Below are 134,169 nucleotides of genomic sequence, written 5' to 3'. Positions count from 1 at the left end.
CCCTCCCTCCTGCCCTCCCATCCACGCACATACACAGTCCTCTAATCCTAGTGCAAGCCACATTCTCCAGCTTCCAGTGAACTTGTGGAGTCGCAGACATCGGGTCTTTGACTTCCCCAACGGACTTGCAGCAACTTGTAGAGTCAGAGCATCGGGCCACAAATTCTGGACTTCCAATCAACCTTTGGGCGTCAGTCTTCAGTATCCACCCAGGAGTCGCAGATGACAATGAATGAGGCTGACGGGACTCAGAACGCTAGGCCTCCAACTCCAGTCTTGCAATTCATGTGCTAAGAGATTTTCTCAGATTTATGTGATTATTGGACTGTGTTTTTTTTTTGGTTTCCTTCAGTTTTCGAAGTTTTCTTTCTTGTGGACAATTGGCAGGTGGGTGATTTGTTAATTTTTTGAGTGTAAGGTGAGGGGTGTTGGGGTCGGGTGCTGTTGTTGCTATTCTTTTCTGCAGGTCAGGGGTCAGGAGTTGTAATTGTTGCTGCTCTTTTCAGCAAGTGAAGGGGTCAGTGACTGTTATTATGGCTGTATTTGCTGCAAGAGAAGGGGGGATTTTGAGGTCTGCGTGTTTTGTTTCTTTTCTCTCTTGCGCCGGGTGTGGGGTAGTTGGTGTTTTTTCTTTCATCAACACCCATAGTCTTTCTGTATTTAATGGCTATCTGGAGAAGACAAATATCAGAATTGTATTGTACTGTATGTGCATACTTTGGCAATAAAATGAATGCTTGAACCTTTGAACCTTAGGAGATTCCTTCCTGGTCTGCTTACCACAAGACCATAAGACCATAAGACAAAGGAGCAGAAGTCAGTCATTCGGCCCATCGAGTCTGCTCCGCCATTTTATCATGAGCTGATCCATTCTCCCATTTAGTCCCACTCCCCCGCCTTCTCACCATAACCTTTACATTGACCATGTCTACAGTGCTGACCTTCGAATGCAGAGCCTAGACTCCAGCCTGTCATCTAACTCACCCATATACCTGTCGCTAAGCATTAAACTGATCTCTAACTCCCTTCTCTATCCCAAAGCCATCCCTAAGAACCTAAAAAGCAAAACAAAGCCTGAGCCATGACATCAACAGAAACCGTGTATATATGCTTCCTGTACCTAATAAAGTGATCACTGATCCTGGCCAGCTCTCGCGAATCCTCCCCTGCGCACGAAGTTACATTTGACCAACACAACATTCCTAAGTTGGACAACATGGCTCCTTATCTTTAGGCGAAGCCAGAACACTATTACTAACAGGACACACTGTTTTTATGGGAAACTGCCAAAATAAAATACCTCACAGCATAGCAGCAGAAATCTTAAGCAAGGCATGACATCTGTAAAGTCTAGAGACCGTTCTGCATGAAAATCCCAGGAGATCAACAGTTTCTGAGATACTCAAACCATCTTGTCTGACACTAACAATCATTCCACAGTCAAAGTCACTCAGATCACATTTCTTCCCCATTCTGATGTATACTCTGAACAACAACTGAACCTCTTGGCCACGTCTGCATGTTGTTATGCATTGAGTTGCTGCCACATGATTGGCTGATTAGAGGTGTACCTAATGAAGTAGTCATTGAGTATATATCAGGATCTGATGCAACACAAAAAAACTCTAAGATAAAGAACACATGAATAAAAAACACAATAAATATAAAAACATAAAATACTTTATATACCTAGCTTGACTGTGTGTCAATAAAGTGATGTTTAGCATAGGAGTGTCTGTACATAATGTGACTCTAACAAGAAATGATAAAGAAGTGGTGGTTGCGGGTGTGAATAGGTGGGCTAGTGGGTGGAGGTGTTGATCAGACTTACTGATTGGGGAAAGTAGCTGTTTTTGAGTCTGGTAGTCCTGGCGAGGATGCTACATAGCCTCCTCCCTAATGGGAGTGGGACAACAGTGAGATCCTTCATGATGTTACAGCCTGGTGCTGGTGGTGTGTTGGCTGTTCTGTTGTAGAGCCTTCCTGTCCACTCCAGCACAGTTTCTATACCATGCAGTGATGCAGCAAGTTGGAGTGCTTCCTATTGTGTGTCTGTAGAAGGATGTGAGTACAGATGTGTATAGTCCAGCTCGTTTTTTCCTCCTCAGAAAGAAGAGGTTCTGGTGATCGTTCCTACTTGTCCTTGAACTATGAGAGGTTGTATGGGACGTACACTCCCAAGAATTTGAAACTGCTCAGTTTCCACTGCTGTGCCACTGATGTAAAGAGGGGTGTGCATGGTGCGAGTTCTCCTGATGTCAATAAACATCTCCTTTGTCTTGTTGACATGGAGAAAGAAATTATTTGCCTGCCACTGGGCCACAGGGACTTCCTTCTCCTCTTCCTGGCTTATCATCATTTCTGGTGGTGAGCCCCAGCACTGCCATGTCAACAGCCAGCTTGACAATATGATTACTTGGGTGTTTGTCCATGCAGTCATATGTTAGCAGAGTATACAGCAATGGCCTCTGCACACAGCCCTATGGGCCACCTGTTTTGAGGATGATGGGGAGGGAAGAGTAGCTATGCATCCTAACTATCTGAGGTCTCTTGGTTAGTAAGTCCAGTGGTGTTTTAGACCGAGGTGTGGAAGTTTGTTCACCATGGTCTGTGGGACAATAGTATTGAATGCCGAACTGGTAACCAGAAGTGGTGTGTTTACTCCTGTGTGCAGACAATCTGTCCTATCCATAGCTCGTTGGTATTGTCAGTTGTGTGGGCACATGGCCAAGTGGTTAAGGCATTGGACTAGCGACCTGAAGGTCGTGAGTTCGAGCCCCAGCCGAGGCAACGCGTTGTGTCCTTGAGCAAGGCACTTAACCACACATTGCTCTGCGATGACACCAGTGCCAAGTTGTATCAGCCCTAGTTTCCTTCCCTTGGACAACATTGGTGTTGTGGAGAGGGGAGACTTGCAGCATGGGCACTGCTGGTCTTCCATACAACCTTGCCCAGGCCTGCGCCCTGGAGAGTGAATACTTTCCAGACGCAGATCCATGGTCTCGCAAGACTAACGGATGCCTTTACTTATTGTCAGTTACCCTCAAACTTCCTTATTCTATAACTTAAAAGCCAGTATCAGAATCTGCTTTACTAGCATTGATATATGACATGAAATTTGTTTTTTGGCAGCAGTAATAGCTTGACACAGCTGTGAGAATTTGCTTGATGCCGCCTGCTTGTGATTGTGCTATTAGCTGTAAACCCATGAATAGTTTCGTTTAGATTGCCATTCTGCCTGGTGCACAACTTAGCAAAACAAAAACTGCAAGAAAGTTGTGGACATAGCGCAGCACATCACAGAAACAGTGGTGAGGAAGGCAAATCTAGAGTTTGCATTCATTCCGAGAAGATTGGAATATAAGAGCAAGGCTGTAATGCTGAGGCTTTATAAAGCACCGAGAGGTCTCACTTGGAGTATTGTCAGCACTTTTGGGTCCCTTATCTTAGAAGGAATGTGTTGACATTGGAGAGCATTCAGTGCAAGTTCACAAAATGATTCTAGGATTGAAAAGCTTGTCGTTGAAGGCTTTGGGCCCATACTCACTGGAATTCAGAAGAATGATGGGTGATCTCATTGAAACCTATTGAATGATGAAGGCCTTAACAGAGTGGATGTGGAGAGGATGTTTCATATGGTGGGGGAGTCTAAGACTAGAGGACACAGCCTCAGAATGGAGGGTCATCCTTTGAGAATGGAGTTGAGGAGGAATTTCTTTAGCCAGAGAGTGGTGAATGTTTGGAATTCATTGCCACAGGTGGCTGTGGAGACCAAATCATTGGATTTATTTCGGGCAAAGCTTGGTAGATTCTTGATTTGTCAGGGCATGAAAGGATACAGAGGCAGGAGATTGGGGCAGAGAGGGAGAATGGATCAGCCATGATGAAATGGCAGAGCAGGCTTGATGGGCCAAATTGCCTAATTCTGTTCCTATAGAGAGAAAGCCAGTCTCCGCTGTTGGAGCCGATGACTTGCAATTTGGAGATCATTTTGGTGTTTCAGCACTCTGCAGTCTTCGAGAGGATTCCGGGAGACAGAAGCAGCGAGCGCTCACGTTGTGGCGTGGAGGGTGCAGGAAGAGGCACGAGCCAATGTTCGACCCCATTTCGCCGATTAAAGTTTCTATTGTTCACCAATTATAGTGAGGGAGATTGAAACATTGAGATGAATGCGAAAGCTAAGTGCCAGCTGCCTCCCTTTTGATCGCTGGTGGGCTGGCTCTGCTGCTGGAGAGGGGAGAGCCTGCTGCTTTGCCTGGAGAATGTTACCCAGCTTTTCTGCGTTTTGGATATGGACTTGGACTTCGGACTTTTTTTTGGGCTTATAGTTTTTTGTATTCTGTGTTTTTGAAGCTCGTTCAATAATTCCATAAGACAGAAGTAGGGTAAATACTAAAAGGCTTTTACTTGCAGTAAGACATGACCTCCATGCTGACTGTCTGCCCCTGGTCTGAGGGGGAGGAGCAGGGCATAAAATGCCTTTATTCAGGAATCTGTGGGAGGAGCCACTGGGGCAGTCAGCAGAGGGGCGTGTCCAGACAGTTAACCCAGTTACAACATATATACATGGTTTACCACAGTCACCCCTCCTTTTTTTTAAAAAGAGTCCCGCGGGGTGAAGTGACTGACAATATTTTAAACAAGTATATTTACAGGTCAAGTCTATCAGGCGGTCGAGTCCGTCGCTGTGATCTACGTAGCGCCGGTGGTGATTGCATCGGCGACGGTGGTTGTGCTGGCTCTGGCCTGACTTGAGGTGCCAGCACGTTAGGTGTTGGTAATCCCTCGTGTGTGTACGTCACGCCCGGTATGGGAGTGTCGTGTGGTGTCTGTGTAGGGCTTGGAGTGCGCAGTGACTGGTGGGTATACATACCGGTGGATACGGGGTTAATAGTCACCACGGAGTGTTCAGGGTAGGGCCCGGTGCTCCTGCGGGTGCCAGGTCACGGATGGGGACCGTGTCCTCCCGCCCATCAGGTAAAACCACATAGGCATACTGAGGGTTCGCATGAAGTAAGTGAACCCTCTGGACTATCGGGGAGTATTTATTGCTCCTCGCATGTTTCCAGAGCAGCACTGGCCCCGGGGACATCACCCAAGATGGTAGGGTGGTCCCAGTGATCGACCTTCTGGGAAAAGAAAAGAGCCGCTCATGAGGGGTGGCATTGGTGGCTGTGTATAACAGGGAGCGGATGGAGTGGAGTGCTTTGGGAAGGACCTCCTGCCAGCGGGAGACTGGCAGTCCCTTTGACCTGAGGGCTAAGAGTGTGGCTTTCCACACTGTGCCATTCTCCTTCTCTACCTGTCCATTCCCCCGGGGATTATAGCTCGTGGTCCTACTGGTTGCAATTCCCCTAGCCAGTAGATATTGGCGCAGCTCGTCACTCATAAACGAGGACCCCCTGTCACTGTGGATATAGCATGGGTATCCGAACAGAGTGAAGAGTTTGCGCAGGGCTTTTATAACTGACGTGCTAGTGGTGTCGGGGCAGGGGATGGCGAAGGGGAGCCGCGAGTACTCGTCGAAAACGTTAAGAAAGTACACATTGCGGTCGGTGGAGGGAAGGGGGCCCTTAAAGTCAACACTCAGTCGCTCAAAGGGGCGGGTGGCCTTGATTAGTTGTGCCTTTTCGGGTCGGTAGAAGTGCGGTTTGCACTCTGCGCAGACTTGGCAGTCCCTGGTCATCATCCTGATCTCCTCAAGGGAGTAAGGCAGATTCCAGGCTTTCACGAAGTGGAAAAGCCGGGTGACCCCCGGGTGGCAAAGGTCTACATGTAGGGCGTATAGCCGGTCGATCTGCGCGCTGGTGCACATCCCCCGGGATAGGGCATCGGAGGGCTCATTGAGCTTCCCAGGCCTGTACATGATGTCATAGTTGTAGGTGGAGAGTTCGATTCTCCACCTCAGAATTTTATCATTTTTGATTTTGCCCCACTGTTGGTGATTAGACATGAATGTGACTGAGCGCTGGTCAGTTAGCAGGGTGAACTTTTTGCTGGTGAGATAGTGCCACCAGTGCCTAATAGCTTCCACTATGGCCTGGGCCTCTTTCTCCACTGTGGAGTACCAAATTTCAGGGCCTTGAAGAGCACGGGAGAAGAACGCCACTGGTCTTCCCGCCTGGTTGAGGGTAGCAGCCAGTACAAAGTCAGAGGCGTCACTCTCTGCTTGGAAGGGAATGGCCTCATCCACTGCATGCATTGCTGCTTCGGCAATGTCCCCTTTTATGCAGTTGAAGGCTGCGCGGGCCTCGGCAGAGAGGGGGAATGTGGGGACTTGACCAGGGGGCGGGCCTTGTCTGCGTAGTTAGAGATCCATTGGGCGTAATATGAAAAGAAGCCCAGGCACCTTTTGAGGGCTCTGAGGTGTTGGGAAGAGGGAGTTCCAACAGGGGGCGCATACGGTCGGGGTCAGGGCCAATGACTCCGTTCTCCACGACACACCCAAGGATAGCAAGTCAGGTGGTCCCAAATACACACTTGTCCTTGTTATAGGTGAGATTGAAAGCTTTGGCCGCTTGGAGAAATTTTTGGAGCTTGTTGTCATGATCCTGCCGGTCGTGACCGCAGATGGTGATATTATCCAGATATGGGAACGTGGCCTTCAGTTGGCACTGGTCCACCATCCGGTCCATTTCCCTCTGGAAGACAGATACACCATTCGTGACACTGAAGGGGACGCGCAGGAAGTGATAAAGCCTGCCACCTGCCTCGAAGGCAGTGTAAGGGCGGTCCTCCCGGCGGATGGGGAGCTGGTGGTAAGCGGATTTTAGGTCTACGGTCGAGTACACCTTGTACTGTGCTATCTGATTGACCATATCCGCGATGCGGGGTAGAGGGTACGCATCGAGCTGCGTGAACCTATTGATGGTCTGGCTATAGTCCATGACCATCCTATTCTTCTCCCCGTTCTGAACAACCACCACCTGCGCCCTCCAAGGACTTGTGCTTGCCTCAATGACCCCCTCCCTGAGCAGCCGCTGCACCTCCGACTTAATGAAAGCTCTGTCCCCCGCGCTGTACCTCCTGCTTTTAGTTGCCACAGGTTTACAGTCGGGGGTCAGGTTGGCGAACAGCGGTGGAGGAGGGATCTTGATGGTGGAGAGGCCGCAACTGGCGTCAGTAGTGCAGCTGTTGGCATGGTGTTGGGTGGGATGTGCGGGTCGGGGTGTGTGTGTGTGTGTGTGTGTGTGTGTGTGTGTGTGTGTGTGTGTGTGTGTGTGTGTGTGTGTGTGTGTGTGGTCAGTAGCGGGGTATGTGACGTATCCCTACAAAACTGGGGATTTACGACAGTAATTGGTGGGAGGGGCCCATCATACTCCATTGTCATGCTTTTCAGGTAGCTCTGGAAGTCGAGCCCCAATAGCACAGGGGCACACAGTTGAGGCCTGACCAGTAATATAAAGTCTCGTTATTCTGTGCCCTGCACCACTAGTGTCGCTACACATCCCCCCGGGATGTCTGTTGTATGCGACCCGGAAGCCGTGGTGACCCTCTGACTTACCGGCCGTATCATGAGTCCGCAGTGCTGCACCGTGGCCGGGTGGATAAAACTCTCCATGCTGTCTGTGTCAAACAGGCAGCTTGTCCTGCGCCCCTCCACCAGGATGTCCAGCATTGACCTTGCGAGCTGGTGGGGAGCGCTTTGGTCGAGGGTCATGGAAGCCAGGGTCGAGTCACTGTCTTGGTCTGGCGCGGTGGGGTGTCCCGTGAGCACCCGTTGGTCGTAGGTGGTGGAAGGTGGCACCGACCTAGATGGCCGCCCCCATGTCTCGCACGTGGTGGTGGCGTGCAGGGAAGATGGCGGCAGGCAAAATGGCAGCCCCCATGTCTCACGCGTGGTGCTGCTCGATCCCGCTCGCAGTTTGGACTTACAGACCTTGGTGAAGTGGCCCTCCTTTCCACAGCTGGAGCAGGTATCTTCTCGGGCCAGGCAGTGTTTCCGGGTGCTTCTCGAGTCAGTAGGAGTAGCATTTCGCGGACTCGCGACTGGCAGCAGCCAAGGTTGATTCGCCGGCGGGTTGCGGGGTCTGCGGCGCCCACGAGGCCATCCGGGAATTGCATTGTTGGAGAGCCTCAAAGTTGTGCAGAGTGGCCTCCAGCATGTCGGCCAGCTCGATTGCCAAACGCAAGATGAGATCAGCTTGTTCCAGCAGCCGCTGGCGCACATACACTGACCTGGTCCCCATGACGAAGGCGTCTCTCACTAGGAGTTCTGCATGCTGTGCTGCCGTCAGCTCCTGGCAGTTGCATGCCCACATGAGCATCTGTAGGGCTCAGACAAACTCAGCACTTGATTCCCCGGGCCGTTGTTGCAGTGTCGCACATAGACGCTGTTTACCGGCCACAGGTATTGTCCTTTGAGGGCACTCATCACGCCGTCATAGCTCAGCTGGTCTCTGATCAGTGAATAGACCCATGGACTGACCCTGGAGAGTAGAACTCTGCGCTTCGCTACGGAGTAGGTCACTTTAATCTCCTCTAGGTACACTTAGAAGCGGGCCAGCCAGAGTTCAAAAGCGTATCCAGCTTCAGGCGTTTGTGGATCGAGATCTAACTTGTCGGGTCTCAGAGTGTGTTCCGTGCTTTAAAATTTACTGCGAATAAAATTGAAGCTCCTTCAATAATTCCAAAAGACTGAAGTAGGGTAAATACTGAAAGGCTTTTATTCGCAGTAAGACATGACCTCCATGCTGACTGTCTGCCCCTGGTCTAAGGGGGAGGAGCAGGGCAAAAATGTCTTTATTCAGGGTTCTGTGGGAGGAGCCACAGGGGCAGTCAGCAGGGGGCGTGTCCAGACAGTTAACCCAGTTACAACCTACATACATGGTTTACCACAGTTTTTCACTCGATCTTTCTCTTTTATGTTTCTTTTGTGTGTGTGTGTGTGTGTGTGTGTGTCTGTGTGTGTGAGAGAGGGGTGGGAATTGGGGGTTGCTGTACCTGTTCCATTTTATTCATTTTTCGTGCGGCGGGGAGAGATTTGGGGGCTGATAATCGTGCTGCTGCTCTTTTCTTTCTTGATTTCATGGCTATCTGGAGAAGAGGCATTTCAGAGTTCTATACTTTGATAATAAATGTACCTTTGAACCTTTGAACCCTCGATGGACTCTATAGGTACTTTGCATTGCCTCAGTAAAGCAGCCAGCATACCTAAGATCCCGTCCTATCCTGGACATTCTCTCTTCTTCCCTCTCTCATTGGGCAGATGCTATAAAACCCTGAAAGCATGTACTACCAGGCTCAAGGACAGATTCTCTCCTGATGTATCAGACGCTTGAAGGACGTTTTGTATAGAATGGACTCTTTACCTCAGCTGTGTGCAGTTTTGGTCACCTACCTACAGGAAAGATGTAAGCAAGGTTGAAAGAGTACAGAGAAATTTTGCAAGGATGTTGCCAGGGGGAGGACCGGAGTTATAAGGAAAGATTGAATATAGGTTAGGACTTCATTGCTTGGAACGTAAAAAAAAATGAGAGTTTTGATAGAGGTATATCAAATTATGAGGAGGATAGGTCTGCTAAATGCAAGCAGGATATTTCCACTGAGGTTGGGTGGGACTGTAACTAGAGGTCATGGGTTAAGGGTGAAAAGTGAAAAGTTTAGGGGGAACATGAGGGGAAACCTCTTCACTCAGAGGACTGTGTGAGTGTGGAATGAGCTGGTGCATGCAAGAACAATTTCAACATTTAAGAGAAGTTTGGATAGGTACATAGGTGGTAGAGGTATGGAAGATCAGGGTCCCAGTACAGGTCAATGGAAGCAGGCTGTTTAAGTGTTTCGGCATGGACTAGATGGGCTGAAGGGGCTGTTTCTGTGTTGTACTTCTCTACGACTCTATCTTCCTCATTATGATCTTTACCTAGACAAGCATATTCTCTGTAACTTTTACACTTTATTCTACCTTATTTTACCTTGTTCTATGTGTATTGTGTAACGATTTGATCTGTATTAACAGAATGCAAGATAAGCTTTTCACTGTATCTTGGTACATGCCATAATAATAAACCATAAACCATAATAAAGATAAAAAATGGTTTGCCATGAAAATGTTTGAACTTATCAACTGTGTGAAAAGTTGGTCAGCTGATATCATTCTAATGATGGTTCTGCTCTTTACCACTTTTGAAGGTTGTTGGGTGCAAATTCAAAAATGGTCATTACTTAAAGTCTATAAAGTCATTTTAATTCCACATCCCATTCCCATCCTGATATGTCTATCCACAGCCTCCTCTACTGTAAAGATGAAGCCACACTCAGGTTGGAGGAACAACACCTTATATTCCGTCTGGGTAGCCTCCAACCTGATGGCATGAACACTGACTTCTCTAACTTCTGCTAATGCCCCACCTCCCCCTCGTACCCCATCCGTTATTTATATATATATATATATATATATACACACATTCTTTCTCTCTCTCTCCTTTTTCTCCCTCTGTCCCTCTGACTATACCCCTTGCCCATCCTCTGGGTTTTCCCCCCTCCCCCTTTTCCTTCTCCCTGGGCCTCCTGTCCCATGATCCTCTCGTATCCCTTTTGCCAATCAACTGTCCAGCTCTTGGCTCCATCCCTCGCCCTCCTGTCTTCTCCTATCATTTTGGATCTCCCCCTCCCCCTCCCACTTTCAAATCTCTTACTAGCTCTTCCTTCAGTTAGTCGTGATGAAAGGTCTCGGCCCAAAACGTTGACTGTACCTCTTCCTAGAGATGCTGCCTGGCCTGCTGCGTTCACCGGCAACTTTGATGTGTGTTGCATTACTTAAAGTGTTACTTAAACCTGTGATATCTACACTGTGATAACTCTACAGTGGAGATTCACAAGAAGTTGCCAAATGTTATTGCATAATTGCATCCTCTTTTTGTTTGGTTTCAACAATTTCTTCAGATCTTCCCATTAGCTAACAGCCTGATTGAGAAGTTCAATACACTCAGTGGCCACTTTATTAGGTACATTTGTACATCTGCTGGCTAATGCAAATATCTAATCAGTCAATCCTGTGGCAGCAACTTAATGCGTAAAAAACATACAGAAATGGTGAAGAGGTTCAGACTAAATATCAGAATGGGGAAGAAATGTGATCTAAGAGATCTTTGACTATGGATTGATTGTTAGTGCCAGACAGCGCGGTTTGAGTATCTCAGAATTTGCTAATTTTCATGCAAAACAGTTTCTAGAGTTTTCAGAAAATGGTGCAAAAAACAAAAAAGCATCCATGACTGGCAGTTCTATGGGTGAAAATGCTTTGTTAATAAGAGAGGTCAAATGTGAATTGCCAGACTGGTTCAAGGTGACAGGAAGTCAACAGTAAGTCAAATAACCATGCACTACAACAGTGGCTGCAGAAGAGTGTCTCTGACTACACAACATGTTTAACTTTGAAGAGGATGTGCTACAAGAGCTGAAGACCACGTTAATAGATACAGTACAAGACCAAATAGAGGAAATTGGGACCAGCTAGATAAGCATCATGGTTGATATGGACTCGCTGGGCCAAAGGGCATGCATTCATAGAGTTGCTCAGTAACTCTGTCTCAAGCAATACAGCATGTCAAAGAGGAATAAGTTAAAGTAAAACAAAATGTAACTGGATGGAAGTTATATTGAATCATATGAAAGGTTACATAATGTCCATCAGAATATGGATAGCATTTGATAGATAAACTTTCAGATGTTGACGTCAAACTATTATGAAATATTTGAAAAAATATTTCTTTGTCCATGGGAACAGTGTGGGTTTCTTCATTTGCTTTGCACTGGTAAAAGTACTCAGTCCAGATGATGCTCCTCCATCTTATCAAAGATTGGACTTCTTATTGAGATACAAATAACATTACCGCAACTTTAAAGTTTGGAGTTCAATTCCAGCACCATCTGTAATGAGCTTGTACATTCTCTCCGTGACCTCATGCATTTCCTACAGCGATCATGAGAACGATTCTGGGAATGAAAGAGGTATCATATAATCAGTGACTGAAGATTCTATGTCTGTGTTTGGTGGAATTTAGAAGAATAAGGGGGGATCTCATTGAAACCTATCAAATGCTGAAAAGCCTAGATAGAGTGGATGTGAGACGATGTTTCCTTTACTGGGAGTGTCTAGGACCCAAAGGTACACCCTCAAAATAGAGGAACATCTATTTAGAACGAAGATGAGAAGAAATTTCTTTAGCCGGAGAGTGGTGAATCTGTGGAATTCTTTGCCACAGGCATCTATGGAGGCGAGATCATTAGGTATATTTAAGGCAGGGGTTGATAAGTTCTTGATTAGTCAGGGTGTGAAAGGTTATCAGAATCAGAATCCTTTATTATCGCCCAGTATGTGGACACATACAGGGAATTTGATGCCAGTTTCCCTGAGCTCTCGCTGTACAGAATCAAAAAGCAAACAAAACAATAGTGCAAATAATCGTGAACTATTTACAATGAGGTGTACCTGTGTATGTACAGGTGGACTTGGTTTATAATAGACTAAAATTATGGGGGGAAGGCAGGAAAATGGGGTTAAGAGGAAAATAGTTCAGCCATAATGAAATGGCAGGGCTGACTTAATTGGCCAAATAGCCTAATTCTGCTCTGGTGTTCTCCAAGAGTGCAAAGGTGTACCTATTAGAAGGTTAATTGGTCATTGTAAAGTGTCCTGTGATATGCAAGTGCTAAAGAGTCAGGTTATTGGGCAGTGTGGCTTGTTGAGCCAGAAGTTCCTGTTCTATGCTGTATCTCTAAATTCTAGAAATAAGTAAATAAACCCAAAACTCAGCATCCGTGGGAGGAAAGAAATTATCAACAATTGACAAATCAAGGTCTTCTTTTTTAATGAGAATTTAAAGCTGCTTTCACTAAATGTAAACAGTGTCATGAGATTATGGGAAAGCCCATTGGTTCTCATCAGAAATTGCCTGTTAGCCAAGATTCATTGGAATTAACCCTCAATGACTTTCAATACAGAGAAATTAATGATATTCAGAACTTTTTTCAATATAAGGCATCTTCACAGTAAATAGCAAAACAAAACATTATGCTGTTGTAACAGATACCATTTCTACTTTGTAGTAAATATATGTTTGTAAAGGAAAGTGTTATGCAAACTTCCTTTATCAGAAATGTTTCTACACTCTTGGTGATCTTTAACTCGTAATACTCATGATTTGACGAGTTCCAGAGAGCCTTAAAATTTTCCACTGGTCCCCAACACATAAGCTTTTGAGGTGAATTTGTTTTACACTTCCACGACCTTATGTGTATTTGTCTGGAGTTCAACCTATCTGCCAAAAAGAGATGGTAAGCGGCAGGTAAAAATTGCACTATAAAAGTGCCAGTGACCAGAAAGCACAGAGTCTAGGACCCACCCTCAATATTATTATCATTGAGCACATCACCATTAAACACCTCGGGGGTTGCCGTTGACCGGAAGCTTGGATCAGTCATACAAAAGTAGGTGGAGTATAGTGTTCAGTCTGCTTGCTTCATTTTTGGAAGAATATGATTGCTTTAGAGAGGGTACAGCGGAGATTTACCAGGATGCTGCCTGGATTAGAAAGCAAATCTTATGAAGAAAGGCTGAGCAAGTTAGGGCTTTTGACTCTGGGGCAAAGAAGGATGAGAGGTGACTAGATAGAGGTGTAGAAGATGATAAAAGGCATAGATAGAGTGGACAGCCTGCACTTTTTGTTGTGTATTTAATATTTCAATAATATTTGAGTAATCTTCTATATATATAGGGTTAATTAAGCATTCTTTTTCATTTAAATAATTCATTACCGGTTATACATATGAATATATGGATTGCATTCATCATTGTGCTACCATGCGTTAAGAGCGCATCTTGCTTTAAGTAAATTCGAAGTTAGACACACATTTCAGACTTTCACGTCTGCCTTTGAATTAGTTTAATGTTTTGCTGTTACAAAACATAACACCTTTTTCCCAGGGAGGCAATGGCTAATAGGAGAGGGCATATGTACTTTTAAGGTGATTGGAGGAAGGCATGGGGGGTGGCGGTGTGAGAGGAAGATTTTTACACAGAGAGTGGTGGAACACGCTGCTGGGAGTGGTGGTAGAGACAGATACATTAGGGACATTTAAGAGACTCTTAGATAGGCACATGGATGAAAGAAAAATGAACAGCTATGTGGGACTGAAGGGCTAGCTTGACCTTGGAGTAGGTTAAAAGGTTGGCATAATATTATCGGCTGAAGGGCCTGTACTGTGCTATTCTATGTTAAAAAAGCAATGATGTGAGGTTAACTACTCTGCAACAAGTGGTTCACCTCCTGACTTCAAAAGCATTTTTTTAACCACACTGTAAAAAAATGTTGTGAGCCTTAATGTAATATTCTCCACTTCCCTGGACAAGAACAGTTGCAAATGTTTTCCAGAAACCTGAAGCTATCCAGCACAAAACAGACACTTGAATAGATTCACCAGAATGACAATTTCAGACATTTACTGGAGTGACTCAATAATTTCCTGGAACACACTGCTTGCAAATACAAAGCAACACAACAAAATGCTAGAGCAGGGGTTCTCAACTTTTTTTATGCCATGGAGCCTTACCATTAATTGAAGGATCAGAGGACCTCAGATTGGGAACCCCTGTGTGAGAGGAACTCAGCAGGTCAGGCCGCATTTATGGAGAGGAATAAACAGTCAACATTTTGGCCTGAGGACTCCTGATCTTAGGCACCCCAGCTCTATATATATGTTTAAGACCTTTGCACAGAAATGTATAGATAAAAAATGACAAGTATTTGTTAAAATACTTGTTAATCTACAGATAAGAAAGCATTTCCTTGTCTTTCTAGCTTAAATCTTGTAGTTCTGTATTGACTCTGCTCTCCGCAGCACTGAGGCTGTCACTGTGGCTTGCTCTTACTGCTTTGGGCTTCATGTCTGCAACCTCCATTTTGCTCCACTGTGAGATGAACTGAGGCTGAGGTTCCAGGCTTCATGTCTAAGGACGCACTTTAGTTCTGAATGCTGTTGCCTGCTTTTGTTGTTTGGCACAATGTGTGTATTTTTCACTCTCTCTGCACATTGTGTCTTTTTTTTAATGGGTTCTTTCAGATTTTTTGTCTTGTGGCTGCCTGTAAGGAGACAAATTTCAAGGTTGTATAATTTATACATACTTTGATAATAAACATACTTTGACCTAATGCAACTCAAAAAGACTAAAACATCTAAGAGAGTACGTGATTCAGGTTCAGATCGATTTATTTATCACATGGACATCGAACATACAGTGAACTGCGTTGTTTGCATTAAAGACCAACACACCCTAAGGATACACATGAGAATTCTGCAGACGCTGGAAATCCAAAGCAGCACACACAAAATGTGAAGGAACTCAGCAGGTCAGGCAGCATCTATGATAATGAGTAAACAGTCGACATTTCAGGACTGAGAAGGAAGAGGAAAGACACCAGGATAAAAAGATGGGGAGAGGGGAAGGAGGCTAGTTAGAAGATGATAGGCGAAGCCAGGGAGGTGGGAAAGGTAAAGGGCTGGAGAGGAAGGAACCTGATAGGAGAGGAGAGTGGACCATTGGAGAAAGGGAAGGAGAAGGGGACCCAGGGAGAGGTGATTGGTAGGCAAAAAGAGGTAAAAGGCCAGATTAGAGAATAGAAGAAGAAAGGAGGGTGGAGGTAATTTTTTTTACCAGAAGGAGAAATCAATATTCATGCCATCTGGTTGGAGGATGTTCTGCTTTCGTCGGATAGAGCGGAGGTGCTCGACGAAGCATTCCCCCAATTTATGACGGGTCTCACTAATGTAGAGGAGGCTGTATCGGGAGCACCAGTCACAATAGAGAGAAGATTTGCAGGTGAAATGTTGCCTGACCTGGGAGCCCTGAATGGAGTTGAATGGGCAGGTGTATCATTTAGGCTGCTTACAGGGATTAGTGCCAGGAGGGAGATTAGTAGGGAAGGACAAATGGACAAGGAAATTGCAGAGGGAGCGATCCCCTTGGAAAGCGGAAGGAGGTGGGGAAGGTAAAGATATGTTTACCTAAGGATGTGCTGGGGCCAGCCTGGAAAAGTCACCACATATAATAGTGCCAACATAGCATGCCACGCGTTCAGCAGAACACAAGCAGCAACACAATAGTGAAATAACAACAGCAAAACAAGCCCATTCCCTACCCTCCCACCTACCTATCCACTCATAGGCAGGCCTCCAAACCCCAGCATATGCCACCTCCAGTCCTTGTCCCGTACAGTATTCTCATGCATTGAGCCTCCAACATCCAGACATGACGACACAGGGGCTGCAACCTTCAGGCTTCAAACTCCAGTCTTGCCGACTCATTCACTCCACTGCGTTCAATCCCAGCACGTCAAAGTCAGCACCAGTCAGGGCTTGCCGAACTGCAATTGTCAGATGAGTCTCCACAGTAGCTTGGTCAAAAGGTTGTGAATTTAAATGCACTGCAATGACTTGAGCATAAGTTTCAATCATATGTTGAAAATATGGTGTTACTATGTAGGAAGGGGCTGGCTGCGGCAAATATGCACATTATTTACTGAGTAATTGTTTTTCTGAGTAGGCAGAAAGTGTAGTCACCTAAGCTGCAGTTGGCAGCTTCCTCTATCATATTGTGGCTTTGCAAATATTTGTGCTTCCAAGGAATGTATTCCATGGAATAATGATCCCTCATTTCAGTAAATGTGAAAATATAACTATTTACTTCCCACCTTTGGTCACCTTTCAGAAAGTGATAGTTGCCCTGATCAAAATGGTGAGTGAGAGCCTTTTGGACCTTAAGCCAGGGGACTTGGTCTGTCATTAATTCTTTGTTTTTTTTTCTGTTCTGTGGATGTCTGTGAAGTGTAAGAATTTCAGGTTGTATATTGTATACATTCTCTGATACTAAACTGAACCATTGAACTATTGAATCAGAGAGGGAGAGAGGGCAAGTGACGAGGGGCTAGACCAAGAGGAAATGAAATTACATTACAATTTCACAGTTCAAACTACCAATGTTTAAAGAGGCATCAATGACATCGTTCTCAAGCAGTACTTCCCTGCATTGAATATGTTCGTTAATAAATCTGTCAGGCTAATAGCCTATGTACCACACAGATAACGGCTTCCATGATTCAAGATTATTTATTGTCATTCTTCAGTACACGGTGTAAACAAGATCAAAGTGGTTGTTTGCTGTCGTCCTGACCTTGCTTGGATTAAATTAGGACTCTTGAAAGTAGAAAAGCCTGCAATTGACAAGAATAGCAATGTGGTGGCTTCAGCTATGTCTTGATGTTCTGTTCCGTGCCTTGTGGCACTTCGGGTGGCAACCCTGCCGTTTCTTTAGCATTTGACCGTTTTTTAATGAGGCCGTGCTGCTAACTCGATGTTCAACCCAGCACGGATGGAAAGCGTGCAAGGAGCCGGCCGTTTACAAACCCAGGACCACTGGCCTTGGATGCCACTATGTCTCCACCTAAGTCTTAACTTACATTAATATGTAGCATTTCTTTCTTGTTTTTATCTCCTACACTTTTATAAATGAAGCCGAAGATCTTCTCAGTTTAGAACATAGACCACAACATTTTACGGGTCCTTCAGCCCATGAAGTTGTGCTCTGTGAACAATCTAACCTCCTATGTGGTCCATAACCCTTCATTCTTCTTTCATTCATATGCGCATAGAAGAATCTCATAAATGTCCCTATTACATCATGCTCTACCACCAGCCCTTTTAGGGGACATCACCCCTAAACATTTTTCCACTCACCTTACAGTGATATCCTCTGGTATTAGCTATTCCCACCCTGGAAAAGAGATGCTGGTGCTCCACTCTATCTTTGTCTCTTATAATCTTATGCACAACTATCAAGTTGCTCTTATACATCTCTACCAAGTCGTCTTTCATCCTTCATGGCTCCCTAGAGTAGGGCCCCAGTTCACTCAACCTTTCCACATAAGATATGTTCTCTACTCCAGGCAACATACAGCAAATCTCCTCTCCATCCTCTCTAAAACATCCATATTCTTCCTATAATAAGGCAACCAGAAATGAACACAATACATCAAGCAACACACATCAAAGTTACTGGTGAACGCAGCAGGCCAGGCAGCATCTCTAGGAAGAGGTACAGTCGACGTTTCAGGCCGAGACCCTTCGTCAGGACTAACTGAAGGAAGAGTTAGTAAGAGATTTTCCATCCCTCCCCCTCCTGTCTTCTCCTATCATTTTGGATCTCCCCCTCCCCCTCCCACTTTTAAATTTCTTACTAGCTCTTCCTTCAGTTAGTCCTGACGAAGGGTCTCGGCCTGAAACGTCGACTGTACCTCTTCCTAGAGATGCTGCCTGGCCTGTTGCGTTCACCAGCAACTTTGATGTGTGTTGCTTGAATTTCCAGCATCTGCAGAATTCCTGTTGTTTACAATACATCGTGTAGTCTAACCAGAGGTCTAAAGAGCTGCACATTACCTCGCGTCTCTTGAACTTAATCTCTCAAGTAATGAAGGCAAACACACCATACAATCCATTCTTAATAACTGATCTTAACTTTGTTATTTCTTTGGACTAAGCTGTGGTCTATTTCTAATGCAAATACTTGTAAAGTTATGAAAGTGAAAACTCAATTAATTGGTATTGAATAAAGTTCCTTCAATAAATACATACATGCAAACATACAGTACTACGCTAAAGTCTCAGGTACATACTGTATATATAGCTAGGGTGCCTAAATTGTTTTACATTGTTGTTTATTTGTTGAGATACAGTGCAGAGTAGACAATTCCAGCCCTTCAAGCTGCACCTCACAGCAACATACTATTTTTTAACCCTAGCCTAACCACTGGATAATTTACAATGGCCAATTAACCTACCAACCAGTATGTCTTTGAACTACAGGAGGAAACTGGAACACTCACAGGAAACCCGGTCATGGGGAGAACGTATAAACTTACAGGCAGTAGGAATTGAACCCAGTTCACCTGTACTGTAAAGCATTGTGCTGCCCCACAGTATTATAGTAATTTTATGTGTTGCACTGTACTGCTACTGCTAAAAAAAAAACAGATTTCATGTCATACATGGGTGATGATAGAACAGATTCTGATATGGGTCGCTATTGTGGACAGAGAGCGGGAAGGGGCTAGGAGAGGGGAACCATGGCAACACTCACAACACGCTGGAGAAACTCAGCAGGTCGGGCAGCATCCGTGGAAACAATGAGTCAATGTTTCGGGCCGGAACCCTTCATCAGGACTGAAGAGGGAGGGGACAGGGGCCCTATAAAGAAGGTGGGGGGAGGGTGGGAAGGAGAAGGCTGGTAGGTGCCAGGTGAAAAACCAGTAAGGGGAAAGATAAAGGGGTGGAGGAGAGGAAGCAGAGAGGTGATAGGCAGGAAAGGTGAAGAAGGATTAGGAGAAAACACAATGGGTAGTAGAAGGAGGTGGAACCAAGAGAGAGGTGATGGGCAGCTGGGGGAGGGGGCAGAGTGAAACTGGGATAGGGAAAGGGAGGGGGAAGGAATTACCGGAAGTTGGAGAATTCTATGTTCATACCAAGGGCCTGGAGACTACTTAGACAGTATATGAGGTGTTACTCCTCCAACCTGAGTTTAGCCTCATCATGGGGAATCATGGTTGGGAAAAAAGGAAGGGAGAGTGGGGAGAGAGTGGGAAGCACCAGAGAGATACTCTGTAATGATCAATAAACTAATCGTTTGGAGTCAAATATGCTTGGCTCAGGCCAGGTGTGTCTGCACCTGACGCACCAGCCTTGGAACTGCCTTTCTGCAACCTGTCCCACAACCCTCCCATGGTGCTGCACCCTCCCCATTCCAACATTCCAACATTCTATGCCATCAGGTTGGAGGCTACCACCTGATGGTGTGAACATTGACTTCTCTAACTTCCATTAATGCCCCCCCTCCCCTTCTTACCCTATCCCTTATATATTTTTATTTCCTCCCCTTTTTTTTCCTTCTCTGTTTGCCCCTCTCACAATCACTCCTTGCCTGCTCTCCATCCTCCTCTGGGCTCTCCTCCCCCTTTCTTTCTCCCTAGGCCTCATGTCCCATGATCCTCCCCCTTCTTCAACTCTGTATCCCTTTTGCCAATCAACTTTCCAGCTCTTGGCTCCATCCCTCCCCTTCCTGTCTTCTCCTATCATTTTGGATCTCCCCCTCCCCCCCCCCCACTTTCAAATCTCTTACTAACTCTTCTTTCGGTTCGTCCTGATGAGGGTCTCGGCCCGAAACGTTGACTGTACTTCTTCCTATAGATGCTGCCTGGCCTGCTGCATTCCACCAGCATTTTGTGTGTGTTGCTTATATATAATGTGCCTAAGACTTTCGCACAGTACTGTATTTACATGCTGTCCCTTCTCTGAGGATAAACACTTTGTCCTGGTGGAGCGGCTTGCGAGCTCTTGAGCTTCATAGGGCGAGATTGTCTGGAGTTTCACTCCTGGTAAAGTCACCGATGACCGCTAAATCAAGGAGGAGATTCCAGATAAAGAGCTTCCAACCAACATCTCAACGACGATGATGACACATCACAATGGCTGTGAAGGTGGAGAAAGGCTACCGAGGTCAAGAGCCCACAGTCTTCTTGCATTCCATGCCACTGGAACCTGACTCCGATCTGTCAAGGACTACGTGGTGGCGGCCCATGCATCCCCACATTAAACAATGTCTTGCACAGCCATTCTCCATTCAGGGAACTGTCCCAGAATATGTGCATTCTGGTTTGGCCTCTACAGCTACCAAAAGACAACCTTTTGGAGACATCATGCATGTCAGGACTTTGGGGTCCATCCCAGAGTTGCCCACTAGAAGCTCTCGGTGAGTTTCTGGTTTCCAAACATTCTAGCCTTACTGTGTTACTTGTATGGTAATAGACTACACCTGTGCATAATTATTCTGAGTACTTAAGCTATGTGAAATGGGCTCTTTGCTTAGTCTTTGATCCAATACTTGATAATGTGCCTGTCTTGTACTCCATTGCTGTATTCCTTTAGAGTGTTTTTTTTTTGCCCTTGCCTTGCTATTTTTGCATTTCAAACCTGATTTATTTTAGAACTTTGTATTCAGTCTGGTGTATGTTTTTTGGAATTGCTTGTCTGCTCCTTTTGGACTCCTGTTTTTGTTATATTGCAGCCTGTGCTCCTGATTTGGATTATTGCCTTTGTTTTGGAACTGTGCTGGAAAGGCAAAATATCCAATAAATTACCTGTCTAAATATTCATCCTGGTCATCCTGTGATTTTTTTCACCTTGGATCATTTCTCACTCAGTGCCTTGGGCACAGTGGTAGAGTTCCGGACTGCCACACCAGAGACCTGGGTTCAAGCCCAGACAGGTCTGACAGCATGTGAGTTGACTGATTGCACTGAGTGCATACACTACATAGTCTGCTTCACTAAGGTGGTCTCCACACTAGATTACCACTAGTAACACTGGGCAACAGATTTTCTGGAAAGTGTGGCTTCCTCAGAATTTTTACTTTTGTTTATAATAGACCACTTGAAGCTGAACACGTATTTCAGACTACTTGTCGCAGCTAGGAATTGGGAGAAACAAGAAATTAAATTTTATTGAATATAATGTGTTCAATTGCATAATGGTGCTGGCACTTTGCAATAGTGTCAAAAAGTGTTTTTTTGATGATTTTTGTTTGTACTTAGTGTCTGAGGATTCTCGCTTAACTCTCCAACGATAATCACCCAGCTCTGATGGATTCCAGTTGCCCTGATACTGTTTCTCCATCACCACAATCTCTTGGTGAAACCTTTCACCCTGCTCATCACTGACAGCACCAAGATTTGCAGGGAAGTCTAAATGGGAATGCAGAAAGTGAACACATGTTGCACTTCATGGTTTTTGTATGTCAACCAGCTGTATGCAGCTTGGTGCTCTGTTGTTACCAAGAAAATTTTCAGCAACATCTTTGAATGCCTTACAAGTGATTTTCTCTGATTCCACTAAAAGTTCTTCGAATTTCCTGTCTTTAATGACCTGTTTGATTTGTGGTTCAACAAAAATGCCTTCCTCGATCTTGGCATCAGTTAATCTGACTTGAATAATGAATTGAAATAACAAATATATACAATTTCAAAAAAAATAGTGTGTCACAGGGAAATTTCATGGTGATTATCATGATCAGCAGCCCAAAAGTATTCAAGAGGCAATATCTTTGTTGTCCAGTGTAATCAGCACACATAATACAAATTAATTAAATGTTATTTTTATTCTAACACTTAATACTTGAACAATCAGATTAAAGATCAGTTTAATTTAAATTACACAATTAATTCTTTTGTAAAAACAGAGAATTAAAGATCTTTCAAAGTCGCACTCTGATCCTTTTCCAATATAGACTAGCTTGTCCTCCTCCTTCAATTTCCCTTCCCTCTCCAAGTAGAACATCCATCAAATTCACATCCCCTCTTTTCCCTTCCTTACCCTTTCTCTTTACACTCCAGCCTCTTATTTCCTATTTGCCTCTCTCTTGTACATTAACTCTCTCCACTAGAAGATACCCAACATTTGCAACCATACCTCACAGGTTTATCATCTGGTTTAATTTCATGTTATCAAAACTGGTTTTCTTGTTACTTAATGATGTTATCAATTAGCTAGATACTTTATGAATCCCAAAGGAAACTACAGTGTCACAGTAGCATTACAAGTGAACAGATATAAAAATTAGAAGAGAAATAGAAAGAATTTTTTAAAATTCCCAGTCTAATGGCGGGGGGGGGGGGGGGGGTCATTACTTCCCTGGCTATAGATTGACTCATTGTAGAGCCGAAAGCCCAAGGATAAGAGTGACCTCATATAGTGCTCCTGAGAGCAGCGCAGTTGTCTTAATCTTTTACTGAAAGTGCTTCTCTGTTCAGCCAAGGTGGCATGCAGAGGGTGAGAAACATTGTCCAGAATTGCCAGGGTTTTCCACAGTCTCCAGTGTGCCCAGTTTGATTCCTATACCAGGGACAGCCTTTCTGTTGAGCCTATTGAGCCTGTTGGCATCACCCATGTTGATACCACTGGCCCAGCGCACCACTGCATAGAAGATTCTACTGGCAACAACAGAGTGGTAGAACATGCCCAGGAGAGGCCTGCATACAGTAAAGGACCTCTCCCTCCTCAGGAAGTAGAGGCGATTCTAGCCATTCTTGTATACAGCCACTCAAGTCTGTCATCCAGGTACACCCCCAGGTACTTGTAGATCCTGGTCAGATCCACATCATCACTATCAATAATAACAGGGAACAATGCAGGCTTAGTCTTCTTAAAGTCCATCACCATCTCTTTTGTCTTACTGATGTTGAGCGGCAGATGATTCAGCTTACACCATTTGACAAAGTCCTCCACCAGGGCCCATCCTCCCGTCCTCCATTTATACACCCAACTATTGCTGAGATATCAGAGAATTTCTGCAGGTGAGATGACTCAGTGTTGTACTTAAAGTCCGAGATATACAGGGTAAACAGGAAGGGAGTGAATACAGTCCCCTGTAGGGTCCCAGTGCTGCTCATAGCCATGTCTGATACACAGCTCTGAAGCCGCACAAACTGTGGTCTGCAAGTCAGGTAGTCCATTATCCAGGATACAATGGAAGTGCCGACCTGCATTGGACAGAGATTTTCTTGCAGCAATGAGGGCACCTGAGAAATCAAAAAAGCATGGTCCTCACAGTGCTGCCCTGCTTATCCAAATGGGAGTAGGCTCTGTTCAGCAGGTAGATGACAGCATCGTCGACTCCAATGTGCTCCTGGTTAATCTCTCTTCTCTGGTTTGATGTTCTGGTGTTATCTGGTAAGTTTATCATTGTATTTGTGCATACATGTAATTGCGCACACGACACCATCTTAAAACAGCGGTACCGCAAGAATGTGGCATCCATCAATATCAGGATGGAGGTAAAAGAGTCTGAACACCCACACTCAACATTTTAGGAACAGCTTCCTACACCCTGCATCAGATTTCTGAATGTGAGTTCATTGACGGTCCATGAACCCATGGGCAGACCTTCGCTATTCCTTCTTTGCACCATTTATTTATTTTACTGGTATTGCAAATCATAGTGATTTTTTGTCTCGCTGCCACAAAACAACAAATTTCATGACATATGTCAATCATAATGGAAGATTTGATGGGGGGGGGATCTATCCAATATTTAAAGGCCTAGACAGAGTAGATGTGAGGAGAATATTTCCTGTTGTGGGGGAGTCTAGGCCCAGAGGGCACAGCCCCAGAATAGAGGGACATCCCTTTAGAAAAGAGATGAGGAGGAATTTCTTTAGCCAGAGTTTTCTGAATCTGTGGAATTCATTGCCTCAGACAGCTGTGGAGGCCAAGTCATTGGGAATTTTTAAAGCAGAGGTTGATATGTTCTTAATTGTTAAGAGTGGCAAATATTATGAGAAGGTGGCAGAAGAATGGGTTTGAGAAGGCTAATAAATAAGCCATGATTGAATGGTGGAGTAGATTTGACGGGCCGAATAGCCTGATTCTGCTCCTGTGTTTTATGAGCTTATAAATCTGATTACAATTCTTATTTGACTTGGGGCTTTAGATTTGTCTCGTCACATTTTATCTGATGCTTGGCTTTACATAATGGTATAAGCAGCAAATGTATAAGATTTGCATCTGTTATTTTGATGAAAATCTGTTCGGAGATACTGCATTTTCAAAGTAAAGTACGTCCATTGTTCACAATAAACCTCCTTGTCATAAATTGTCAGTCAGAGTTTATGAGAAACGGCTTATAAAAGATCTTGGCCTACTCTCAGCAAGCTGCAAGGAGAGCAACAATTAGAAAGCAATAACAAGAAGGTAAAGATTGAATGCATGGGTACATAAATATTTGGGCATGTTAGAGACACTCCCTAACCGTGCACATTATCTGGTCAAGCATTTTTTCCATTGCAAAAAGAGCAGGCGTTGAAATTGCTTCACAAGTTGAAGAATCTGAAAACATATGATTTATCTTACATAGCACTCCCCTGATGTGCAGTCTTCGTCCCTTATTGTGGTTTTGGCTACGGTACCAGAATTAACTGCAATATCTTTTTTTAAAGGAGAAAATCTATCCCCTACACTTGCAACCACTCAGTGAGGAGTGATTCTATGGCTCCTGCGAGTACGTAGAGTGTGGATACACTCAGGCGGCATGGTCGCGTAGAGGTTAGCACGGTACTTCACAGTACCAGCCACCCGAGTTCAATTCTCACCGCCGCCTGTAAGGAGTTTGTATGTTCTCCCTGTGACCACATGAGTTTCCTCTGGGTGCTCCAGTTTCCTCCCACCCTCCAAAGACCTACATGTTGGTAGGTTAATTGGGCATTGTAGATTGTGATTAGGCTCGGATTAGACTTGTGGGATTGTTCGACATCGCGGCTGAAAGGATTGGAAGGGCTTACTCCATGCTTTATCTCAATAAATGAATTTTTTTTAAATGAGTTTCACTGGTAGACCAAGAGCACTACAGCACAGAAACAGGCCCATCGTCCCACCTTGTCCATGCTGAACTGTTATTCTGCCTGGTCCCTCAACCTGCAGTTGCACCATAGCCCTCCATACCCCTTCCACCCATGTACTTATCCAAATGTCTCTTGATTGAGTAAATCACTGAAGAAATCTTGATGCTTCTGTGCCATCAATTATGGCTGTAAACATAGAATGAGTTGACTTGAATCACCACAGTAAACACCAAAAACTAGAAGCAAAGAACTGTGCTTGAACTTGGATTCACACTGTACACAGAGGTTGGATTTGAAACTTGGCAAGAAGAACTTCTTGAAAAGAGATCTGATAGTTTTACTTAGTTGTCTCTACATCCATTGTGTGTGTGGGTCTGGGCACAGCCGCTTATTAATGAACAGAGGTTCCTTGTAAAGTTTTCTGCAGTCAGGAATCTCACTGTGTGACTCCTCTCTCCGCTTGCTAATGCATTACTGAAGTTTATCATTAGATCCATGTTTAACTGGAAAATCTGGTCTCGTTCAAATGCAACACACGCCCATAGTAAAAAAATCTATTGCAGTCAGTCGATTTTCAAAAAAGTTGGGGAAAAACATTTGATAAGCTGCAATAAATGTCTCAGTCTCCTCTCATTCTTCCTTTGAAATATATTTTTTTCTCTTTCTTTCTCTCCTATTGAAGAAAAAAACAACTTGAGGATAATCGAACATCTGTTGCTGGAAGTCTAGAATGTGACAACAGCTTTTAAGGATTGTAGAATTCTTTAACAATAAATTCAGTGCACTCTTCAGTCTTGCTTGTCAGCTGGGGATTCTTGTTAACCCACTTCTACAGAAGAAAACAAATTGTGGTTATTCTATGGATAAATTGGAAATAGTGATTGTACATTATCTCAGGTGGAGTATGAAAGGAATTAATACTGCCAGCATTTCTATCATCTCTACTACCATAGGACAGGAGGTAAAGGGGCCTGAACTTCACACCAACAGGTTCAGGAACAGTTGCCCTGCAACCATCAGGCTCCTGAACCAGTGTTGATAACTTCACTCATCTCAATGCTGAACTGACTCCACAACCTAGGAACTCACTTCCCAGCACTCTACAACTCGCGTTCTCATATTATTTATCTAGTTTTCTGTTACTATTTGCGCGATTTGTGTGGATGAGTGTGTGCCTACAAAAACTTGCTGTACACTCCCAAACCAAAAGCCATGGACGAACCAGCAGCTTCATAGTCTGTTGAGAGCTAGATCAGTGGTATTTAAGTCTGGCAACCCAGGTATGACTTGCAGAGGGCCATTTCAAGAGCCAAGAAACTTTTCTGAAAGAGGTTGCAGATGACATTAGACACGTGACAACTCTGGTAGAATTTGCAGGCCATCACTTCCTACAAAGCAAAAACCCAACATCCTGAAGGGCAATGATGCTTCACTACCAGATCAGCTCAACGCCTTTAATGTTTGCTTTGAAAGGCAGATTAAAACCACAGCTATGAGGATCCCTGCAGTATCTGGTGACCCTGTGTTCTCTGTCTCCGATGTCAGGCTGTCTCTTAAGAGGCTGAACCCTCACAAGGCAGCAGCCCCAATGGAGTGCCTAATAAGACTCTGAAAAATTGTGCCTACTAACTAGTGGGGGTATTCAAAGACACCTTCAATCTCTCATTGCTATGGTCAGAAGTTCCCACCTGCTTCAAAAGGGCAACAATTACATCTGTTCCCAAGAAGAGCAGCATGAGCTGCCTTAACCACAATCGTCCAGTATTGCTCACATCTACGGTGTCGAAATGCTTTGAGATGTTAGTCATTGCTGGAATCAACACCTGTCTCACTGCAATCCACTGCAATTTGCCTATCAATAGGTCCAATTTGCCACAATAGGTCCATAGCAGACGCAACCTCAATGGCTCTCCGCATGGCCTTGGATTACCTGGACAACGCAAATACCTATGTCAGGATGCTGTTCATTGACTATGGCTCAGTATTTAACACCATCATTCCTACAGTACTGATCAAAAAGCTACAGAATCTAAGCCTCAGTACTTCCCTCTGCAATTGGATCCTCCATTTTCTAATCAGAAGACCACAATCTGTGCAGATTGGAAATAACATTTCTACCTTGCTGACAATCATCACTGAGCACCTCACCTCAGGGGTGTGTGCTTAGCCTACTACTCCACTCTCTCCAGACCCATGACTGTGTGGCTAGGCATAACTCAAATACCATCTATAAATTTGCTGATGATACAACCATTGTTGCCAAAATTTCAGATGGTGATGAGAGGGCGTACAGGAGCGAGATATACCAGCTGGTTGAGTGGTGTCGCTGCAACAACCTTGCACTCAACATCAGCAAAGCCAATGAGCTGATTGTGGACTTCAGGAAAGGGAAGACAAGGGAACACGAACCAATCCTCATAGAGTGATCAGAAGAGGAGAGAGTGAGCAATTTCATGTTCCTAGGTGTCAATATCTCTGAGGACCTAATCTGGATGCAACATATTGATGTAGCTATAAAGAAGGCAAGACAGGGGCTAAATTTCTTAAGGAGTTTGAGGATATTTAGTGTGTCAAGTAAAACACTCTTAGGTGGCATTTGGTGGGTTCAAGTCTCTAGTTCCCATTTAATACTAAGGGAGTGTTATACTTCAGTAATCTCTCAGAAAAAAAATCAGTTCAAGTCTCTATCCGATTACATTAAATTATTGTGGACAGTGGAAAATAAAACACTTCCCCTCTCCATAAACACGAGGAAATATGCAGATGCTGGAATTTCAAGCAACACACACAAAAGTTGCTGGTGAACACAGCAGGCCAGGCAGCATCTCTAGGAAGAGGTACAGTCGATGTTTCGGGCCGAGACCCTTCGTCAGGACTGACTGAAAGAAGAGATAGTAAGAGATTTGAAAGTGGGAGGGGGAGGGGGAGATTCAAAATGATAGGAGAAGACAGGAGGGGGAGGGATGAAGCCAAGAGCTGGAAAGTTGATTGGCAAAAGGGATATGAAAGGATCATGGGATGGGAGGCCTAGGTAGAAAGAAAGGGAGAGGGGTGAAGCCCAGAGGATGGGCAAGGAGTATAGTGAGAGGGACAGAGGGAGAAAAAGAGAGAGAAAAAAAATATAATAATAATAAATAAACAACGGATGGGTACGAAGGGCAGGTGGGGCATTAACAGAAGTTAGAGAAGTCAATGTTCATGCCATCAGGTTGGAGGCTACCCAGACAGAATATAAGGTGTTGTTCCTCCAACCTGAGTGTGGCTTCATCTTGACAGTAGAGGAGGCCGTGGATAGACATATCAGAATGGGAATGGGACGTGGAATTAAAATGTGTGGCCACTGGGAGATCCTGCTTTCTCTGGCGGACAGAGCATAGGTGTTCAGCAAAACGGTCTCCCAGCCTGCGTCGGGTCTCACCAATATATAGGAGGCCGCATCTGGAGCACCAATCTCTTACTATCTCTTCTCTCAATTAGTCCTGACGAAGGGTCTCGGTCCGAAACATCGACTGTACCTCTTCCTAGAGATGCTGCCTGGCCTGCTGCGTTCACCAGCAACTTTTGTGTGTGTTGCCCCTCTCTATAAGGCCACAAGAGCAGAAGATGTAGGAGCAGATTTAAGCCATTCAGCCCATTGCGTCTGCTCCATCATGGCTGATATATTAATCCTCTCAACCCAATTATCCAACCTTCTCCCCATAACCTTTGAGAACCTTGCTGATCAAGAAGCTATCAATTTCCACTTTAAATATACCTATAGACCTGACTCTCAAAGCCATCTGTGGCAATGAATTCCTTCTCATCTCGGTTCTAAAGGGACATCCTTATATTCTGAAGCTGTGTAGTCTGGTCCAAGAATCACCCACTATAGGAAACATCCTCTGCACGTTCATTCTATCTAGCACTTTCAGTATTCGATAAGTTTCAACGAGATCCTCCTCATTCTTCTGAATTCTAGCGATTACATGCCCAGAGCTACCAAACACTACTCAGAAGGTACTGGGCGAAGGTCTCAGGCACATATACATAACTAGGTTGCCTAGGTCTTTTACACAATACTATATTTGTCAACGTGGAGTGGAGAGCGAGGTTGTAAATCTATTGGGAGAAAAGGACGTTGGGAATGGCGAGGGTAGAGTGCCATTGGAGGGTGTGGGACAGTTGGCATAGAAGGAGTGCCAGGTGTGGGGGGGTGGGTGGCGTGGATGCAGATACGTCAGTCTTGAGACACTGGGCAACATCATTTGAATCCAATCAATTTGTTTATTGATCATTACAGAATGCCTGTCTGGTGCTTCAGCACTCCTTCCACTCTCCCTTCCCCTTTTCCCAACCATGATTCCTCTCTCCCTGCCCCCTCCCCACTCTCAGTCCACACTAGAGAACCATATCAGAATCAGGTTCATCATCACTCACATCTGTCATGAATTTCATTTTTTTTCTGCTGCAGCAGTACAGTGCAATACATAAAGTTACTACAGTACTGTGCAAAAGTCTTTGGCACCCGAGCCATATATATGTGCCTACAGCTTTCGCACAATACTGTACATTAACGCTTTCATTCCCAGGATCATTCTTGAGAACCTCCTCTGGACACGTTCCAATGCCAGCATATCCTTTCTTAGATAAGGGGTCCAAAACTGCTCACAGTGCTCCAAGTGCAGTCTGATTGATGCCTTATAAAGCCTCAGCATTACATCCTTGCTTTTGTTTTCTCGTCCTCTTGAAATGAATGCTAACATTCCATTTGCTTTCATTACTAACAACTCAACCTGAAAGTTAACCTTTAGAAGATCCTGCACAAAGACTCCCAAGTCCCGTTGCACCGCTGATTTCTGAATTTGCTCCCTGTTTGGAAAATATTCAACACCTTTATTCCTTCCACCAGAGTGTGTGAACATTCACTTCTCTGTACTATATTGTATCTGCCTAATCTGTCCCGCTCCTTCTGACTCTCTGCTTCCTGAGCACTAACTCCCCCTCCACCTATCTCTGTATCCTCTGCAAATTTGGTCACAAAGCCATCAATTCTGTTATCCAAATCGTTGACATATAACATAAAAAGAAATGCTCCCAGCAGCAGCCACTGTGGAACACCACTAGTCACTGACAGTCAAACAGAGAAGACCTTTTTTAATTCACTTTTTGCCTCTTGCCAGTCAGCCAATCTTCTTATCCTTGCTAGTATCTTTCCTGTAATGCCATGGGCACTTACCCTGTTTAGGACCCTCATGTGCAGCACCTTGTCAAATGACTTCTGTAGGTGCGTTGCAATGAACGTTTTTAAGGGAACAAATTATCTGGCTATTACCAAACAGCAGTTTAGAGGACACACAAGATGCAAATTGATTTCTGTGTTCAGCACCACACTCAGAATGCTGGAGGGACTCAGCAGGTCAGGCAGCATCAACAGAGGGAAATAAGCAGTCACCATTTCAGGCCCAGACACTTCATCAGATGCGGCCACACCTGCTGAGTGCCTCCAGCATTTTGTGTGTGTTGCACTAGATTTCCAGATTCTGCAGAATCTCTTATGTCTGTGATTTCTGTGATTCCTCTATTGCAATGGTATTCAGGGGAGGGGAGGGGGAGAGAGAATGTCGACTCAGACCATGAGAGGCCTGCGTCGGGCATTTTCATGCCTCACAAGGCACAGGTTGGAAGTCTGTGTGGGGCGCCACTCCTTGCACAGACTAGAGCAATGTGTGATTAAGTGCCTTGCTCAAGGGCACAAATACGCTGCCACAGCTGAGGCTCGAACTAGCGACCTTGAGGTAACTAGATGAACACCTTAACCACTTGGCCACGTGCCCAACACAAATGGTATTTAAGTTCAAGTTTATTGTCATATGCATTTATACCCAGCGTATATAAACCTTGAAAAATTGCTTTTTTGCATCAGCATTTGAGGCCCCCTCCATTGGTCAGGGTCGACCTTGGAGATAGTGTCCTAGCTGTCTATGTGATATGCAAGCCAGCAGTATGAAATGGAGAGCAAGCTGTTACCCGTGCAGCAGGCTCCCTCTCTCCACGCAGCCGATGAACCCAAAGCAACAGCAGGGACCAATACAGATTGGCATCAGCAGCATTGAGCTCAATGTTGGCCTGCCCTAGGGATTTCAGCTCCGGATTTTTCCTTGGGGTTTAATCCTGAAGCCTCCCCTCTCCAATACCAGCAGATCTTTCTGTAGAGTTTATCCTGACTGGTTGCAGCATGGTTGGATGTGGCAATTCCAGTGCATAGGAATGCAGGGAGTGATGGATAATGGACAATCATGGGCACGACCCTTCCCACCACTGATAGTATACACAAGCAGTGATGCCTCAAGAAAGCGGAACCTACCCTAAGGAATATATAGTACAGAATATGTAATCCCACACCACCGAGTTCAGGAAGAGTTACTTCCTTAAGCAATCAGGTTCTAGAACTGACTTGCACCATTCTAACCTTACCTCAGCAATGGAGAAACTCTTACTACTATAGTCTTATCTCTGACTGTTTTCTTTTACAGTAATATCTGATGTCGCTTTAAGGTATGCCTACCCTAAAGAAGTTTAAATCTTCTCTTCGATGGAAGTTCAGTAAGACCCTCTCGCGCTGCTACCCCATTTGTTGTTCTCTAACTCTTTGGACCTATCACTTGCCCTTTCCTCCTCCCATCTTCTCACGATACCTCCTTCCCCCTTCCTCTACAGTCCTGATAAGAATCTCGGCCCAAAAGGCTAACTGCTTATACCTTTCCATAGACGTTACCTAACCTGCTTTTTTTTTAATATAATTTTTTCTATAATTTTTATTGTGTTTTCAAAGTGATACATGAGAAAAAAAAATCTACCCTCCCCCCCCAATATATACTCCTACCTAAAAAGAAAAGAAGAGGAAAAAAACAGGAACCGCCTGAATATTGGAAGGTTTGCACATGCTCCATGGGATAAAAATAAATTTAATATATATTTGTTACTTTCCCCCAAGGAACCAAGATCTTCATCATCGGAGCTATAAATAAGGGCTCCAAATATTCAAAAATGTTACATATTTATCTCTTAAAATCTAAAATATTACTTAGCTTCTCAACTCTCATAGTTCCCTGGGGAATCTCTTTGAAGTCCACCATGTTACTATGTGTTTCCCTCCCAATCATCCAGGCAAAAAGAAAAAAAAGATAGATGAGATACAAAAAAAGAAAAAACAAAATACCCCCCCCACTAATGTTGTGAATGAAAAGATACACAACACTACCCCCCTCCATTGTGCGGGTCGTGGCTATTGCCACACTTGCACACATGAGTAACGTAGCGATTGGTCAGTGTTTCTTCCAGCTCCCCCGTAACAAAAAATTATATATATATAGAAAAAAATTAATGTTATTATTCCCAGCTAATATTCCTCAAATTTTAACCTGTCTTCCCCTCCCTCATATAATTAATAATATACTTATATATTCATCCGCCTAAAAATTCAACAGACCTAATCCTTGATCCAGTCTTCAACTTCAATCCATCTCGCTCCCCTAAGTTTGTTCTTGTATCTGGTGAATATTCAAAGAATCTCGCACAAACTCTTCCGCTTTCCGGTAATCATCAAAAAATCTTTTTTCTCCACCAGGCAAAAAAATCTTCAAGGTTGCGGGATAACGCAATATAAATTGATAACCGTGATCCCATAGGGCTTTTTCACTGGATTAAACTTCTTCCTTCTTTTCAAAAGTTCATAACTTATGTCAGGGTAGAAAAATATTTTCTTCCCTTCTATCATCAGTGGCCATTTTCTCTTCTTGGCAGCTTGGGCAGCCGCCTGTAGAATCCTTTCTTTGTCTTGAAATCTTAAGAATTTTATTAAAATTGATCGTGGATATTGGTCATCTTGTGGTTTTGGTCTTAGAGCTCTATGTACCCGCTCAATTTCAATTGATCAGTCTTCCTCTTTCATTTGCAAGGTTTTCGGGATCCATCTTTGAAAAAATTCTATTGGATTATCTCCCTCTGTACCTTCTTTAAGACCAACAATTTTAACGTTATTACGCCTACTAAAATTTTCCAACACGTCCACTATCTTCAATAGTCGATTTCTTTCCGTGTTCCAGACAAGCACATTATTTTCTGTTTGTTCCACTCTATCGTTAATATGCTCCATTGTTCTTTCTATCTTCTGAAGTTTCTTAGCCATTTTATCCTGTCTTTTCATAGCTTTATCATAGCACATCTTCACATCTCTAAGCTCTGTTCTTAATTTTCTTAGTTCAGCCGTTAATTACAATAAAGCCTCTCTTATGTCTCCGTCGTCTCCTTTACTTCCAGTCTCTTCCAGTTCTTCCTCCTCTTCTTCATCTGTATTCTCTGTGGTATCCAATTCTGACTCTCAGTCACTTTCAGTTGCAGTGGCCGTCGGTTCTTGTAGTTTAAATTGTGTCGGTTTGCGCATGTGCAATTCTGGCATCTTCTTCCGAGAGACCCCTACCGCCGCCATTGCTCCCTGTTCTTCTACACCAGAGATAAAATGCGTCTCCTCTGAAGGAGATCCAACCTGAATCCGAGGCTCCATCGCTGCAGTAGGCCCTTTTTTCTTCCCATCTCGCGGCGGCTTCACAACAACAGACTTCTTCTGTTGCGGTTTACGAGGCATATCGTAGAGTAGTCTTACGAAGTTTATAAGTAGTTTTTGGAAAGTATTTATTAACTTTACTTTGTTTAAACGGTACTTTGCTGATTTTTTACAGGAGAGCTGGATTTACACGTCTCAATCCTATGTCATCACGTGATGCCCCCCCCCCATTACCTAACCTGCTGAAATCTTCCAACACTGTGTGTGTGTGTGTGTGTGTGTGTGTGTGTGTGTGTGTGTGTGTGTGTGTGTGAGTGTGTGTTTTACTCTGGATATCTAGACCCTGCAGAATCCCTTGTATTAATTAACTTCAAGGCATTATTTAACAAGCATCCATTCTGCAGACAGGAAATGTTCCACTAAATGCAGTTCCTACACTTGTGAGAAATCAGGATTTGCAAATTGATCTGCTGTTGTACCACCTGCCCTCTGATGCGCATTTTCTGCCAATCATCACTTACCTGAAAATCACCATTGTACTCCTCAAATAGTCCCTTGAACTTCTCTCCAGCATCAGGGACTGGCTGACACATTTTTGACACAAATTTACATCTGGAGGAAATACAAAATGCCAAATCACTTTCAGAATACATTCGAGAAGAGGAGATAAATTTATTGGATTTGTCTAATCATACTGAAAAGAGCACAGGATCAGAAAGTGAAGGGAACAGTGTGAATGGAGAGGAGGAGAAAATGTTCCTCAGAGGGGATCTGAAATTCCCTGCCTGAGACAATGGTTCAAGGTGGAAGCTTGCCACACATTGGACAAGCACTTGACCATGTGTAACTGACAAAATAATCTCTCAAATATTTAAAATGTGATATTGACATATTCTGTGATGGTAGTGAAATTCTTGCTGCAGGGAATGATAATAATACATGAAATCTTAGAAGCACTCAGCTGGTGTGTAGCATCGGCTATTTCCCCATTTTTTTTTCTTAATTCTAGACTTCCATCATTTGATTGTCATGATGACTTTATGAATTAAGTATACCTTTAGCAAAATAATATAGAGGGCTTTGGACTAAAAACATAAGAAATAGGAGCAGGAGTAGGCCATCTGGCCCATTGAGCCTGCTCTGCCATTCAATAAGATCATGGCTGATCTGGCCATGGACTCATCTCCACCCACCTGCCTTTTCCCCATAACCCATAATTCCCCTAAAATGCAAACTATTGTGTGCAATATTCCAAATACTGGGCACAATATTTGGTCACCTATCTACAGGAAGAATTGAAAAAGTGCATACAAACTTCACAAGGATGTTGCTAGCAATGTTCCGTTTAATTTGTAACGACCGGTGTGCACAAAAAATCTTGTGTTGTGCAATTTTTTTTGCTCCGTTTCAACAACATGTGCACACTGAATGTTTAAGTGGAAGCAAACCTGAAACCGTTTGAAGGATAATGAACTACCAAGTCCAGTATGTTGTTTATTGTTTAAAAAAAAACATCACATAATCTTATTTCTCATATACTATATGACAGAATGTAATAATATCAATTTTTTCATATGCCATTGAAATTGTTTGAAACAGTCAAACAGAACTTATAAAATTACAAAGCCAGTTGACAAAATATCCAGATAGGTATTTTATTTGGAAATCATTGCATACAACACTGATTTTGTAGCTTAATTTCATTGGAGACATAAAGTTGAACAAGATAATGAACATATTTTAAGTTGCTTAGCCATTTTTTCCTCACTCCTGTCTTGGCATTTAGTGAATCAATAATTATTTCAATAAAAACAGTGTACATAAGTCAGTTCTAAAATTGCAGACAAGTCATTGCAAACTCCACGTCCGTAACAGAAACTGAAAAACGAAATGTGATTGTGTACAATCATGAAATACAATTAACATGCCAATGAAGGAGGGGTGATAACCTTTTGTGTGCAGTTTAAATTCCTTGGTGTGCTCATAGCAAAAGATGTGTGCGCACGCACATTTTAGAAGGAAGATGGGAGGGGTATGGAAGCTATAGTCTGGGTGCAGGTCAATGGGACTAAACAGATTAACAATTCAGCATGGACTAGATGTGTCAAAGTGTCTGTTTCTGTGCTGTAGTGTTCTGTAACTCTATGGCTACAAATTCTGTGAAGCCAGAATGGGCAGAATACTTCTTTATTAGCTAAAACAGAACTTAGGGAAAATAGCTTCTTTCAAAAGGATTTTTTCCAATTTAATTTTAAAAGGATTCTATAGAAGAAGAATGTGCTTTCAGATGATACTCCTCAGTAATTTCTCCACACAATCTAAACTCAAATTAGATAGTTATGTGGGTGTTGGGTGAGATACTTATCTTGGTTTATTATTTACTCAGTAATTTGTGGTTTGCAGCCGCTGGATCCAATTACAAGCAGACATTCCAAGCCTGTGTTGGAAACCAAGATGACCACATTAGCCTGCATGCAGCTGGGGCTTTCACCACCTCCTTTAAAGTTCAAAAACTTTGAAGTTCAAAGTAAGGTTTACTATCAGAGTACATACATGTCACCACATACAACCCTGAGATTCTTTTTCTATGGGCATACTTAGCAAATCTATAGAACAGTAACTATAATCTATAAACATCAGGAACTGTTAACTGCTGACAGACTTTGCAAATGCAGATATAAATAAATAGCAATACATAATGAGCATGAAATAGTAATATAACATTTAAGAGACCTTAAATAAGTGTAGTTATCCCTTTTGTTCAAGAGTCTGATGATTGAGGAGTAGTAACTGTTGTTGAACCTGGTGGTGCGAGTCCTGAGGCATTTGCACCTTCTACCGGACGGCAGCAGCGAGAAAACAGCACAGCCTGGGTGGTGAGGATCTTTGATCATGGATGCTGCTTTTCCACGGCAAAGTTTCATGTAGGTGTGTTCAATGGTTTGGAAGGTTTCCCCTGTGATATACCGGGCCAAATCCACTACCTTTTGTAGGATTTTCCACTCAAAGGCGTTGGTGTTCCTATACCAGGCCGTAATGCAGCCAGTCAACACACTTTCCACAAAATATCTATAGAAGCTCGACAAGGTTTATGATGACGTGCCAAATCTCTGCAGGCTCCTGAGGCAGTAGAGATGCCGTCGTGCTGTCTTCACCATAATTTCATCAGTAAGTCAACCTGATTGGCAGGCTTAGCCTGCAAACACAGCAGACGAGCAGGTAAGAAGCCATGGAAGGTTGATTCTCCAACAGATGGATTCTATTGAGAGTTTTAGTCTAATGAGAGCATGGAGGGTCAAACCCGGGTAGCAGCTAAGCCTCGTGGGGTGCAGCATAAGAATGACACTTCTTTTTTTCCCCTTAAGCACTTCTTGTTTCTCTTGAGCTGCTAAGTTTCACCAAGACCAGGAAAGTCAGGATTAAATATGTAAACCAGTCCAAGTATAGAGGCTATCTGACCCACTGAGTTCCTCCAGCATTTTTCATATGTTGCAAGCTGCAACCTTTATTTTATGATAGTTAAGCATTCCACTGGCTTGGCTGCTTACAAGCTTGTCCTTTTAACACGGGCAAAATGCTGGTGGAACTTAGCAGGACAGGCAGCAAAAATAGAAAAACGTAAACAGTCAATGCTTCAGGTCGAGACCCTTTATCAGGACTGAAAAAAAGATGAGAAGTTAGAGCAAGAAGGTGGGGGAGGGCAGAGGAAGAAATACAGGGTTAGGGGAGGGGGGAAGTAAAGAGCTAGAAGATTGATTGGGGAAAGCGATAAGGGGCTGGAAGAAGAGGCGTCTGATAGGAGAGGGTAGAAGACCATGGAAGAAAGGGGGAGGAGCACCAGAGGGAGGAGATGGGGAGGTAAGGAGAGAGGGTGAGAGAGGCAAAAGGGATGAGGGATAGTGAAAGGTGGGGGGGGTGGGAATTACCTGAAGTTCGAGAAATCAATGTTCATGCCATCAGGTTGGAGGCTACCCAGATGGAATATAAAGTCTTACTCGTCCGACCTGTGTGTGGCCTCAATGCGACAGTAAAGGAGGACATGGACTCACATGTCGGAATAGGAATGGGAAGTAGAAGTGTAATGGGTGGCCACTGGGAGATCCCACTTTTTCTGCCGGACGAAGCATAGGTGCTCAGCGAAGCAATCTCCCAGCCTACATCAAATCGCACTGGTATACAGTAGGCTATTGTCTGTTTTTTTCAATGGTCATGGATTCATGTATTAGGTAGCAGCAATGGGGTATTTACTTCTATTTACTTATTGCAATATAGCACGGATAGGCCCTTCTGGCCCTTCGAGCTGTGCTGCCCAGCAATCCCCCTATTTAATCCTGGTCTAATCACAGGACAATTTACAATGACCAATTAACCTACCAACCTACCATCTACGGACTGTGGGAGGACCTGGAAGAAATTCATGCAGTCATGGGGAGAACATACAAACTTCTTGAACTCCGTGTCACTGGAACTTTAAAGCGTTGTGCTAACCACTACACTACCATGCTGCCCCAAATGCTAAAGCCAAACTAAGACTTTGGGTGCAGTGTGGTCTTCAGACTATTAAAGCCATAGAATTTTCAGTGAAGTACAACAAAGGTTTATAGAGGTGGACAAAACCAAGAGAATAATGATTACAAAGTATTGGGCAGGATAGATAATGGAAGTTAGAGATGATGTGATTACAGTTTTTAAAATTATGGATAAGAAAAGGGTCATGACCTATAACATTGACTCTTTATCCCCTTCCACAGATGCTGCATGACTTGTTGAGTTTTTCCAGCAGTTTTTGTGAGTTACATAGAATTGCAGGGATTGTTTCCTCTTGTGACGAAACCCAAACTAAATGAGCATAAATACTGGATATTTACTAATAAATCCAACAGGAAATAATAAGTAACTTATTTAAACAATTAATGTCAACTTAGTCCTACAGGTAGAAATTGTGGTAAAGGGCATAAATATTTCTTTTACTGAATGTAGACAAGGTTGATTTTTTCCCTAGGGTGTAGGAGAATAAGGGAAGATTTAACAGATGTATGCAAAAATGATGAGGGGTATTGATCGGGTTGGGGTGGCGGGGTGTCGATACGTCTCCACCAGAGGAGGTGTAAGGTGCTCCTTCCCTCCACTAGCCTGCAGGTCACCCTTGGGTAAGGTATAGAACCTGCTTAGGCTCCGCCATCCCCGATCAGGGTCACATGAAGCCCTGGGAGCAGGTGGTGGACGGTTGTATGAGGAGCTGGTGCACATCACAAGTCCTGGTTATGCAATCACTGACGCCAGGCAGACAATCTCTGAAGAGTATTGATAATGGCTGGGGTCACCCGGCTTGTAAAGAGACTGCCTAGAACAGTGGTCCCCAACCACCGGGCCGCGGACCGGTACCAGGCCGCGAGGAAACAATATGATTTGGTATGAAATGATATGAGTCAGCTGCAGCTTTCCTCATTCCCTGTCACGCCCACTGTTGAAATTGAACACACGCGAGGTCATTATGCACGCGAGGTCATCAGTCGGTCATTAACCTACAACTACTCGATGAGTAAAAAACAAACGTCGCTTGAGAGTTTCTTTGGAAGAGATGGTAGGGGACATAAAAGGCCTAACAATGATGATAACGCAGAGACAGCTGAGGCCGAGACTGCAAAAATAAAGAAAGCTTCCTTCAACAGAAAATACGACGAGTCGTACATAAAATATGGCTTTATTGCAACCAGTGACTCGCACGCTCCAAGCCTCCTGAGTGTGATATGTGGAGACAAGCTGTCTAATGAGGCAATGAAGCCCTCCAATCTGCTTTGGCACTCAAGCACCCTGCACTGAAGACAAACCCATTGAGTTTTTTGAGCAGAAAAAATGTGAGCAAGCTGGACAGAAGCAAGTGCTGACAGCCACCACCTCCACAAATGCTGCTGCTCTGAGAGCGTCGTACTTAGTGTCTAGCCATATTTCTAAGGCTAAGAAGCCTCTCACTGTTGGTGAAGAATTGATTCTGCCTGCTGCCAAGGACCTGTGCCGTGAACTGTTGGGAGAAGCTGCAGCTAACAAGATGGCACAGGTTTCTCTTTCAGCTACAACAGTTGCAAGGAGAATCAATGTTATAGCGGAGGACATCGAAGCACAGTTGTTGGAACGGCTTAACGAGTCACCATTGTATGCTATCCAGGTCGACGAGTCTACCAATGTCAACAACAAGGCAATACTGCTGGTTTATGTGCAACATATACTTCAAGACGATGTGCACAAGGATATGTTGTGTGCACTGCCGCTGTCAACTAACACAACTGGGGCAGAAGTATTCAAGTCTTTGAATGACTACATGTCAGGCAAACTGGACTGGTCATTCCGTGTTGGAATATGCACAGACGGGGCAGCAGCTTTTACTGGACGGCTGTCTGGTTTCACTACCCAAGTCAAAGAGGTTGCTCCTGAATGCCAGTCTACACACTGTGTCATACACAGGGAAATGTTGGCTAGCCGAAAAATGTCACCTGATCTTAACAGCGTATTGAGTGACGTTGTGGAAGTTATCAATCATATCAAAGCAAAAGCCTTTAACTTATGTCTGTTTGAGCAGCTTTGCGAGGAAATGGATGCAGAGCACGAACGCCTTCTCTTACGCACTGAAGTCAGGTGGCTATCAAGGGGGAGAGCCCTGGCCAGGGTTTCTGAGTTAAGAGAGCAGCTACAGAGATTTCTTTCAGGAAAAAAGTCACCACTGGCAGCACACTTCAGTAACGAGGAGTGGATAGCAAAACTCGTTTATCTGTGTGACATCTTCAACCCGCTCAATGAACTCAATTTGTCACTTCAGGGGAGAATGACAACTGTCTTCAAGTTGGCAGATAAAGTGTCTGCTTTCAAAGCCAAACTGGAACTGTGGGGACGGCGAGTGGACAGGGGCATATTTGACATGTTCCCAACATTAGCTGGGATTTTGGGAGAGACTGAGGCTGCACCGTCCTTCTCATAGCTGGTGCGCGATCACCTGTCTTCGCTGTGGACAGAATTCGAGCATTACTTCCCAACCGCAAATGATGCAGGACATGCAAAGGAATGGGTCCATGACCCATTTGTGAATGTCCCTGGTGAATCATCCATGTCAGCGCGGGAAGAAGATCAACTCCTCAAGCTTGCAGATGACGGTGGGCTGAAAAGTATGTTTGACATAACATCTCTACCGGCATTCTGGATCAAAGTCAAGGCTGAATACCCTGAGATAGCCACGAAAGCACTGAAAACGTTGCTTCCACTTCCAACATCGTATCTCTGCAAAGCGGAGTTTTCTGCAGTAAATGCAATGAAAACTAAATTGCGGAATAGACTGGACATAAGGAACCTCCTTCGAGTATCACTGTCTCCCAGTACCCCTCAATGGGACCATCTTGTTGCAGGGAAACAAGCCCAGGGCTCCCACTGATTCAGCGATATTGGTGTGTTGCAATGATTTTATATGTTCATATGAGGAAAATATGCACTGTGTGTTTAATATCCAAACGTTACTTAAAATGTTATGATGCTATTGACTTATAAGTGACTTATAATTGACTTATCACTATATTCATGCGAGGAAAATATGCACGGTGTGTTTAATATTAAATTTGTTAGATAAACCCTTTTAGAAACAAAATTGAGTGTATTAGTCACTTATAAGTGACTTATAGTGGACTTATCACCTATATTCCAGTTGTGATTAACACCCCTCCCCCCCCCACCCCCGTCGGTCAGTCCGCGGTGCAAAAAAAGTTGGGGACTCCTGGCCTAGAAGAAGGTAATGGCAAAGCATGTCTTTTGAATATGTAGCCAAGAACAACAGTGGTCATGGGACTATGATTGCCCACATCATACAACATGGCACATAACGATGATGACGATAATAGATAGGGTTAATGAAAGCAGGTTTTTTTCACTGAGGTTGGATGAAACTAGAACTAGAGGTCATGGGTCAAGGGTGAAAGGTGAAAAGTTTAAGAGAACGTGAGGGGGATCTTCTTCACTCAGACTGTGGTGAGGGTGTGGAACGAGCTGCCAGCAGAAGTGGTGGATATGGGTTCAATTTCAGCATTTAAGAGCAATTTGGATACTACAGGTACAGACTTTTAACATCATAAATCAGCCAGTTGTTTGTTATGTCTCCCCTCTCGCTGTGAAACAGGGACACCTCTTTTCCTTAATTAGGGAGAGAGATATGGTATTTTGAATTAACAGGTGAACGATTAGTGTCTGGGGTATTGCCAGTCTGTGCCTTTACTGATGCTTTGCTGCACGTTTGAGTGCTTGGTGGGGGGCGCCGATGCTTTTTTGCTGGTGGGGGAGGGGGATCGTAGCCTTGTTGCTGACTGTGTGTGGGAAGGGGGAGCTGGCTGGGGCCTTTGGGGTTCTAACTTTTACCTGTCATTCATTCTTTGGGGCTCTCCTCTGTTTTCGTGGATGTTTGTGAAGAAAAAGAATTTCAGGATGTATATTGTATACATTTCTCTGACATTAAATGTACCTATTGAACAGAAGAAAGATATAAAGCTGCTGCAGGTCCTTTTAGCAACAAGTAAGAAATTAATCACCAGAAAGTGGTTAAATGCAACATCACCTACATTAGAAGATTGGCATGAAATCATTTTGGAAATATTTAAAATGGAAAAGGTGACCCACTCGCTGAGAATTCAAAAGAAAAAAAATTATCAAATTTGGAATAAATGGATTGAATTTATAACCATGGAGCGAGCAGACTTTAGATGGCTCTCCTTATAGTTTATACTGTTTGTCTCACCAACATAGTAATAGAGTTAACGTAAGCACCCTTGGCTCGAATGTTCACTGTTTTTTTTGGAAATTGTGGAATTAACACAAGTAAAGAAAAGATCTGGGGAAATTCTGGACCAGAAAGAAATGAAAATTAGTATTCAACCACTATTATTAATACTTTTATAACAACTATTATAATTATTTAGTTTAATAGAGTGGAATTACAATTGCACATAAACATCTATTTGAGTGCCTAATTATTTTCTGTATTATCTCAATGTGCACTTGTGAATGTACAAATTAATATAGATTTACTCAACATAAAAAATGGAAAAGGTTATATATGTAAAAAAAAGTTTGTGTATTACTTGTGAATACCTTATCCAAATAAAAATAAAATTTAAAAAATAAATAAATATAAAATAAATGTACCTATTGAAACTGATTGAAACATTGATGGGAGGGGTATGGAGGGTTATGGTCCGACTGTAGGTCAATTGGACTAGGCAGAATAACAGTTCATCATGGACCAGATGGGCCAAAGGTCTGTTTCTGTGCTTTAGTGGTCTATGACTCTATGTATTGGAAGGAAAGGGGAAAGAAAAAGATGGAAGGCAAGGAAACACAGGGAAAGAATAAGAGACCAGTTGGGAGATGAATGCCGGTGGATCACAGATAATTGGGCCATTGGTTAATTGGAGCAACCTCTTATTTTGGACAACCCTTAAAGAACAAAAAATTAATCAGGAAAATAGCCGGGAATCTCACCATTTATTTGGGACACTATGTTGCTAAAATTGGACAGGAGACTGTTGCTAACTAGTGTCAGATGTGTTTACTTGTGTGGTAATTAGACCCATTAGACACGAAACCAAACTTAGAGCAAACAGTTTTTTTTAAGTAGCATCCAGTTGGGCTGACGGATGATGATTCACAAAACAGTCCTTTTTGATAATTTTGATGCCAGGAAGATTATTGTTCAAAAATGATACCACTTTGTGCAGAAGAGCAACGAAGACAGTCCATTATCTGCACTAGGTGTCTGGGCTGATTTTGTTTATTTACAATGAATCAAAAGAACATGGCATCGTATGTCATGCATTTAATATTTCAATAATATTTGAGTAATTGTTTGAATATCCATTCATGTTCGTTTAAATAATTTATTACAGGTTTTACGTATAAACACATTAATTGCATATGTCATCACACTACCATATGAGGCGTGCGTGCCTCAAACTAAACCCATATTCCCAGACACCCCACGTATTCTTTTGAATTAGTTTAATGTTTTGAAGTCATAAAACATAACAGCATACACTGGATGAATTCCTCTGTCAATAATTATTAGGTTTTATAGTACTGCAGTAGCATTCATAGTGTCCTAATTTGTTCTGTATTTCATTTAAATAAATAACTTGTTACTCGGTTAAATGGTAGTTTGTCTTTTTTTATATCCTCTTAACTATTTCCATGAAACTTTGGTGAACAGGGTCAGCCACCTAATTGTGCCCAATGTACTGGTCCTGATCTGTCCCCGTTAACCGGAATCAATTACTTCATTGGTTCACCTGTCCAGGAACTTGAGGTTGAAAAATAATAGTGTGAGGACAACTTTAAGGATATCTGTATGTTTCCATGTACATGTGATAAATAAAGCTAGTATCTCTCTTTACGTGAATGAAGTATGTTGGATTAGACATGGTTCTATGGAATAGTAGGATGGGCTTGAGAGGCAGAATGGCCTGTTCTGTATTCCTACTGCCTATGATGCTATAGTATTAAATATTACATATTAAATATTCCACATTACATGTGGAAAACATTTTTAAAGAACTAGATTTTAAATGCAAAGAAAAAAATTAAAGGACAACAGTTCAGTAGCATGGAGACACAATAGAAGCTATAGGTGCAAGGCACAGGCAATCCAGTGAAAATGTTGGTTGTTAAGAAGCATAGAACGAGTGGACAGCCAGCACCTTTTTCCCAGGGTGGCCGTGGCCAATACCAGAGGACAGGAGGAAAATTAGGAGGAGCTGTCAAAGGCAGGATTTTTACACACAGAGAGGCAGGTCCCCAGAATGCATAGCCAGGAGTGGTGGGTGAGACCGATAAATTAGCAACATTTCAAAGATCAAGGATCAACTTTGTTCACTATATACATTTACATATATTAGGAATTTGCTGTGATGAGTTGGTCGGGATGCGATGAGCAAAAAAAAAGACATCTTCAAACAAATATTTTTTAAAAATTATATAAAAATAAAGAACTACTGTACTGTGTGAAAGTCCTGGGCACATAGATATAGCTAGGATGCCAAAACATTTTACACTGTACTGTATTTGTCAACGTGGAGCAGAGAGCAAGTTTGTAAATCTGGCAGGAACAAAGGATGTTGGGAATGGTGAGGGTGGAGCACCTTGGGAGGGGGTGTGGGACAAATAGCAGAGAAGAAATGTTGGAGCAAGGGGGTGAGATAGCACAGGTACAGACACACCCAGCCCTCAGACACCAGGCATGGTCATTTGATTCCAAACATTATTACAGAATGTCCCTCTGGTGCTTCCCACTCCCTGCCCTCTCCCTTCCCCTTTGCACAACCATGATTCACCTCTCACTGCCCCCTTCCCACTCTCAGTCCACAACGGAGACCCACATCGGAATCAGGTTAATCATCACTCACATATGTCATGAAATTTCAGCAATACAGTGCAATACATAAAATTACTACAGTACTGTGCAAAAGTCTTAAGCATTCTCACTATATAAATGTGCCTAAGACTTTTGTGCAGTCCTGTACATATAAATAAAGAGAAGCTAATAAAGTTAGAGGTTAAATGACGAATGTGAACTGTGCATAAGTAAATAAATTCTGATATATATTTACAAAACAAACAACATTATAAAAAGTGACATAAAGTGTCTACAGTGCAGCCATTTAGTGACAGGGTTGTAAAGAAAGCTTTTCGCACCTTGGCCTTCATAAGTCAAATTACTGAGTACAGGAGATTGGATGTTATGTTGAACTTGTGTAAGACATTACTAAAGCCTAATTTGGAGTATTCTGTGTAGCTTTGGTCACCTACCTACAGGAAAGATGTAAATAAGGTTGAAAGACTAGAGAGAAAATTTATAAGGATGTTGCCGAGTCTGGAGGATCTAAGTTATATGGAAAAATTATTTCTTGGAATGTAGATGCTTGAGAGGAGATTTGATAGTATATAAAATTATGAGGTGTATAGATAGGATAAATGCAAGCAGGCGTTTTCTACTGAGGTTTGGTGTGACTACAGCGAGAGGTTATGGGTTAAGGGTGTAAGGAGAAGAGTTTAAGGGGAACATGAGGGGAAACTTCTTCGCTCAGGGTGTTGTGAGAGTGTGGAATGAGCTGCCAGTGCAAGTCATGCATGTGAGCTCAATTTCAATGTTTAAGAGGAGTTTGGATAAGCACACAGATGGTAAGGGTGTGGATAGCTATGGTCCAGGTGCAGGTGGATGGGAATAGGTAGGTTAAATGGTTCGTCACAGACTAAATGAGCTGATCGGCATGTTCCTGCGGCAAAATTTTCTATGACTCTATAATTCTTAGATAGGCACATGGAGGAAAGAAAAATGGAGCGTTATGGACCATGCAGGAGAGAAGAGTTATATTGATCCTGGAGTAGGTTAAAAGGTTGGCACAACATCATGGAACATGCCCTTTGTTCCATGATGTTATGCCAACCTTTTAACCTAGAGTCATAGTGGAACTTTTAGACTTGCACTGTTCCAGATTCTGTGTTCTATGATAAAGCCACACATGAATACATCTTTCTGTGCTACACAACTCTATGATTCAGCAACTGATAAACCAAAGTAGATGATATAAATAAACTTACCTTATGCAGATGAATATCAATAGCAGTATTAACACAACAAGAATCACTGCAAACACCGAAGCAATTGCCAGAACAGACATATCGCTTGCATCAGGCGCTAGAAAAAAAATAAGCCTTCCATTAATATCTGATCCAATAAATCTGCTAGCATATCAAGAACAGCTGCTGCTCCTTATTTTTCACCACCTCCAACACTCTACCTAGCAGTGTATCCCAGCTACTGTACGTAGCTACTTGCCACTCTTTGCCAATCGGAGGTACAGAAGCCAAGGCCCGATGGCCAGCCTCGCAAATCTCTACGAGTCCACTTGGGAAGTCAGGACACAAGTGTCTGGGAATCCATAAGTCTGCTGGAGGCCAAGGACGGCCTGTTCTGAGGTTAGAGGACTGTGTATGTGAACTTGAGAGGGAAAGGAAGAATAGGGGTTGTTTCACTGTTGACACTTGTTGCTTGGTATGTTCTGCTTTGTGGTCTTCTGTGTTCTGCCGAACATTGTGGGCATGCTACACAATATATTGGTATTGGAATATGTGGCAAAGCCACCAACCCTTCCAGCATACAGCTTTTGCTGCTGCTTGTGGAAAATTGCAAATTTCACCTTACTCTCCAAGAAGGGACAAAGGCAGATGAAAGGAAATTACAGGCCAGTTAGTCTGAGCTCAGTGGTTGGGAAGGTGGAGTCAATTGTTAAGGATGTGATTTTGGGGTACCTGGAGGCACATAATAAAGTAGGCAGCATGGTTTCCTCAAGGGAAGATCCTGCCTGACAAGTCTGCTGGAATCCCTTGAAGAAATAACAAGCAGGATAGGGAAAGGAGAATCGATTGATGTTGTGTTCTTGGATTTTCTGAAGGCCTTTTCATGCCACACATGAGGCTGCCTAATAAGCTACAAGCCCATGGTACTACAGGAAAGATTCTAGCATGGATAAGGCAGTGGCTGAATGTCAGGAGGCAAAGAATGGGACCATTGGGAGCATATTTTGGCTGGCTACTGGTGTTTCACAGAGGGCTCTGCGTTGGGACTGATTCTTTTTATGTTATATGTAAATGATTTGGATGATGGAATTGATAGCTTTGTTGCAAAGTATGCTGACAATTTGAAGTTAGGTGGAGAGGCAAATAGTTTTTGAGGAAATAGAGAGGCTACAGAAGGACTTAGATTGGGAGAATGAGCAAAGAAGTGGCAGATGGAATAGAGTGTTGGGAAGTGTATGGTTATGCACTTTGGAAGAAGAAATGAAAGGGTTAACCATTTTCTAAATGGAGACAAAATACAAAAAACCGAGATGCAAAGGGACTTGGAAGTCTTTGTGCAGGATTCCCTAAAGGTTAATTTGCAGGTTGAGTGTGTGGTGAGGTAAGCCAATAAGATCTTAGCATTCATTTCAAGAGGACTAGAATATAAAAGTAAGGATATAATGTTAAGACTTCATCTTTCTTTTCCAATATTTTATTAATCTACATATAAGAATACAGAGTACAGGAAAAATATATATATCTATACATTATACTAAATCATATATAAAGACTCCTTACCCTATATTCATACAAGTCAATCAATTCGTAACATTGAAATAAAGTAATTTTATTCTATAAAAAAAATCTCACCCACTACCAAGACCGAAGCTGATTAGTAAAGAAAAAAAGGAAAAAAAAATTAGTCATCAACTGTGCTTTAACAGCAAATCAAAAGATTTGAAAATAATTCAGAAAATGTCCCCACAATGTTTGAAAGTCTTGACTAGATTCAGAGATTGAACAACGAACGTTCTCTAAATTTAAACATGACATCACATAATGTAACCATTGGGTGTTAAAAGGAGGGGCCGCATTTTTCCACTTAAGCAAGAGGGTCCTTCTGGCCATCAGGGAAATAAAAGCCAAAATGTGCAAGTCAGATTTCTCCAAAATAATATCCTTTCCTCCAACAATACCAAATAAAGCGGTCAAAGGATTAGGCTCAAAGTTTACTTTAAAAAGTATCGAGAAAGTTTGAAATACTTTTTTCCAATATTTTCCAAGACTTGGGTATGTCCAAAACATATGAATGAGTGAAGCTTCTCCATTATTACATTTCTTTCTTTTTCAATCTTTTTATTAATTTCAAAATACAGAAACAAAACATAGCAATAATACAAATAGTAGGAGATATATTGTTACACTTAAAAAAAGTAATTGCAAAACCAAGTAATGGAAATTAACAAAGCTCCCAAACGTGTAGAACTAACCACGGATAATACAAAGCAAAAAAAAGAACTGAAAAAAAACATGAAAAAGAAAAAAAAAACAAAACAAAAAAAAAATCCATCCCCAAAGAAAAACAAAATTGGTCAGCTAGACTAAAAGACTTGGGCAAAACTAACAACTTAAAAATGGAAAAGAAGAAAACCTTAGTGTCAATGACTCCATTCCCCTCCAACAACAATACAGAGAGATAAAACAAGTTTGGAAATGATCAAATTACATCAAATGAAAATGCTGAATAAATGGCCTCCAAGTTTTTTCAAACTTAATGGAAGGGCCATAAACTGCACTTCTAATTTTCTCCAAATTCAAACACACCATAGTTTGTGAAAACCAATGAAATACAGTAGGAGGGTTGATCTCTTTCCAATTCAACAAAATGGACCTTCTAGCTATTAAAGTAAGAAATGCAATCATCCTTCGTGATGAAGAGGTTAAATTATTTAAGTCTATCATTGGTAGTCCAAAGATAGCAGTAATTGGATGAGGTTGTAAGTCTATATTTAGGACCATTGAAATAATATCAAAAATATCTTTCCAATATTTCTCCAACAAGGGACATGACCAAAACATGTGGGTTAAAGAAGCAATCTCGGAATGGCAGCTGTCACATATTGGATTAATATAAGAGTAATAATGAGATAGTTTATCTTTGGACGTATGAGCCCTGTGCATTACTTTAAACTGTATCAACCTATGCTTAGCACATACAGAGGATGAATTCACCAACTGAAGAATTTTTTCCCATTTTTCAGTTGGTATATTAATCTCAAGTTCTCTTTCCCAGTCAGCTTTAATTTTATTAGAAGCATCAGGACATAGATTCATAATTATATTATATATAATTGCTACTACACTTTTCTGAGAGAGATTTAAATCTAAGATTTTTTCCAAAGTGTCCATTGGATATGGGTGTGGAAAATTAGGAGAGACAGTAATTAAAAAGTTTCTAATCTGTAGATATCTAAAAAAGTGAGATCTGGGTAAGTTATATTTATTAGAGAGTTGATCAAAAGACATAAAACAGTTATCCAAGAATGAATCACGAAAAGATATTATACCTTTGGTTTTCCAATCGAAGTAAGCTTGATCCATCGTGGAAGGTTGAAAAAGAAAATTTGATATAATGGGACTTGCTAGAATAAATTGATTAAACCCAAAAAATCTTCGGAATTGAAACCATATACGTAAAGTATGCTTAACTATTGGGTTGTTCATTTGTTTATATGATTTAAAAGAGGTAAAAAGGAAGTAAAGTTCCTAAAACCGAACCCAAGGAAAACCCTTGTAATGAATTAGATTCAAGATTTACCCAATGAGGATTTAAAGATGCGTCCAAATCTTGTAACCAAAATTTTAAATATCGAATATTAATTGCCCAATAATAGAATCTAAAATTCGGGAGGGCGAGCCCCCCCTCCTTTTTAGATTTCTGTAGATACCTTTTACCTAACCTAGGATTTTTATTCTGCCAAATATATGAGGAAATTTTTGAATCTACGTTATCAAAAAAAGATTTTGGGATAAAAATTGGAACCGATTGGAATATATACAGAAATTTGGGCAAAATGATCATCTTAATAGCATTAATCCGACCAATCAAAGACAAAGAGATTGGGGACCATTTGGTAAATAAAAGTTTAATCTGATCAACTAAAGGTAAAAAATTAGCTTTAAATAAATCTTTATATTTTTTCGTAATTGTTATCCCTAAATATATAAATGAATCAGTAACCAATTTAAATGGTAAACGTCCATAAATAGGTACATGCTTATTTAAAGGGAATAATTCACTCTTACTAAGATTCAATTTGTAACCAGAGAAGTTACTAAATTGAGCTAACAGATCTGGGATAGCAGGAATTGACTTCTCCCGGTTAGAGATGTATAACAACAAATCATCTGCATATAATGATAATTTATGTATTTCGTTTCCACGGGTAATACCAACAATATTTGGCGAGTCACAAATAGCAATTGCTAAAGGTTCAAGAGCAATATTAAATAATAAAGGACTAAGAGGGCAACCTAGCCTAGTACCACGAAAAAGACGAAAAAAAGGAGATCTATAATTATTTGTACAAACCGAGGCTACCGGGGAGTAATATAACAATTTAATCCAAGATATAAATGTCAAATTAAAATTAAATTTCTCAAGAACATTAAATAAATAAGGCCATTCAACTCTGTCAAAGGCTTTCTCAGTATCTAATGAGATAATACATTGCGGGGTAGTAAATGAGGGGGTGTAAACAATATTCATTAACCTCCTAATATTAAAGGATGAATAGCGATTTTTAATAAATTCAGTTTGATCCATGGAAATAATTTGAGGTAACATCCATTATTACACTTATCACAATACGGAGATCTATCCAAATAAAAACGAAACAACTTATCCTTAGTCATGGGGGCCCTACGGATCACTCTAAATTGTAGGAGAGAGTGAAGGGCACATAATGATGAAGTGTTGACCAATTTAAAAATTTGATTCCAAGTTTCCTCGGAAATTGAAGTCTGTAAATCTTGTTCCCAAAGATTTTTAATTTTATCTAAAGCATTCTTGCGGACCGGCCGACCGGAGTGGGGTGGGGGGTTGTTCAACTCACCTCAACATGTCTTTTACAGTTAGGGTTGCCAACTTTCTCACTCCCAAATAAGGGACAAAAGTAGCAGTCAAATCCCGGGACACTTGTGTTTATCACGAGAAAGTCTACCATGACCATGAAGCCTTGTGCAGGCACCTGTGTGTGCCGATTTTTTTCCACAAATTGGTTTTGACTTAATCTTCCCGACTACACTGTACATACATTATTTCTACTTTATATAGGCTGTGTATTTATCATATCATTCCTGCTTTTACTATATGTTATTTTAGGTTTTATGTGTTACTTGGTATGATTTGGTAGGTTATTTTTTTGAGTCTGGGAATGCTCAAAAATTTTTCCCATATAAATTAATGGTAATTGCTTCTTCGCTTTACTCCATTTTGGCACGAACGGTTTCATAGGAACACTCTACGTTAGCGGGGGAAATACGGGACGAGGGCGGTCCCATATGGGACAAACCAAATTAGCCCAATATACGGGACGTCCCGGCAAATACGGGACAGTTGGCAACCCTATGTTCAAGTTCAACAGTGCGTGACAGGGAATGAGGAAAGGTGCAGCTGACTCAAATCGTTTCCTCATGGCCCAGTAACACATGCCGGTCGACGGCCCAGTGGTTGGGGACCACTGATCTAAAGGAACACTTCTCATTCCCAGCAGCATATTATAAATATTAGATATAGATCCATTATAAAATTGTTTCAAATTAAAGATTACATCCAGTAGATTCTTATCAGGACTTTTAGGAAATGTACTTACATGAGACCGTAAAAAATCTCTTATTTGTAGGTATTGAGAAAAATGAGTTTTGGGTAAACTGCATTTAGTTGACAGTTGTACAAACGAAAAAAGACTTTCCTCTACAAACAAGTCCTGAAAGCATTTAATATCTAATCTATTCCATTCTTTCAAAGCCACATCAATCATAGAGGGTTTAAAAAAGTAATTAGAAAAAATGAGACTCGAAAGAGAAAATCTCAATAAGCCAAAGTATTTTCGGAATTGTATACAAATTCTCATAGTGTGTTTAACTACCAAATTATCAGTTAACTTACTCAGAGACAAAGACAAAGGGAGTGAGGATCCAAGAAGAGAAATAATAGAGAATTTATTAACAGAATTAAAAAAACCCACGTCGGGTAATCCTCAGGATTTATGTAATGTAACCAGAATGTAAGATTTCTTATATTAACTACCCAATAATAAAACCTAAAGTTTGATAAGGGTAATCCTCCGTTCTTTTTATCTTTCTGAAGATTAATTTTATTTAAACTAGAACGCTTAGTTAAATAAATGTTAAGGCTTTATAAACTACTGGTGAGCCCTCACTTAGAGTATTGTGAGCAGTTTTGGGCCCCTTATCTTAGGAAGGATGTGCTGAAACTGGAGAGGGTTCAAGTGAGGTTCACAAAAATGATTCCAGGGTTAAACGGCTTGTCATATGAAGAGCATTTGTTGGCTCTCGGCCTGTATTCGCTAGAATTCAGAAGAATGAGGGTGACCTAATTGAAACCTATCGAATGGTGAAAGGCCTTGATAGAGCAGATGCGGAGAGGATGTTTCCTCTGGTGGGAGAGTCTTGGAACCACAGGTTACAACCCTCAGAATAGAAGGGTGTCCTTTTGGAATGGAGATAAGTGGGAATTTCTTCAGCCAGAGAGCCAGTGAATCTGTGGAATTTGTTGCCACAGATGGCTTAGAAATCTAGGTCTTTGGGTATATTTTAAATTGTTGATAGGTTCTTGATTGGTCAGGGTATGAAGGGATGCAGGGAGAAAGCAGGACATTGGAGCTGAGAGGGAAAATGTATCAGCCATGATGAAATGCAGAGGGGACTTGATGGGATAAATGGTCTAATTCTGCTCCTATATCTTACAGTCTTCTGGTCTTATGGTAAGGAGAAACAACTCCTGCTGTCAGCCCTAATATACTCCTCAAAATTTTATATACCTCAATAGCATCTGTATAATGTCCTCAGTTCAATGCTTCTCTCAAGCAGAGATACAGGGGCCTGATGACCTACACCTCAAGGTTCAACCACAAACAACAGAAAATCTGCAGATGCTGGAAATCCAAGCAACACACGTAAAATACTGGAGGAACTCAAAAGGTCAGGCAGCATCTGTGGAAAAGAGTAAATAGTTGATGTTTCCAGCCAAAACCCTTCTTCAGGACTGGAGATAAAATGATGACAAGTCAGAGTAAGAAGTTGGGGGGAATGGAAGAAGAAATACAAGATAGGTAAAACCAGGGGAGGGGTGAAGTAAAGAGCTGGGAAGTCGATTAGTGAAATAGGTAAAGTGCTGGAAGAAGGGGGAATCTGATAGGAGACGACAGAAGACAATGGAAGAGAGGGGGAAGAGGAGGAGCACCAGAGGGAGGTGATGGGCCGGTAAGGAGATACGGTGAGAGAAGGAAATAGGAATGGGGAACGGTGAAGGGGGGGCCATTACCAGAAGTTTGAGAAATCAATGTTCATGCTATCAGGTTGGAGACTACCCAGATGGGATATAAGGTGTTGCTCCTCCAACCTGAGTCTGGCCTCATCATGGCAGTAGAGGAGGCCATGGACTGACGTGCTGGAATGGGAATGGGATGTTGAATTGAAATGGGTGGCCACGGGGAGATTCCACTTTTCCTGGCGTTTGGAGCATAGGTGCTGGGCGAAGCGGTATCCCAATATACATCGGGTCTCACCAGGGACACTGGATGAAGTTGATGATCCCAACAAACTTACGGGTGAAGTGTCGCCTCACCTGGAAGGACTGTTTGAGGCCCTGAATGGTAGTGAGGGAGAAGGTGTAGGGGCAGGTGCAGCAATTAATCTGCTTGCAAGGATAAGTGCCAGGAGGGAGATCCATGGGGAGGGACGAATGGACAAGGGAGTCGCGTAGGGAGCAATCCCTGCAGAAAGCAGAAAGTGGAGGAGGGAGGCAAAGATGTAATTGGTGGTGGGATCCTGTTGAAGATAATGGCAGTTACGAAGAATTTTGTGCTGGATGCAGAGGCTGGTGCAGTGGTAGGTGAGAACCAGAGGAAACTTATCTCTGGTGGGGTGGAGGGAGGACAGGATGAGGGCAGACATTTGCGAAATGGAGGAGATGCTGCTGAGGGTAGCATTGATGATGGAGGAAGGCAAACAGCTTTCTTTGAAGGAGGAGGACATCTCCTTTGTTCTTAGTTCAAGGTTCAACAACAGCTTCTACCCCACTGTCATTAGATTATTGAACTGACCTGAAAAGTCATAACGCTATTTTTTTCCCCGAAATTTGGAGTTTAATTCTGGTGCCATCTGTAAGGAGCTCCTACCTTCTCCCTGCGAATATGTTGGTTTCCTCCCACAGTCCAAAGAAATAATGGTTACTCTTTAATTTGTTATTAATTTTTCCATGTGTGAGTTAAACATAATTTAGATCATAAGATCATAGGCATAGGAGCAGAATTACCCATTCAACGCATCGAGTGCTCCACCATTTCCATTCCCTCTCAACGCCATTCTCCTGCCTTCTCCCCGTAAACTTTCACATCCTGACTAATCAAGAACCTATGTATCAACCTCCACCTTAAGTGTGCACAATGACTTTGCCTGCACAGCTGCCTGTGACAACAAGTTTACCTCAAGTTAAATTTAAATTCACTTATGGTTCTCTTGCTCTCGTACTGCAGTACAGATGCAAAATTTCATCACACCTATACCCAGTTCATGTTTGCTTATGACAACAAACAACTCGAACCTGAAATTCAACTTGAGCTATCTGATATCATATTTCTGGTCAATTAACGAAGTCTCAGCTCTGTCCCCTGGTGTTCACATCCCAGAGTCGGACTTGAACCTAAGAACTTCCAGTGCAGAAGCTGAGACAGAAAGGATTCAGTGCAATTTTACTTTTTTTTAAATTTAGAGACACAGTGTGGAAGAGGCCCTTTCGTTCCAACCAGCAACCGACATATTTAACACAAGCCTGATCACAGGACAATTTACAATGTCTAATTGACCGACTAACTGTTACGTCTTTGGACTGTGGGAGGAAATTGGAGCACTCGGAGAACACCAGCATGGTCACCGCTACAACTCCTTACAGACGGCACCGGAATTGAACTCCAAACTCCAGAATGCCCTGAGCTGAAAATAACATTGCTTTAGCCGTTACACTACCAAGACACCCCTTCCGTTAAGAAAAACACTAAAGTATCTCCTCCCCGACGGGAAGGCAGTAAATCGCAGGCAGCAGGAGCCCTTCATGATGGACGCTGACTTCTCGAAGCACCACCCTTTGAAGTCACTGGGTATAGTTAAAGTAGAGTTTGATAGGTTCTTGATTTGTAAGGGTGTCAAGGATTACGGGGAGAAGGCAGAACAATGGGGTTGAGAGGGATAATAAGTTTATTCCCACGGACAGCTGTGGGGGGTGTTGTGTCTGTACAAGTACATATCGATTAAATAAAAGCACATACGTGGGAGGTGGCTTTAACTGGTGTATTCATATTGCAGGGAGAAAGAGAGAGCGAGTACAGATCAATGCACGTGTGTAAGCAACAGATCAATGCGCAGAGGTAAGTTATCAGTCTATACGTAGTACTGAGGGGAGTCAGTCCACAAAAGTAATAGATCCATAAATTACACTTCCTCCCCCTTTAGATTAATGTAACATAATAGAGATTTACAAGGATTGAAGGGTGTACCTTATGAGAATAGGTTGAGTGAACTTGGCCTTTTCTCCTTGGAGCGATGGAGGATAAGAGGTGACCTGATAAAGGTGTATAAGATGATGAGGGGCATTAATTGTGTGGATAGCCAGAGGCTTTTTCCCAAGGCTGAAATGGCTAACACGAGGGGGCATAATTTTAAGGTGAAAATAGGTGCTGAGGGAACGTCAGGGGTAAGTTTTTCCACACAGAGAGTGGTGAGTGCGTGGAATACACTGCCAGCGATAGTGGTGGAGGTGGATACAATAGAGGCTTTTAAGAGATTCTTAGACAGGTACATGGAGCTTAGAAAAATAGAGGGCTATGAGCTAGGGCAATTCTAAGCAGTTTCGAGAGCAGGTTACATGGTCGGAACAACATTGTGGGCCGGAGGGCCTGTAATGTGCTGTAGATTACTGTGTTCTATGTTCTAAAATTGTATCAGTAACAAAACGTTCGATTTCCCTTTAATAAACCATTTCCAAATAAACATGCTTTCACTATAACAGTCCAAAACTAATTTCACTATGCTGAAGATTCAGTCTTTTGGGTGGCACTCTGTTTCTTTCCTGATACAGGTCCACAATCCCTTATCTGAAATCCTTGGGGCCAGTCGCATTTCGGAATTCAGAATTTTTCGGATTTCAGACCTCTCCCCCCCCCCCCCCCACCCCTGATACCAAAAGACACGTATGCTCAAGTTCCTTATTTAACCTGTCTTACCTCGGTGGGTTTTAGGACCCAGCGGTGCACTAAACCTACACACATCCTCCCCTTCCTGTCTTCTCCTATCATTTCGGATCTCCCCCTCCCCCTCCCACTTTCAAATCTCTTACTATCTCTTCTTTCAGTTAGTCCTGACGCAGGGTCTCAGCCCAAAACATTGACTGTACCTCTTCCTAGAGATGCTGCCTGGCCTGCTGCGTTCACCAGCAACTTTTATGTGTGTTGCTTGAAATTCCAGCATCTGCAGATTTCCTCATGTATACTTTAAATCATTTCTAGATTACTTATAATACCTAATACAATGTAAATGCTATGTAAATAATTGTTATACTGTATTTTTTAGGGAATAATGACAAGAAGAAATTTTATTCCCAACAAAAACATTCAATAAAACATAATAATATACAGCTTCAAATGAACCAAATCAAACACAAGGTAAATGACTTATTGGAATAAATGCAGAATGTCACTGTCACTATAAAACTTCAGTAACTTGTCTTTCTATTTATTTAACTCATATACAGTGGTAGTTCCGACACTATTTTCTTCAGTAAGACGCCGCACAGACACACCACGATCAAGCTTCTGCAATAACTCCACTTCCTGCGTTATTGATAGAGAAGATTCCTTCTCTTTTTCTCATTGTTACCCATAGGGGTATCTGCAGCTCTTTTTGACATTTTCACACTGAAATTAAACACAAAGTCAAGAGTGAACACAAAATATCAGCGAACAGCAAATGCACGCGTAACCAGTACAAGCGCTGAGCCACAACTGACGTCTGGCGGCCTCTGCTCGTGCTGCCACGTCACACCTGAGTGATGTCAGCTGTTGGCAAAAAAAAAACTTTGGTTTTCGGAGCTCTTTGGATTTCAGAATTTCGGATAAAGGAATGTGCACCTGTAGCAACTTTGGACCTGTGGGATGGCATCAGGTTTGGCAGGTGTCTTGTCAAAGACAACGTTTTCCGTTGCAGGGGTCACATTGTTGTTCCTGACATGATCATCACTGAGAGGCAAGTCCAGTGGCTGTAATGTGTTGGATGCAGTCCACTCAGGCGTGTTCTTTGGCTGAGCATCCAGTACCGGGTCCACATGATGTATCCACGTCTGATCTCCAACATCCACTGTGTTCATCACTGGTCCAGTGCTTGTAGCTATTCACTGGGTGTCCATCTGTCTCCTCAGTAATCATGCGCTAGGACTTCCTGCCCAACCGCGAAGCTCCCTGCTGATTCACATGGCAACCGGCTGAACTGTTTATTCTGCACTTCCCTCCATAGACCTGGTTCCAGGAGGTCTATGCGAGATCTCAGATTCCTGCTCATGAACATCATTGCTAGTGTTTGATTTGTCGTCACAGGAACAGTTCCGATACACAAGAAGGAAGTTGTCCACCTTGTGATGTAGAGAAATGTACTCTTTATCCATTGCTTTAATGGACTTCTTGAAGGTCTAGATAAACCTTTCAGTAACCCATTAATTGCTGAGTGGTGAGGAGCTGACTTGAAATGTCCTATGCCCTTTTTCTTCAAGAACAGTCTGAATTCTTCTGACATGTATTGTGGTTCATTGTCACTCACAATTTGTTCTGGTAAACCATTTCTGGGGAAGATAGTCTTCAGAGTGGAAACAGTCTTCTCTGATGTGGTTGACATCATTGGTATGACTTCAGGCCACTTCAAATGAGCGTACACAGCAATCAGAAACATGGAGTCCATGAATGGCCCAGTGAAGTCAACTTGCACCCTTTACCACAGTGACAATGGCCACTCCCACAGGTGTAACGGTGCTTTTGGGGTCCATTTTGAACTTATTGGCACACCAATCAGCTTTTGGTCAAGTCTTCAATCTGTCTATCTATTCCCGACCACCACACTAAGCTCCAGGCAAGATTCTTCAATTTGACTGTGATTCTGTAACACTCTGGTGTGCAGGTTAGAGGGAACCACAACTCGATATCCACACATCAGCACTCTTTAACATTCAGACCATTGGTCTCATCTCATGAAGAACATAGGATTATCATGAGCTGACTGTACATGCGTGGTGATGTCATAGGCTGTTGACAATGTCAGGTCATTCCTGGCTTCCCTCTGTATTTCTGAACTAGTTACCAGCAACTGGTCCACCAATGCTGGGTGAAACATTTCTGGTGGGTCACAGTATGAAGGCTTTTCTTCTTCAGTTGCCAACAGTGGAAGAGGCGACAAGCTATCAGCATTACTGTGTCGTATAGTACCCTTGAACTCTGTCATAAGTTTGGGCTCCTAAGAAAAGTGTCCAACACTGCAACCGGGTAGCAGACATCACTGGGATTCGCCTCCTGCGATTGAAAATGGATACAAGCAGCTGGTGATCTGTCACTAGAGTAAACTTTTGTCTGTAGAAGTAGTGGTGGAACTTCTTTATTCCAATTAGACTAAGGGTCTCTCGGTCGACCTGTGCATAATTGTGTTCTGTGCTCATCAGTGATCTTGAAGCAAACACAATCGAGCGTTCAGATCCATCTTTCAGAACAAGTGACAAAACGATTCCAATGCCATAAGGGGACACATGGCATGCAAGTCTGAGGCAGAGATGGGTCATAATGGGTGAGCAGTTTTTCTGATGTTATTAGTCTCTTTGTTTCCTTGAATGCTCTTTCACATTTTTCTGACCATTCCTACTATGCTCCTGTTTGCAACAGTGCGTTCAATGGACGCAGCACTGAAGCAACATTTGGCAGAAACCTGTGGTAGTAGTTTACCAGGCCCAAGTATGACCTGTGTTCTGACAGATTTTCCTTTTCATCTGCCTGTAGCAGTACTTCAATCTACTCTTGAGACTTATGTAAGCCAGGGGTCCCCAACCTTTTTTGCACTGCGGACCGGTTTCATATTGACAATATTCTTGCGGACCGGCCGACCGGGGGAGCGGGTGGTAGGGTTGCCAACAAACAAGAGTAACAGTCAAATACGTCGGGTTTACCCTGAGAAAGACTACAATGACCATGAAGCCTTGCGCGGGCACAAGTGCACATGCGTGATTTGCGCATGCATGTTTGTGCCATTTTTTTGTACAAATCGTTTTTGGCGATTCTGTTTGGGGGGGTGTTAATCAAGAATGCAATATAGGTGATAAGTGGCTAATACACTCAATTTCGTTTCTAAAAGAGTTTATCTAACGAATTTAATATTAAACACACAGTGCATATTTTCCTCGCATGAATATAGCGATAAGTCATATATCAGGGGAGGACAGGGGAGCTTGAAGTAAGTGTTGAGTGAACTTCCAGTAGAAGTGGTAGAGAGAGGTTCGGTATTATCATTTAAAGAAAAATTGGATAGGTATATAGACAGGAAAGGAATGGAGGGTTATGGGTTGAGTGCAGATCTGTGGGACTAGGTGAAAGTAAGAGTTCAGTACGGACTAGAAGGGCAGAGATCGCCTGTTTCCGTGCTGTAATTGTTATATGGTTATATGTCACTTATCAGTCAATAGCATCATAACATTTTAAGTAACGTTTGGATATTAAACACACAGCATTTATTTTCCCCGTATGAACATATAAAATCACTGCAACACACCAATATTACTGTATCAGTGGGAGACCTGGGCTTGTTTCCCTGCAACAAGACGGTCCTATCCAGGGATGATGGGAGACAGCGATACTCGAAGGGGGTTCCTTATGTCCAGTCTATTCCGCAATTTAGTTTTCGTTGCAATCATGGCAGAGATACGTTGGAAATGGAAGCAACGTTTTCAGTGCTTTTGTGGCTATCTCAGGATATTTAGTCTGGGCTTTGATCCAGAATGCCGGCAGAGATGTTATGTCAAACATACTTTTCAGCCCGCCATCAATTACAAGCTCGAGGAGTTGATCTCCTTCCTGCGCTGACATGGATGACGCACGGGTTATGACCTCGCGAGCGTTCAAGCTCAACAATGCGTGACAGGGAATGAGGAAAGGTGCAGCTGACTCCTATCGCCAAATCATAGCGTTTCCTCGCGGCCCGGTAGCACATGCTTTGCAGCCCGGTACCGGTCCACGGCCCGGTGGTTGGGGACCGCTGATGTAAGCCATGCTTGTCAATGACAAGTCCACAATAAGAGATTTCATATTGCAGACCATGATTCTGGACGTGTTCTTCATCATTCTTGCCAGTCACGAAGATGTTCTCAAGGTAACATTGTGTTTCTGGCATATCTTGGAGCACTTGACCATTGTTCTTTGCCAAATTGCTGAAGCTACTGCGATGCTATGATCAAACGATTATACTGGAACAGTCTTTATGAGGATTGATTGTGAGGAACTTCCTGCTGGACTCCTCAATCACCATTTGCAGATCGGCTTGTGACAAGTCAATCTTTGAAAACCTCTACCCACCTGCCAATGATACAAAAAATGTCTTCTATTCATGGAATGGTATACTGCACAGTATGCAGCACAGGGTTGATACTCACTTTGAAGTTCACACATATGTCAACAGCTCTGTCCTTCCATTTCTTGATCACTGAGATGATCAGCGTGGTCCAAACCCTCCACTCAACCTTGGCGTATAAAGCACCACCTGCTGTGTATTCCTTCCATACATCACACTTGCTTTCAGTTTGCCTTTGAGAGACACTTTTTCACTTTCGTAGGTCTTTAGCATCACTGATATCTTTTCTAATTATAGCTTAGAAAACAGTCTGTTTTAGTCACCTTCTGAAATTATAGACAAAGCTGACACTGTATCCAGCTCCATTTCCAATTTTACACCAGACAGATCTATTGTGATTCATATGATTTTGTGATCTGTTTCAGTCAAACTATGCAGTTCTAGGCATGACAGCTCACCTTTGTCAGACTCTGTGTTGTCTGATTCAGTTTTACATTTAGTCACTTTGTCCATTTGTTTAGTTTGGTGTTTGAAACATTTCATTCTGTGTTGTTTTTCCACTTTGGTTGTGCTTTTTGTCTGACTTGCGCACCCTATGTGACCTTGTCTGTGATACTTTCTGCAAACTTTTTCATTGAACCAACAGTCATTTGCATCATGGGAGGATTTCCATGTCGATAACATTTTTAGCTTTTTGAACCATTCAGTGACATTTTGTGCATTTCAGATTTGAAACTCTTTCTGTAATTCTGCTGCATCCTTTGCTGTGGTCACTAACAATATGGCAAAGGTCAATGCCCATTCTAAGGTTAGGTCTCTTTCTGTCAGTAGCCTTTTTTGAGTGCTTTGACTATGCATACCACATACAAGCCTGTCCTTTAATGCACTAGAATTTCCATCTTTAAAGTCACAGTATTGGAAAAGTTTGTGCTGCAGTGTATTCAGAAATGCTTTCATCCTTTGCCTGGTTCCTTTTGTAAAATCTAAATCTCTCAGCTATTACCAGTGGTTTAGGGCTCTAGTGATTTTGTAAAATAGTAAAAATTGCATCAAACGTCTTACTTGGTGGCTTTTCAGGAGCTAGTGAGTTACGTAAAAGCCGGTACATTTTAGAAACATGGAGTTTTCCTTTTCCACATCCACGTTGATTGTGTTACAATACAGTTCAACCCTCTTGATGTACAATTCCCAGTCCTCATTAGCACTATCAAATTAGTCAACTTTCCTGATTAAGGCTATTGTCATGTTATTTTCACTTTAACTTTGCAAGTTGTGCAATTTTCACTGTGTACTATTCAGTCGTTCATGTGCCCTTTGTTAGCATCCGTGACGGCCTTCTCCACACTGATTAACTCTTTCCCCTCACTGTCTCTTCCTCCAAATTCAGTCGTCCCATAACTGTCAGTGCCTTTGCTGATATTTGCTGATTTTCAGGTTTGATCTCATTGCCAACTTGTTGTGTCTGTGCAACTACATACCTAATAAATAAAAGCACACACGTGGGAGATGGTTTTAACTGGTCTATTCACATGGCAGAGAGAGAAAGCGCAGATCAATGTGCATGCGTAGGCAATAGATCAATGCGCATAGGTAATTTATCAGTCCATTCTTAGTGCTAAATTGGCGGGGGAGGTCATTGTACTAAAAGAAATAGATCCATACATTACAGGAGCCGAGTCATTGGATATACTATTGGTAGGTTCTTGATTAGTAAGGGTGTCAAGGGTTACAGGGATAAGGCATTTATATTTGCGACTGTATAAAATAATCCTCTTACCTATAATAAGAGGTTTGCTCCAGTCACTCCAGATAGTGCTTGCCAAACAATCATTATTCACTGTCACCCTTACTTGCACTGAATATCTTTTTGTTTTATCCCTGCTGATGACATATTTTGTCACAGATGTACTTTCAACCTGAAACAAACATATTGGTTAAAAAAATTTCATTAAATTGGCAGAAGTGATTATAGATTCTGTGACCATTCGCAAATTCATAGACTTATTTGAGACAAATTCAGAGACATTTAGACCACACCCAGAGTATTGTGTTCAGTTCTGGTCACCTCATTAAAGGAAGGATATGGAAGCTTTAGAGTGAGTGCAGAGGAGATTTACCAGGAGGTTGCCTAGATTGCAGAGAGTGTCTTACGAAGATATGTCAAGTGAAGGGATTTCTCTTTAGAGTGAAGGGGGATGAGAGGATACTTGATAGAAATGTAAAAGATGATAAGATGCATAGATAGAGTGGGCCGCCAGAGACTAACTGGCTGATACAAGGGGAGCAGATTTTTAAGGTGATTGGAGGAAAGTATAGGGGGATGTCAGAGGTAGAGTTTTTACACAGATAGTGGTGGGTTCAAGGAACGTCCTGCCAAGATATCAGAGGCAGATACATTTGGGGCATTTAAGAAACTCTTAAATAGGCACATAAATAACAGAGAATTCTTGGGCTATGGAGGAGGGAAGGGCTTGATTGATCTTCGAGTAGATTAAAAGGTCCACACATTGTGCGTTGAAGCACCTGTACTGTGCTGTAGCGTTCTATCTTCTATATTAAAGAGGCATATCAGGACTGACTCTTGATCTCTCAACCGATCTTGTCATGGCTCTTGCAATCTGCTTTCTCTATAACTATTCTCCACACTGTTACTATGTTTAAATTTGAACTACTTCAGTCTAATCATGCATGGGAGGACCTATTCAGACAGCATGAAAACATTGCTTTTCACTCTATCTTTGTAGAGGCGACAATAATAAACAAATTGCCAATTTATGAGACCATAGATCTTAAGGTAAAGGAGCAGAATTAGGCCATTTAGTCCATCAAGTCTGCTCTGCCATTTCATCATGACTGATCCATTTCCCCCTCAGCTCCAATCTCCTGCCTTCCCCTCGTATCCCTTCATACCCTGACTAATCAAGAATCTTATCAACATCTGCCTTATATACACAATGACTTGGCCTCCACAGCTGTCTGTGGCAATGAATTTCATGGAGTCACCACTCTCTGGCTTAAGAAATTCCTCCTCATCTCCATTCTAAGTGGAAGTCCCTCTATTCTGAGGCTGCGTCCTCTGGTCTTAGGTTCCCCCATTAGAAGAAGCATCCTCTCCAAATCTACTCTATCAAGGCTTTTCAACATTTGCTTGGGTTCAATAAGATCCCCTCCTTATTCTTCTGAATTCCAGTGAGTACAGGCCCAGAACTAACAAACACTTCTCATATTTTAAGCCTTTCAATCCCTGCATCATTTTGGCAAACCTCCTTTGCAATTTCTCCAGTGTCAACGCATCCTTTCTTAGATAAGGTGGCCAAAACTACTCACAATACTCCAAGTGAGGCCTCACCACTGCCTGATAAAGCCTCAACATTACAACCTTGCTTTTAAATTCTAGTCCTCTTGGAATGAATGCTAACATTGCATTTGCCTCCCTCACCACTGACTCAACCTGCAAATTAACTTTTAGGGAATTCTGCATGAGGACTCCCAAGACCATTTGCACCCTAGATTTTTGAATTTTCTCTCCATTTAGAAAAAAGACCACTTTTACTTCTACCAAAATGCATATAGCTTCTGTTTTTTAAACATTTCATGGGTGAAGAGATATATGAGATCAGAACATAAGTAGACTAGTTGGGGTCAGAGTAAGTCATTGTAGCCCTCTAATCACTACCCCACCTTGTACTATAATGGACTTTTTGTTTCCAACTGTGAAACAAATCTATTCCTAATCTATCAGATATTGAAAGGCCTAGATAGAGTGGACATGCAGAAGATGATTCCTTCATCAGGTGAGACTAGGACCAGAGGGCACAGTCTCAGAATAGAAAGGCGACTCTTTTGAACAGAGATGAGGAGGATTTTTTTTAAGCCAGAGGGTGGTGAATCGATGGAATTCATTGCCTAAATGACCGGGGAGACAAGTCATCGGATATATTTAAAGTGGAGGTTGATTTGTTCTTGATTAATAAGGGTGTCAAAGGTGACAGGAGAATGGTGTTGAGGGGGATAATCAATCAGTCATGATGAACTGGTGATGTAGACTCAACAGGCCGAATAGCCTAATTCTGCTCTTATCTCTTATGGTTTAATTGTGCTTTTTCTTTTAAAACTGCATTTACAGTTGTGCTGTGCAAAACTCTTAGGCACATGTAAAAAAAATGTGTAAAGCGAAGATGCATTCAAAAATAATGAAATGAAAAGTTTCTAAATATCAAAAAAAATTACTTATAAAGAGCAGTAAATTGTAAAAAAATAAATTAAATCCATATTTGGTGTGACCACCGTTTGCCTTTAAAATCGCATCAGATCTCTGAGGTACTCCATTATGCAGTTTTATAAGAACGTTGGCTGGTAGGTTGTGCCAAGCATCTGGGAGAACTTGCCACTGTTCTTCTGCAGACTTTTGCTATCTTACTTGCTTCTGTCTCTGCAACTTATTCCAGACAGCCCTGAATGATGTTGAGACGGGGGGCTCTGTGGAGGGCAAACTGTCTGAAACCACATAAAAAATCTCGGGTGCCTAAGGCTTTGCACAGTACTGTAGTTAAAGTTGGATTTGCGTGTATTTTTATTTCGTGGATGTCGTACCTCTCATGCTATCTGCCTGTGTTGCTGCTGCAAGTATATTTCTCGTTGCACCTGATAATAAATATGTGATAATAAATTTGGCTTTATTCAGATGGAAGATCATCAGACAATGATATCTGCTGGCATATGTTGGGTGTGGGAGATAATTGTAGGTAGATCAGATTAGAGATTTAACGGTAACTATGAGACCCTACAAGAATTCAAAGATATTCCATAATGCCCATCAAATGGAAACGTACTTGGAGGGCAAGTACGTGCCTTTCAAAGGCGCGGCTGAGCACAAAATCATTTGGGTGACGGAATTGATGGCTTTGCTGCAAAGTTTGCAGATGATTCATAGATAAGTGGAGGGGCAGATAGTTTTGAGGAAGTAAAGAGGCTACAGAAGCACTTAGACAAATTAGGAGAGTACGCAAAGAAGTGGCAGATCGAATCCAGCGTCAGGAAGTGTATGGACATGCACTTTGGTAGAAGAAGTGAAGGCATAGACTATTTTCTAAATGGAGACAAAAAAAAATCTGCAGTGCAAAGGGACTTGAGAGTCCTTGTGCAGGATTCCCTAAAGGTTCATTTGCAGGTTGAATCAATGATAAGAAAGGCAAATACAACATTCGCATTCATTTCAAGAGGACTAGAATATAAAAGCAATTCTGTAATGGTGAGACTTTAGAAAGCACTGGTGAGAACTCACTTGGAGTATTGTGAAACGCAAACACAAGGAAATCTGCAGATGCTGGAATTTCAAGCAACACACATAAAAGTTGCCGGTGAACACAGCAGGCCAGGCAGCATCTCTAGAAAGAGGTACAGTCAACATTTCAGGCCGAGACCCTTTGTCAGGACTCCTGACGAAGGGTATTGGCCCGAAACGTCGACTGTACCTCTTCCTAGAGATGCTGCCTGGCCTGCTGCATTCACCGGCAACTTTTATGTCTGCTGCTTGGAGTATTGCGAGCAGGTTTGGGCCCCTTATCTTAGAAAAGGTGAGGTAAAACTGGAAAGGGTTCAAAGGAGGTTCGCAAAAATGATTCCAGGATTGAACAGCATATCATATGAAGAGTGGTTGATGGCTCTGGGACTGAATTAATGAGAGTTCAAAAGAATGAGGGGTGACCTAATTGAAACCCATCGAATGGTGAAAGGCCTTGATAGAGTGGATATGGAGAGGATGTTTCCTGTGGTGGGAGAATCTAAGACCAGAAGACACAGCCTCAGAATAGAACATCATCCTTTCAGGAGGAATTTCTTTACTAGAGAGTGGTGAATCTGTGGAATTCGTTGCCATAGACAGCTGTGGAGGCCAAGTCTTTATGTATATTTAAGGGAGAAGTTGGAAGATTCTGGATGGTCAGGGCATGAAAGGATACGGGGTGAAGGCAGGAGATGCGGTCTGAGAGGGAAAATAGATCAGCTATGATGAAATGGTGGAGTAGACTTGAAGGGTCAAATGGCCTAACTCTGCTCCTGCATCTTATGGTCTAAAATAGCTTGTAAAGCATCATTTTTCCTGTAGATCATGGATAACTGCACAAAGTCTTCCAAATTCACAACTCATGTTCTTATTTGCACAGTTTTCCTCCTATGACATCTTACTTGTTGGTCTTTGTTTACATACCATTTTTTTTGTAAAGTTTTATTGTGTTTATTTTCTCCCTGTAAATGCCTGCAAGAAAATGAATCTCAAAGTAGTATATGGTAACATACACGCACTTTGCGAATGAATTTACCTGGAACTTAGAGCATTAAAATTCGCCAGAAGGACAGGAGAGCCAACAGTGTCGTCCTCTCCCAGCCCAACATTTCCCAGTGTTGAAATCCTATTTAGAACCAGTCAGTGCATTGGGCAGGTCACAATGTTCACCTCTCCTCAGTCCACCAATCATCTCTGGCTCTTGTTTCACCACTCACTATCTCCTCTTTTTTACTGGTCATTTTCCCTCCCAATTCGTAGTCCAATGCAGGCTTTTGACTAGAAATATTGATCATTTCCTTCCCCCCTGCCCCCACTGCTCAACCTGCTCTGAATTCTTCCAGCAGATACTGTGGTCTGTTGCTCTGGAACTGAGCATCTGTTCTCTTGAGTCTCCACATTGTTCACATGTCTGATCCCAGACTCTCAAAACAGGCACTCTGTTCTGAGCCCTGTCATAAGAAGAGGTCACTAGATCATCAAAGGAAAAGATGGAAGAACTGTCTCTGAAGCTACTGGAGTGAAAGTTGAGGACCAGGAGAAGCCTATCTCCGTTCTGTGTGGGGAGGTGGGGAGAGGTACAGTCATCAGTCAGCCACAGCATTTCTCACTAACCTTTCTACTCATTCTGCCTGACTAGCTGAGTGTTTCCAGAGATGATTGTTGTTGGATTAGAGTGTAAAATTGTTATTTTTTCTCATAATTTAAACTTTCCTATGCTTGCTTGTGTTTCTTTATATATTCATACAATTGCTCAGTGATTTTTTTCTGCATTTGCAGTATGTTTTATTCTGTACTTTTCTGGAAGCTGCTTGGTTTTTCTTCAACAAGTGTCAGGCCACTTGAATCTGGTTATTTCATAGGTTTTATGTTTTTTCATGTGGTATCTTATCCCCTAATTTCAGTTTGCTTTGAGTATAAGATAACCACAAATCCTTTGTTCTTTCTTTCATTCTTAACACACTCAATAAACGGCCATAACCACTGAGTTTTATGCTTCATTCTTGACTTTCAGATTACAAAATGACCAGGATTTTTTGAGAGAATTACAAGATATACTGAAGGAATCACAGAACCATCTATCCTGACCAGCATCCCACCCCAATGCAACAACAGTGCTGAAGTCCCAGAAAGCAAATTCCCACATATTCCAATCCACAGTAAAGTACACACTTGTTTACCTTGTACTGTCTGCTATTCAAATCTTTGATTTTTAATTGAAAGGCATAACAAATAAGTTTTAAATTATCTTCTGCAAGATTCCATGTGACTTCATCTGTGCTTTTATTTATCTTGACATTTATTGGACTGCCGAGCTTCTCTGCAAGGAGATAATTTGGCTTAATGCCATTGCATGGTTCAGACATAGCAAAAAAAATTCTAACATAGTAAATATGATTTAATGTCTGTGCAAAGCTCAACACCATAGTTCTGGCAATTCATCTCATTTCATGGAATAATTGGGGACCATCTCTTGCAATACCATGGACTTGTCTCTGATTGCTTTTAGTTTTGCATTTTAAGTCTTGTTTTTGTATAGTCTTTCTTTTAGCTGTGGCAGCGTGTTTGCGTCCCTGAGCAAGGCACTTAACCACACATTGCTCTAGTGTCTGTGCGAGGACTGGCGCCCCACACAGACTTCCAACCTGCACCCTGTAAGGTATGAAAATGCCAGACGCAGGCCTCTCATGGTCTGAGTCGATGTCCCCTCCTCCCTTCCCCTTCTTTTACCTCAAACATTTTAATTCATCTTTGGATCTGAGCATTGAGTTGCAGCTACATGATGAGCTGATTAGATATTTGCATTAACAAACAGGTGTACAGGTGTACCTAATGTAACGCTCAGCTATATTGGCTCGTATTTATCTAGGGGAAACCCCGTCCACAGCCCAACCTTGTCTCTCGGTTACATTGGTTGCTGTGCAAATGCCACCTGGTTCGGCTTCAAACATCAATCATCAGCCAGCACACAATGTACGTTTTACAAATTACACTTTATAAATCTTACTAGGACTATGAGACTAATAGAGGTACAATACAAAAGGGCATGAAAAAGGCGCCAGACTTAACAAAATTCTATTTCTTCATGCACACAGTTGGAGCTCGGGGTTTTCTTTCTTCACCCTGTGATCCACTCTGACCCCCTCGACTCGCAGCTCGGAACCACCCAAAGTGATCAACCAGAGAACTCCCAGCACATCCGTCATCCTCCCGGTCTCTCCTCCAACTCCCTGCCAAAACCGCCGTTTCCCAGCCCTATGAGACAGCATATCACCCCAAGAAAGAATAACATGGACACCCATTGGTTAATTTGCTCTATTATCAAATAATAGAACCCAAGCAAACTGCCAGCTAGAGAACTTTCTCAGCATTTAACATAACAAAGAAGCCATTTTAATTAACATACGCAGTAACATAAAAGATTAACATAACAAAGAAGCCATTTTAATTAACATATGTAGTAACATAAAATAAGAAACCTCTTACACTCTCCCCCCACCAAATAAAAGTCATGCCCTCATGACATTAACAGAGCTCACCATTGCTCCTTGCAAAACACAAAACCCAACCAGGTGCCTAAAGCAGTGACATAACTTCCCAGGGCAGTGGAGATCACACCCTGTTCTCCTGGTGCTGTATAGGTCAACCTCTCTGGGGGGTGCCTACTTCTCTGAGACGTCTGTACCTCCTCTGCTGACCCTTCCGCCTCAGACACCACAGGTGACACCCCGGGCCTACTTGTCAGACCCTCACCCTCTCCCTCACTGGGACCCCTCAGCACCTGTGAGCCCTCTGTCTCTGATTCTGGTTCCACTCTCTCTTCCCCCAATGCCAGCTGTATTTCAGGCTGCTCCTCAACACCCTCCCTCCTCTCACCTAACTCAGTGGGGGAAGGGCCAGGAAGCTCTTCTTCCGGTACCGGGGAATTAGCAAATGGAAACAGGTGCCACACCTCCGAATCATCGTCTTCCGATGAAGCAACACACATAAAAGTTGCTGGTGAACGCAGCAGGGCCAGGCAGCATCTCTAGGAAGAGGTACAGTTGACATTTCGGGCCAAGACCCTTCATCAGGACTAACTGAAGGAAGAGTTAGTAGGAGATTTGAAAGTGGGAGGGGGAGGGGGAGGGATGGAGCCAAGAGCTGGACAGGTGATTGGCAAAATGGATATGAGAGGATCATGAGACAGGATGCCTAGGGAGAAAGGGGGAGGGGTGAAGCCCAGAGGACAGCCTCCTCTACTGTCAAGATGAAGCCACACTCAGGTTGGAGGAACAACACCTTATATTCCGTCTAGGTAGCCTCCAACCTGATGGCATGAACATTGACTTCTCTAACTTCTGCTCTCCCTCTCCTTTTTCTCCCTCTGTCCCTCTGACTATACTAGCTCTTCCTTCAGTTAGTCCTGACGAAGGATCTCGGCCCGAATCGTTGACTGTACCTGGCCTGCTGCGTTCACCAGCAACTTTTATGTGTGTTGCTTGAAATTCCAGCATCTGCAGATTTCCTCGTGTTTGCGTCTTCCAATGAAGTATCCCTTTCCAGGGTGGAGATTGGTCCCGTCTCTTTCGCAGCGGGCTCTTCCCTCACCCCACGCCCTCGCAGAGTCCTCGTACTAGGTTTAAACTCCCATTCGGGCTCTTGGTCTACCTGCACCTCTTGACCCAGAGGCAACAGGTGGTTCCGATGGAGTACCTTGCCAGGCCCCTTCCCATCCTCTGATCTCACCCGGTAAGCAGGTAGATTCGGCATCTGGCTCTCTGCCACATAGGGGATGGGTGCACCCAGCGATCCGCCAACTTGTGCTTACCAGGTAGTCCTAAATTCCGTATAAGGATCCGATCTCCCGGCAATAGTCGGGCGAACTTCACTTTCTGATCATACCTCCTCTTATTCCTCTGATTCTGCTTGGTGGCCGCCGCCTCAGCCAACTCATACACCCTTTTCAACTCTCTCCTCATATCGGACACATACTTCAGATATGGCTTTGAAGGTAATTCACCTGCTTCAGTCCCAAAACGCAGGTCAATGGGCAACCTCGCTTTCCGCCCAAACATCAGATAATAAGGCGAGTACCCCGTAGGGTCACTGCGAGTACAATTGTAACAGTGAACCAAATGGCCGATGTGCTGACTCCACTTACTCTTCTGTCCAATCTCCAGAGTGCCGAGCATGTCCAGCAGGGTCCAGTTACACCTCGCGGGCTGAGGATCACCCTGCGAGTGATGGGGTGTGGTCCTGAATTTCTCAACCGCAAGCATGCCCAGTAATTCGTGGATAAGCCTGCTCTCAAAGTCCCGTCCCTGATCACTATGGATCTGCCTGGGGAGGCCATAATGAACAAAGTACTTCTCCCATAACACCTTCACCACTGTAGTTGCTTTCTGGTCCTTAGTGGGAAACGCCTGCGCATATCTAGTGTAGTGATCCATAAAGCATTCGCGGTCTGGCTCGATGGACAGGAAATCCATACACACCAAGTCAGTGGGTACCGCACTCTGCAAGTGGGACAAAGGAGCCGCCTGCACAGGCAGGGTCTTCCCCCTGATGCAACGTCTGCATTTCTTACAGTATTCTTCAGCCTCCCCACCCCACCTCATCCAGGGCCAGTAAAACTGGTCCTTGAGTAATCCATAGGTCTTTTCCACCCCCAAGTGCCCGGAATCATCATGTAGTGCCTGGAGCACAGTCTTCCGATACTTCTCAGGCATGCCCGGGGGCGATGTGACCTGGTACAAGACTTGGTTCTTCAGCTTCAACTGAGGCCACTCCTTTAGTAGTAGGGGCACTGAGGCGTGCTTCGCCTTCTCCGCCTGAGCCATATCCCCCTTTCTAACCGCATACCAGATACTGCCAATTCTCGGGTCATCCCGCTGAGCCGCCCCCACTTCCTGGGGGCTCAACTCCGGCAGTTGCCTGTTCCGCAGAGCAGTCAAATTACAGTACACAGTCTGCCCCCAATTGATCCACTGCCCGCCGGCCCCATCAGGGCTCCTATTGACACATGGCCTTCACTCCCGGGGCAACACTCTCCCACTCCTCATCCGTGCCCGACCCCTCATGCGCCCGACGAGATAAAGCATCTGCATCGATGTTCCGACTCCCCGGCCGGTACTTCAGGCTGAACTCATAGGCAGACAAGGCCGCCAACCACCGATGCCCACTAGCATCCAGTTTTGCCGAGATCAGGATACAAATGAGAGGGTTGTTCTCCTTTCTCACCTCAAACTTGGCCCTGTATAGATAGTCGCTCAACTTGTCCACCACCGCCCATTTCAGTGCCAGGAACTCCAACTTGTGAGTGGGTTAATTTCTCTTAGATGGCGACAAACTTTGGCTGACAAACACCGCCGGCCTCAATCCATTGCCCTGTTCCTGGTACAGGGCAGCCCCCAGACCCTTGCAACTGGTATCAGTGTGCAGCACATACGACTTCCGGGGATCGGCAAAAGCCAACACCGGGGCCTGTGTCAGCGCCCTTTTCAGAGATTGGAACGCCTCCTCACATTGAGCATCCCACCTCAATTCAAAAGGCTCTGCCGGGTTCAAGTATACTACTGCCTTCTGCCCTCGGCCTCCCATCCTTTTCTTCCCCACAGGTGGTAGCCACACAACAGCTGGTTCAATGGGTGACTCATTTTAGCGTATCCTTTCACAAATCACCGTCAATACCCACAGAACCCCAAAAACGAGCACAGGGCGCTCACATTCTGGGGTCTTGGCCAGGTGATCACTGTGTCTATTTTGGCCGGATCAGTGGCCACTCCATTTCGCGAAATTATGTGTCCAACATAGCCGACCGACGGCTTACAGAACTGGCATTTATCCAGGGAAAGTTTCAACCCTTCCTCCTTCAGCCGACTCAACACCTTGAGCAGCCGCTTCTCATGTTCCTACAAAGTAGATCCAAACACTATCAGGTCATCCAGATACACCAACACCTCCAGCAGGTTCATATCCCCCACCGACCTTTCCATGAACCCTTATGCCCCCGATATGCCTTGGGGCATTTGTTCGAACTGAAAGAATCCCAGGGGGCAGATAAAGGCCGTCTTCTCTTTATCGGCCTCTCTCATCAGAATCTGGTAGTACCCACTCTGCAAATCCAAGACACTAAACCACTGGGCACCACTCAGACAGGCCAACACGTCTTCAACCCGCGGGACTGTATACTGGTCGGGACCAGTGCGCCGGTTCAGGGTCCTACAGTCCACGCACATACGTACCTTCCCATTTCTCTTCCTAGCCACTACTATGGGGAACGCATAGGGGCTCCGGGACTCCTCGATAATCCCTGCATCCTTCAACTGCCGCACATCTTCCACATCTGCTGGGGCCAACCGCCGCGACCTTTCTCTAAACGGGGTGTCATTTGTCACCCGGATAGCGTGACGAGTGCTCTTGGAACATCCCACATCAAACTCGCCCTGAGAAAAAACATCCCCTAGCTTCAGCATCTTCTCCACCAGCCTGCTCTTATACTCCGGTGGTACAGGGGAGTGTTCAAAATTAAAGGCCTGCTCGGTCAGCCGCCCCCTGTTCTCCAATAGTTTCCCTCCAGTGGGCCTCACGGGTGCACTAAACATCACCGTCACTGGGAACAAGTGCGCGAGGGGCATCCCGCGCTTAAAGGTGATCTCCCTCTCCGTTGTGTCCCCATCAGAAGGGCCGTGCCACCGGTTTCCACCGGGTCCGAACAGACCAACACCAGCATCTCAAGGGCTTCCGACACTCCCATATCGCCCTCCGAGAAATCCAATCTCACTGACAGGTACCCACCGTAACGGTAGTCACCCTCACTTATACCCCAAATTTCCAGTGCATTAAACAGGGTTACTGGCAAATGCTTCAGATATTTGTTGTAGAACGACAGGTACAGTAAGGTAACCTGCGATCCTGTGTCAAGGATGGCTCTTGCAAAGATTCCCTCTATCCGTAGAGACACGCTGGAACAGGGTCCCACCAGTCCATCCGGAATAAGGGCTTGGCCTTTCGGCGATCCCACGGCTGATTTCTGGGAACGTGTTCCTCCCGAGACTCCAGTCCATTCCCTCACTGAGTCTCTCCTAAGTTTTCCGACACCTCTCCCTTCTTAGTGGCCCGGGGGCTTTCCCTCCGCGGGGCATCTTGTCTCTCACAATCCCTCCGAAAGTGACCCGCTTTCCCACAGCTGTAGCACACCCCCGGCCACTCACATTCCCGCCGGAAATGCCCCTCTTTCCCACATTTATAGCACACACTACCCACCGCCCCTCTCCTCCCGGGACGCCCTCCACTCCCAGCGCATGGTGCGGGCCGTCCCCTGAAGGGGGTACTCCCCCTGTCCATCCCCTCAAGCGGGGGATCCCTACACCCCTGGGACCCCTTGGTTTTCTCGGTTCTCAACCCAGCCACCACCTCCTGAACCACTGAGGACCGTCCCCGGTGGCCCGAGCCCCTTTTCCGGCCCAACGCGCTCTCCTCCTCCCGCACCTCTCTAATCAGCTGCCTGAATGATGGGGGGGCAGGGGGCTCCTTTTATAGCACTGCCGGAGAGTCCAAGCCACCTTGTCCTCCTCCAGGGAACCACTGACTCATCCTCAACCTCGTCACTTCGTCCGCCTTCACTACCCCTCGGCGCCGCCACCCAGGAAGCATTCTCTCCAGCCAAAAATGTGAGAGCTTTTCCCGTCTACTCTGCCCCATGTGGTGAAACTCCGCTAAAAGCTCCCAGGGATCTCCTGACATTCCAAGCGCTCCCTCCAAAGCTTTCAGATACTCTGCCAGGGAAGCTGAGCGCTGTTCAACTTTCTGCTCCCGGACGACACCGGCCGCCCCGCCCCTCAAACTCTCCAGCAATCGCTGTCTCTTTCCCTCATCCGAACCTGGCCACGCCTCTAACAACTGGGACGTATTTTCAATCCATACCTCGTAGTCGTCCTCCCCTTCCGGGGTAGGTGTGGCTCCTGAGAAAACTCTCAGCTTCGGGTGGGGCCCCTCGGCCCTTCTCACCAGGGAAGTAATGGCTGCTGCTAACTCGGAGGTCTCACCTCTAGCTGAGGGACTGGGCCTGGCCAAGCCTTCCCACTCTAACCACCCACCTCTGGCTACTGGCACCTCTTCTGGGGTCTCATCTAGCTCCTTCTCCGGTGTCTCCTCACTTTCTTCCTCCGGGAGGGTGTGGAAGCCCCACGGCCCCCCCCCGCCCGGATGCCGACCGTCACTAGCAGTTCCAACGTCATGACGTCAGCACTTGTACAAGCCAACACCCAGCTAGATTCGACTTCTTTTCCACACCTTCTAGCTATCAGTTCTACCTGCCCTATACCTTTAATCAAACTCAACCCTCGCACTAGTACATCTCCCGAAGTGCAGAAATCCACCCCACTTAAACACACACGCATGATTCACCAGTACGTCCTCTAACTCACACCAGCTTACAATCTTATCTCGATCCATCTCCGCACTACTTAACATGGCAATTTATACAGCTTTACTGAAAGTTCAATCCCGGACGAGCCCCCACAAATGTCACACTCAGCTATATCGGCTGGTATTTATCTAGGGGAAACCCTGTCCGCCGCTCAACCGTGTCTCCCGGTTACATCGGTTGCTGTGCAAATGCCACCTGATAATGTACATTTTACAAATTGCACTTTATAAATCTTACTAGGACTATGACACTAATAGAGGTACAATACAAAAGGGAATGAAAAAGGCGCCAGACTTATCAAAATTCAATTTCTTCGTGCACACAATTGGAGCTCGGGCCCTTCTTTCTTCACCCTGTGATCCACTCTGACCCCCTCGACTCGCAGCTCAGAACCACCTGGTGATCGACCAGAGAACTCCCAGCACGTCCGTCGTCCTCCCGGTCTCTCCTCCAACTCCCCACCAAAACCCCCGTTTCCCAGCCCTATGAGACAGCATATCACCCCAAGAAAGAATAACATGGACACCCATTGGTTCATTTGTTCTATTATCAAATAATATAACCCAAGCAAACTGCCAGCTAGAGAACTTTCTCAGCATTTAACATAACAAAGAAGCCATTTTAATTAACATATGCAGTAACATAAAAGAAGAAACCCCTTACACTAATTAAGTGGCCGCTGAGTGTATGCTATCACACTCATTCCATAGTCCAACACCCACCCCTGTTCTTCAACCATGTTTTGTGTAATCAATTTTTTGCCTAAGTGCTTTACTTCAGTCTTCTCCACATTAAGCTCCACTTGTCAATATTCTGATTTATGTTTCCACATGTTCTGATCAGAAAGAGGAAGAGAGTATCTTACGGAATTTGTATGGTCCAAATACCCTGCAATACGGTAATTTGGTTTTGTTGGTCAATTCACTGATGCACATCGTAATCTGGCAAGCCAAATCAAGGTCGTATCTGTGGCCAATGCAGCCAGTGTTCCTTGTTCCATCCACACGGTAATTTGTGCAGTTGTATATGTCATCTGTATCTTGCTCCTTCCTTTAAAAAAGTAAATTGAATTGTAAGTTCTTCCAAAGAGTGATAGGAGTAACAGGCAGACTTCTGACATGTCAATTTGACTTTCCATTCCCGTTCTGACATGTCAGTCCATGGCCTTCTCTACTGCCATGCTAAGACCAAATTCAGGTTGGAAGAGCCTCATGTATTCCTTCTGGGTAGCCTCCAACCTGATAGCATGAACATCGATTTCTCTAGCTTCTGATACTTTCTGCACAATCGTTCCTTCTCTCTCTGGTTAGCCTCTCACCTCTTGTCTTCTCGTCACCTGCTCATCCGTCTCCTTCTGGTGCTCCTCCTTCTTCCCTTTCTCCCATGGATCATTGTCAGCAACGTTTATGGGGAGAAGGCAAGAGAATGGGGTTGAGAGGGATAAAAAAAAATCAACCCTGATGGAATGGTGGAGCACAGGCCTAATACCCTAATTCTGCCTGTCTGTTGTATGATCTTATATGACCTCATTGTCAGATTTCTTCTTCTTCAGCCCTCTGTTTCTTCCACCCACACCTTCCCAGCTTCTTACTTCATCTCACCTCCTCTACCCACCTTCTCCCTCACGTGGTCTCACCTATCATCTGCCAACTTGTACTCCTTTCTCCTCTCCCCTTTCTTATGATGGCTTCTGCTCCTTCCCTTCCAGTCCTAATGAAGGATCTATAGAGGGGGCTGTTTATTCCTCTCCATAGATGCTGCCTGACTTGCTGAGTTCCACCAGCATTTTGGGTGTGTTCGTACAGACAGACGGGAAGGCAGACAAACAGGCTGAGTGACTGGTAGACAGAGGCAGGGACAGGAAGACAGAAAGGCTAAGATCAGGAAAACAGAAAGAGGAATACACAGGCTGATAAACTGAATGACCAACAGGCAGGTAGATAGGCAGAAGAATGGAGGTTAGACAGCTGGTTAGGTAGCATTTATGGAAAGGAATAAACAGTCAATGCTTTGGACTGAGACCCTTCTTCAGCACTGGAAGAGAAAGGGGAAGAAGCCAAGATAAGGTTGGTGGAAGGGGAAGGATTACAAGCTAGGAAGTAACAGGTGAAGCTAGGTGGCTGAGAGTGGTGGGATGACTTAAGAAGCTGGGATGTGATAGGTGGAAATAGTAGGACCACCAGACCATAAGATATAGGAGCAGAATCTGCCCATTTGGCCCATTGTGTCTGCTGTGCCATTTCATCATGGCTGATCCAATTTTCCTCTCAACCCCAATCTCCCGCCTTCACCCCATATCCCTTCATGCCCTCCCCAATCAAGAATATATCAGCCTCTGCCTTAAATATACATAAAGACGGCCTCCCCAGCTGCCTGTGGCAATGAATTCCACAGATTCACCACTCTCTGACTAAAAAAACTTCCTCCTCATCTCCATTCCAAAAGGACAACCCTCTATTCTGAGGGTGTGTCCTCTGGCTTTAGACTCCCCCACCATAGGAAACATCCTCTCCCCTCCACATCCACTCTATCAAAGCCTTTCACCACTCAACAGGTTTCAATGAGGTCACCCCTCCTTCTTCTGAGTTCTTCTCAATACAGGCTCAGAGCCATCAAACATTCTTCATATGACAGGCCATTCAATCCTGGTATCATTTTCATGAACTTCCCTTGAATCCTCTCCAGTTTCAGCACATCCTTTTAAGAGATATTTAGATAGCTACATAGAGCTTAGTAAAATAGAGGACTATAGGTAAGTCTAGTAATTTCTAAGGTAGGGACATGTTCGGCACAACTTTGTGGGCCAAAGGGCCTGTAGGTTTTCTACATTTGATCCGTTCTAAGATACAGAGACCAACCCTGCTCACAATACTCCAAGAGAGACCTCACCAGTGCTTTATAAAGTTTTCATATTACATTCTTGATAATATATTCCATCCTTCTTAAAATGAATGCTAATATTGTATTTGCCTTACTCACCAGAGGCTCAACTGGCAAATTAACCTTTAGGAAATCCTGCACAAGGACTCCTAAGTCCCCTTGCACTTCAGTTTTTTTGTATTTTCTCGTCATTTAGAAAACAGTCAATTTTTTCTACCCAAGTGCATGACCGTACATTTCCCAACACTGTATTCCATCTGCTATTTCTTGGTCCATTCTTCTAATCTAAGTCCTTCTGTAGCCTCTCTACTTCCTCAAAACTACCTGCTACACCACCTATCTTTGTATCAACTTTGCAACAAAGCCATCAATTCCATCAGCCAAATCATTGACATATAATGTAAAAAGAATCGGTCCCAACATAGACTCCTGTGGGAGCCTGCCAGAAAAGGCTCCCTTTATTCCCACTCTTTGCTCCTGCTGATCAGACCTGCTTATCCATTCTGGAATCTCTTCTGTAATACCATGGGCTCATAGCTTGTAAAGTAGCCTTATGTGTGGCACCTTGTCAAAGGCATTCTGAAAATCCAAGTATGCAACATCAACCGATTCTCCTTTGTCTCCACTACTTGTTATTTCTTCAAAGAATTACAACAGATTTGTCAGGCAAGATGTCCCTTGAGGAAACCATGCTGACTACAGCCGATTTTATCATGTGCCTCCAAGTACCCTGAGACCTCATCCTTAATAATCAATTCCAACATCTACCAACCACTGAGATTAGACTAACTGGCCTATAGTTTCCTTCCTTTTGCCTCTCTCCCTTCTTGAAGAGTGGAGTGATATTTGCAATTTTCCACGCCTCTGGAACCATTCCAGAATCTAGTGATTTTTTAAAAATATCATAACTAATGCCTCCACAATCTCTTCAGCTGCCTCTTTCAGAACTCTGGAGTGTACACCATCTGCTCTGGCATCAACCCTGCCAGTGTTCTTTTCCAAACAATTCTGGCCAACTCCACTTGCATGCCTCTGTAATTCCCTTTACTCCACTGTAATACTGATATGTCTGACTTTAGCTTCAACTTCTCAAATTAGCCTGCCTGGCCTGCTGAGTTCCTTTAGCATTTTGTGCCTGTTTATTGGATTTCTAGCATCTGCAAATTTTATCTTGTTTATGGCAGGGTAAATTCAATCATATTAAGACCACTTGCTCCTAAGGGTTCTTTTACTGTAAAGGGCTGGAGAAAAGGGAATCTGGAAAGGAGAGGAGTGTGAAGTATGGGAGAAAAGGAAGGAGAGCACTAAGAGGGGTGATAGGCAGGTGTGGGTTGATGAGACTAGGCAGAATAACAGTATGGCATGGAGTAGATGGGCTGAGGGACCGGTTAATGCGAATATCAAGCAATCGTATGGTAGCAAATCAATGCATAAAAGCATGCAGTTGTGCAGACTAGACATCAGAATACAGAAGAAATGTGATCTATGCGCGATTTTGACCGTGGAATGATTGTTGGTGCCAGATGGGGTGGTTAGAGTATCTCAGAAATTGCCAATCTCCTGGGATTTTCATGCACAACAGTCTCTAGAGTTTACAGAGAGTGGTGTGAAAAACAAAAAACAAAATGCAGTGAGTGACAATTCTAAGAGCGAAAATGCCTTGTTAATGAAAGAGGTCAGAGGAGAATGGACAGACTGGTTCAGCAAGCTGAAAGTAACTTACGTAACCATGCATTACAACAGTGATGTGCAAAAGAGCATCTCCGATGCACAACACATTGAACCTTGAAGCAGATGGGCTCCAGCAGCAGAAGACCGTGAACATAGACTCGGTGACTGCTTTACAGTACAGGAGGTATCGAATAAAGTGATCACTGAGTGCAGCTTTGTATTTTGAAGGATAGACAGGCAGAGAGGCAAAAAGAATTAATAGGCAGAGAGATATATCAGGCAGACAAGTAAGCAGGTGGATAGTAGCCAGATAAATAGACAAGAGAAAGAGAGAGATGGAGAGATAGACAAAATAATGGTCAGACTGACAGACATGTCTACAAATGGAGAAGTGAAGAAACGTGAATAGACAGTAAACCGATGTGCAAGTTAACAGGGGCAGCACGCTAGTGTAGTGGTTAGCACAATGCTTTACAGTACCAGTGGCCAGGGTTCAATTCCTGTCATTGCCTGTAAGGAGTTTGTACCGTCTCCCTGTGGCCATGTGGGTTTCCTCTGGGTGCTCCGGTTTACTTCCACAGTCCAAAGATATACCAGTTGTTAAGTTAATTGGTCATTGTAACTTATCCCCATGATTAGGCTAGGATTAAATTGGGGAATTACTGAGCGGTGTGGCTCGAAGGGCCAGAAGGGGATGTTCCGCGCTGTATCTCAATAAATTAATTAAAAATAACTAAATGGATAACTGGCTGGACAGATGGACATCAGCAGTAGGTCCAACACAAAGTACTCCGACACAAGATCCATCCTTACCTGTAGGACAAAATGTATTGTGCATCTTCTGAAACATCATCAAAAACATCCCAAGTGCAGTTCATGTAAGTGTTCCCATAAAACACACAGGTCAAGTTGTCAACCGAGGCAAATAAATCGCCTGAAGGAATGAGCCAATCAGAAAGTAAACATTAGCATATTTCACTATTTTATATGTCAATTTTATTATGCATATATTGTAGGCGTGACCTTCCATTCCTGTCATAATTAGAGTTTCAAAGTTAATATGCATTCCCACTGCCAAGTCTTCCACTTCTGATTATTAAAGCTCCTGATTATTGTGAAGCAAAATGCCTGTGAGCGCAAGGGGTGGTGCAGTGGAATGTGGTGTAAGCTGATCACTTCTTGTAGTCTTATTGAGCCAAAAACATTCCTGTACTTGTATTTGTGTTCCTTATCCAACAGCACAGAAACAGGCCCCTCGACCCATCTACTCCATGCCATGCTGTTATTCTGCTTAGTCCCATCAACCTACACCTGGATCATAGCCTTCCATACTCCCCTGTTCCATGTACCAATCCTACAGAACAGAAATAGGCCCTTCAGCCCATCTAGTCCATACCAAACTGTTACTCTTCCTACTCTTATTGACTCGCGCCTGGACTATAACCCCTCTAGTCCATGTACTTATCCTACAGCACAGCAAAAGGCCAAGCTGTTTAATAGTTAATAAAATGTCAAATAGAACACTTGCTATGTTATGATATAGATATGACAAAACTAGAAAATCCAGGAAATACTCTGTGGGTTAAACAGCATCAAAGAGTGAAGAACGTTTCAGGATGAGGACCCATCATCAGAACTGGGGATATTTCCCAGTTTAGATACAAGGTCTTTGACCTGAAACACTATCACCGTTTTGCCTTCCACAGATGCTGCCTGGTCTGCTGAATGTTTCTCGCACTTTCTGTTTTAATTCCCAGTTTTCAACATCTGCAGGTCTTTTCCTATTTTCTTTTAGCCTTGAGAGATTGTGCTCTATGATTAAATGTCACCCTTATCAGTGCCAGAAGGTTGTAAAGTCTGAATGTCTAAAGGCAGTCTTGTCTGGCAGAGAATGCATCATCAGTTTCTGTGCATTACATTCAAGTTCAGGTTTACTGTCATTTGACTGTGTGTGTATATATATAACCAAACAAAACAACATTCCTCCGAACCACAGTGTACCCACCCCTCTCAACATATACCATATCACACACAGCACATAAGACAAAATATTACCACAACTTTTCATAGAATATAATTCAAAGTGCATGCAGTGCACAACACGGGTTAACAGTAAACAGTACAGAAACAGTAAACAGTTCATTCTCTTAGTGACAAGACTTTGGTGGTGGTTTGTCAGCCTGGGAGAAGAAGCTGTTATCCAATGTGGCAGTCCGAACCTTGATGCCCTGTACCCTCTTCTTGACAGTAGGGGCAAATCACAGACACTCAGGGATAGTTAGTCCAATAAATGCCAGAGCGTGTAAGTCATAGAATCAGAGGAAACCACAGAACAAAAACAGGCACTTTGGCCCATCTAGTCTGTGTCAGCCTGGCTTTGTCTAGTTCCATCTACCTGCACCCAGTCTTTAGCCCTCCAAACCTCTCTCACCATGCACCTACCCAAACTTCTCTTATATGTTACAACTGAACCCCCAACTACCACTTTTACTGGGAGCTCATTCCACACTCATACCAGCCTCTGTCATGGTCCCGTCTGGCAATCCCCACCTTGCCATTTGCCTCAAGATTTGGGCCTCGATCACCTCATTTAGATTCCAATCATTCCCAGGTATCACTAACTACACGCTCCTGCTTCCCATCAAACGGCAGGATAAAAACCCTGTGACCACAGCAAGAAGCTGCCAGTTCGTTGGTCGACTCTTGTGAGAGTAAATCTTGTTTCCTATTCCTGAGAACTGTTAGTTCTAAGCTTTGCATCGTCTCCTGGATATCGGCTCCCCATTCGCGGAGGTGCTATGCCTAACGACTCTGCCTCAGCAACTGTGTCCTGCACTTGGGTTCGTCCCCAGCCACGTCCTTGCAACAGCCTCAGAGAGAAGAAGAGACCTTCTCCCCTCATTCTCCTGCACTCCAGGCAATGATATCATAACCTTTTCAATCTTTCCCTATAACTCAGATCCTCAAGTCCCAGCAACAACTGTGTAAATTTTCTCTGCACTGTTTCAAGCTTATTGATACCTTGTGGGAGGGTGACCAGAATTACACACAATTGACTGTATAAGTGTATAGGTGAGTAGATTAAAAGAATTTCTCACGGCTGTTAGAGCATATTGTGGACCCAGGGTGTACAACTTCAGCAACTAACTTCAGCCACCAGCATTTCAGATTCGAAAATGGACTGTAGGTTAAACTTAAGATGTTGCTCTGAACAATGGGTTCCTAAAAGCTGTGAACCACAATTAACTGGAAGAGCAGAGAATGCTGATTTAAAATTTTACTGTGTCTTTACTGTGGGTGCGAAGAAGGAGGTGTGAAAGTTGTATAGTACGTAACTCAAAAGGGAACATTGTAAATATAGGATTGTCCTTTGATCTTTAGCATATAGAATGTCATGTGTGATCCAGAATCTCTGGAGGGGAAGGCCCCGAGTCCTTGGCTTTGCTTGTTGCTCGGTGGCCGGGGCGGGGGTCGAAGCACTCGGCAGAGGATGGTGCTCAGGAGGCTGTACCGGAGGGGCTAGTCGGAGGCTCGAACTTTTCAGATGGACTCAAGAGTCGGCTGTGGTCGGGTGCTTCCAATGGTGCTGCATCGGCAGTTGTCGGCGCCTGGAGGTTTCTCCCTTTTGCCGTCTGCTATCGGGACTATTGGGAGTTGATCGGAACTTTGAGACTTTTCTTTACCGTGCCCATGGTCTGCTCATCAAATTATGGTATTGCTTTGCACTGTTGTAACTATATGTTATAATTATGTGGTCTTGTCAGTGTTAGTCTTTGGTTTGTCCTTTTTTTTTGTGATATCACTCTGGAGGAACATTGTATCATTTCTTAATGCATGCATTTCTAAATGACAATAAACGAGGACTGTGTCCTCATAATCTAAAAAAAAATTGGGTCGTGCAGGTCACTTCCTCTGAAAGGTTCTCAATATGATATCTGCTGTGTCTTCTTCTGTTGAATAAAGGGACTACTTTATCTGTACCAGCCACGTCTCTCCAGTGACTTTTGCTCACATTACAATAATGACCACTGTAGAGCTGCTGGAAATCATTTGGCTCAGCTGTCTCTGGTTTGCTGCTGACTGTGATAACATCACACTGTCCTTTTAATTGTGCTACTGCACACTTGTACTATTGTAATGAATACTGCAGGATGGTTGACTTTACATTAATGAATACGTGCTGCCCATCCCACCTCTCTTGCCAAACTTTGTTCAGCTTTCCAGGGTCATAGAGGTCAGAGAGTCACAGAACAGAGCAGCACAAGGACGATCCTTTGCTCAACAAGTCCTTGCCAAACTGTGATTCAGCCATTTCCCATCAACCTGTACCCAGACCATAGCCTTCCATACCTCTTCCATCCATGTACCAATGCAAACTTCTCTTAAATGTTGAAATCAAACCCACATCCACCAGTTCATTCCACACTCTCACCACCTCCTGAGTTAAGAAGTTCCCTTTAAACATTTTGCCTTTCACCCTTAACCCATGACCTCTAATTCTAGTCTCACTCATCCTCGGTGGAAAAAGCCTGCTTGCATTTACCCTGTCTATACCCCTCATAATTTTATGTACATCTATCAAATCTCCCCTCATTCTCCTACACTCTAGGGAACAAATTCCTAATCTATTCAACCTTTCCCTATAACTCAGGCCATCCAGTCCTTATCATCATCACAGCTTGTCACAGCAGACAGCCAGCCACTCTAGTGGTGTTCGGTTGATGCTGAGCAGGCCAGTGTCAGCTAAATCAGGTGAGAGTGGGCATTTGCACAGAACGTGTTCAATGTTCTGCACCCTTTCACCACATTCACAGGATTCGCTGGTCTTTAAACCCCACTTCACCATATTGTCTCCCGTCCTACAAACTCCCGCTCTCGCTCTGTTGAGAGTGCACCACTTCCGTCTGTCAAGCAGTGCCCCATCTGGCACCATTTCTGTGGGGTCTTGCACTGTATTGTTTGGTGGGGTTCTGGCTTCTGTTTGTTGTCAGAGGTCAATCCTGTATGTTTGGGGGGATGTTCCGTGCCGTAGTTCCTCCACTGTAGCAAAGCTTTTCCTCGATTTTAGGAGGTTGGAAACTGGCACATGATGATGTAGTGGGTGCCTGGGATCCGAGTTCTGTTTACCTTTTACAGTCTTTGTTGTAGTGTGTCTTCGGATCTCCAGGGGAGCAATGCCTGAAAGTCTGTAAATGATGTTAGTGGGTGTGGGGCGCAGTGTACCCCTGATTATTCTGCAGGCTTCATTAAGCAACGGGTCTACTTTCTTCGCATGGGCTGATCTGCCCCACACAGGTGTACAGTATCCTGCAGGTGCATAGCAGAGTGCTAGGGTAGTTGATCTAAGTGTGTGAGCATTAGCTCTCCATTTCATGCCAGCTAATTGTTTCAAGAGAGAATCGCAAGAGCCAAGTTTCCCTCGGAGTTTTTGGATGTGGGTGGCAAATGAGAGCGTCCTACCCAGGTAAATTGGAGTCGGATGGTGTCCGAGCTCCTTCCCACACCAGAAGATCTTGAGTTTCCGAGCTGCTTCTCGATTCCTCAGGTGGAATGCACACACTTGAGTTTTTGATGGATTTGGGTTCAGAGACCATTTTTCATAATACTGCTTCATTGTTTCAGGACTACTGTAACTCGTACTTCAACTTCTTGGAAGGAGTTTGCTTGTGTTGCTATGCATAGGTTATCTGCGTAGATAAACCTGCGTGTGTTAGGAAAGGTTGGTTGGTCGTTTGTGTAAACTTTAAATAGTAGAGGTGCCAGGACTGATGCCTGTGGTAGTCCGTTCTTTTGTGAAAGCCATCTACTCTTATTTCCATTCATTTCTAAAATAAAATCTAACATAACATAATCTAACATAAAATCTACCATTTTCTAGGAGGCTTCTTATTACTTTGACTGTGGTTTCATTCTTTAACATCTTAGATAATTTCAGTAGAAGGCCTCTGTGATTCACAGTGTCATATGCTACTGTAAAATCAACGAATACTGCCCCTGTAATTTGTCGCATTACAAAGCCATCCTCAATATCCTGGGGTTAAGTTCAGGACTTGACCGCAGCAAGAGCAGCCTGGCCTGAACCTGACTTGGTCTGGTTTCTTAGTGATTTCTTTCCTGTAGGTAGGTGACTAGAACTCCAAACAATACACCTAATTAGGTCTCATTAACATCTTATACAAGTTCAAAATAACACCATAACTCCTATTCTCAGTACTTTGATTTAGGAAGTCATAAATCCTTGGTCATGGTTGAAATAGTTCCTGCACTGATACCCATCTCCCATCCCATTAAGTGAATACCATACACAAAGTGATTCAGCAAATCATTAAAAAGAAAACATACGTGGTGGATTAAAAGTTCTATTAGTCCAATTGCTAGATATTTCGTCAACATAATCTGCAGCATATGACAGCTTGACATGGGTAGATAGTCCCCGGTGTAATTCCAAATCCATCGTCCTTTGATATTCTTGCAAAAAATACGTTTCAATCTAAATTTTAAAAAAACATATTTAAAACTCTTCATTTTAATGTCAAGTTGCAGAAGATGAATATTAGATTTAGAAGTCAATTGAAAGAACTACATAGAGAGTTAGGGGGTGGGAATGGTTCTCATATTAAACATTAAGAGGCAATAATTAATGGCCAGTTTTTGCAAACATAAGAATGAGGAGAAGGTCGAAGCATTCGGCCCCTCAAACTCAATCCATCTTTCAATACGCTTGTGAAAGGAAAACCATGGGCTCTTATCTTATTAAGCACCCTCATGTGAGGCACCTTGTCAAAGGCCTTCTGAAAATCCAAGTAAGCAACATCCACTGACTCTCCTTTGTCTATCCTGCATGTTATTTACTCAATGCATTCCAACAGATTTGTCAGGAAAGATTTCCTCTTAAGGAAACCATGCTGACTTCAGTCTATTTTATCATGTGACTCCAAGAACCCCAAAACCTCATCCTTAATAATAGACTCCAAAGTCTTGCCAGCAACTGAAGTCAGGGTAACTGGCCTCTAATTTACTCTCTTTTGCTTCCCTCCATCTTTAAAGAGTAGAGCAACATTTGGAATCTCTTTCCCCCACCCACCCACCCACTTTTCTCCACAATCTATCATATTCAGCTTGTAATCCTTACCCTGCCCCACCTACTTAGTCTAGCTTCTGCCCCCTTCCTTTCCAGTCTTGAAGAAGGGTCTCAGCCTGAAACCAAGTTGACTGTTTAACCCCCTCCGTAGATGCTGCCTAACCTAATGAGTTCCTCCAGCATTTTGTGTGTGTTACCTACCTGCCACTGTCTTCAAACTCCACCACAACTCACCTTCCAGTACCATCAGAATCTCTTGTGTTTATGAGCGGCAGGTGAATGACAGAGGCAATAAAAGAGAGGGGGAGATGGTTAAAATGAATGGATCAGGATTAGTGAGAGGGGTGGGTGGAGGAGAGAATGAAGTTATGAGACTGCTACTGGAGAGAGAGAGAGGGGCAGAAACACAATGGGTTACCAGTGCTGGAATCTGAAATGGAGTTGAGACTGTTGAAAACAGTTGGGAGGGAGGGTGGGGAAAGTTGGAATAGCAAAACAAAAAGGTGTTGGAGAATGCAAATGGAAAATGGTGGGTTAGAAAAAAATGGTAATTGCTAAATGGCTTACTAATATCGTATGTGCTGAAATACAGAGAAAAGCTTTGTTTTGTATGTCATCCATACAGTTCATTTCAAACTACAAGTGAAAAGAGGCCGTACCAAGGAAAAAGGCAATAACAGATTATAGAATATGAAGCAACACACACAAAATGCTGGTGGAACTCAGGAAGTCAGGCAGCATCTGTGGAGGGGAATAAGCAGTTACTGCTTTGGCCGAGACCCTTCATCTGGACACTTGCTGAGCTCCAGCATCTGCAGAATCTCTTGTGTTTAAGATTTTTAATCTATTATTTATTTATTGCGATACAGGGCAGAATAGGTCCTTCCAAAAGTTAACCCCAGCCTAAACACGGCACAATTAATAATGGCCAATTAACCTACCAACCAGTATATCTCTGGACGGTGGGAGGAAGTCGGAGCACCCGGAAGAACGTACAAGCTACTTGCAAGCAGCGGTGAGAATTGAACCCTGATTGCCTGTAAAGCGTTGTGCTAACCCCTACACTACTGTGCTGCCCACACTACATTGCAGAATGTAGTGTTACATTTAAAGAGAAAGTGTAGTGCAGATAGATACTGCAAATAAGATGCAAGAGTCATTATGAGGTAGATTTATTGCATAAGAGTCCATTTAATAGGTCTATACCAGCAGGAGAGAAGCTGTCTTTGAGCCTGGTGGTACATGTTTTCAAGCTTTTGCATCTTCTGACTGATGGAATGGACAAAACGAGAGAATGACGGGGAAGGAGGGGTTCTTTGATCATGCTGGCCGATTTCCCGAGGCAGTGAGAGGTGTGGATGAAATCGTTGGGGGGGGAGGCTGGATTTCATGAGGAACTGAGTTGTACCCACAACGCTGCAATTTCTGGTGGTCTTGGGCAGAGCAGTTGCCACACTATGCCAAGATGCAACTGGAGAGATGCATCTGTAAAAATCAGTGAGCATGCCAAAATAGGGATCATGCCAAATTTCCTTCGCCCTCTGAGGAAGCAGAGGCACTGATGCTCCTTGTTTTCCATAGCATCCACATGGTTGGGGAATGACCAAAACTCTAACTTGGTGGTTCAGTCCATGTTCAACTGCTTCCTGAACTCTTTACCTGGGATGTAGGGCTACCCTGTTCAATGGTTCAACTTAATGTCAGAGAATGTATACAGCATACAACGTGAAGTCCTTACTCTTTGCAGACATCCACAAAACAGAGAGAGAAAGAAAACAAAGGATGAATGACAGAAAAATATTAGCACTCCAAAGCCCCCCCTCCCACGCACAAGCAGCAGTGAAGCATTAACCCTCCCCCTCTACCTCCCCCAACTTGTTCCAGCGAAAAGCATCAGTCCCCAACCCACCCACAAAGTAATAGCAAGTCCCCAGAGACCATGATCAACACACCATCCAAAAGTACTATCCATCTTAACACCTCAACATCTCAACAGGCCCTCTCTCTCTCACTAACGAGGGAGAGAGAGATATCGCTCCTGCCACAGCGAGAGGGCAGACCAGCAGCTCGCGGTTTCGATGTTCTGGTATTTTGAGAGACTAAAGAAGATTTACCTTGCTATCATTTGAATTGAGATACTTGTAGTGAAGCTGGTAATACACATCTTCTTCAAACGTGATGTTTCCATCCCAAGACACGGTGTACAATCCCAGCCCTTCATTGGAAAGCTGAATATTCAAAGGTGGATTCTCCTTAACTTTGGAAGATAACGTGAGCTGAATTAGTTGGTAAGCAAAAGTTTATAAATGGAAGACACGTGTCTAACATTAATATGTTGTTGAATATTCAATAACGGGCACAAATACATTGGCCTAGCATGTGTAAATCATGCAAAGTTTAAACTGACACACCTTTCATTATATTATTCATATTTTCACCCACCTAACAGATTAAAATTATTCCTTGGAGTTCTGACACTAACTATGTCAAACTGGAATCTGACAATTTTAATGTGGAGCAAGGTCACCTACTAGAAGCAATCCTAAAACCTTTTATTTTCATGAAATGGAATGCCTTCCAAATGATGCACTTTATAATACTGAAAATAACATGCTTCTGCACTCATTCCCGAGAGAAAAAAATTCTGAGAGGTATAGTTCAAAGTAAATTTATTATCAGAGTACATATATGTCACCACATATAACCCTGGGATTCTTTTTTCTGTGGGCATATTCAGCAAATTTATAGAATAGCAACTGTAAACAGGATCAATGAAGATCAAGTAGAGCGCAGAACAACAAACTGTGCAAATGCAAATCTAAATAAATAGCAATAAATAATGAGAACATGACATAACAAAATAAAGAGTCCTTAAAGTGAGATCATTGGATACAGGAACATGTCGGTGCGTGGGCAAGTTAGTATAGTTATTGCCTTTTGTTCAAGAGCCTGATGGTTGTGGGTAGTAACTGTTCTTGAACCTGGTGGTCCAAGTCCTGAGGCTTTTGTACCTTCTACCTGATGGCAGCAGTGAGAAAAGAGCATGGCCTGGTGATGGATGCTGCTTTCCTACAAGCTTTCATATCGATGTGCTCAATGATGGGGAAAAGAGTTAGAATCTTTCTCCCAGAGTAAAAATATCAATTACAATAATTGAGGACATTGTAAATACATTCCAGTATTTATGTATTTATGCATATTTTGTCCATATCTATACTTTAACCTTTAACTTATTTTCAATAATTCTTTATTCCTTAGAATTGTTTATGTTTTTGTCTTTTGTTACATGTCACAACCACACAACACAGCAAATTTCTATTATATGTACAGTACCATGCAAAAGTCTTAGGCATCTACAATATATATAGCTAGGGTGCCTTAGACTTTTGCACAGTACTGTATTTGTTAACATGGAGTGGAGAACGAGTTTGTAAATCTAGTGGAGCAAAGGATGTTGGGAATAGCGAGCGCACAGCGCCGCGGTAGGGATGTGGGACAGGTGACAGAGGAGTGCCAGGGTGGGGGTTGGTGTGGGTGCAGACACACCCAGCCCTGAGACACCAGGCAAAGTCATTTGATTCCAAACAACTGGTTTGTTGATATTTACAGAATGTCTCTCTGGTACTTCCCACTCCTTCCCCTCTCCCCTTCCCTTTTCCCAACCATGATTCCCCTCTCTTCCTGCTCCCTTCCCACTCTCCGTCCACAATAGAGACCCATATCAGAATCAGGTTTGTCATCACTCACATATGTCATGAAATTTGTTTTTTGTGACAGCAATACAATGCAATATATAAACTTACTATAGTACTATGCAAAAGTCTTAGGCATCCAAGTTTTATATATATATACACCAAAGACTTTTGCACAGTACTGTATATATATAAATGCATATGGCAAATTACATGTATAAATGTACAGTATATGATAGATAAAGTTGACTCTTGACCCTTGACCCTTAATAAACACAAAATAATCTGCAGATGCTGTTGTCAAAGGAACACTCACAATGCGCCGGAGGAAATCAGCAGGTCAGTCAGCATCAGTTGAAAAGATTAGTCGATATTTCAGGCCAAAACCCTTTGTCAGGACTGAAGGAAGAACTTTGGGGAGGGTTTGAAGAATGCTGGTAGTTGAAAAAAACAGTAATTTGAAAGACAAAGGGGTGGGGGAGGGGAAGCAGGGAGGTGATTGGCAGAAGAACAATGCGCAGTAGCAGAAGGAGGCGGAACTATGAGGGAGGTGATGTGAAATAGGGATAGAGGAAGGGAGGGGGAGGGAATTACCGGAAGTTGGACAATTCTATGTTCATGCCAAGGGGCTGGAGACTACCTAGACGGTATATGAGGTGTTGCTCCTCCAACCTGAGTTTAGCCTCATCAGGGCAGTAGAGGAGGTCATGTATGGACATATCTGAATGGGAATGGAAAGCAGAGTTGAAGTGGGTGGCTACCGGGCGATCCTGTCTGTTGTGGACCCTTAATCCTTGCCATACATTTTAGGTGAGAGAGGGTAAAGGTAAAGGGGGATGTATAGAGCAATATTTTCTTTGCATAGTGAGTGAGTCGGTGCCTGGAACAGGCTCATAAAGATAGTGGTGAAAGCAGATACGATAGTTGCATTTACATATAAACACATGAGTATACAGAGTATGGAGGGATGTGGATCATGTGCAGACAGAAGAGATTTAATTTAATTTGATATCATATTTGGTGCAGGCACTATGCACCAAATGCCTGTTTCTGTGTTGTACTGACCAATGTTCTGTAATGTCAAGATTCGCAGTCCAGCCCAAAACTATCATGCTCACAGACAAGCCTGTGCTCCTAGAGGACCACACCCTTGTTGCATGGTTTGTAAGTTGTCTGCCTCAATGACCTGGAGAGCTCCGTTTACTGGAGTCAGGGCTTTATGTTTTGGCTCTTGGTAGGGTCACCAATGCCAAACAAGTCAAAGGGGAGAGGCTGGACTAAGAGTGGACCACCAGTCCTCCAGGTTTGGTGTTCAGCTCAGGGCTAACAACCCTGACTGGTAAAAAAAAACGGTTACTGAAACAGCAAATGAATAATCCTTCTACATCTGAGTGTGTTGGTATTCCTGAGTCTCCATCTGGAACTTGCATGACTGACATCAGTGAAAACTGATCTACAGACACAATGAAGGAAGCCCTGAACACTGCCAGAGATGGCAGACCATCACTGCTGCCCTAAATGCCAGCGGTGTAACAGGCAGTAGAGAGACAAGCCTGCATCTTTATGATATTGGCCAGCTATTGAAGTAAAGATAACAAACAAATTACTGTGTACCATGGGGCAAAAATAATTTATTTATCAAATGGCATTTAAGTATGATAGTAGATTGTTTTCCATACAGAATTAACATTAAACTTTAAGAATGAGTTGCTAAATCCTAAGTGAACTCAATCAACTGGGAAACAGATAAAGCACTGAGTCTTATAGAACCTTGCAATAATACCAGAATTATTTTGCCTTTTCTGGTAGGAGAAAAGGCAGTGATAATGTGAATGTTGCAGTAAAGCATGGGTTAACATAGTGTCCAGGCAAGGACGGATTGCAAAGAGAATGCAGATAGTCCAGGCAGGAAATGTGTTTGAAGAGCAGAGCTTCCCTTTACAGAGCAGATTCCCGGAATCATTTAGTTTACTGGAGATGAGGTAGTGGTAGTCCTTCGGATTGGAAGGAGACACACTGTTGTGCAGTTCATCTGTGGACACGGAGGTGGCTCTGCAGTCTGGAAGTTCAGAGTCTAGCACAATGGGGGCACTGGAAGTCCGTTGTTGTACTAATTGTGGCTGCTGTTCCGTGATGCCGGGTCACAGTTTTCCATCAGTTTTTGGCAGCGCCTGTCTTCAAAACTGGTGCGGGCTTCATAGCACAGGGCTCGCCAGCGGGTCGTCAGCAGACGGAGCTTCTAGTTCCCTTGGCTGGATGTCACAGTAGCGTAGGGTTTCCTTCACAGTGTCTTTAGAGCGTTTGCATGGATGATCTTATCTCGGAAAGGAACCTCCCGGAGGTGCAGTGTGGCTTCTGGCCAGAACGGAGTACAGTAGACATGATATTTGCCTTGAGGCAAGTCCAGGAGAAGTGCATCAAGCAGAACAAGCCTCTTTACTCTGTCTTCATTGACCTGACAAAGGCATTTGACATTGTAAACAGGGAGGCTCTCTGGATCATCCTGAAACGTTACGGATACCCGAGGAAATTCGTGAAGATGATTCAGCTGCTCCACAGGACAGGACAGGTCCTTTGCAGTGGTGATACGTCAGCTGCATTTGCCATTTCCAATAGGGTGAAGCAGGGCTGTGTACTAGCCCCAGTCCTGTTCAATCTGTTCTTCACTTGCATGTTGTCAAGTGCTGTCCAAGGTCTGAGGGAGGGAGGGTACATCAGGTACCGATTGGACGGCTCTCCCTCCGGCCTTCGCCGCTTGAACGCACGGACGAAGTGCCTCCATACAGTCATTCAAGATAAGAATGTAACAAAAGGCTGCGAAACACACACGCACCAACCAAGTGACAATTCCTTTACTAACTTCAACACGTCATCAGTTGTTAGCTTGTAGCTTCCTTTAACTTTTCACACCTGTATTGTCAATGGTGATTGATCTTCAAGGAATTCAAATATACACAGTTCCCAAATGGTCAATATGGATAACTGCTAGTCAATTCTGTATAAAAAGCAATATGTTTCTGTTCTGGCTTCAGGACAGTGTGGTGACAGAGGCAATGTTGTGCACAAGTGAATAAAGTGCCTTTGAGGAATGAGTGCGAGTTTTCAGAGTCCAGTTAGTTGCCAAGGACAGTAAGTCAGAGATGAGAAAAAATCCAATAGTAGTGATCCAAAACTCCGGGAGGCCAGTTCAGGGACATTCATTGGTTTCAAAAGAGAAGTGGATGGTGAGAGAAGAGTGCAACACAGGAACAGGCCCTTTGGCCCATGATGTTGTGCCAAACCAATTAACTTAGTAATTAAATGTCTAATTAAACTAATCCCTTCTGCCAACACAATGTCCATGTCCCTCATTTCTCTGCACATTCATTAAGGGTCTCTTAAGCTTTTATTGAATCTCTGCGAGTCCACTGAGGTAGCTGAAGGCCCAATGTCTATGTGTCCAAGTCTGATGGAGGCTGGAGTCTGAAGAAGACAACTTGTCTTGGAGTTGGAGGACTGTGCATGTGTGCGGGTTCACGCAAATGATGCATTTCAGTATATGGTTCAGGAACAATGATAAATAAACTTTAATCTTGACTCTTGAATCTCCCCTGGCAGTGCATTCCAAGTGTAACACACTGATTAAAATGTTTGCTGCTCTGCTGTAGGTATTTCTGCTTTTAATCTGTTCTGTTTTTAGCATGTTTGTGTTTGAGCTAAAGTTAAGGAGCTATGTTGTTCAACTTAGGAACGTTGTTCCAGCCAATCAGGATGGTGGAATTGGGAGACTGTTCTAGGGAATGCTGGGCAGAGAGGTTTTTGGTGATGGACACTGATGTGGGTTGAGGTCTTTTCATTGGAAGCTGGGAGAAGACTAGGGGGAAGGTGGTTGAGAATCCCGTCCCTGTTACACAAGGTGCTTTGTGTAGATGAATGGCTTCAAGGATGAATGACCAATAGTCCCGTGGGGGACCCCATTTGTTTGAGATGGATTTTGAGCAACATGCGGAAGGTGGCGTGTGCTTCCACGCAGACCATTGGTCCAGCGTGTAAGTTGAAAACAACTTCAAGATGAGCTCCAACTTATGTGCATGTTTGGACTGGATTCATTGTAATGAACCCTTTTTATTTATTTTTATTTTCTTTTTCCTACTATTTGATAAAGCTGAAATTTGTAAATATACTTCTTTTATAATTGTATGCAGTTTACAATCTGTTATTTCTTGCCAATGGGTAATTGCAAGTGGGCAGCATTTACACAGTATTCGCTCAGATTGGGGATGTGGACGGTCAAAACATCCCAGCCCTCCTGGTCTGGTGGGACCCAAGTCATATTGACCCTAGACATATGGAGTTCAGGAAAGGTGCTTTTCTCACCGCTGAGTCCATTGGCTTGTAAGTGAGTGGCTAACCAGCCCTGTTTCTCGAAATGCCCAGTAAAAAGGGGTTTCAGAGGCACATACCTCTCTCTGTGTAAAAGGAAAGTTGACCCACACATCTCCTTTAAACTTGCCTGTTCTCAACTTAAATACTCGCCATCTACATTCAACGGCCACTTTATTAAGTACCTTCTGTAACTAATAAAGTGGCCACTGAGTGCATGTTTGTGGTTGTCTGCTGCTGTAGCCCATCCACTTCAAGGTTTGATGTGTTGTACAATCAGAGATGTCCTTCTGCATACCTCTGCTGTAACAGATGGTTACTTGTGTTACTGTCGCCTTCCTGTCAGCATTAACCAGTTTGACCATTCTGCACTGACAACTTTCATTAAAAGGTGTTTTCACCCAAAGAACTGCCGCTCACTGGATGTTTCTTGTTTTTGCGCTACTCTCTGTAAACTTTAGAGACTGGTGTGTGTGAAAATACCAGGAGATCAGCAGATCCTGACATACTCAAACCACCTCATCTGGCATCAACCACCATTCCATGGTCAAAGTCACTTAGATCACATTTCATCCCCATTCTGATGTTTGGTCTGAACAACAGCTGAACCTCTTGACCATGCCTGCATGCTTTTATGCATTGAATTGCTGCCACATGGTTAGCTCATTAGATATTTGCATTAATGAGCAGGTGTACAAGTATACCTAATAAATTGGCCACTGATGGTATATCACCCTTCATTATTGCTGTATCTTAAGTGCTGGAGTGCCCCGTATAACAGCGTTGTGGAATTGCATTAGATGAACAGGAAGGAACATCATCCCATGGTCAAAGTCAGTTAGGTCACATTTCTTCCCCCATTCTGATGTTTGATCTGAATAATAACTGAACTGTTTGATCACGCCTGTATGCTTTTATGCATTGAGTTGAGTGCAGAGCATTCTAACTGGCTGCATCACCATCTGGTATGGGGGGGTTGGGGGGCACTGTGCACGATTGAAAGATGCTGCTGAGAGTTGTAAACTTAATCAGATCCATTGTGAGCACTGGCCTCCAGGAGATGGTATTCGGGAGATGTTCAGGGTGCAATGCCTTAAAAAGGTGGTATACATCATTAAGGACCCCCATCCCCCAGGTCAGTCATGTTCTCATTGTTACCATCAGGAAGGAGGTACAGAGTCCTGAAGGCACATACTCAGTGATTCAGGAACAGCTTCTTCCCCTCTGCCACCCGATTCCCGAATGGACATTGAATCCATGAACACTACATCACTACTTTTTTATTTCTATTTTTGTACTACTTAGAAACATAGAAAACCTACAACACAAAAGAGGCCCTTCAGCCCACAAAGCTGTGCCGAACATGTCCTTACCTTAGAACTACCTAGGCTTACCCATAGTCCTCTATTTTTCTAAGCTCCAAGTATCCATCCAGGAGTCTCTTAAAAGACCCCATTGTTTCTGCCTCCACCACCGCAGCCAGCAGCCCATTCCATGCACTCACCACTCTCTGAGTAAAAAACTTACTCCTGACATCTCCTCTGTACCTACTTCCAAGCACCTTAAAACTATGCCCTCTCGTGCTAGCCATTTCAGCCCTGGGAAAAAGCCTCTGACTATCCACACGATCAATGCCTCTCATTATCTTTAACACCTCTATCAGGTCACCTCTCATCTTCTGTCACTCCAAGGAGAAAAGGCCGAGTTTACTCAACCCATTCTCATAAGGAATGCTCCCCAATCCAGGCTACTTCCTTGTAAATCTCCTCTGCACCCTTTCTACGGTTTCGACATCCTTCCTGTAGTGAGGCGACCAGAATTGAGCACAGTACTCCAAGTGGGGTCTGACCAGGGTCCTATATAGCTGCAACACTACCTCTCAGCTCCTAAACTCAATCCCATGATTGATGAAGGCCAATGCACCGTATGCCTTCTTAACCACAGAGTCAACCTGCGCAACAGCTTTGAGTGTCCTATGGACTCGGACCCCAAGATCCCTCTGATCCTTCACACTGCCAAGAGTCTTACCTTTAATACTATATTCTGCCATCATATTTGACCTACCAAAATGAACCACTTCACACTTATTTGGGTTGAACTCCATCTGCCACTTCTCAGCCCAGTTTTGCATCCTATCAATGTCCCGTTGTAAACTCTGACAGCCCTCCACACTATCCACAACACCCTCAACCTTTGTGTCATCAGCAAATTTACTAACCCATCCCTCCACTTCCTCATCCAGGTCATTTATAAAAATCACAAAGAGTAGGGGTCCCAGAACAGATCCCTGAGGCACCCCACTGGTCAGCAGCCTCCATGCAGAATATGACCTATCTACAACCACTCTTTGCCTTCTGTGGGCAATCCAGTACTGGATCCACAAAGCAATGTTCCCTTGGATCCCATGCCTCCTTACTTTCTCAATAAGCCTTGCATGGGGTACCTTATCAAATGCCTTGCTAAAATCCATCTACACTACTCCTATGGCTCTACCTTCATCAATGTGTTTAGTCAGGCTCGTAAGGCACGATCTGTCTTTGACAAAGCCATGCTGACTATTCCTAATCATATTATGCCTCTCCAAATTTTCATAAATCCTGCCTCTCATGATCTTCTCCATCAACTTACCAACCACTGAAGTAAGACTCACTGGCCTATAATTTCCTGGGCTATCTCTACTCCCTTTCTTGAATAAAGGAACAACATCCGCAACCCTCCAATCCTCCAGAACCTGTCCCGTCCCCATTGATGATGCAAAGATAATTGCCAGATGCTCAGCAATCTCCTCCCTCACTTCCCACAGTAGCCTGGGGTACATCCCGTCTGATCCAGGTGACCTATCCAACTTGATGCTTTCCAAAAACTCCAGCACATCCTCTTCCTTAATATCTACATGCTCAAGCTTTTCAGTCCACTGCAAGTTATCCCTATAATTGCTAAGATCCTTTTCTGTAGTGAGTACTGAAGCAAAGTACTCATTAAGTACCTCTGCTATTTCCTCCAGTTCCATACACACTTTTCCACTGTCACACTTGATTGGTCCTATTCTCTCACATCTTATCCTCTTGCTCTTCACATACTTGCAGAACGCCTTGAGGTTTTCCTTAATCCTGTCCGCCAAGGCCTTCTCATGGCCTCTTCTGGCTCTTCTAATTTCATTCTTAAGCTCCTTCCTGCTAGCCTTATAATCTTCTAGATTCCAATCATTACTTAGTTTTTTGAACCTTTCGTAAGCTTTTCTTTTCTTCTTGACTAGATTTACAACAGGCTTTGTACACCACGGATCCTGTACCCTACCATCCTTTCCATATCTCATTGGAACGTACCTATTCAGAACCCCACGCAAATATCCCCTGAACATTTGTCACATTTCTTCCATACATTTCTCTGAGAATATCAGTTTCCAATTTATGCTTCCAAGTTCCTGCCTGATAGCCTCATATGTCCCCTTAATCCAATTAAATGTTTCCTAACTTGTCTGTTCCTATCCCAATGCTATGCCAATATTCCAATGCTATGGTAAAGGAGATAGAATTGTGATCACTATCTCCAAAATGTTCTCCCACTGAGAGACCTGACACCTGACCAGGTTCATTTCCCAATACCAGATCAAGTACAGCATCTCCTCTTGTAGGCTTATCTACATACTGTGTCAAGACACCTTCCTGAACACACCCAGCAAACTCTACCCCATCTAAACCCCTCCCTCTTGGGAGATGCCAATCAATATTTGGAAAATTAATATCTCCCACCACAACAACCCTATTATTATTCCTGTTATTATTAGTTAATTAACTAATTAATATACATATATACTTACTATAATTCAGTTTTTTCCCTTTATTACCATGTATTGCATTGTAGTGCTGCTGCAACATTAACAAATTTCACAACGTATGCCAGCGACATTAAATCTGATTCTGACACCACATTACATATTTGCATTAACAAGCATTTGTACCTAACAAAGTAGCCACTGAATGCAGTATCAGATATGTTGGCCCTGGGATAAAGATATTGGCTGTCTACTCTGTCTGTACCTCCCATAATGTTAAACATTTCCATCAGATTTTCTCTCAGCCGCTAGAGGAATCAATCCAACTTTGTCAAACTATGCTTTAAAACGCATGCCCTCTAATCACCCTAATAATAATCTAATGCCCTGCAGTAATTGACGGAAAATAATTTTCATGGAGTGTAAAGCCCGCTTCTTCACAAAACAGCACTATTATCCTAATGATTCAGCGATTCAGGAACAGCTTCTTCCCCTCTGCCATCCGATTCCTGAATGGACTTTGAAGCTTTGGACACTACTTTACTTTTTTAGTATACAGTATTTCTGGTTTTGCAAATTTTTAAATAATCTATTCAATATACTTAATTGATTTACTTGTTTATTTATTATTTTTTCTCTCTCTGCTAGCTTATTTATTGCATTGAACTGCTGCTGCTAAGTTAACAGATTTCACGTCACTTGCTGGTGATAATAAACCTGATTCTGATTCTGATGGAAATTATTCGGCTTTTGTGGTTTAGAGAAGACACCATCTGGCACTCTCAGGGTACAAATTCCTGATAAAATAAGCTAATTCCAAAAATGTTATCAGAAGCTATAGGAGACATCTGGAATGCACGTGTTCTTCAATTAACTTAATATGAAACAACTGAATTTACTCACTCATTTTTTCCAAGTAACTGGGGACAGCTGTACATACTTTAACAGTCCCAACAGCAGCCAGGAGCAGGAAGGTTTTTGTAAGCGTCATGACAATGCAAATGCAATAAAAATCCCAGGGATACCTAAAGAAGAGTATACAACAAATTTTTTTTTAAATTGCGATGTATTTCATAGCAGCAGTGCACTTTAATTTAATTATTTTATTTAATTAAACAGCCCCCAGTACCAATTCTCCCAATGATGTTACAGTAAATAATTTGTAGCCAGCAGCAAATGATATTCATTCAAAGTCAACTCTCAAATTCCTGTTAGGTTATGACACAAGTTATTACTACTGACTAGCTTCATCACAGCCTAGTATGGAAACACCAATGTCCTTGAATGGAAAATCCTACAAAAAGTAATGGACATGGCCCAGTCCATCACAGGTAAAGCCCTACCCAGCACTGAACTGTTGTTGCAGAAAAACACAGGGAACATTCTCTCTTCTCGCAGCTGCCATCAGGAAGAAGGTACAGGAGCCTCAGGTCTCACACTTCCAGGTTCAGGAAAAGTTATTATCCCTCAACCATTAGGCTCTTGAACCAGAAGGGCTAACTTCACTCAGCTTCACTTGCCCTATCATAGAGATGTTCCCCCAACTTACAGACTCATTTTCAAGGACTCTTCATCTCATGTTCTTGAAATTTGTCACTTATTTGTTTATTATCAGTTCTTTCTCTTTGTATTTGCACAGTTCGTGTCTTTTGCACACAAGTTGAATACCCAAGTTGGTGCAGTCTCTCATTGAGTCCGTTATGGTTATTATTCCATTATGGATTTATTGAGTATGCCCACAAGAAAATCAGTCTCAGGGTTGTACACGGTGACGATGTGGTTGTGTGAACAAAGTCACCAGAGAGACGTGGCGGGTAGAACTGGAGCAGTCTTTTACTCCACAAAATGAGACACTGCAGCAATCATATTGAGACTCTTTCCGAGGAAGACGCCAACTCGACCCAACACTACATGCCATTCTATATGCTAAAGATCAAAGAACAATTCTATATTTACAATGTATCTACAATGCTTCCTTTGAACCACCATAACTCTCACACCCCCCCTTCGCACCCACACTGTTATAAACCAGCAGCAACAAAGATGAATTTGAGTCGATTTTTTATAAAACAAACAACGCCATTTATTAACCTTTACTCAAATAAACATGGAACAGTAAAAGATCGACTAACTTAAACGGATGTTAACAGCGATAAGCTTCTATAGTTGTCAAACAGTCGAACTTAAAGACAATTCTTAACAGATCTTATTGAAACACAGTCTTAAGGTGGTAATTTAATAAGTCCAAATGTTTCCTGAAATATTCGAGAGGAGAGACTTCTCAAACCAGCTTTGGAGCAGTCCCCGAAGACGCAGCTCCCAGTCGAAATGCCTTATCCGAAGTTATGACGCAGAATACGATTTCTCAAAGTAACTCACCTTTTAACAAAGTGATCATCGCAAAACCCAAACCATGTCAGGGTTAACACAACAAGCGTGCCACGTACGGACGGTTCCAAGTGTCAGTCACACCTGTAATGCGCCGAATGCTGCTGGTTAATCCCAAAACGAGGAATTCTGCAGATTAGTCCTGACGAAGGGTCTCGGCCCGAAACGTCGACTGTACCTCTTCCTAGGGATGCTGCCTGGCCTGCTGCGTTCACCAGCAACTTTGATGTGGTTAACCCCAATCCTTTTGGGGTTCGTTCGGAGCTGGGGATTCTTCATTCTCACTCTTTCTTCTTCTCCGATGGCATAACTGCCAACTGTGGACTCCCAACAAAATGAATTACGCAACAACTGCGGTTTCCCCTTATATACCAGTTGGAACATGCCATCACGTGACATCACATCACCCCACTATCACAAGACAATTACATCATTCCAAGGGCACGAGACCATTACACTATTTCAATAGCATAAGACAATTACATCAATTTCACGAGATACTCACGGGACACGTAACAAGACAATGTTAATCAACATTGTCTGGCCCTTCAATCAACTGCTCTTTTCACAGTTCTAGGATCCCATTGTCCGGAGCTGCCTTTTAAATTTAATCTACAGTCCATATTCAGTTCTGATGGTTGGTGGCTGAAGTTAGGTGTTGAAGTTCTATGCCATATATCTTAACCCCAAAAATGCCCGAACAACATGTGTACTTTGATAATAAATTTACTTTGAACTTTCAACATTGAACTTTGATTACTAGCACAAATTCACAAGTATTGGTATCATTTTATACTTGTCACATACACCAAGATACAGTTAAAAAGCTTGCCTTGCATATTATTCATACAGATCGAATCATTACACTGTGCATTGAAGTAGAATAAAGTAAAACAATAATAATGCAGAATAAAGTATAAAAGCTACCAAAAGAATACAGTCCAGGTAAATGATAAACAATAAAGATCATAAAAAGGTAACTGAGAGAGTGCAATATCAGTAAACAAAGTCTACAATCATAACAAGGTACATTGTGAGGTCTTAGGTACAAGAGGTTCATTCAACAATCTGATACCAGTGGGAATGAAGCCATCCTTGAGTCTGGTGGTATGTATATGCTTTCAGGTCCTTGTATCTATTGGCTGTTAGGAGAGGGGAGAAGAGAGAATGTTCTTGATAATGCTGACTGCTTTACTGAGTGGGGTCTTTGATAATGCTGGTTGCTTTACTGAGATAGTGAAAAGTATTGACAGAATCCGTTGAGGGGAGGCAGGTTCCTGTGATGTGTTGAGCAGTGTCCTTGTGGTTATGTGCAGAGCAGTTGCCATACCAAGCCATAATACTGTACATCCAGACAGAATATCCAGTGGCATATTCTGATTAGTCTGACATTGCGTGCATAATTTTACCTTGTTCTCCAGATCCTGATCCATTCTTGGCCACCAGATGTAGGACCTTGCAAGGCTTTTCATTCGAGACACTCCTGGGTGAGTCTCATGAATTTCCTCCACAATCTGTGAACGGCCAGGGGGAGGCACGATGACCCTCGCCCCCCCAGAAAATGCAGCCATCCTGCAGACTGAGTTCTGTCTTGCGTTTGGCATAAGGCCTCAGTTCCTCTCCTTCCATGGCTCTGGGCCAACCTTGTAAAAGAAAAGTCTTGACTTGGGACAGGACTGGGTCCCTCTCTGTCCACTGCTTGATCCGGGTCGCCTTTACAGGTGTCTATGACAGCTTCTCCAATGAAAACACAGTCTCTGGGGGCACATATGTAGCAACAGGTGTCTCAGGTAAAGGTAGTCGACTCAGTGCATCGGCGCATGCATTATCCCCACCTGCTCTGTGCACTATAGTTAGGCTAACAATCTAAGAGCCCAACGCTGTATCCTGGCTGAGGCTAGCGGTGGAATGCATCTAGTCTCACTGAACAGGCTCATCAGTGGTTTACGGTCCGTATAAATTGTAAATACGCGTCAATAAAGGTACTGATGAAAGCGTTTGACTGCAAAAACAATGGCCAGACCTTCTTTGTCTAGCTGTGAATACCCCTTCTCAGCAGCTGTCAGTGTACGTGAAGCAAAACCAATAGGCTTCTCTGAATGGTCCTCTATTACACGTGAGAGAACTGCTCCGACTCCACAGGGCGAGGCGTCACATGCAAGGGTGATCTCCATGTCTGGGTCATAGTGAACAAGCAGCTTCGCTGAGTGGAGGAGTTCTTTCACTTCCTTGAAAGCTTTCCCCTGCTCTTCACCCCACTGCCACTTAGTGTCACTGTGAAGCAGCTTAGACAGTGGGGTCAAAACCCTTGAGCAGTCAGGAAGAAACTTGCCATAATAATTCACCATGCCTAAAAATGATCTGAGTTCCGTGACGGTCTTAGGGCTTGGGGCCTCCTTAATCGCTCTCACTTTGTCCTCCACAGGGCAAAGCCCCTCAGCTGTGATCTTGTGTCCCAGGTGAGTCCCACTCGATGCCAGGAACACACATTTTCCGCGTTTCAACCGCAGCCCTGCGTCTGAGAGCCCCTTCAGCACCCGTTCTAAATTAGCCAGATGCTCCACCTCCGTAGCCCCCGTGATCAAAATATCATCAAGGTACACTGCTACGTGTGGAATCCCCTGCAGCAAAGTGTCCATTGTCCTTTGGAAAATGGCAGGGCTGGACGCCACTCCAAACACCAGGCGATTGTACTTGAATACTCCCTTGTGTGTGTTAATTGTGATGTACTCCTTTGAATCCTCGTCGAGCAGCAGCTGTTGGCAGGCGTGGCTCATGCCCAGCTTTGTGAACAGCTTACCCCCTGACAGGATCGCAAACAGGTCATCCACCCGTGGCAATGGCACTCCTTCAGCCTAGAGCCCTGATTCACCGTAATCCCCACATATCCTCACTGTTTTGTCTGCCTTCAAAACTGAAACAATGGGAGCCGCCCACCTTGAAAACTGAACGGGCTCAGTAATGCCCAGCCTCTGTAAATGTTCCAGCTCCTCCTCGACTCTGCCTTTCAGGGCATAGGGCACCGACCTGGGCTTAAAAACACGTGGTGTGGCCTCAGGGTCGACATGGAGTTTCACTGTCACACCCTTCAGTGTTCCCAGCTCGTCCCTGAAAACATCACTGTACCGCTGCAGAATGTCCTCCGTCGTATGTGCATATTTAGTTTCATGCCAGTTTGGCAGATCTTGCAAAGCCAATCGCGACACAAAAGACTGGGCCCCCTGCCCTTAGCTATCACTAGCCTGGCTTCAGCCTTCTGACCCCCAGCTGAAATGTCCACATATAACACCCCTAAATGAGGTGTGGGCTGCCCCATATGGGTCCTAAGTTTGAGCTTTGACGGTCTAATGGGAGGCAGGTTGGACCCCCATGTCCTCCTGTAGGTCTCCTCACTAATGACCGATGCAGTAGCCCCTGAATCAACCTCAAACTTAATGTCGTTTCCCCTGACAGTGACTGTGGCATAATATGGTTCAGGTGGTTCCTCATCCGTTTCCACTCCAAACATGTTGTAGGCACACGCTGCCTCTTCATCTGCTTCTTCTAGATGGTGTGTGGTTGCCTGAGCCTGTTGAGCTTTCCCCTGCCCAGGCTTAATCTTACCCTTTGAACTTCTGCACTTTTTAGCTAAATGTCCCTTTTTGCTACAAGCATGGCAGACAGTGTCTTTGAATTTGCAATCATTTGCATAGTGCGTCCCTCCTCACCTGAAGCATTCCACCCGCTTTGCCTGTTTACCAGTCTCCCTCCTGACTTGGTGAACTGCTGCCGACTGCGACCCCCCCATGTCCTTTCTGAATATCCTTGGCATTATTAGCAGCCCTCTCCATGCCTTGGCAATCTCTAAGGCTTTCTTGAAAGTCAACGGTGGGGGTTCCCCTAACATGTGGCGTTGTATGCCATCACTATTAATGTCGCACACCAATCTATCACGGAGCATGTCTTCCAGCACCGCTCCGAAATCACAATGCTCCGACAGCTGCTGAAGCTCGGCCACAGACTGACCTGGCTTCCTGAAACGGCTGTGAAACTTACACCGTTGGACCATCACAGAAGGTTTTGGATCGTAGTGGTTCCCCACGAGCCTGACCAGTTCGTCATATGGAATGTCGAACTGGAACATGGAATGTCACCCGGTTTCCGCAGTGTGGCTAAATTCCTTATTAGCTTGTAATTCTTCGCCCCACACACACTCAAGAGAACAGAGAGCTTCTTAACCTCCTCAGTAATTCCATTAGCAGAGAAAAATTAGATTAGATCAGATTAGATTCAACGTTATTGTCATTGTGCCGAGTACAGATACAAAGCCAATGAAATGCATTTAGCATCTGACCAGAAATGCAAAGAATAGTGTTATTTGCAAAATAACTGCGAATAAAAAAAGTGCTACAGCACACAAATATAAAAGTACTGAGACAGTACAATATGGATGCAATACTGCTTAGCGCTGTGATGTGAAGTTCAGCAGGGTCACAACCTCAGGGAAGAAGGTCTTCCTGTGCCTGCTGGTGCGGGAGTGGAGGCTCCTGTAGCGCCTACCGGATGGGAGGAGAGTAAAAAGTCCATGGTTAGGGTGAGATGCATCCCTGATAATGCTTTTCTCCCTGCCCAGGCAGCATTTATGGTAGATGTTCTCAATGGTGGGCAATTGGGTGCCGATAATCTGCTGGGCAGTTTTCACCACACGCTGGAGTGCTTTGCGGTCTGATACGGGACAATTGTCATACCACACTGAGACGCAGTTGGTGAGTATGCTCTCAATGGTACAGCGGTAAAAGTCCGTCAGTATCCTGGGACAGAGGTGAGCTTTCTTCATGCTCCACAGGAAAAAGTGTCCCAACCTTTCCTCATACTCCGGCCAAAAATTCAACGATAGTCCCAAATGTAGGCATCTGAACATGAGGCCCCTTATCGGCGCTGCTACTCCAGTTCAAAACGTGCCGACACGTCCACAAAACCAGTTTACCTCATCGCCAAAAATATGTGGTAATGTCTACTTTGAAAAAGGCACACTCGACAACTTCATGCTCAAAGAAACAACTTTATCTCGAACGTCAAAACCGTTATGTACATACAGAGGCTTTCACAGCCCGTACGGCATGGCAGGGACACTATATACAGAGCACAGGAAGTAAAAAGAACATAAGTAAAACCCCTCCCCCCATTATCCTAATTAGTTTTAACTTACTTTTAATAATGCTGACATTACAACAGGAACATGCCAAATTTCTTTAACTTTCTGAGGAAGTAGAGTTGGGATGTTGCGTTGCAGTCATACAAAACACTTCTGAGGCTACACTTGGAGTACAGTACTGTGTTCAATTTTGGTCAACATGTTGCAGGAAAGAAGCTGCAAAGAAATCATGACAGCAGCTATATTGTATTAGGATTTAGAGGAGAGTTGGTATGTCACCAAAAGCATAAAAAAATCTCTACATATGTATCATGGAGAGCATTTTAGCTGGCTTCATCATAGTCTGGCATGGAGAGCGGGGGAGTGGTGCTACTGCATACGATTGAAATAAACTGCAGAGAGTTGTAAAGTCAGTCAGCTCCATCACAGGCACTAAGCTCCATAGAATCCAGAATATATTCAAGGAATGATGCCTCAAAAAGGCAGCATCCAATATGAAGGACCTCCATCACCCAGGTCATGTCCTGTTCTCATTGTTACCATCAGTGAGGATCAGGGAGGAGGGACTGAAGCCTGAAGGCACACACTCAACGATTCAGGAACAGCTTCTTCCCCTCTGCCATCTGATTTCAGAATGGACATTCAACCCATGAACACTACCTCACTCACTACTTATTAATTTCTATTTTTGCACTACTCATTTAGTTTAACTATTTAATATATACATATGCATTTACTGTAATTCACATTTTTCAGTATTATTATGTATTGCACTGTACTGCTGCCACAAAGACAACTAATTTCACGATATGCTGGTGAAATTAAATCTGATTCTGATTCTGATATTAAGCTGGAACAAGTGCAGAAAAGATTTATGAGAATGTCGCTGTAACTTGAGGGACTGAGTAACGGAGAGAAATGAATTAGTCTAGGACTTTATTCCTTTAAGCAAGGTGCAGGTCTCTGACAGAGGTGTGCACACAATCGCGAGGGCTGTAGAGGAGGTGAATGTACAGGCCTTTTGTCAAGTTTCTGGAGGAGGAAGGATTTTAAAAACAAGCTGAGGGGTAACTTCTTCACACAAAGGGTGATCTGTATATGGAATGAGCTGCCAGAGGAAGTGGTTGAGGCAGGTATAGTACTGACATTTAAAAGACATTTAGGCTGGTATACAGATTGGAAAAATATTGAGGATTATGGTCAAACACGGACAAATGGAACACATTTAGATGTGCACCTTGGTTGGTGTGGACAAATCTGTTTCCATGCTGTATGGCTCTATGACTCCAAGTTATGGATCTAAGAGAGAGCATATACAAAATGGTGGAAGAACACAGTAGGTCAGACAGCATCCACAGAAAGGAATAAACAGTCGATGTTTCAGGCTGAGACCTTTCAATAGGACTGGAAAAGAAGAGGGAAGAAGCCAGATTAAGAAGGTGGGGGTGGAGAAGGAGTACAAGAGAGCAGGTGATAGGTGAAGCCAGGTGGGTGGGGGAGAGGTAAATGAAGTGAGAAGCTGGGGGGAGATAGGTGGAAAAGGTAAAGGGCTGGAGAAGTAGGTACCTGATAGGAGAGGAGAGTAGTCCATCGGAGAAAGGGAAAGATAACGGGCACCAGGGGAAGGTGCCAGGCAGGTGAGGAGAACACAAGAGGTAAGAGGGGAATCAGAATGGGGAATGGAAGGGGGAGGGGAAATTTACCAGAAGTTAGAGAAAGCAATGTTCATGCCATCTGGTTGGAGGCTACTCAAATGAAGTTGAGGAGTTGCTCCACCAAGCTGAGATGTTGTCTGTGTTGCTTTGGATTTCCGGCATTTGCAGAATCTCTTGTGTTTATAATTAAGACAGGATCTAATTACTAGAAGTCTCTTGCAATTGTGCAGTGTTTTGCTAAGGCCTTACTCAGATTATTATGTACTATTTTGATCTCCATACCTAAGAAAGGACCGGGGAGTAGGTACCAGAGCCTAAAGACCCATACTGAATGATTCAGAAACAGCTTCTTCCCCACCATCAGATTTTGAGTTGTTCAGAAACCCCTGAACACTATATTGTTCTTGTTTTTTTCTTGCACTATTTACTTATTTCTGTGATTTATAGATATTTATGTCCCAAGGCCATAAGACCAGAAGATATAGGAGCAGAATTAGGTCCCTTGGCCTATCGAGTCTGTTCCACCATTTCATCACAGCTGATCGATTTTCCCTCTCAGCCCTAATCTCCTGCCTTCTCCCCATATTCCTTCATGCCCTGACTAATCAAGAATCTACCAACTTCTGCCTTAAATATACCCAATATATGGCCTCCATATCCACATTCTGGTTAAAGAAGTTCCTCCTTATCTCTATTCATAAAGGATGTTCCTCTATTGTTCCGGTACTGTTCATCTAATGCAATTCTACAGGGCACTCCAGCACTTAAGATACAGCAATAATGAAGGGTGATATACCCTCAGTGGCCACTTTATTAGGTACACCTGTATACCAGCTTGTTAATGCAACTATCTACTGAGCCAATCACGTGGCAGCAACTCAATACATAAAAGCATGCAGACATGATCAAGACGTTCAGTTGTTGCTCAGACCAAATATCAGAACGGGGAAGAACTGAGATCTTAAGTGACTTTGACTGTGGAATGATTGTTGGTGCTAGATGGAGTGGTTTGAGTATCTCAGAAACTGCTGATCTCCTAGCACTTACATGCACAACAGTCTCTAGAGTTTACAGAGAATAGCACGAAAAACAAGGAACATCCAGTGAGTGGCAGTTCTGTGGGTGAAAATGTCTTGTTAATGAGAGTGGTCAGAGGAGTTTGGGAGAATGGCCAGACTGGTTCAAGCTGACAGGAAGGTGACAGTAACTCAAGTAACAATGATGTGCAGAAGAGCATCTCTGAATGCATGACATGTGAACTCTTTGCATGGTCCAGAATTTTGCCCACATTGGCTTATAAATGGGATTGAAGGCTACATGTCTTGAAATATCTTGGAAATGACAGGCCGACTGCTCCAGGAACATAGAATTTTGGTCGTGCGTAAACCAACAGCAACACTGAGGAGAGTACTCTGCAGACCTAGAGAACAAACCAAGCTATTGGACAAGAGCAATGTGATCTACGAAATCTAAAAAGGGGACTGCAGAAAATATTACATTGGTCAAACTGGGAGAAAACACTCCACAAGGTTCCATGGACATCAACTGGCTGTCAAGCAGCACGACCAACTCTCCCGAGTCTCTACCCACGAAGGTCGAGAAGGCCACCAATTCGACTGGACATCAGTGAAGCCATGTCACAAGCAAAGACGCGGCGTGCAAGAGAATTCTTAAACACAAAATACTCTGCAGGTGCTGGGGTCAAAGCAACACGCACAACACACTGGAGGAACTCAGCAGGTCGTGCAGCATCCGTGGAAATGTTGACTGTTCGTTTCCACGGATGATGCCCGACCTGCTGAGTTCCTCCAGCATGTTGTGCAAGAAAATTTTTAGAAGCATAGTTTTCTGCAAACAATTCTATAAAGAGACATGTAGACTTCGATTCCATTTATAAGCCAATTCGGGCAAAATTCTAGACATCGCACAGAGTTTGCCATGCAACCAAAACCCTCCTTATGTAACAACTGAGTTTTCGTAATGACGGCCAACCAACTAATTGATACGTATATAAAGGCCAAGCACTCAGAGGACTCACAAGTGAACAGCACACTGATGTTGTCTCCTTTTATGGTGATAAAACGTTTGCAAATGGATTGCTAAGATCGGAAAACAACTCAACCCGACCATTTACAGCATTGTGCAGGCCCGTTAGCCCATGATGTTATGCAAATGAACCTACCTCCATTTCTTCCACGGGCAGCTCATTCCACACTTGCAACACCCTCTTTGTTCAACCAAGACGTATTTAGCAGTAACCCTGTGTTGAACCTCATCGGCCAATTACTTCTCCATTCAGCAAATGGGATGGAATACTCTACAGTTGTCACTGAGTAGTGCCTAGTGCAGCGAGCAACTTCTGTTTGCTTACTTGTTATGCTTCAATGACCTCCTGTTTTATTCTCTCCACACTCTGTACTGTATCTTTCTAACAGCTGTTTAAAACAAACCTTCGGAGTTTTAATACTCCGAGGGCTGAGGGTAGCAGACACCAACAGAATGCACTCATCCTCTCACAATACTCCGAGTATTTCGGTTCCTCTTGCATGCATTGTAGATTCCTCCTCTCTATAAATTTGTGCTGCAGGATGCAGAAGCTGAGGTAAAATCTATGCCTGAGTGTCAACGGCTTTCAGTTCGGCATCAAAATATCAAGCATTCGTGCACTACATGTAAGGTGAGCGTGCAGGATTGACTAACACTGAGGTTTCGAAGCAGAACTGAGAGAGCGCTGCGCTGTTGGAGGTGCTGCTGCTGTGAGAAATCAAAGAGTAGAGGTTCCTTCTGCCCTCCTAGCCATGACCTGGTTGACTCTTAGCAAAAACTGAAAGTTGTCTGATTATCAGTGAACAGTGAATTGGTTAAGGGTTCAAGATTCAAGTTTATTATGTGTACAGTACAATGCAAAAGTCTTAGGCACATATATAGAGCTAGGATGCCTAAGACTTTCACACAGCACTGTATATTGTTTAAAACAGAAAGGTGGTTGGGAAACAGAAATAAGAGTACTTAGCTTTCTATTACCTCAGTAGCCTTTGACCAGTACCTGGTCAAAGAACACTGAGGCTGTCAACAAGAAGGGTCAGAGCCATCTATTTCCTGAGGAGACTGAGGTCCTTTAACATCTGCCGGATGATGCTGAGGATGTTCTACGAGTCTGTGGTGGCCAGTGCAATCATGTTTGCTGTTGTGTGCTGGGGCAGCAGGCTGAGGGTAGCAGACACCAACAGAATCAACAAGCTCATTCGTAAGGCCAGTGATGTTGTGGGGATGGAACTGGACTCTCTGACGGTGGTGTCTGAAAAGAGGATGCTGTCCAAGTTGCATGCCATCTTGAAAAATGTCTCCCATCCGCTACATAATGTACTGGTTGGGCACAGGAGTACATTCAGCCAGAGACTTATTCCACCGAGATGCAGCACAGAGCGTCATAGGAAGTCATTCCTGCCTGTGGCCATCAAACTTTACAACTCCTCCCTTGGAGGGTCAGACACCCTGAGCCAATAGGCTGGTCCTGGACTTATTTCCTGGCATAATTTACATATTACAATTTAACTATTTATGGTTTTACTACTATTTAATTACTTATGGTGCAACTGTAACGAAAACCAATTTTCCCCGGGATCAATTAAGTATGACTATGACTAGAATTAAGTGTTATTTGGTAACTGAAAAAACATAATATACAGTACTGTGCAAAAGTCTAGGGCACCTTAGCTATATATATGTGTCCAAGACTTCTGCTTCAAAACACACAGAAAAATGCATCGTTTGGGTTAACCAGGGGTGTGTTGAGGGCAAGTGTCGCCACACATTCTGCTGCCAAAATAATATGCCCGCAATGCATGGCAGCACAACCACAGCAAAACAAGCCTCGCTCCTCCCGTGCACTCACACAGTCTAAAGGGCACAATACTAAGACACATACAAGAGCAAAGAGATATAGGAGTATGTTTGAACAGATCTCTGGAAGCGGGAGGGCAGACTGAGGACGTGGTCCAAAAAAAACATTTCTGGGATTCTTATCTTTGTCAATAGAGGCAGTAAGTACAAGAGAAAAAAAGTCAATAAATAGCTTTAGAATATTGGTTTGGGGCACAACTGAAGTGTTGTGCTGAAGAGTGTCACATTGAGGAAAGATGTGAAGACCTTGCATTGAATGTCTAATCACTGATGTATCTACTACACATTAATTTACAGTGATCCATGCACAAGATCACTTACGGCATTTTGAAAACATAATAGTACGTTTCAACCTTTCATCATTTAAAAAATATTCCAGTCTCACCTGCCTATCACTTCCCTGGGGGCCCCCCCTCCTCCTTCCATTCCTCCTATGGTCCACTCTCCTTTCCTATTATATTCCTTTATATCCAGCCCTTGATCTTTCCCAGCCACCTGGCTTCACCTATCACCTTCTAACTACCCTCCTTCCCCTCACCCCTCCCCCCACCCCACCCTTTTTATTCTGGTGCCCTTCCCCCTTACCTTCCAGTCCTGAAGAAGGCACAGCCCGAAACATCGACTGTTTGTTAATTTCCATAGATGCTGCCTGAGTTGCTGTTCCTCCAGCTGTGTGTGTGTGTGTTTTGCATTGAATTTCCTGCATCTGCAGAATTTCTTATGTTGATGATTTGTAAGTCTTATAAATTCTTTTACCCCAGCCAGGTTAACGTGATCTTGTCTCCTTTTTTGCCCTTATGCATATAATGATGGAAAAAACAGAGGTTATTTGGTCCAATAGGTCTATGCCAGCTTTCAGGAAATAAATCCCATTATTCACATTTCCCCTCTTCTTTTTTCCCTTTAGCCCTATTACAAAGGGACGTATGCTCCTTATGGGTTACAGGGAACCTCCCTCACACAAGCCCATCACCTCCCCTTTCTTTAACTCCCAAGGAGTAATTTACAGTGGCCAATTAACCCAGTTAGACCCCGATGCCTATGGGTTGTGTAACAAAACCAACACAATCACAAAAATACTGTCTAAACTCCATACTGATACCACCGGAGGTCAGGACTGAATTCTGTTGCATCATCATGTGCTGCAGTCTTGTGACCTCAACATGCACATAATAAATAAATTAGTTTAATGACATCTTTCTTAAAGCAGGGCAACAAGAACAGCTTGTGGTCTTAGCAATATCTTGTACCATTATAGCATGACATCCCTACTCCTGTACTCAACACCCTGATCAATGCAGACATCATCATTATGTGCTTATGTGTATATTGTATGATGTAGGTTATCATGGTGGCCATGATTGTATTTGGCAAATTTTTCCAACAGAAGTGGTTAGCCATTGCCTTCTTCAGGGCAGCATCTTTACAAGACAGGTGACCCCAGCCATTATCAATACTCTTCAGAGATTGTCTGTCTGGCATCAGTGGTCGTATATCTAGAGCTTGTGATAGGCTCCTGCTGCTCATATGACCATCCACCTCCTGCTCCCATGGCTTCACGTGATCCTGATCAGTGGGGGAGGGAGGGGCAGGAGGGGGAGCTGAGCGGGTGCTACACCTTACCCAAGGGTGACTTGCAGGCGAGTGGAGGGAAGGAGTGCTTTACATCTCCTTTGGTACAGATGTATCTCCATCTCGCCACCCCAATGAAGGCAGATGTATCAAGTGCCTTCCTCACCACCCTGTCTACCTGTGGTGCCATACTTTGAGAGAAACTTATCACTGTGCCTTCATTTTCACCAGGTCTAAATCTGGGAGTGCTCTCCCCAACAGCACGGTACTTTTATTTATTTTACAGAAATAAACAGGCCCTTCAGGCCGACTGCACTACACCGCCTAGCAATGCACTGATTTAACTCTAGCCTAATCACAAAACAATTTACAAAGACCAATTAACCGAGACGTCTTTGGACTGTGGGTAGAAACCAGAGCACCAGGAGGAAACCCACATGCACATGGGAAGAACGTACAGACTTTCTTACAGAGGACGCCAGAATTGAACTCTGAACTCCAACGCACCGAGCTAACTGCTATGCTATGTTACCGTAGTAACCCAGTAGGCTACGGTAGGAGGATTTTCAGAAGAACTGAAATGGTTCAAGAGGTTGACTCACTCTCACCTACTCAGAGGCAATTAATTATAGGCAATAAATAATAACCTTGTCAGCTGTGCACACCCTAGGTCAGAATTTAAATATGAACACTAGTTTGGAGGGAAATAGTTATCAATAAGAATTTAATGTCTCGGAGACACAAGAGACAGCAGATGCTGAAATCTGGAGCAACAGATAATCTACTGGAAGAACTCAGTTTATCAGACAGTATCTGTGAGAAGAAATGAATTGTCTACAGCTTGGGCCCTGATCCTGCACCAGGACTGAGAGTGGAGAGCGGCCAGAATAAAGAGGAGAGAGCGGTAGGACCAGGAGAAGGTGATTGGAATGGTGTAAAATGATAGGCTTGTTGGATCAGGTTGGAGACAGAGCTGGGGGAGAGTGGAAGGTGGAAGGAGACGTGAAAGAAAGACAAGAAAAAAAAAGCGTTGGAGCAAGGTGGAGAAAGGGATGAGAGAAGGCAGAAACAGCCGCTGGAGGGGGGTGAGCTCCACAATGGGCTGCAAGCTGATAAACAAAGATGGTGAGAATTGGAATCATTAGAGGTGAGGTGAACGGCAGAAGGAACCAGGTCCAGATATAGGAGGAAGGTAGAGGTGGCACTGATGAGAGAGAGAAACCTGTTTGTGTGCTGGGTGAGGGAGAAATGATGTAAGGGGGGGTTGAAAAGCAGCCAAAAATGGGAGAACCTGAAGAAGATTGGAGATGGGGAGTGGGAAGGAGAAGTGCAAAAAAATTACATCTTCCCTGCTTTAAAATTCATGCTACAGGAGCATTAGAGGGACTCAAGTTACAGCTTTCAAGAATAGGATTAAGTGCTGACTCCATTGCTAGTTACATGTTGGGTTAAGACCATTGGGTTGGATCTTTTAAGTGCTGAATCCATGGAATTATTCCCAAGAGAGCTGCGGAGGAGTGCTTACTGCTGTTTAACTCAAGGAAAACTCTGCTAACTACCCAGATGGGAAATTCAGCCGGGGCAAAGAGACCAGCAGTATGAAGTGAACTTCATACTGCTTGTCTCACTTGAACCAAATCAAACTCCTTCTGTGACAATTGACCCAAGGGATTACAAACCATAAAGATTTGCCTACCAGATATGCACCTGCTTTCTGAAATTAAGCTGTGGTTCAGTTGACTGCTTCCTCATCTCTGGTTAAGAGTTCAAGTCTTAGTCAAGGGGCATGAGGCCAGATTTAGGGCCAGTTTCTGTACTGCAGAGGCACCGCAGTCAAGGACAACATCGTTTGAACAGATCACACCACCAGATTCAGGGACATTAATCATGCTACAACCATTAGGCTCGTGAACCAGTGTGGATGACTTGGCTCACCTCAAAACTGAACTGATTTCACAAGCTTTGGACTGTCTTTCAAAACACTACAACTCATGTTCTCAATGTTATTAATACTGATTTCGCTCAGGTGCTCCATTTTTTCCCCTTATTACAATGACAAGTGATGTAGTAAATTAACTGGCCACTTTAAATAATTCCTGGTGATCGAATCTGGGGGAGGTTGATGGGAGAATCAAATGGAATTAGTGTGGGATTAGTGTAGATGGGTGCTTCAGGAAGGATAAGACGGCGGATACACAGACCAATCCTCATAGAGGGATCAGTAGTGGAGAGAATGAGCCATTTTACGTTCCTAGGTGGCAACATCTCTGAGGACTAACCTGGATGCAACATAACGATGCAGCTATGAAGAAAGCAAGACAGCGGCTACATTTCATTTGGAGTTTGAGGAGATTTGGTTTGACGACGGCAATACTCGAAAATTTGTACAAATGTAGGGCGGAGAGCATGCTGACTGGCTGCATCGCTTTCTGGTATGGGGAGGGGGTTGGCTACTGCACAAGGTTGAAATAAGTTGCAGAAACTTGTAAAATTCGTCAGCTCCGTCATGGGTATCAGCCTCCGTAGTATCCAAGGTATCTGCAAGGTGCAATGTCTTAGGAAGGCAGTATGCTTCATTAAGAAATATCCCCACCACCCAGAACATACTCTCTTCCCACTGTTAGCATTGGGAAAGTACAGAAGCCTGAAGGCACACTCTCAGCAATTCAGGAACAGCTTCTTCCCCCTCTACCATGAACACTACCTCACTACTTTTTTATTTCTAATTTTTGCACTACTTATTTTAACAGACATCTATATCTTTAATTTAACTCTGTTTTTTTTCCTCTATATTTATTTATCATGTATTTCATTGTACTGCTGCTTTAAAGTTCAGCAAATTTCACAACAAATGCCGGTGATATTAAATCTGATTCTGATTGATGTTCATCAGGAATCCCAACCATCCAGGCTATGCTCTCCTCTCGCTGCTGCCATCAGGAAGAAGGCACAGAAGCCATCAGGTTCAGAAAGTTATTACCCTACAATCATCAGGCTTTGATCTCACCCTCTTACATCTCAAGTTCTCAGTATTATTTATTTTATTTGCACAATTTGTCTTCATTTGCACATTGGTTGTTTGTCAGTCTTTGTTTATGTACTGCTTTTCATAAATTCTATTATATTTCTTTATTTGTAAATGCCTGCAGGAAAGGAATCTCAAGATAGTATATGGTAATATATACATACTTTTTGAGTAAATTGTATTTTGAATTCAAAACCACATCTCTCTACCCAGGCAGACATAAAAAATCTTGCTGCACTTTCAAAGGAGAACAAAGATGTTCTTCTCAGTCCTGGCTAGTATTATCTATTAATCAGAGGAAACAGGAAGATTGGGCTTCAACTCACGCTGCTGTCTGTAAGGAGTTTCCTCTGGGTGCTCTGGTTTCCTCCCACAGTCCAAAGACATCGGGATTGGTAAGTTAACTGGTTATTGTAAATTGGCCCATGAGCAGGCCATAGTTAAATTGGGGGTTGCTGGGCGGCATGGCTCAAAGGGCCTGAAGGGCCTATTCCACACTGTACTTCAATCAGTAAACAGATAAGTAATCTAGATGAAGGGTCTCAACCTGAAACATTGACTGTTCATCTCCCACCATGGAAGCTGCCTGACCCACTGAATTCCTCCAGCACTTTATGTATTGCTCCAGACTCCAGCATCTTGCGTCTCCATAACAAATAACCTATTCTCTTACCATATTATAATCTGTGGGACCGGACAGTGTGTGGGTGGTTCCTTAGCAGTTAAACTAATTGAAAGGACTGCTAGAGCTGGGATATCTTTCAGCTGTTCTGTGAGCTTGTAATACAAGTAAGTACCAATCTGCAAACTGCCAAATATACTGCCAAACTACTAAATTAATTGGATTAGAATTTAAAAGCAAAGATGTAATGCTGAGGCTTTATACCACATTAGTCAGATCACGTTTATAGTATTGTGAGCTCTTTTGGGTCCCTTTCATTAAGAAAGGATATGCTGACATTGAAGTGGGTCCAGAAGAGTTCATGAGAATGATTCCAGGAATGAGGATGGCCCCGGTCTGTACTCGTTGGAGTTTAGAAAAATATGGGGGTGGGGGGAATATCATTGAAACCTATCCAATATTGAAACTCCTAGATAGGGTGGATGTGGAGAGAACGTTTCCTAGATTGGAGAGTCCAGGACCAGATGGCACAGCCTCAGAGTAGAAGCACATCCCTTTAGAACAGAGTTGAGGAAGAATTTCTTTAGCCAGAGGGTGTTGAATTTGTGGAATTCATTGCCACAGATGTCTGCAGAGATCAAGTCATTGGGTATATTTAAAGCAGACGCTGGTAGGTTCTTGATTAGTAAGGGTGACAAAGGTTACGGGGTGAAGATGGGATTAAGAGGAATAAGAAATCAGCCACAATCAAATGGCCTAATTCTGCTCCTATGTCTTATGGTCTTACTGATACGGTGTGGACCATCCTCAATTTTGCCCCATTTTAAATCACAGAAAGGAAACAAGAGATTTGTTAATTGAACCATATTGAAGTCCCCAACATGATCACAAGAATGGGTTCCAAACTGGCTCTCTTAACACTCAATGGACAATTGTAGACCTATATGTTCTGCCAATAGATATTTGGAGAGAAGACATGAGAAAAATGCAGATGAAGTAATCAGAAGCAAACAGACAACACGCTGGAAGAATTTAACAGGTCAAGCTGCATCTGTGGTGGAAAAGGGATGGTCAACATTTTGGGTTGAGACGTTGCATCAGAACTGAGACTGCAGAGGGGAGGTAACCAGTATAAAGATGTAAGAAGGGGCACTAAGCAGGGGAGTCAGTAAATTAGGAGAGTGATGATGGAGGGATGAAGTCTGGAGGAAGGTAAGTGGGTGGAGCTAACAGATAGTGGGCTGGTGGGTGAAATGGTGATTTAGATAAGGAGAGAGTTAAAGAAAGGGAAGAGATAAAGCTGATGGAGCTAGGCAGGATCGGGAAAAGGGTGAAGGTAGAGGCAGAGGATGGAAGATGATAGGTGGAGCTAGATGCAGGAGGGATGCTGGACAGGTGAAACCAATTGGGGAAAGGAATAGGAGGCCCAGTATGTTGAGCATATGGGTTATAGGTAGCGTTGCCAACTGTCCTGTATTAGCCGGGACATCCCGTATATTGGACTAAATCGGTTTGTCCCTTACAGGACCGCCCTTGTCCCATATTTCCCCCGCTAAGGTAGAGTGTTCTTTCGTAAGCCAAAATGGCGTAAAGCAAAGAAAGAAATACCATTAATTTATATGGGAAAAATTTTTGAGTATTCCCAGACCCAAAAAAATAACCTACCAAATAACACATAAAACCTAAAATAACACTAACATATAGTAAAAGCAGGAATGATATGATAAATACGCAGCCTATATAAAGTAGAAATAATGTATTAACAGAATCGGGAAGATTAAGCCAAAACCAAAAAATTTGTAGGAAAAAAATCGGCACGTACATACATGCGCACGTTACGTATGCGCACGTCACGCATGCGCACACAGGCGCCGGTGCAAGGCTTCATGATCATGGTAGTCTTTCTTGGGGTAAACACAAGTGTCCCATATTTCACTGCTACTTTTGTCCATTATTTGGGAGTGAGAAAGTTGGCAACCCTAGTTATAGGCAAATGAAACCTGGAGGGGAAAGGGAGCAGAAATGGGGATCAAAAGAGGGGAAAGGGAGTGGAAATGGGGATCAAAAGCTGGGGGTCGATGGGTGGGGAGCTGGAAAAAATTGTGAGGTTGGGATAGCTGAGTTCCTTCAGCTGATTAACACCACAGACAAAATGCTGGAGGAACTCAGGTCAGTCAGCATCCATGCAGAGGAATCAAGAGGTAGTTTCGGGCTAAGACCCTTCATCTGCATGTTTCAGATGCTGGAAATCCAGAGCAACAGACACACACACAAAATGCTAGAGGAACTCAAAATAAATTTATTATCAAAGTACGTACTATATGTCACCACATACTACCCTGTGAATGCTGGGAAGAAAATAAATCTCAGGGTAGTACATGGTGGCATATACGTGCTTTAATAATAAATTTACAAGTTAAAGTTCAAGTTTAATTGTCATTCAGACATATACATGAATACAGCCAAGGTGTCACACGCAATACCAACAGTCACACATACCACATATAATTACAATAGGAGAAAAATACACACAGTCACCAAAAAAGCAGCCCAGATCCCTGAGTGTTATGGCCTGTAGATTGATGGTGCATGGGATGTTGGCCACGGGAACAAGCACACAGCAGGCCTCACTCTGAGCTAGTGCAACCACAGACGAATGTAATCCAGCTTGTTTTCCACAGACCGAACACTGGAGGAGCCAGCCCCCAACCCAGCATGGACACCCGCCGCACCACACCACCCCTGACGACTCCCCCCCCCTAGATGTCTAGCCTAGAGTCCCACCGGGTTCAGTGTTGGGATCTCTACATTTCACTTTTGTGCATTAAATTTGTGATGGCATCGTGGCCAGCGCTGTAAAAGATACAAAAATAGGTGGAGGACAGAGGTAGGGAGTCTATCAAAGGACCTAGACAGGTTGGCAGAGTGAGCATGGAAGTGTGGGGTTATACACTTTGGTTAAAGAATAAAAATGCAAACTGTTTTCTACATGGCATGAAAATTCAAAAATCAGAGATTCAGGAAGTCTTGAGAGTCCTAGTCCAGGGTTAATTTGCCGGATGAGTCGGTAGTAGAGGAGGCAAGTGTAGTGTTATCATTCACTTCAGGAGGACCAGAGAATAACATCAAGGATGTAGATTTGAGGCTTTGGTCAGACTGCATTTGGAATATTATGAGAAATACGGGTTTGTGTATCCAAGGGAAAATGCCGTCCCTGGAGAGGGTCCAGAAATTATTCCAAAGAATGATTCCAGGAGTAAAAGGCTTAAAATATGAGGAACATTTGATATGCCTGGGCCTGTAATTGATGAAGTTTATAAGATTGAGAGGTGGGATCTCATTAAGACCTACTGAATACTGAAAGCTTGGTAGAGCAGATGTAGAGAGGATGCTTCCATTAGTAGGAGAGTTGGAGATTGGAGCACGCAGCATCAGATTAAAGGAATGCTCTTTGAAAACTGAGTTGAGGAGGAATTTCTTTAGCTAGAGGGTGGTGAATCTGCCAAATTCATTACCACTGAGTGTGGGAGGCGGCCGAATCATGTAATACTGCAGGTCTTTCTGGAAATTGCACAAATTCCTGCCAGTAATATTTGTTGTGAAAGCAGCTGCTTTTTATTGATTTAAACCACATGGGCACTTCCAGCAAGACCAGATCGAGACAAGCCAGCCTCGGCTTCTCCTCCAGTAAATTTTAGACAGGGATTATGCACACTGGGTGGAGATGCACAGGATAATCGCAGCAGGTTTCCTCCCCCCTGGGGCACTTGCAAACCAGCTGGATGATTAGAATGACTCAATCCCTTCATGGATCATTACTGATAGCTTCAGACACTGCCTGAGCCAGCGGTGGAGGCAGATACACTAGTGAAGTTTAAGAGACTACTAGACAGCTGTATAGAGGAATTTAATGTGGGGGCTTATATGGGAGGCAGGGTTTGAGGGTCGGCACAACATTGTGGGCCAAAGGGCCTGTAAGGTGCCCTATTATTCTATGTTCTATGTCTTCACTCACCTTAACACTGAACTGATCACTGAATACAATCTCTGGACTCACTTTCAAGGACTTTCCGACTGGAGTTCTCAGTATTGATTATTTAATTAATTAATTTAGAGCTACAGCATGGAATAGGCCCTTCTGGCCTTTCGAGCCACACCATCCTGTAACCCCGAGAAACCCAACATAACCTGACCTAATCATGGGACAATTCATAATGACCAATTAACCTACCCAGAATGGCTTTGGGCTGTGGGAAAACACCAGAGGATCCAGTGTAAACCCACGCATTACATGGGGAGGATGTACTTCTGGAGGATGCCAGGGCTGAACAAATTCGGATGCCCTAAGCTGTAATAGAGTCGCCCTAAAAATCATTTATTTATTTATCATTATTTATTTTAATTATTGTATTTGCATATTTTCACAGTTTGTCTTATTTTACATACTGATAGATTGTCAGTCTTTGTGTGTAGTTTTTCATTGATTCTATTGTATTTCTTTGTTCCTTTGTGAAGAAAATGAACCTCAGCATAGCCCATGGTGATATATACGTATTTTGATAATAAACTTACTTTGAATTTTGATACAGCTTCTTATTACTAGATTTATTGAATTAATTAAATGTAAATTCATGAGTGGACGTAATTGGATCAAAACTTACTCCCACAGAAAGAATGATGAGGTGCCCAAAAGTTTAAGCATACACCATCATTCCTTTAACCATTTTACTTCCATCCAATTAATATCCATATTCAGACAGCCCAGAAAGAACCTTGACTAAATGTACTATGAATTGGGCCTGAAGAATCATCGATGGAGTTCAAAGTTAAAGTAAATTTATTATCAAAGCACTTATATTTCACTATATACAGCCCTGAAATTTGCTTTTTTTCCCCCGCAGGTATTCATAGTAGAACAAAGAAATAAAATAGAATCAATGAAAAACTATACAAAAAACAAAACCTGTCAACCAATGTGCCAAAGAAGAGAAACTGTGCAACTACTAAATAAATAAATAAATAATGCTGAGAACAGACAACTGTAGAGTCCTTGAAAGTGAGTGCATAGGTTGTGGAATTAGTTCAGTGTTGTGGTGACTGAAGTTATCCACACTGGTTCCGGAGCCTAATGGTTGTAAGGGTAATAATTGTTCCTGAACTTGGTGGTGTGGCACCCAAGGGTCCCGTACCTCTTTCCCAATGGCAGCCGCGAGAAGGGAGCATGGCCTGGATGATAGGAGTCTTTGTAGATGTTGTAGGAGAGTTGTTACCGGTATGGTGATTTCATGAGTAGGATGTAAAAATACGTGAAAAGAGAATCAGAGGAAGACATTAAAAACTTCATTTACTTAGCAACCAGTGACTCACTGGAATGAGTATGAGCAGAGCCATGAGGGAATTTGGAAAAATTCATGAAAAATTTCAAATCTATGAGAGACAAAGGAAGTTGAATAGGCCAGCATTGGGCTGATTCATTTGCACTGTGGTGCAATTCCAAACCGAATATATTCATTCTACATTAGAATTCTAGATTGATAAGTAAATCTTTCACACATCAGAAATTAAACAATATCACCTAATTTATAAAACAAATCCCAGAGTTACAATGTTTGTAACTTATTGCATTATTAACACACACTGGTGTTCTTATATAGTTTTTGGCTATGTGTAATATTTCACTTTCTTGCTTCTCTGACGCGATTTTGCTAATATATGCCAAAGCCCTATCAAAGTTAAAGGATCTAGTTGTTAATAGAAATCCACTGGGTGACTCACCTTTCTATCAAACCATTTTCCTAATTTTAATTCCCTCAGAACACCAGCCCCTTCAGTTCCTTCTCTAAGACATGCACCACTGGTTGGGGAATACTTGTCCATATTATTGTGTCTAAATCCAAGAACTCACCGCACAATAGCAGAGTAGGAGCACATTTACTAGAAGAAATGCAGCGCTTCAAAAAGGCAGCTCAACACTACCACCATCATTAGTGATTGGAAATAAATTCTGATCTGGTTGGCAAACTAATAAAAAGGAATCAAACAAGAGAAAGTCTGAAGATGCTGGAAATCAAAGTAACACACGCAAAATGCTGGAGGAGCTCAGCAGGCCAGGCAGCATCTATGGAAAAGAGTAAACAGTTGACATTTCCGGCCGAGACCCTTCTTCAGGACTGGAGAAAAGATATCAGAAGTCAGAGTGAGAAGTGGGCAGAGGGGAGGATATACGAGGTAGTAGTTGATAGGTGAAATCAGGAGTGGGGAGGGGTGAACTAGTGAAAGAGAAAAAGGGCTGGAGAAGGAGGAATCTGTTAGGAAAGGACAGAAGGCCATAGAAGAAAGGGAAGGGAGAGGAGAGCCAAAGGTCTCAAAAAGGTCTCAAAGAGCTTGAAACCCTGAGTTACCCTCAAAGTTGGTGACTTCCAGCATTTGTAAGTACAAAATGAGAAGGTAGATCATCTGTAACATTCCCACCAATTCTACAATCATTCTGACTTTGGTGTAGATCCTTGAATTGGCTGGAAACGCATGCTTAACAATTCATTCCTAGCTCCTTTGTCCTAGAGGCTGTCAGGGGTCACATTGAAGAACCAGCCATTTTCTCAAGGGTAACCATCATGACAATCTGTCCCAACCATGGTTCCCTTTCCCATACTACCTTCCCACTCTTGGTCCACAACAGAGACCCATATCAGAACCAGGTTAATAATCACTCACGTGTCAAGAAATTTGTTTTTTTTTGATGCTCCTGTAGAAAGTTGTTAGGATGGGATGGACAGTTGTGTACGCCTCAGTCTCCTCAGAGATTATAGACGCTGCTGTGCCTTCAACACTGGTGATGAGCTGTTGTGAGTCCAGGTTAGTTTGTCCGTTATGTGCACAACCAGGAAATTTGTGCTCCTCACTCTCTCCATGGCATAGCCATTGACGTGCAATGGAGAGGGGTCAACCTGTACCTTCCTGAAGTCCACTTCAGGCACACTTGACAATAATAAAGCCAATGCCACTATCAATCCCAGACAAACGTAGACTATAGTCCATAATCTAATGAGGATTATTAATTCTAGATAGGAATTAAAAGAAAATGAGAGACAGCCTTACAGGAAAGTGGGCTTTCCAATCAGGAACTTACCTCATGAACTTACTACGAGTGCAGACACACTCAGCCCTGAGACACTGAACATCTTTACTGGCAAAGTCGTTTGATCTAAGCAATCGGTTTACTGATCATTACATAATGTCTCTCTGATGCTTCTCGCTCCCTCCCCTCTCTCTTCCCCTTTCACCAAACATGATTTCCCTCTCCCTACCCCTTCCCACTCTCGATCCACAATAGAGATTAATCAGGTTCATTATCACTCACATATGTCATGAAATTTCTTGTTTTTTGTGGCAGCTGTAGGACTACAATACCGTTCAAAAGTCTAAGGCATCGCTGCTATATAAATATGTCCAAGACTTTTGCATAGAACTGTACATTTGTCATATGCTGATTGAAACACAGTGAAAGGCAACATTTGTGTTTATGCAAATTAGTGAAGACTGTGGTGGCCAGCCCACAAGTGTTGCTACGCTTTCAATGCCAACATAGCATCCCCACAGCTCATTACCCTAATCCGGAATAAACCCACATGGTCACGGAGAGAAATACAAACTCCTTACAGAAAACAGTGGGAATTGAACTTTAATCTTACAGCTGAAGCTGTACAACATTGTGCTGTCTGCGACATCTTAGGGAAGGGCAGTACGTGCAGAACCTGTGATAGACAATTGGACCTTGAGAGAAAGCAACCAAAAGGAGCATTCAGAAGCACGGACACACGGGAGCAGGGTACGCTTACGGAGCAGTCTGGCGAACCTTTGCTGAATGCCCTCAATAGCAAAAAGCAAGACTTCCTAAAGAAAGAGAACTTAACTTTATTTGTCACATGTACATCAAAACATACAGTGAAATGCATCGGTGCATCAATTCAGCGAGGATTGTAATGGGCAACCCAGAAGTGTCGGCGCACTTCAGAATCAGGTTTAATATCACCGGCATATGTCAAAGGATTTGTTGACAGTGCAGCAGCAGTACATGTTATATATAATAAGAGAGAAAAAAACCGTAAATTACAATAAGTATATATATATACTTATTAAATAAGTAGTGCAAAAATAGAAATAAAAAAGTCGTGAGGTAATGTTCATGGGTTCTCTGTCCATTCAAAAATCAGATGGCAGAGGAGAAGAAACTGTTCCTGAATCATTGCGTATGTGTCTTCAAACTTCTGTATCTCCTTCCTGATGGTAGCAATGAGAACAAGGCATGACCTGGGTGATGGGGGTCCTTAATGATGGATGCCATTTATTTGAGGTATTGCTCCTTAAAGGTCTCCTGGACACCGAGGTGGCCAGTGCTCATGATGTAGCAGGCTAAGTTTACAACTCTCTGCAGCTTACTTCAATCCTGTGCAGTAGCCCCCACCATCCCCCTCCCCCCCCCCCCCGCAATACCAGACGGTGATGCGGCCGGTTAGAATGCTCTCCAGGGTACATCTGTAGAGGTTTGAATGTTTTTGACATACCAACTCTTCTCAAACTTCTTTGGCACCGACCTAGCATGCCTACATATCACTAACTCTGACCCTACATCTTTGGAATGCAGGAAGAAAGTGGAGCAGCCAGAGGAAACTCACATGGTCATGGAGGGAACATACAAACTCCTTACAGTCAGTGGTGCGAATCGAATTCCCATCTTACAGCTGGCACTGTTAAAGTAATGCACTAAATTGCTATGTTATTGTATTGCCCCAGACGGGGACCTCCTCATCTGTCCTCAGATGATGAGACCAAAACGGTATACATTGCTAACAGGGTAGTCTCATAAGTCCCTGTAGTAAAGCCTCCTTGTAACTTGTTGCTATGAAAGCCAACATACCTTTTGCTGTACAACTACCTACTACACCTGCTTGGTTACTTTCATTGACCGGATGTCAAGGACACCGAGGCCCTGCTGCATCTTTACCCTTTATAGCTATGTAACGGAAAACATAGCTGGTGTTTCTAGGCAGTTGGGCCGGAAGGGCTTGCCCCACACTGTCTCTCTTTTCCCACTGAGGTTGGGTGGGTCTACAACTAGAAGTCATGGGTTAAAGGTGAAAGGAGAAATGCTTAAGGAAATGAGGGAAAGCTTCTTCACTCAGAGGATCATGAGAGTGTGGAACAAGCTGCTAGCACAAGTGGTGCATGTGAGCTCAATTTCAAATTTTAAGAGATGTTTGGATAGAAGGGAGGGACGTGGAGGGCTATGGTCCCGGTGCAGGTAGGTGACAGTAGGCTGTTTAAATGGCTCAGCGCGAAGTTGATGGGCCAAAGGGCCTGCTTCTGTGCTGTAATTTTCTATGACTCCATGACTCTAAGTTAATTAATTAATTAATTAAAGAACATGGACTCTTTCCACATACCTCACTGTCTCAGTAAAGTAGCCAGCATAATCAAAGCCCACCCCATCCACTGAAAAAGTACGTACCGCCAAGGTCAAGAACAATTTCTATTCCACTGTTTTAAGACTATTGTACAGAGCTCCTGTCCAACAAGATGGACTCCTAACCTCACAATCTCCCTCGTCATAGCTTTGTATCTTACTGTCTGTCTGCACTGCACTTTCTGCAACTGTAATATGGTATTCAGATTCATTTACTTATCTCATGTACACCAAAACATGTAGTGAAATACATTATTTGTTTGCAACCAATGTAACCTAAGCAGCCTGCAGGTGGGACAGTATGGTAGCGTATTGGTTAGCACAACGCTTTCCAGGGCAGGTGTCCCAGCTTCAATTCCTGGAACTATCTGGAAGGAATTTTACGTTGTCCCCGTGACAGTGTTGGTTTTGGTCGTGGACAGGATGCTTCCTATGATGGGAAAGTCTAAGACCAGGGGACACAGCCTCAGAGTAGAGGGGCATCCTTTTAGAATAGAAATGAGGAGAAATTTCTTTAGCCAGAGAGTGGTAAATCTGTGGAATTTATTACCACAGGTGCATGCGGAGGCTAAGTCATTGGGTATATTTAAGACAGAGGTTGATAGATTCTTGATTAGTCAGGGCATGAAGGGATACAGGTAGAAGGCAGGAGGCTGGGGCTGAGAGGGAAAATGGATCACCATGATGAAATGGCAGAGTAGACACAATAGGCAAAATAGCATAATTCTGCTCCTATATCTTACAATCTTAACTGTTGCCACACATCCCGGCACCAGCCTAGTATGACCACAACACAGACGCAACAAGAAACAAATCTACAGCTAAACAATCTGCTTTCCGCCTTCCCACCAATCCACACACCCACTCACACACACGGATATACTTATTAATTGTTATGATGTGTCCTGGCAATGTCAGAACCCAAGTGCAGAGGAAAGACAGACTCCAATGTTGAGGGGTGACTATAATTTATTCATAATAATTCTAGCAGAACATCAATGGCTCGGCTCCACTGCCCCCCCTCCCAATGCACAAGCACCAGGAAACCACATTATAAAGAGCAGATCACTGGAGAAAAAACACAAGGAGCTCTAAGCAATTGATGACTCTCATCAAACAACAATCAGGTGTTCTTAAGAACCTCACAGCTCAACACTCTCCAGTTCTCCACACAAGCCCAAAGGCCCAAAGAGTTTATTTCAACAAAATTATTTATCATGCCCCCCTCCCCCCCCATTGCAATAACATACACAAAATGCTGATTGAACTCAGCGGTTCAGGTAGTATGTATTGAGAGGAATAAACAGTCAACGTTTCAGGCTGAGATCTTGGATCAGGACCACAAAATGAAAATTTAGATCACCTAAATCATGATGATGCATTTTCCTTGCGTTGTATTACATCCAATGTATTGATGTGATGAAATGATCTGTCTGGATGGAATGTAAGACAAAGGTTTTTACTGTACCTCAGTACATGTGGAGTTGTAAGGCTGTCGTCAGATCCCTCTCGCTGTGGCAGAAGTAATCTCTCTCTCTCCCTTATTAGTGAGAGAGCAAGCCTGTTTGAGATGTCAAAGTGTTGGGATGGACAGTTGTGTTGTGATGGGACTCTCAATCAGGCTTGCATGGTGGGTGGTGGTGGGAGGGCTGATACTTTTGCTGAAGCAAGTGGGGGGGAAGGAGAGGGTTAATGCTTTAGCTGCTACTTGTGAATGGGGGGCTTCAGGGTTCGAACATTTTTCTGTCATTCGTTCTTCGGGATTTTTTTTCTGTTTTGTGGAGCAAGGATTTCAGGTTGCGTACTGTATACATTCGCTGATATTAATCTGAACCATTGAACCATTAAGTATTGTGAGCAGTTTTGGTCCGCTTATCTAAGAAAGGATGTGCCAGCATCGGAAAGGGTCCAGAGGAGGATTACGAGAATTGCTCTGGGAACAAAAGAGTTAAATATGAGGAGCATTTGATGGCTCGGCTGTACTCGCTGGAGTTTAAAAAAATGAGGCGGGGGGGTGGGACTCTCACTGAAATCTATCGCATATGGAAAGGCCTGGATAGAGGGAGATGGAGAGGATGTTTCCCAGAGTGGCGGAGTCCAGGACTAGAGAGCACGGCCTCAGAATACAAAGACAACCTTCAAAACAGAGATGAGGAGGAATTTCTTTAGCCGAAGCATGATGAATCTGTGGAATTCATTGCCACAGATGGCTGTGGAGTCCAAGTCTTCAGTATATTTAAAGTGGAAGTTGATAGGTTCTTGATTAGCAAGGGCATCAAAAGTTACGGCAAGAAGGCAGGGGAACGTAGTTGAGAATAATAATAAATCAACCATGGAATAGCAGAGCAGATTGATAGGCCAAATGGGCTAATTCAGCTTTTACGTCTTACGTTCTGATGGTCTTATACGACAATAATTAAACATTTTATCAATTTACTTTCTATATCTATCACAATTCATTTCTGTGTTCTCGCAATTGCTGTCAAAGCAGATAAATAACATCCTGTTTATTCAAATTACAGTGCTATGCAAAAGTTTGGGCACCCCTGGTCAAAATTTCTGTTACTGTGGATAGTTAAGTGAGTAGAAGATGAACTGATCTCCAAAAGTCATGAAGTTAAAGATGAAACATTCTTTTCAACATTTTAAGCAAGATTAGTGTATTATTTTTGTTTTGTACAATTTTAGAGTGAAAAAAAGGAAAAGAGCACCATCCAAAAGTTTGGGCACTCCAAGAGATTTGAGCTCTCAGATAACTTTTACCAAGGTCTCAAACCTTAATTAGCTTGTTAGGGCTATGGCTTTTTCATTAGGAAAGGCCTGGTAGTGCAAATTTCAAAGCTTTATAAATACCCTGACTCCTCAAACCTTCTCCAAACAATCAGCAGCCATGGGCTCCTCTAAGCAACTGCCTAGCAAGCTGAAAATTAAAATAAATGATGCCCATAAAACAGGAGAAGGCTATAAGAAGATAGCAAAGCGTTTTCAGGTAGCCGTTTCCTCAGTTTGTAATGTAATTAAGAAATGGCAGTTAACAGGAACGGTGGAAGTCAAGTTGGGGTTTGGAAGACCAAGAAAACTTTCTGAGAGAACTGCTCATGGGATTGCTAGAAAGGCAATCATGAAAAGAACACCTCTCCAACTGTTAAGCACGGGGGTGGATCAATCATGCTTTGGGCTTGTGTTGCAGCCAGTGGCATGGGGAACATTTCACTGGTAGAGGGAAGAATGAATTCAATTAAATACCAGCAAATTCTGGAAGCAAACATCACACCATCTGTAAAAAAGCTGAAGATGAAAAGAGGATGGCTTCTACATCAGAATAATGATCGTAAACACACCTCAAAATCCACAATGGACTACCTCAAGAGGCGCAAGCTGAAGGTTTTGCCATGGCCCTCACAATCTCCCGACCTAAACTCATCGAAAATCTGTGTATAGACCTCAAAAGGGCAGTGCATGCAAGACAGCCCAAGAATCTCACAGAACTAGAAGCCTTTTGCAAGAATGGGTGAAAATTCCCCAAACAAGAATTGAAAGACTCTTAGCTGGCTACAGAAAGCGTTTACAAGCTGTGATACTTGCCAAAGGGGGTGTTACTAAGTACTGCCATGCAGTTTCATATTTTGAAACTGTAAAAGATGGAAATAAAAAAGTAATCTTGCTTAAAATATTAAAGAAATGTGTCATCTTTAACTTTATGCCTTTTGGAAATCAGGTCATCTTTTACTCGCTTAGCTATTCACAGTAACAGAGATTTTGATCAGGGATGCCCAAAATTTTGCACGCCACTGTATGCTGCATCTGCCCACTCACTGCACTAGCCCAATACTGCAGGAACCTCTCTGCAGTCCTAGTAGCTCAGTCACACGTAGCCCTGCGTCCTCTGCAGACATTACATCTAAAATATACAATGTACAGCTGGTGTCCAAGTATTGAAACGAGTAACACTAATGTCATCACCACCTACCACTTGGAAAAGATAAAAAAAAAACTTCAGATGCTGAAATCTGGAGCAACAGGCAATCTGCTGAGGAAATCCCCCCAGCCGATTGCTTGTTCTGAAAAGCAGCACTAGCCCATAAGAAATAGAATCCACCCCCACCGTCTCCACCACATCTGCTCTCAGGATGAAGCTTTTCATTCCAGAACGAAGGAGATGTCCTTCAAAGAAAGGGACGAACCTTCCTCCACCATCAAGGCTGCCCTCAACCGCATCGCTTCCATTTTGCGCACGTGCCCACCAGAGACAGGGTTCGTCTTGTCCTCACCTCACCAACCACACCACCAGCCTCTGCATCCAGCACATCACTCTCCATAACTTCCACCATCTCCAACCGGATCCCACCACTAAGCACATCTTTCCCTCCCTCTCCCCCCTCACTTCCTATTTTCCATAGGGATCGCTCCCTACGCGACTCCCTTGTCCATTCGTCCCTCCCTAATGATCTTCCTCATGGTAATTACCTTTGCAGTTGGGACAAGTGCTGCACCTGCCCCCTACATCTCCTCCCTCACTACCATTCAGGGCCCCAGTCCTTCCAGGTGAGGTGACATTTCACCTGTGAGTCTTTTGGAGTCATCTACTGTATCCGGTGCTACTGGCGTGGCCTCCTGTATATAGGTGACACCCGATGTAGATTGGGAGACCACTTCGCTGAGCACCCACGCTCCATCTGCCAGAACAAGCGGGATCTCCCAATGGCCACCAAGTTTAACTCCACTTCCCATTCCCATTCCCACATGTCAGTCCATGGCCTCCTCTACTAAGGCCACACCTAGGTTGGAGGAGCAACACCATGTATTCCATCTGGGTAGCCTCCACGCTGATGCCATGAACATTGATCTCTCAAACTTTCGATAACACCCCTTCCTTCACTATTCCCCATTCCCATTTCCCTCTCTCGCCTTATCTCCTTACCTGCCCATCATCTCCCTCTGAACTTCTAAACCCCCATTCTTCTAAGCTCCAGCAAGTACAGGCGCGGAGCCATACTTCATGGATCTATGTATTCTCACTGTCAATCACCACTTCATCCAGTCCAGTCTAAATGAAGAACCTCGACCCCAAACGTCGACCACTCTGTTCCCCTTCACAGTGGCTGCCTGACTCGCTGAGTCACTCCAACATCTTGCTTGCGGCTCCAGATTCCACAGCTGCAGTCCCTCGATACTCTATCCATGTGCGGTCTCACATCAAATTTAATGCGTCTTGACTTTCGACGCGCACTTCTGGGGAGTTGTACATATTTTCTGCCAGTTACGCGTTCTAATGTGTTGACGCCGTTAGACTGACAGGGAACCAATTAGCAAGAGTCCGCAACAACAAAACACCACGATAATAGATCAGCTGTCCGCGGCAGCATGACAAGAAAACACGGGATAATGTCTAACCAGTCCTAATGTTCAAAAAAAAAGCTTTGCCCAACACACAAATGGGAAACAAAGTCTCGGAGTATTTCCAAGATTTTACCATTTTAATCGTGAGGCTGTTCCACGCCGCCTTGCTATTACACAGCGTCTCTCCGGTTGGGAATTCTGTGCTCCGGTCTCAAAAACGGAGTTTGGGTGCCTGAGAATCTATCGACTGCTGTTAGCCGTCGAGTCGGACGAGTCTGTTATATGTAGTCCCTTAATTACGTACATATAAGAAATATCCCTTAATTCTGGGCGCCCTACAAGCTAACATCCACTCTATAACCTAACTCTGAGAATTATTCATTTTAGACAGAAGTCACCTCCAAGCTACAGTAGAATGAGGGGTGTCCTGACAAGAAAGTTACCGAATGTGTTTACTGATAAAGAATAAACGTTTTCAAAGAGTAATAATCGCGCCTCGCCTAAACTTTACCGGCTACCATACCGCCACCGCTCAGGGTACGAGACCGGTAAGAGTACTGAACTCACCTAGCGGGATTCCCCAGCCCTGATGTCCAGAAACACTGAGGCGCAGCGCTGTTATCTTCCAGTCTTGTGAAGGCACGTTCTTCGGTTTTATTCTAAGCAGGCTCCACCCCATCCCCAGCTTCCCGCTCCCCGCTCTCCGCTCTGTCACTATCCAGTTCCGAATTTAACAGAACAAACCATGTTAAGTATCGGAGCATCAAAGAATCTGCCAGGGGAACTCAGCGGGTCGAGGGGCGTGTGTGGGGGGAGAAAGAAAGTGTTAATGCTTTGGGTCAAAACTCTGCATCGAGACTGGGTATTCAACCCTTCCTGTAGCAGTTTCTTGGTTGTCCAGCTTCCAGGATATGCAGTCTCTTGTCTCAATCTCTTTATTAGGTACGTCCGTACACCTGGTTGGTAATGCAAATAACATCAGCCAACCATGTGGCAGCAGCTCAGTGCATAAAAACATGCACACATGATCAGGAGGTGCATTTGTAGCTCAGAGCAAACAACAGAAAGGGGAAGAAAGGTGATCTAACTGATTTTGACTGTGGAATGATTATTGGTGCCAGACAGGGTCATTTGAGTATCTCAGAAAGTGCCCACCTCCTGGGATTTTCATGCCCTGCTGTCTCTAGAATTGACAAAGAATAGAGCGAAAAACGAAAGAAACATCCAGTGAGTGGCAGTTCTGTGGGTGAAAATACCTTGTTAATGCGAGAGGTCAGGGGAGAATGGTCAGAGTGTCTAACTGTGAGGGAAGCAACAGTAACCCAGATAACCACGCATTACTACAGTGGTGTTGCCAAGGAGCATCTCTGAATGCACAACACGTGGATGGGCTACAACAGCAGAAGGACCATAAGCATACAGGAGGTACCTAAAATAGTGGCCCCTAAGTGTTAATATGTGTGGGCACGTGGCCAAGTGGTTAAGGCATTGGACTAGAGACCTGAAGGTTGTGAGTTTGAACTCCAGCCGAGGCAGTGTGTTGTGTCCTTGAGCAAGGCACTTTACCACACATTGCTCTGCGATGACACTGGTGCCAAGCTGTATGGGTCCTAATGCCCTTCCCTTGGACAGCATCGGTGTCATGGAGAGGGGAGACTTGCAGCATGGGCAGCTGCC

General features: G+C 43.5%; 1 protein-coding gene across 5 annotated transcripts; it reads right to left on the bottom strand.

The window, feature by feature from the left end:
- Window positions 1-22,198: 22,198 nt before the first annotated feature.
- Window positions 22,199-133,176, bottom strand: LOC140200032 (interleukin-5 receptor subunit alpha-like). Of its 5 annotated transcripts, XM_072262681.1 has the most exons (12): window positions 133,060-133,176; window positions 113,056-113,264; window positions 100,294-100,415; window positions 89,676-89,818; window positions 86,823-86,970; window positions 81,294-81,414; window positions 76,795-76,979; window positions 68,698-68,837; window positions 63,011-63,149; window positions 46,603-46,699; window positions 34,503-34,593; window positions 22,199-26,268 (listed from the first exon to the last, which is right to left on the bottom strand). In XM_072262681.1, exons 3-12 carry the CDS (start codon window positions 100,379-100,381, stop codon window positions 26,185-26,187), a joined length of 1,236 nt encoding a protein of 411 aa, XP_072118782.1. In that variant the 5' UTR covers window positions 100,382-100,415; window positions 113,056-113,264; window positions 133,060-133,176; the 3' UTR covers window positions 22,199-26,184. The 5 variants fall into 5 exon arrangements, with proteins under 5 accessions (XP_072118782.1, XP_072118781.1, XP_072118783.1 ...); XM_072262680.1 differs by lacking the exon at window positions 113,056-113,264 and having other exon boundaries at window positions 133,060-133,174; XM_072262682.1 differs by lacking the exons at window positions 113,056-113,264; window positions 133,060-133,176 and adding an exon at window positions 106,967-106,987.
- Window positions 133,177-134,169: the final 993 nt, after the last annotated feature.

The sequence above is a fragment of the Mobula birostris genome, chromosome 7, assembly GCF_030028105.1.
Source record: "Mobula birostris isolate sMobBir1 chromosome 7, sMobBir1.hap1, whole genome shotgun sequence".
NCBI lineage: Eukaryota > Metazoa > Chordata > Chondrichthyes > Myliobatiformes > Myliobatidae > Mobula > Mobula birostris.
The sequence above is the reverse complement of the archived record's forward strand: the minus strand, read 5'-3'. Positions and strand labels throughout refer to the sequence as shown.

Coding starts and splice junctions, on each gene's coding strand:
- LOC140200032 (XM_072262681.1), bottom strand. CDS start 100,381: ATGACGCTTACAAAAACCTTCCTGCTCCTGGCTGCTGTTGGGACTGTT. Junction 46,700..63,010: donor GAGCAAACCTCTTATTATAG/GTAAGAGGATTA, acceptor TTTTTTTTCTAG/CGCCTGATGCAAGCGATATG. Junction 26,269..34,502: donor AGTACAATGGTGATTTTCAG/GTAAGTGATGAT, acceptor TTTCTTCTGTAG/AAGTGGGTTAACAAGAATCC.